General features: G+C 43.4%; 6 protein-coding genes across 10 annotated transcripts in view; 5 read left to right on the top strand and 1 right to left on the bottom strand.

Moving 5' to 3' along the window:
• Positions 1-21,162, top strand: part of LOC310870900 (guanine nucleotide-binding protein G(olf) subunit alpha) — an 86,866-nt gene extending 65,704 nt beyond the window's left edge. Inside the window, exons 6-12 of one of the 2 annotated variants that reach the window (XM_083782264.1) lie at positions 11,209-11,263; positions 11,369-11,442; positions 15,438-15,496; positions 16,422-16,542; positions 17,521-17,651; positions 18,488-18,555; positions 19,207-21,162. In XM_083782264.1, coding sequence (XP_083638390.1) covers positions 11,209-11,263; positions 11,369-11,442; positions 15,438-15,496; positions 16,422-16,542; positions 17,521-17,651; positions 18,488-18,555; positions 19,207-19,353 — 655 coding nt within the window. In that variant the 3' untranslated portion in view covers positions 19,354-21,162. The remainder of the gene's footprint in view (positions 1-11,208; positions 11,264-11,368; positions 11,443-15,437; positions 15,497-16,421; positions 16,543-17,520; positions 17,652-18,487; positions 18,556-19,206) is intronic. The other variant, XM_083782265.1, reaches the window with a different exon arrangement.
• A 6,308-nt stretch (positions 21,163-27,470) lies between these two features.
• gipc2 (GIPC PDZ domain containing family, member 2) lies at positions 27,471-45,943 on the top strand. Its single transcript, XM_083782266.1, has 6 exons — positions 27,471-27,958; positions 40,718-40,903; positions 42,051-42,231; positions 43,259-43,371; positions 43,590-43,671; positions 44,119-45,943. Exons 1-6 carry the CDS (start codon positions 27,641-27,643, stop codon positions 44,268-44,270), a joined length of 1,032 nt encoding a protein of 343 aa, XP_083638392.1. The 5' UTR covers positions 27,471-27,640; the 3' UTR covers positions 44,271-45,943.
• A 79-nt stretch (positions 45,944-46,022) lies between these two features.
• txndc12 (thioredoxin domain containing 12 (endoplasmic reticulum)) lies at positions 46,023-52,946 on the bottom strand. The gene is made up of 7 exons (XM_083781466.1): positions 52,800-52,946; positions 50,878-50,938; positions 49,544-49,596; positions 48,500-48,573; positions 48,037-48,106; positions 47,513-47,596; positions 46,023-47,262 (listed from the first exon to the last, which is right to left on the bottom strand). The coding sequence occupies exons 1-7, from the start codon at positions 52,897-52,899 to the stop codon at positions 47,183-47,185; spliced, it is 522 nt and encodes a 173-aa protein (XP_083637592.1). The 5' UTR covers positions 52,900-52,946; the 3' UTR covers positions 46,023-47,182.
• A 2,982-nt stretch (positions 52,947-55,928) lies between these two features.
• On the top strand, positions 55,929-62,276 carry LOC310871010 (transcription factor BTF3 homolog 4-like). The gene is made up of 6 exons (XM_083782440.1): positions 55,929-56,061; positions 56,752-56,807; positions 58,984-59,097; positions 60,149-60,350; positions 61,232-61,294; positions 61,835-62,276. Exons 2-6 carry the CDS (start codon positions 56,754-56,756, stop codon positions 61,879-61,881), a joined length of 480 nt encoding a protein of 159 aa, XP_083638566.1. The 5' UTR covers positions 55,929-56,061; positions 56,752-56,753; the 3' UTR covers positions 61,882-62,276.
• A 916-nt stretch (positions 62,277-63,192) lies between these two features.
• On the top strand, positions 63,193-132,087 carry zfyve9a (zinc finger, FYVE domain containing 9a). Of its 4 annotated transcripts, none has more exons than XM_083781619.1 (22): positions 63,193-63,474; positions 74,765-74,874; positions 76,973-77,084; positions 81,483-81,910; positions 82,287-82,850; positions 83,016-83,115; positions 83,843-84,357; positions 86,140-86,239; positions 89,248-89,427; positions 90,444-90,610; positions 93,978-94,116; positions 94,842-94,964; positions 95,366-95,521; positions 108,512-108,736; positions 110,491-110,573; positions 110,753-110,857; positions 114,556-114,706; positions 119,511-119,591; positions 119,898-120,063; positions 121,086-121,191; positions 121,602-121,784; positions 128,975-132,087. In XM_083781619.1, exons 3-22 carry the CDS (start codon positions 77,015-77,017, stop codon positions 129,134-129,136), a joined length of 3,804 nt encoding a protein of 1,267 aa, XP_083637745.1. In that variant the 5' UTR covers positions 63,193-63,474; positions 74,765-74,874; positions 76,973-77,014; the 3' UTR covers positions 129,137-132,087. The 4 variants fall into 4 exon arrangements, with proteins under 4 accessions (XP_083637745.1, XP_083637744.1, XP_083637743.1 ...); XM_083781618.1 differs by having other exon boundaries at positions 82,929-83,115; XM_083781617.1 differs by having other exon boundaries at positions 82,287-83,115; positions 93,978-94,092.
• Positions 132,088-140,846: 8,759 nt separating this feature from the next.
• Positions 140,847-141,623, top strand: LOC310870089 (vesicle transport protein USE1-like; the record flags this gene model as incomplete). The annotated part of the gene is made up of 1 exon (XM_083781124.1): positions 140,847-141,623. One exon carries the CDS (start codon positions 140,847-140,849, stop codon positions 141,621-141,623), a length of 777 nt encoding a protein of 258 aa, XP_083637250.1.
• Positions 141,624-144,179: the final 2,556 nt, after the last annotated feature.

The raw sequence follows: 144,179 nt of genomic DNA, 5'->3' as shown, positions 1-144,179 counted from the left end.
GCACGCGCACACACGCACGCACACACACACACACACACACACACACACACACACACACACACACACACACACACACCATCTCCTCAGTGTTGGCTCACACAGAATTTGGGGGACTTGGAGGAGACTATTTTAAGCAGCAGACCCGTAATGCAACGGTCGGTGGTTAGATGCTGTGCAGAGACGAAAAGGGCATTATGATGTATTTTTACAATTTTCATACAACACCTTTCAAAAAGCAGGAGTGGACGCGGCCTGGTGGTTGAGATAAAGCAGGCCACTTTGTGTTTACACAGGGTTCGCTTTGACTTTCAGGAGTGTCTCCGTTCCTGGCTCCTATATTTAGGAAGTGCCCACTGAGCCGGTGATAGATTGTAAGATCCGTCCCGCAAAGAGAGAGAGAGAGAGAGAGAGAGAGAGAGAGAGAGAGAGAGAGAGAGAGAGAGGAGGAGGAGAAGGAGGAAAGGATGAAAGAAGGAAAGAAAGAGAGAGCAAGCACAGTGTTCTGTCTGGGTGGAGTTTAGATGAATAACCAGATCTTTCCACCAGGTGAATAGGCTCTATCTATGCACACTAGAATAACCAGGTGAATAGGCTCTATGCACACTAGAATAACTCTTCCTACTTCCAGGCCCCTTCCCTACCTCTTCAAAGGTGTTACCGATGGTACTTGAAGGCTCTGTTCCATTTAGTGTACAGTGGTTCTCAAACTTTTTTATTTATTTCAAGGACCCACTCAACTCTGAGAGTGTACAAATGTAACCAAATGGACCGTAAGGGTCCATTTGTGTCCATTTGCACAATAGCAGCACCCTGACCCTTACCTCAAATGTTTTATTGTTATATATCATACGATTTTAGTCGACTAAATCTACGGTTGATTTTGTAAAATCAACTGCTGGCGGGCCTTGATGGCGTCGTAATGGCTGATTTTACACTTTGTTGCATGCTGAAAATAGCCGATCTGCAGATGTCAGAGATCAACACCCGAGCGCAACCGAACATAAAATGAACTCTTCTCCACTATATATTTTAGTCTAGTTTTTATTTATTTACAAAGCTTTCAGTATATTTAGTCATATAGTTTTAGTGAAAAAATGTAGTCGACGAAAAAAAGTAAACTAAATCAACACTGACGACAAGTTTTAAAATGGCTGCAGCTGCTGTGCAGCGCACCAGAGGCTAAAGTGAGGGCGAGGATAGCGGGCCAGGCCGCTCAAAATATGGAAACTATTGATCAGGACTCTCTCTCCACTGTAAATTAAAGATGGTCTACTATTTGTGAAAAGTCAAATGAGCACATGAGGCTGCATGGGCAGGCATGTTGTCACTGATGTGGAGGTTGTCTGAATGTCCCGTCCAGGCTTTTTCCTCCCCTTCATTCTACAGTAACATTGGCACAATATAGGCTCTATGCACACTAGAATAACTCTTCCCTACTTCCTTCACAGCTGTACCCGATGGTACTAATGAAGGCTCTGTTCCATTCAGGTCAAGCAGGGTGCTGCTATTGTGCATGTTGGCTCACTGGAAACACTCTGCTACACCAGTGGGTCACCACTCACCAGTAGGAAACACTCTGCTACACCAGTGGGTCACCACTCACCAGTAGGAAACACTCTGCTACACCAGTGGGTCACCACTCACCAGTAGGAAACACTCTGCTACACCAGTGTTTCACCAGTAGGAAACACGCTCACTCGGCAGCCTGGCCCTTTAGAGTAGGAGTTCTCAACCTTTTAGGCTGGTGACCCCCGGGAATGCTTTGGTCATGTCTTGTGTACTATGTAAACTCTTTATTTTCCGGCCATTCATGTTTTTGTTATTGTTTTTTAACTATATCTCTACCGCTAGCTGTTAGCATAAACCCCAGCTCCAGGGGCCAGCATACACGTTCACTTTAAGAAGACAGTGTTTGACCGCCCCCCACACACTCTCGCTACACACACTACCGTAGCATTGGAACACTCACACGCTCCTTACCTCTCATCAGAAGCGTTTACATGGCGCCATCGTCGCAGTACAAAAGCACAAATTAAATCCGAAATGTGGATGGCAGAAAATCCACCAAGAACAGCGATCTTAGAATCTGAGTTATGACGGTTTGAAAATCCTCTCTCCCACTGCTTTGCACTGTGAATATATTTGCAATCCCATCTTTGGGGCGTTGTTATGGGAACTGGACCGATTCCGAACCATTATATAGACGGAGTCTACATTGGGGTACATATATACGCCACCTAGCGTCGACGTACGTATATATACGTACCTGGGGACGGTTAATAACCCCCAAAATGAAGGGATATTTACTCCCAGTGTTTTGAAAAGCACTACAGCAGTGCTTTAGAGTTCTGGTGGAAGGAGGAGCTAGATTACCCATGCCTTCCAGCTCAGTACTGAACGCTTTTCTGTCCTGTACTGTTCACCCCCCCCCCTTTCCTAGTAGCAGATCTACAACCTTGTAGATCTGCTACTTCTGCTACTTTTGTGTGATGCTGTTGGTAGTATGAGGAGAAAAACCCACAAAAAAGTTTAGAAAATGGAGATAAGAGGTTTCCACCCCGGCAGACAACATTATAACCAGGGCCAAGATGAGTGTGAAAAAAAGGAGAAGGGCCGGTCCAGAAATAGTGTCCATAACAGAGGCTATACATAGCTGCTCATACTGAGTGACCCAGGAGATGACCGCTGTGTATGTGTGTGTGTTTGTGCGTGCGTGTGCGTGCGAGGCAAGCATCCCGATGCGATGCAGAGCGTCCGGAGCAGAGATGCTAAATACAACACAACCAGGGATCAAGTTGGCATGGTGGTCAGGTCAATCCATTACGGGTTCCTTTTTTCTTTTGTCTTTCTTTTACACCTTTTTTTTTTTTTAATTTTTATAAATTTTTATCCCAATTATCTATGTAATCCTGGGCGCTACACTTCCTATGCAAACCTGAGGGGGCAGCGGACTGACCTCATGCTTGCTTCTATGCATGAGGAGTCCAACCTGCTTCTTTTCACCTGATACGCTAATACAAGCGGCCGAAATGAGTTTTCTTCGTCGGGTGGCTGGCATCTCCCTTATATACGTAATGGATGAAGCTCTTCACCTCAACACCCTCCAGTCGACGGATCAGCAGTGGTGGCCAAATCAAAGATATAGGCATTCTTTTACAAAAAACTAACTTAAAAAAGGATTAAAAAATATATCTGGGCCTTTCTGTGTGGAGTTTGCATGTTCTCCCCGTGTCCCCTAGGGTAGGTACCCTGACAAAAACATGCAGTAATCCTGGTCTCTAAACTGCCTCCCCCTGGCCAGCCGGGACGCCTGATGGAGGGGAAAGGAACTGGTTGGAATAACGTGCTCCTTCCACGCGCTACGTCCAACCAGGGAAACTCCCCCCTGTCAGGTGTAAAGGAGCAACTTGGACACTCAAGCATGAAGGAAGCATGAGTTAAGTCCGTTGCTCTCCCTAGGTTGGCGGAGGGTGTGTAGAGCCCAGGATCACATCACAGGATGATTTACACAGGGGTGAAAAATGGGTTACAAAATCGTGGGACAAAAAATATAAATTAATTAAAAAAATATATATATATATATATATTGAAATATTGAGATACAAGGTTGCCGCCTGACAGCAACGATATAAATATTTCTTAGAATTGGTTTAACAAAAGGCCTCCAGATAGGGCGAGTGAATTAAACAAACAAAAAGGACCGCAGTGCAAAGACAGGCCTTTAGACTCACTAACCAGATAGGACCACCGCACGCACGCACGCACTCACACTCACACACACACAAACACACACACACACACACACACACACACACACACACACACACACACACACACTTCGATCCACTCGAGATCTCTTCTGGCTCACACCGCTAGCCCTGCCGACTTGACAACAGGACAAACAGAATGGAACACAAAACCTAGCAACAGAGGCATTAAATGCCAAACTAATGTGTGCCCATTACTTGCTCAGACTAGGACTCAAAACAAGAGTTACAAAGGCAGAAGAAATGGGAAAAAAGAACAAGAAAAAAACAAGCCCCAAAAACACACACCATCCATATTCTAGGGGTGGAACATTTAGCCCAAAAAAGCAGATCTATAACAAGCTCATGCCATGAGCTAATTTGGGACAAAGGGATACAGTGTAGAATGGTGGTCCTAAAAGTGGTGTCCACTGTCCGGGGACCCCCAGGGGTCCTTGACGGGGTTCCACTGGGTCCCCGGCAAAATTAACTTAAAGATGGAGTGCTGTGCCCCAACCCCCACCCCATCCCCCCCCCCCCAAAAAAAAAGTGTACAGAAAGTGTTAAAATTATGTTTGTATGTGGCCCACCCACCAGTTTATTAAGTATACCTGGTTTTCACGCTAGCACCACCCACCTGAACTTAAGCCTCGCCCACAGTTGTTGTATGATTTAGGGGAGGGGTTAGTTAGGGTTATGATGTCACTAAACAAGTGGTGTATTTTCGATTGGGCCTTTTGACTCAAAGGCTTTCAGCTTTCAGGAAGAAACAAAGATACACAGGGAAGACATATTTGAATATTATAACCACACCTTGGGGTCTATTAGACTCAGTAATGTTAACTCCATAGACACTATACAAAACAGAAAAAGTACAAAAATCATGGCACTCCATCTTTAGTACACAGTTTAGAATGAGGATGTGGCTCAAATATGAAGGGCTATCACTTCCGGGTCGGGCGGAAGTTGTCTCTTCTTCTGCAATTGCCTGGCACTGGCCTCTCGATCCCGCCTAACGGGAGGGAATGTGTTAACTGAAGCATTGTGCATACATTCACCTAGAGGAAGCACATGACAGCATGATCTTTGATGGCTCTAGACTAGAGAACAGGCTCTGGGAGGAAATCAAATGAAACCAAACCTTGGCTTGGACCTCTTTGGATTCTGGGCTATTCATTTACGCTTAAATTATATGGATAATATCGCGTAATTTATGCTCCCGTTGTCGTATGGCGTGCACCGACAATAGCAGTTCTATAAAGCTTGTCGATTGCCTATTGTTTCGCACGCCTGACACCATTGAGTCTAGAAGACTACTTGACAGTGGTGTAAACTAAAGTAACTAAGTATTGTACTGTACTATCTGAATTAATCTTGTGTTCATGTCATATCATGTCTTTTGTTTGTTTTGTTTTTTTACTACTTTTTTATTATTCTTTATTTTGTATTGCTATTTCTATTTTGATTAATTTGTATAATTCTTCCCTAGACTTGGTCTGACTTGGTCTTTAGTTTAGTTATGTTTCTGTTTGCCAGTTCTGTTTTTTCTGGCATTCTAGATTCTACTGTTTATTATCTTAATGTGAAGCACTTTGGGCTGCATTTTTTTGTATGAAAGGTGCTATACAAATGAAGTTATTATATATTTTTTTACTTTTGAGGTATTTCAAAATGTCAGTACTTTTACTTCTACTCCACTACATCTCAGAGGCAAATATAGTAGTTTTTACACCAATGCAATTTTTTGAAAAGAAGTTTGTTACTTTGTGGATTTTAATATATGTAATGTCTACTTTGGTATTGGTACTTTTTCATTGGGGGAGTGTGTCTCTGACTCCCCCCAACCGTGTGTGTGTGTGTGTGTGTGTGTGTGTGTGTGTGTGTGTGTGTGTGTGTGTGTGTGTGTGTGTGTGTGTGTGTGTGTGTGTGTGTGTGCACGCGCGCATGCGTGCAGGGACTATATTTGGCTCTCCACTGTTCTACCAATAGTGCCGTCTGTCACATGCCAGTCAGAGTAATTATAACCTTCATCTTTTTATTTTTTTTGGCACAAGGAAGGCTAACTAAAAATACTCCCATTGTTGCAGAGATGAGGTGAATGGTTGAAGCTATCTTCTTGTCTATGTGCCCGACGTGTGTGTCCCCCATTGTATAGTCATAGTATACTGTTTCCCAAACGGTGGGTCGGGACTCGGGTCGTAGACACATTGTTCATTTGTTATGGGTCCCCCTGATTTTAGTTTTCTACATTTGGTTTTTAACCCATTCTGACCTGAGATCAGATTCATACGAGGTTTCCACTGGACACACACTGGTCTGATTAACCCATTCTGACCTGAGATCAGATTCTAAAAAATGTCAGTCGCTCTTCGATTTTTCAAAAATAGCAGACCTACAAGCTCGTATCGCGCCACTCGGTGGCGCGATATGAGCTTGTAGATCTGCTATTTTTAAATAGCTAAAGCATAACATGATGCTGACACCAAAATGGGTGCCCGGTCAGAATGGGTTAATTATATTATTAATAATTATTTCAAAACATTTTAAAAAAAACATTCCAAAAAACTTTTCATGAGTAATAACAAAGTCCAATGATTTTTTTCAGTAATGTCATCAAGAAATGAAAGAAAATTCGAAGAAATTCTATAAATTACAACTAATATTTAAGAAGTAGTGAAAATAGCTTCGCGCCACATTGTGAGCTTGTAGTTTGGGTCCTTGGTAATTTAATAATTTCGGTTCTGGGTCACGGGGCTGAAATTTTGTTTGTGAACCGCTGGTATAGTGCACTGTTTCCCAGTCGGTCGGAACCCTGCAGTGGTGTAAAGACACTAAGTACATTTACTCAAGTACTGTACTTAAAGGACAACTTTGAGTATTTCCAATTTTCTGTACGTTTAATTTGATTAAACGTACATTAACACACATGCGTGCGCGTGTGCAGTGTGCACACATATGAGACAGAGAATGTGGACTTATGTTTTTACAACACTAACACCCTTTAATTGTGTGTTTTCTGTTTTAAATCCACTTCACAGTCACAGCACAGTCAGTAAGTAATTTCTGCTCCTCCTCCCTCCCAATCTGTGCTTATGAGCTAGTTAGCATTAAGATTAACCTAATCTTATTCTGGGCCAAACATTTTTGGTGAAAATAGCCAAGCTACAAGATCTACGAAACTTGCAATTTGGCTATTTTCGGCAAAAGGGACGACGGACGTAGTATAGTATAGAGCGCCCCAAGGGACCCCCCCCTCCTGATAACTAAGTATATAGGGTTTAAGTAGTTAAGGTATGTAATCCACTTCTTAGATGAAAGGGTTTACACATGTTCCAGTTGTGGTACCAAAAAAGCCACATAACCCCCCCACCAAGAATCTGGATTAAAGACCAGCTTTAAATATGTTCTTGAGCTGCCAGAAAACAGTGTTGCCATGTCCGCTTATTATAATGGACCTTGGGCTTGATTTTCTGTAAAGTCGCTTGTAAATGTTGGTAGTTTGCGGTTTTTCAGGGCTTGTTTTTAAAGTGTATAGTTGCTTATTTGAGCTTCCTTCCTATATTGTTGTTTTTTTTAATCAGTGGTTCTCAAACCTTTTCAGGACCCCTCCCCCCTCCAAATATGTATTTGTCCATGGACCCCCCCATCTGAAAATATTTTGTTCCAAATGTGGCCCTTGTGCCAAATGTGGGTTACGGCACATTGTGAGCTTGTACATCGTCAAAAAGACTATCTATGTAAAGGTTTAAAGTGATCATGTGGCCTAGTCGCATACTTTGGCCTTGTTATCATTAGCCTTGCGAAACAGAAACATTTCAAATGCTTCCGTCATACAGTCTGGAGCACGAAATCTCTGAAAATGATCATGCGGATGAGATGCTACCTCCCCACTTTGTCTTTGTTTCGTCTTCACAGACCTGCAAATGTATCCAAATATATCATCTGAGCATATAGAGTGCCGAAGTCCTGACGTCACTCACTCATCCCCTGGTTCCAAGGGGTTTGTGGAGGTTTTTCCTCTACTAGACTGGTACCCTACTGTAGAGCACCGAGTTGGTAACATTGGAAGTTGGAGATCCATGCCCCACCCGGCTATGCAATACCCGTTGTACCCCTGTCAGAGTACCCGTTCCACCCATCTGTCTGTGTCCCTTTTATGCCCATATATGGAGATTTCTGTAGCTGTCTCTATGTGTCCCTTTATTCCTATATATGGAGTTCTGTGTCAGGCATGCCCAAATATGGAGTGTTGTGATGTCAGAACAGGCCATAAGGAGCCTGGGCCCTGTCCAGAGCCCGGGCAGAGGCCTTTTGTGGCGGTTCTGGACAACCGTGGGTCCGACCGACTCGACACCGGGCACTACATTCCCTGTGGGGGTGAGGGCAACGTGTGTCGAATTTGAAGTCGTGGCGCGAACGGTTCTAGAGTTACCTGGATTACAGACGTTCACATATGGAGTGGTGTCAGGCATGCCCAAATATGGAGTGTTGTGATGTCAGAACAGGCCATCTCCATATATGGACCCTGGGCAGGGCCCTGTCCAGAGCACAGGCCTTTTGTGGTGGTTCTGGACAACCGTGGGTCCGACCGACTCGACACCGGGCAGTACACTCCCTGTGGGGGCGTAGAACGCGTGTGTCGAATTTGAAGTCGGTGGGGTGAACAGTTCTCGAGTTACTTGGATTTCAGCCGTACACACGACGTACAGACAGACGTACGGAGACATGATACATTTATAGATAGATGGAGAATAACATGGGGTCATCTTAAAATTGTCTCTTAAGAATTGTGGTCTAAGAATAAACAAACTGTCCCGGCGATATTGTCAGGGAGGTGGCTCTGTATCGTTTACGATAGTCAGTCAGTCATATTTGATACAGTCTGTTTCTAGCAAAACTTTTAATTAATTCAGCAGTAGTAACATTAGCGTTTTCTTGCAATCAGTTGATTCTTCATATCCATATGAGTGAAACGGCCTGGATTATTTGTTTATTTTTCAAACACAGTTCTTTCTTATATGAGGCGATCTAAAATTCCCCTATGGGCATTACAATGCAAATAAAAAAGTACACAAGCCTGCGATATTCTCTAGCGATATTGACGTCAGACTTCAGTGCTCTATATTATAGCTTGCTGCTTAGCAGAAATGGAAATTATTATTATTTTTAAGATATATTTTTGTGACCGGAAATGACGAACAGATGACAGTTTCCTCGGATTTCGGGGGTTGTGGTTCCAGACTCTAGTATTCAGAGATTGTAGAATAGTTGTCTGCCTATACTAGGAGACTCATTTTCATAGACATGGTTGCTTATTCCTCTCGCAGAATCTGGCAACACTGCCATAAAAAAGGCTTGTGTTGTGGGAACCATGCTGGGCTGAGGTGGATTGATCCGCCCTGGTAGATACATGACATAACACTAGTCTACACTAACTGTCTCATTAATGACAGCACACTGTACTGTACTGTACTGCGCTCTTTACAGGTTTTTTATCAACTTTACAGGGTTCAAGTGGTGCTGAATTTGCAGCTCAACAAAAGCTCATTCATCCTAGCGTTAGAATCTCAGCAACACGATTATTGTGACCGTTTTTTAATCACAATAACAATAATTAACGATTATCGTTGTCCCATCGCTAGTTATAGCCCATCCCCCCTCCCCCCCCCCCCCCCCCCCCACACACACCTAGACGATATAATAATACAGTACATGCAGGGAACGGTGATATAATATACGATAAGCCTCCGATTCTAAGGAATGCGTCAACCTGTCGGCTGAAGTCGAGACCCATGTGTATATATATATATATATCACGCGTATACAAAGGTACATGTTACAGTGTAATTTCATAGAATATTATGTTAGTCAGCTGCAGACAGACAGTGTTTACTATTGTGGAATCTCTCTCTCTCTCTCCTGCTGTATCTCTGCAGTGGACTTCACCACCATCGTTTCCTCACAGGCTGGGCTCGTCTGCCTGCATTCTCTCCCTTCGATGAGTACCATATACCGCTGAAAGATCCCCCCCCCCCTCCCGCCACTATTAGTATGCCTTTGTCTTGATTGATGGTCGTTATTTTGGGCTCGTCATTACGGGGGGCGAAAATAGCAGGTCTACGATGTACTAGCTCATCATCACGGCGGGTTGTGAGCTTGTAGATCGGTGTTGGTCCCCCCCTCCCCACACACACACACACACACACACACACACACACACACCTCTTTGGACTTGTAAAGCCTGATTTATGCGGTCGTCACATGCCACAAATAGCAGATCTAGCTTGCAGATCTGCTCTTCTTTTTTACCGGGCACGGCAACCAGGCGGCACACAGCTAAAAGTGTAAATCGAGGCTTTAATTAGAAGTCGTTGCTCCCGGTTATAAGAGCGTGCCACTAAAATACCTGGGATGTAATGTATTGTAGGTGCCTCTGCTGCAGAGAGAGAGAGAGAGAGAGAGAGAGAGAGAGAGAGAGAGAGCCGGCAGCAGCCTCTGCTTACTGCTGCATATGCTCTCAGTAGTGGAGGAGAGGCAGTAACAGCAAGCTGTCTAACCTCCACAATAACCGCCTTATGTAATCACTCCGGCTAGAGACCCAAAAATAGCTCAGAATGAGCACACCTGCCCTCTTGTGGCCACATGCTGCTACAACTAGCAAGCAGAATTGGCACTGCTAAAAAATCAGACCAGTCTGAAGTGAGTGGTGCAACAGTGCCCCCTGTTGGTACTCTAAACATAGGGACATAGGGACATTGCCGTTCTTTGGAGTGGTTGCACCATTTAAAAAAAAAGCAGTGGTGGAAAAAGTACTCGCATGTTTTTACTTAAGTAAAAGTATCAATGCTGCATTGTAGTTACATAAAAGTCCGGAATTCAAAATGTACCTGAATAAAAGTCTAAAAGTATTGGTATCAAAAAGTACTTAAAGTACCTAAAGTAGAACGTACTCATAATGCAGAATGTCCCATTTCACAAGTTTTAATATGTATAAAAAAGCTTTTGAAGATAGCTTGTGAGCTTGTAGATTGGCTATTTTCAAATGGCTGAAATGTGTATAGGGCTGAAGTGGATAAGTATGTTTAATAATAATCCAAATCTACAATGTAACTAGTCATGAACCAACTAAATGGAAAAAGCGGCACTCCAAAATAAAAGATGCAAGACTGGCTCAGATGCAATTTCTGAAGTACAAATACATAAAAAGTACAGTACCCCACATCCCTGTCTAGCGTTTGGATTTTTTTTTTTTTGACTTTTTTTTCCCTGCCTAATATTAAATCAGTTCAGAGTGTTTCCACTGAAAATGAATTGGTTCAGAACCTAAAAGTTGGTTCGTAAATGGAACCAAAGAATGTCACACGAGTGTGATTTTTTTAATACTGCTTATGAATTCCTTTTGTATCATGGCTTATGGTATAGCGTTTTAAACCATTATGTTCTCTGTGTCTCTTCTCTGCAGTTTCCTGGACAGAATTGACTCTGTAAGACAGAGCAACTACACCCCCACAGACCAGGTAGGTTTTTTCCAGGTTAATTTACTTGATGTTGTTGAGTATTACCTCCAAAAGGTTTTGTGTTTTACCTCAACATCCTCTATCCTTCTACCCTTTGCATTTCAGGACCTGCTGCGCTGTCGAGTGTTAACTTCAGGGATCTTTGAGACGAAATTCCAAGTAGACAAAGTGAACTTTCAGTAAGTGCTCGCTCAGGTCGCACCCTTGGCCACAAGCCACACGTGACAGGAGACGGAGTCGCGTGACAGAAGACAAAACCACACGACAAAAGACAAAATTAAATGCACGGTCATAAATACGTCGTAGAGGCTACATTGGGCCACTCGGGCCACATGCAAATACCCCCCCCCCCCATATTAAGCAGGGTAACTTTCCATAAATCACACTGTTCGGAAATAGGCCTCAAGCTCGAGATTTGCAATTTTCCAAATATTTTAATACATTTTATACATTCGAAAACTTGTGTAACCAAGTACATTTAAACACCACAGCCTTACTCAAGCAAAATGTTGAATTCCTGACTTTTTACTTGTAATCTACATTGCTGTATTGATACTTTTAAATGGTAAATGGTGCATTTATATAGCGCTTTAATCCAAAGCTCTTTACATAGATTGTGCATTACATTCACACACACACACACACACACACACACACACACACATGGCGGGGGAAGCCATGCAAGGCACCAACCTGCACATCGGGAGCAATTAGGGGTTCAGTGTCTTGCTCAAGGACACTTTGACGTTAACTCTGGGGGAGCAAACTGGGGACCTCACGGTTTCCCCATCCGGCCATTCTACCGGCTACTCTACCTGAGCCACTGCCACCCCATTTTACTTGAAGTGGTGGTTAAAAGTATGTTTTTTTTACGTAGCCACGTTGTTGCTGATACGTCAACAGCTAACACAGGCTTTTCTCACTTTTCTCACAAACAATGGGCCAGTTTGAGACTCGAGAGTGAAACCTACGGTAAAAAGTAAGCTAATTTGATTCAGTAGTCCACTATGTCAGATTCAGTAGTGCAAAAAAACTGACGGCTGTGTGGGGTGAGTTTAGTGAATGATATGTACGTTGCAGGGCAACAGCAGTAGCGCATTGATACGACATCAAACTGGTGGGTTTTTTTCCCCAACCCGCACCGCAGACCAATCAGAAGTCGATTTCTACCTTTTACATGTCCCGCCTACCTTGAAGATATAGGACCCTTTCCAGGACTGACTAGTGAAGTGACAAAACAAATCACAGAACGCAGCGAATCAGGCTGTAAACCAGGCTAGATTATGACAGTATGGTACTCACGTGGTCACATGTTGTGCAGACGTAACACGCAGCAGTCCAGAGCTGGTCAGTTTGACTCTGGGACCAGCAGGGGTTAATACGGAGCTCTGCTCGTAGCCAATGGCCATCTGCGGACATGTTGTGTAACTGCTTGATTGATGCCAGAGATGAGATGTGTGACCAGTGGTGGAACGTAACTATATGTACTTAAATACTGTACTTAAGTGCAATTTTGAGGTATTTGTAGTTCACTTGAGTATTTCCAGTTCTCAATACTTTTACTTCTACTCGACTACATCTCGGATTCCTTTTTTTTTTTTTACTCCAATAAATTAATTTGAAAACTTTAGTTAATTTGAAGATTTTGATTATTATTACAAAACATACATTAACCACTTCAGCCATACAGTATATAGATTAAGGCCATTTGAAAATAGCTGATCTACAAGCTCACGATGCATGTTTTTCTTTCTTTTTTTTAACTAACAAAAAATAGTTAAATATATATATTTCTTTGTAAATTGTAACTTTATATTAATTTATACACCTTTATATTTTTCATTTTTCATTTCATTCATGTTTTGTAATGAACAGTATTGCAACATTACATGATTGATGCGGCGCCTGCTGGCTAAGTGGTCCAGGCGCATGCCACATATAGGCTTTGGCCTGACAGCGTGTCGCGTGTTCGAGTCCCGTTCATGACGACCTTTGTTGCGTGTCTCTCCCCTTCTCTCTCTCCCTCTTTCCTGTCTATCTTCACTTGATAATATCAATGAAGGCAAAAAGCCAAAAACAAATCTTAAAAAAAAAACATTACATGATTGACATGAATAACATGCTGATGCTGTTTGGCTATATATGCTCCAAAATGAGTAACTAAATCATATAGTGTCTAGAAAAAGTACTTGTCTTGCATATATTTTTTGTTTATATTCTTTAACTTAGCCATTGAGTTCTCACAATTTAGGCATTTAGCAGAAGCTCTTAATCCAGAGCGACTTTAAGTAAGCAAGAACAAAAACACACAGATGTGTACCCATATATTGTACAACCTGTAATCCTTGATGTCTGTCCCCCCGTCCCCAAATGTGTTTGGTACCCCTTTTTTGCGCCTATGGCACTACAACACATTGTGAGCTTGTAGATTTACATTTACATTTCAAAACCTTAAATGGAAATGGTACTTTGAGTACATTTTGAAGCCAATACCTTTTACTCAAGTAAATGTTGAATTCCGGACTTTTACTTGTAACAGATACTTTTACTTAACTAAAACATGAGTACTTTTTCCACCACTGGATGTGACCCACTTCCCTGTTCACACAGACACAGCAGTCTTTATTATGCCACCTGAATAGCCTTTGTGGCATTTTTCTTTCTTTCTTTCTTTCTTTTTTTCTTTTTTACATCATCCCAAATGATTCACATGTAACCTCCTACAACACCACTGCTGCCCCTGGGAACATTGTGTTACTTTAACCGCTTATGTGCTACAATACATAATACTTCTTTGCCCAGAAATTAGCCGAAAGTAGAAAGTAGCCGATATACAGGCATGTAGATCTGCTATTTTCAAAACAGAAATTGAAGATTATATTTTTTTACTTCATGGTGCAAGGAAATACGAAATAGAAATGTCCCTTGACATTTCTATTTCGTGTTTAGTGTTTAGTGTTCTTAACGGCCCTAGGTTGAGACCGTGCAGCTGTTTTGATGAAGCAGAATTTGCCAATAGTAATTTTGCGTGTCATTTAGACATTCAGTCGGAGCCTTCGTCCTACTCCTCCCGCCCAACACTCCCCGCTGACAGGTGCCGCCCCCTCCCTGCCCGTAGGAGTAAATGTAGTGGCAAATTCCACCGTCCCCGCCTGGCTTCCCTCCCCCGAACACCGGCCAATTGTGTTCGTATAGATAGACGGCAGTGGCTCAGGGGTAGAGAACATATCTATCTATCATGTTCGATCCCGGGCTCCCCCAGAGTTATGTTGAAGTGTCCTTGAGCAAGACTCTGAACCTCTAATTGTTGCCGATGTGCAGGTTGGTGCCTCGCGCATGGTTTCCTCCGCCATCGGTGTGTGTGTGTGTATGTGTGTGTGTGTGTGTGTGTGTGTGTGTGTGTGTGTGTGTGTGTGTGTGTGCGTGTGCGTGTGCGTGTGCGTGTGCGTGTGCGTGTGCGTGTGTGCGTGTGCGTGTGAATGTAATGCACAATCTATGTAAAGCGCTTTGGATAAAAGTGCTATACCATTTATAGACACTCGACAAAGCCGGATGCAACATGGTGATAATCTCAGATTATGTCCATAACTGTTTAACTGCCTTTAAGTTCTTCACCAGATCATTTTCTTCTTGCCATCTTTATTGTGTAAATTGTCAATTTAATTTCAGTATACTGTAGGTCTCCCTCAGTGCATTATCCATTCATACCGAAACAAAAGTAACATTTAGCCAAACAATATAAAGGTAGGGTAAGTGAGTTCCTTTGGTTACAATAAGTGTTAAAACTTAAAATGGCTACTCTCCTGATTGGCTGAAAGTTTGTCACCTACCTGAAAATGTATTTTATGTTTATTTATAGTTTATTGGAGAGACAGGGAGACCCCTGTTACTGAACAAATACTCTATAGCAATGATAACTATAGAATATAGTGATTTAGCCTTTTAACAGAAAGCTTTTGTTTTAACCAGTCCAAAACATATAACTTACCCTACCTTTAAACATCAGTAACCTCAACTGATCAAAAGAACTCATTGACCCATGTGTTAATTTCGCCACTCTCTCAAGCTCACAAGCTTGGTGGCGTGGTGCTCTCTGTGAACACTAGAGGGCATACTGTAGCAGTAGTTGGTGTCTGGCTATGACCTAATATCTTCTTTTTGTCTTTCTCCACAGCATGTTTGATGTAGGAGGCCAGCGGGACGAGAGAAGAAAATGGATTCAGTGCTTTAATGGTGCGTTCTTTCCCCCCCTACGTTCATGTTTTTCATACCTTTTAAACTAGTGATCTTGAACCAGTGGTCCGGGGACCACATTATAGAACTTCAACTCTCGAGGGCGTAAAATGAAACCAAATGGACCCGTAAGGGTTATGCTCTCAAGAGTTACATTATTGTTAAAAATATGCATTACTCAATTTACAAGTCTATACATTTAGAGAGAATGAAGAAGAATCATATTGGTCAACATTTGCCTGTTATCGCTCTTATGGTTGGTCAACACAGCATGGAATTGTGGACAAATTCTTATATGATAACAATGTTCTTTAGTTTTAGGTCTGAGAGGCTAAATCTCATTACATGGCTCAAATGCAGAAATGGGCCTTGAAAGTAATTAAGTACATTTACTTGAGTACTGTTACTGTACTTAAGTAGTAAGTACAATGTTGAGCTATTTGTATATTACTGGAATATTTCAAATTTCAAACTTGTACTTTTACTCCACTACATTTATTTGAAAACTTCTACTAGTTACTTTGTAGATTTTGATTATTATCACAAAACATACATGAACCACTTCAGTCCTCCTATATACATTTCGGCCATTTGAAAATAGCCGATCTACCAGCTTGCATCGCGACACATATTGCATTGTATATCTGCTATTTTCAAAATATTAATATTTGAAAACTTGACAGACATTGACATTCTGCACAATGAGTACTTTTACTTTTGGTACATTTTAAACACCGGATTTTTACTTGTAACAGAGTATTTCTACATTGTAGTATTGATAAAATATATTCATAAAATATATGAAAAAAACGGAGTAGCCTACTATTTCCACCACTGAGGACACATACTTTGGTAATATCATCGCTTTTCAGTCGGGAGATAATGATGTTTTTGTTTTGTTTTTCTTGAATGTGTGTGTGTGCAGACGTCACCGCTATCATCTTTGTGGTGGCCAGCAGCAGCTACAACATGGTAATAAGGGAAGACAATAATACCAACAGGCTACGAGAAGCCCTGGATCTCTTCCGCAGTATTTGGAACAACAGGTCAGTGTGATGATAGTTATGTCAACAATCCACTGGAGAATAGAAAAGACGGTAATAGAATGGAACAGAATACAGTTGGAGTTGGTTCTTTTTACCAGTGGCTTGAAAAGCACTGGTCTATGAATAGCCATGAAAACTTGATCATGCACATGCACAATCCATAGAGGGGGGGACACAACCAGACACGTATAATGCCATAGTCGAAACGGTCACACGAGTGCTGCCGCCGCCATGATGCCTCAGCGCAGCAAAGCAGAGCACACCGGAGCACTCCCACTGATTTTACAGTAACACATTCAGACCTCCGCGGGGACCCCGTTGGACTCATATAATGGCTTGGAGAATGTGCTACCTGAGAGTGCACAAATACAACCAAATACAAATTCAAACAGTCCATTTGTATTTCCATCAGTTTATTGTTATAAAAGGGTCCTTTTGTTCCATTTGTAGTAGGCTAAGGCTACACTGTCAGTTACAGAGTCACCTTCGACAGATCCTGTTGTTGTTAAAACTCATTCAGTGCCACCTGCTTGACAACAAAGTGTAGAGGTTGTGCCATTTTTGGCCATTATGACAAATACAAGGCAATTAAAATCTGTTGTGCACGTCATGTGCACGTCGTCACGTGCACACCGGATTAGATCAATTAAAAAAAAATATATATATATATATATATATATATATTTGTTTTTTTTAAATATAATTTGAGCCACGAGAGACGCCACCATGCGAGCTAAAGCAAACGAGTTGCCGACTCAAGCGAACTTCGCAACGTTCAACACGGCAACTCGCTCACTGTAGCTTGCTTGGTGGCGTCTCTCGTGGCTCAAATTCAAGCGGCTCAGCCCAAACCGGGGGAAGAAAACAGGGTGGCTTCTGGGAAGGGGAACTACTGTCATGCACAGAGCCTATTCCACCGCTGCTCATCCCGTGTCTGATTCTGATGTATGCATCTCCCTCCCCTCGTTTCCTTTCCAGGTGGCTACGTACTATATCGGTCATCTTATTCCTGAACAAGCAGGACATGCTGGCTGAGAAAGTATTAGCTGGAAAATCCAAAATTGAGGACTACTTCCCTGAATATGCTCGCTACACCATACCAAATGAAGGTGAGTGCTCCCGCTGGGACCTTTTAACCACACAAATACTATTGTCCCTAATCTGGGGTGAACAACATTTGGCGAAAATGGCCGATCTACAAGCTCACATCACTTTGTGGTGCGTTGTGTGTGAGCTTGTAGATCAGCAATTTTTTGCAAGAAGGTGGTGTAGGGGAGGGACTAAGTATAGAGGTCCCCACCCTGGTCCACTAAGTATATAGAGCTTAAATGGTTTAGTGATTTGAATGTGATACTAGATCTTACTGCTCAATAAGCATTTTTATCTTCAATCACAAATTTAGCTTCCAACGATTATGAAAACAAGATAGTTCAGATGAAACAATCATTGTGCCACATTCCGGCTCGCAATGATGCTCTTGTTGTGTCTCATGTTATGGACCCAGCACACCCCTTTCATTCACAGAGGTGGTGGAGCCCGCCTCCCCAAAAGCAGAATGTCACTGTCAGTTGTTAGGCTGTGGCATGTTTAGATCAACTCAAGCCAGGAAGACAGAAACAGAGGAAGGTAAAACCAAATCAGCTGTAACAGCAAGCACTGTGAAAGTTGTGTTACACGTTGGCGTGTTGTGCAGCGCACCACAAGGCAATTCGATCAATGTGTTTAATCATCTGGAATTCAAATACAAAGTGGTCTATGATCAGACAATAAAGGAGCAAAACATGTATTTAAAACAAAGTGAGCAGTTGTGTTAATGTGATAATCGGGATAATGATAATTTAATCAATAATGACTGTAATGATCTTTGCTATAATTGAGCAGCCCTACTAATCTGCACTCCTGCACATGATCTGTATCTGAGTTGTTTGTCTTTGGGTTCTTTCAGCATCCCCTGAACCTGGTGAAGACCCAAAAGTGACGAGAGCGAAGTTTTTCATTCGCGACGAGTTCCTTGTGAGTATCAGTCATGATTCATGGATTGGCTCTGTTGCAAGTTAAAACTCATTGACTGCCACTATTAGTTCATTCATTCTTCCGCCAATGCCAAGGCCTTTTCAGTGCATACTCTTATTTTGAAGGCCATTTGGTCCCGAGCCGTGAACCGGAAGTAAAAATGTTATTTTAATTCCCCCAAAACATACATTTTGTAACCACAATAATCAATGCTTTAGTTCTGTGAATAAAGCTTGTTTTGATCAAAAACCTGAATCCGCGAACCGAGATAAATGCATAAAAAAAAAAAAAGCTGTTTACATGGAGGCAAACCTTTTCACTTCTGGTTGATTTCCTGTTTACTCGGTTGCCTAGCAACCCAGAGCCTTTCATACCGTGGTGAACTATTTACAATTCATCCAGACCGATTTTCAGTCTACATAATATGCTATCTAAATTACATAATTTTAGCCTTCGTATATGCCTGTAAGCTCGTCAAGGCTAGGGCATGTGCTACGGCAAGTGCTGCAGGTGAAGAGCTTGATCTAACTTAATCAAGAAAAATCTAAACATTACGCATTTTTCATCATTGGCGATATGGAGAACTTTTTGACGTATTTTTAGTCACTGGCATTCAATTTAATATCATAATTTTGTCTCTCTCTCTTTCAGAGGATCAGCACTGCGAGTGGTGACGGCAGACACTACTGCTACCCTCACTTCACCTGCGCCGTCGACACCGAGAACATCAGGCGGGTGTTCAACGACTGCCGGGACATCATCCAGAGAATGCACCTGAGGCAGTACGAACTCTTGTGATGAGAGAGAGAGAGAGAGCGCCCCCTGGAGGCAAAGCCCCTCTGTGTTTTTTCACCATTCTGCATCCTCGACAACCCCATCCTTACACCACCACAACCCCCCCCCCCATCCTGCTGCCCTTCCCAAACAAACAAACAAACAAACTCCCGACCAACCCCCCTCCCGCTCTCCTTCCTGTCGAGGACTATGAAGTACTACTGAAGTGTGTCAAATCCTCTTCTCCTCTCCTCTTAATTTAGCTTTTCTCTGTCTTTTTATTTTTGTAGTTTTTGTTTTTATTTTTAGGAGCTTGGTTCACCCTTCCCCCCCATTTCACCCACGTGAAGCCTAATTTACACGCCGTGGCATGACAGTGTACGACAGTGTGGGGCGGCGTGCCGACAGACAACACCGTCGTTTACGGAGTAGTATATTATATTAAGCTTAAACGGAAGGCAGGGGAACAACGTTTAGCTCTCGAATGCCTTGTTTTTGTTTTGTTTTGTCATTCCACTAAGCCTTGGGCTACCTCCTTATTCCCCCCCCCCCCCACCCCCTCCTTTTGTTTTCGATCCTGATGTTGGCTTTGTGATTGGACCTGGACTGGTGGGTGTGGACATGTAAAACACACCCCCAGGACCTCAGCGTGGAGGCTGTGTGTGTGTGTGTGTGTGTGTGTGTGTGTGTGCGTGTGTGCGTGCGTGTGTGTGCGTGTGTGTGTGTGTGTGTGTGTGTGTGTGTGTGTGTGTGTGTGTGTGCGCGAGCGTGCATGTGTGCACGTGCGTGTGTATGACCGTTAAAACAGTGAGAGGGTGGGAGCATGTGATGGTGCAAGCGGCTGCCGTATATTGTCCGTGTGTCACTTTGCCAATCGAAGCTGGCATCACCACCATGACCTTTGCCCCTCCCACCCCACCATAATGATTCCCCTGCACGCTCACGCACGCACACACACACACACACACACACACACACACACACACACGCACACACACACACACACACACGATGACGGCTTGTTAACAGTGGACACGGAGGGGCGAAACAAGCAGCTGAGATAATGAAGAGATATATACTGTAATGCACTTTGCATCAGGTTCCTTAATAACTTTGTTCTTTTGTTGGAGGAGGCATACACACAATGTAGCATCACACATATTTATTACTCTGTCACAATGTAAGCGTGCCGAGTCGCAGGTGGACCGTGAGGCGTGTGTGTTTGTGTGTGTGTGTGTGTGTGTGTGTGTGTGTGTGTGCACGCACGTGGGATGCACACATGTGGAGCCTAAAAAAGCCAGATCTATACTTTGTCGTACGGCAGTGAGTAAGACGGAGCATGGATTAAGCATAAGTGTGTGTGTGTGTGTGTGTGTGTGTGTGTGTGTGTGTGTGTGTGTGTGTGTGTGTGTGCGCGTGTGTGCGCGCATGCGCGTGTGTCAAGCGTGTGTGAGAGAGAGAGAGAAACGTTAAAAGAAAGAAAGAAACAAAGAAAGAAAGGGACGCACACGAGAAGGAAGGAAGGAACGGTGGTGGAATCTATTGGAATGAAAGGTTTTGACGGACAAGAAGCCTCCTGTGCAAACCACCACAATCGCTGCCCGCCCGCCGCTGCTTTCCGCCTAGAAGCGTGTCTGCCAACGAAGAAAGACACCTTTTTTTTCTTTTCTTTTTCACGGGACTCGGCCACGTCTTGTTCACACAAACCATCCTTTTTAATTTAGCTCAGAAACAGTGGTTCTCAAACTTTTTTCTCCTTTCTTTTTCAAGAACCCCCCCCCATAACTCTGAGTGTACGAATGCAAATGAACGGACCTGTATTTACAGGTCCGTTCATTTGTATTTGTACACTCAGAGTTTACAGACCTGTAGGGGTCTATTTGGAACCCCCACAAGGAACACTGAGGGTCTCTGGACCCCCAACTTTGAGAACCACTGGCTTTGGAAGATTATTCTTTTCCTTTTTCTTATTCTTCTTGATGGGGCGGGAGAGGGGAGGGGATGGAGAGAAAAAATGTATTGGGTTTTCTTTTTTTTTTTTCTTTTTCGGTTGAACTTGTACACTGTGCAAGGCTGATTTATCCTGTACAGACTGTAAAATGTAATATTATTTTGTACAACTTTATTGAAAGAAAAACGAATCTACTTGTAGATCTTTGTGCCTTGATTATGGCTGTACCTGTAAAAATGAGCTCAGATGTAAGTATGTTTTTGACTGCGCTGTACAGCTTGATGTCACATCTCTATCGGGCAGTGGAGGCACTGCGGCGGTAGGGGACTTTCTCTGTAGAGTTTAGTTTTTTCTGGTTTATAAAAAAAAAGAAAAGAGGAAATGCTGTTTAGTAAAAAATAAAAAAATAGGGGAAAAAAATCCTACAAAACCTGTATACATTATGCAAATTAACCACTTACCTGCAGTAAGGACCACATGTTGCAGCGTCATGCCTTTTTTTCTCTTTCTTTCATTTTTATTTTATTGTTATTTTTCTCTTCCTTTTTACTTTTGAATTTCACAGCTTTAAGAAAAAAAAAGAAAAAGAAGAAAAAAAAAGAACATTGGAAATCCATTTAAAAGTGTCCAAAATTGCAACCTGGTGTTGTTTTAATAGGAACCAACGTTTTATTTTTATTTTATTTTTTTGTTTTGTTTATTTTTTGTTTTCGATATGCTGTATGTCTGAGATGTGTACGTGCGTGTGCCCGGTGCGTATGTGTGCGCATGTGTACATAAAAACAAAACGTTAAGATTCACAGACGCATTTTTTGTGTGTGGGGCGTATGCGCACGCACTCATGCGTGTGTGTGTGTGTGTGTGTGTGTGTGTGTGTGTGTGTGTGTGTGAGTGTGAGTGCGAGCACGAGTGTCTGTTTGTGCGTAATCTTTTATAAATGTATGTACATGTAAATTTATAGGTCTATATAAATATATATGTACAATTATACATGTTTAATTATGTGTGTGGCCTAGGTGTACATACCTATGTATGTATACGGTAAATATGTATACATACACACATAGGAAAGCATGTTTTAGAATGGAGGTGAATAAATGAGAGCGTGCAATATTAGTAATTCTTTGGTCCTTTTGGAGCCATATAAAGCCTAATTTATACTTTGTCGTACGACGGTGTATAAATTAAGCGACACCCGATGGCACAGGCGCTATGAATGTGTGAGCAGCATCCAACAAGACAAAGCTATTTTCCTTGTACAAACGGCATCGAGCCTAATTCATGCTGCGTCGCACTGCGGCGTCGCGCGGCTATTCTCCACTCGAGGCGCCGCCGCGCGACAAAGTAATGGATTTGCCTTTAGTCTTTTCGTCTGCTACAGTACACAGTAAAGTCCTCAGTGTCATATTGTAGAGCTGTAACTCTCTTTGAGTTACCCGTGTGAGGATTCTACTGCGTACAAGTCTAAATCCCCAAAAGAGTGAAACTGATTGGAGGTGTGAAACCTTTGTTTGGCCTGGGAGGATAATTAAATGACATTTTTATTTTTCTTTAAATAAAGAGGCACATTAGAGGAATTGCTTTATTTCATATCATGGTTGTCCACCTGTTTTTGTCGGCGGTGAGCTGTGTTAGGGTGCAGTATAGGATTGGATATGTTGTTGGGGTGCAGCATATGATAGGATATAGGATATGGTGTAGAGTTCTCAACCTACTGGGCCGGCCCGAGGCTAGCCCTGGCCTGAACATTTACCATACTTTTAGGCCCGAAAATCTAACAAACCTGAAAAGGTCATTATGCGCTTAATGCAACAAGCTTTGAACTGAGCAGAATGGACCTTCCGTTCCAGGGATAATGGCCAAAACATCTTGAAAGCATGCACTTTCACGGATTTTCAATTGACGATTTTCGTTTGAGCTTTGGCTATAGTCGCCCGTTTTTCTTTAATAACACAGGCCTTACCGTTAGGCCGCTAGGGGCAGTTGAAATCTTTTGTTTTTAACCCAACCATCATACATTTTGGGCCCAGCCCCACCCGGAAACGTCGGGTAGGATCTGGTTCAGGCCCTATGGTTCAGGCAGAATTTGAGAACTCTAATATGGTGTTCAGGTGCAATAGTATACTGCAGCATGTCAGGGTGAGGTGCCAGTTTAGGATGATGTGTTTCCTGTTTGGTTCATTCACACAGACTACTACTTTTAAACAATTCTACCAAATAGTACTGGCCTAACTGTTGATGATTCTTGTGTCTGCTCACTGTGGTCGCTGATGCTGAACCGCCAGCCGCCCACCCCCCAGTTGGCCTGGGCTTTGACCAGGAGTCACAGGTGCAAAGGTTCATCTGCAGATGCCCTTTGAACAAGCACAACACTGGTCCGTTGGAGGCCCCCTGAGTCGAGACACCGCTGGATGGAGCCGTACCCTGGATGGAGCTGTACCCTGGATGGAGCCGTACCCTGGATGGAGCTGTACCCTGGATGGAGCCGTACCCTGGCTGGAGCTGTACCCTGGATGGAGCTGTACCCTGGATGGAGCTGTACCCTGGCTGGAGCTGTACCCTGCTGGAGCCGTACCCTGGCTGCAGCTGTACCCTGGCTGCAGCTGTACCCTGGATGGAGCTGTACCCTGGCTGCAGCTGTACCCTGCTGGAGCCGTACCCTGGCTGCAGCTGTACCCTGGCTGCAGCTGTACCCTGGATGGAGCTGTACCCTGGCTGCAGCTGTACCCTGCTGGAGCCGTACCCTGGATGGAGCTGTACCCTGGCTGCAGCTGTACCCTGGATGGAGCTGTACCCTGGATGGAGCTGTACCCTGGATGGAGCCGTACCCTGGCTGGAGCTGTACCCTGGATGGAGCTATACCCTGCTGGAGCCGTACCCTGGATGGAGCTGTACCCTGGATGGAGCTGTACCCTGGCTGGAGCTGTACCCTGGATGTAGCTGTACCCTGGCTGGAGCCGTACCCTGGATGGAGCTGTACCCTGGATGGAGCCGTACCCTGGTCTCTGTGAAGTTAACCATAATCTCTGCCAAGACAAGAGGGTCAAATGGGAGTTATGTTTTCATCTTATTCTGTCTGTTTAGCAACATCATTTGAGAACTGATGGTGGTTTGGAGGTTTATATGACACCCAGGTAGGGGTGTACTGTACATGTTTGTGCTGCTATTGATGACACATTAGATGCAGCTGTAGCTGTAGGCCAGGAGAGATGAAAACACACAACACAACACACAGGCCCTGAAGGGCCCTTTAGGGACAAGCCCCTGGGCTGTGGCAACAGTTGAGCAAACAAACATGTTTATACTGAGCTTTACAACAATCAGAATGTTAGAAGGAGGCACTGAAGGACTCAAGGAGGACACCCTAACACTTTATTGCCTAAGGGCTAGATCAGCGGGTCTCTGGAACCCTGGGCGTCCCTGGACTCCATTTTGATCGAGAGCAAGTGGGGGTGGGGCTGGACAATGAAGCCCTATCATAGTCCAGATTTGGTGGTCACTGGTCACCTTAACAGAAAACTGGACTATGGATAGGCCTTTAGCATACAAATGTGTGCCAGATTACAGCTTTTTCTAAAATGAAATATCATAGGCTGCCTAACTTGCTGAAATTTTCACATTTCCCTCATACTACTAGCTAATGTTGAGTTAGCCTGATTGCTAGCTACATGTAAACAGACTGGCCGCCCAGTCAATGTAAAGCTCTTTTAACTCAAAAGCAAAACTGTAAACTGGAACATCTGTGTCATCCACGTCGTTAGGTGGCGCTAAGAAAAAACACCACGGTTCTACTAGGTTTTTAGAGGTTCTAGGAGTGCCTGGATAGTAACCGTAAGGTTGCCAGTTCGAACCCGGGCTCCCCCAGAGTTACTGTCGAAGTGTCCTTGAGCAAGACACTGAACCCCTAATTGCTCCCGATGTGCTAGTTGGTGCCTTGCATGGTTTCCGCTGCCATCGGTGTATGAATGTGTGTATGAATGGGTGAATGTAATGCACAATCTCTGTAAAGCGCCTTGGATGAAGGCGCTATATAAATGCACCATTTACCATTTACCAGTGGTAGTCCACTAGATGGTTCTAGGAGTGCAGCGGTAGTCCACTAGATGGTTCTAGGAGTGCAGCGGTAGTCCACTAGATGGTTCTAGGAGTGCAGCGGTAGTCCACTACTAGATGGTGCTAGCTGTCTGGGACATAGGCCTGGATTATATAAAAACAACAGTGGTGGAAAATAATTCTCAAATTGTTTACTTAAGCAAAAGTATCAATACTGCAATATAAAATACTCTGTTACAATCTGTGGGATTCAAAATGTACTTGAGTAAAAGCACAACGTATTGGCATCAAAATACGTAAAAGTACCTAAAGTAAAAGTATGCCTACTTTACTTATGCAGAATGTCAGAATTTTAGTAAAAATCCTTTGAAAATAGCAGATCTACAAGCTCACAATGCGTCGCATTGCCTCTAGATGTTTTTGATTGTCATTACAAAGTGCATGCATGGATTTGTGGGGGGTCGCAGCCTGAAAGGTTTGGGAACCCTATAGATCAGTGATACTGGAACATTTAAATTTCAAGGACCCCCATAACTGCAGAGGACCCTTTTCCAGCTTTTTTAGCTCGTTTTTATCCCTGCCTATATTGAACCAGCCAGTGTTTCCACTGAAAATTTGTTCAAAGTCCTAAAATAATTGGTTCGGAACAGAATTCTGTGAAAGCACCAAGGAACAGAAATCTGGAACAGAACCAGTCCTAGAACCAAAGTTCTGAAAGATTTCAGGGGTCATTTAATGAGATCAATGCAGATTTGCAAAAAAATATTTTCAGTTTTGGGATTTTTTTTGGCTTTAAGCCCTGAGTCCATGAGCCAGAGCTCCACATTTGGAAACGTTATTTTATGAATTGAGTGGGCAAAACCATACCTATATTAAATTGTTATCACCATGAAACTTCCCCAGTTGATTACTTACACGAAGACAATGTTATTATATTTTACTTTTAAAAAATATGCAAATTAGGCATTATATATGAAAATATTAAAAAGCTACTACTGTGGAAGGGTTATCATCATAAATTAATTTACTTATATTTATCCTATAAACAATTTAATATAGGTATAGTTTTGCCCACTCAATTGATAATTAACATTCCAATTTTGAAGCTAAGAACCACAAAGAACTGAACCGAAAAGGGGTCTGTCTGTGTTCTGTGTACGCTCTCAGAGTTACAGTTACAGACCTAGTCTAAGGGTCCATTTGGAACATAGACTGTAAAAAATATGGACAAAGCGTTCCCCGGGTCTAACATGAACGTAAAATGAAGCCTGTAATAATATGCTAATTCCTGATGTAAGTCGCCATCTTTGGTACCAGCTGGCCATTGGCTGGCTCCGTTTTGTATACCAGCTGGTCATTGGCTGCCCAGACAACGAGGCGGGACTTCCCCCCTTCTTCTCCGTTGGTTTTTATTTTGACTCGAGTGGGAGGGGAATCCCGATCATAGACTGTAATGGTAGCCACGCCCCTCAGAACATACGCTATGGTTTTTTTTCTTTATGGTCATTTTTTTAATTAATGGGACCATAATTTTCCAAAAAGAATATTATGACATTAGAAATGAGACTTTAAACTAGTGACTGGAAGAAGAAAGTATTCATGACCATGTTTATTAAGGTAATACAGTCTAGGTGAAGTTGGGCCAAAATACATGGGCCTCTATGGAGCTATGGGGCTTTTTGGGTCCGGTCCAGCGCCACAACAGGCCATTATATGAACTACCGATTTCAAATGAGGCTTCACGAAATATCTGGCTGACTGCCCCCCTATTTGGAACCTCCTTCAGGAGCCCTGAAGGTCCCTCGACTTCACTTTGAGAACCACTACACCAGGGTTCCAGGGGGTCACCTGGAAGCTTCCCCCTAAAATAGCTGGGGACCCCCTGGCTGGAACTGGAACTCCTCAGGGACACTGCTGGCCCCACTTTTGAGAACCACACTGGACTGGGTCATCATCACGACATCAGCGTACAATAGTAGGCTACTGTGCTATATGTTCTGTATTGTTTCCCTGCGACCAGCAGGGGGTGTCAGAGGTCAGGCTACCGTACAACCACGCCACCTACCTGTTGAATATTTACGACATTAATTTGTAAGCAAGAGAGCGAGAGGGGGAGAGAGAGAGGAGGGTTGAGACGCACACTGTCGAAGAACAAAGTCAAATCTAGGTAATAAAGACCAGTCAACCACAGAGCAGGTAAAGCGGAAGGCAGGGAGAGAAGACAAGACAAGACAGGTAAAAGAAAAACACGGCCACTTCAATGTTGTTTTAATCCCTAAAAGAAAGACTACTGTGTACGCCACCACAATGCCTCTGGGACCGTGGAAAAAGAAAAACAAGGCGAGCAAGGAGAGCTCGTCCCATCTGGTGGAGAACGATGTGCTCAGTGGTGGACACCCAGGTGGCGGTGCCTCGTCCTCGGGCTCCTCCGTCAAGTCGGCCCTCGGTATGAATGGCGCCGCCAGTGCCGGCGGACTGCCGCCTCCACCTGCCAACCTGCGGCCCAAGCTGGTGTTCCACACGCAGCTGGCCCATGGCAGCCCCACGGGAAGGATCGAGGGCTTCACCAACGTCAAGGAACTGTACTCCAAGATAGCAGACGCTTTCAGTATCAGTCCGCCCGAGGTGAGTTATTCTAATACGATCGAGGAGGACAGGGGGGGGGGGGTTGTTGGAACTAAAATAAGTGCAGTTTCGACAGCTAGCTGGGGTTTGGTCGGGGAGTGTGATATTGACAATGGTTATTTTTGGTGTTTATTATTAACATGAAAATATGAATACTGGAGAATACTACCAGCAGGTGTTTGCATAAAGGCGCGCCCCATAAAAGATCATAATAAATACTAGCCTTACAAACCCAACACACTGTACACACATTGACGCATTCCTGAGTTTTTTTGAATAGTTAACCACTTAAGCCCTATAGGCTACTACTACACACTTTGTCTACGAGATCGGCTGTTTACACTGAAAATGGAAAAACAAAAACAACAAAATGATTACACTTTCGCCCATGACTTGCCTAAAATAAGGGATCCTTGGTTGAAAGTGGTTTAAATAATTAAATTAAAAAAGCTCATCTCATCAGCAAACCAAATACCGGTAGGCTATTATGTGCAGGAAATAGAATGGATTGTGACATTTCATGAATCATGATCACTGATCAGATAGATCCAGGATTTATATTCAAGTCGGACTTTTCAAGGGAGTAGGCAACTGAACAACAGGAGTACACCTGTTGTTCAGTTAAACCTATCTGCAATCTGAACTAAAATACTAGAATAGATCTGTCCTGGCTAATGCCTAGAACTATACGCATCAAATGCTGCATGCATCATGCATGTGTGTTCACGGAGCATAACGAACTTTAATAACCAAGTGCAAGTTCACTGGCCCGGAGCCCTCCCCCTCCCCCTCTCCAGTCCCGACTTGTTTTTTGTAGCCCTACTTTTCAAAACAATCAGTGAAGAATGGTAGTGGTGGAAGAAGTACTCAAATATATTTTTTTATAGTAAAAGTAGCAATACCACAATATAAAAATACTTTAGTGAAAATACAAAAGTATTGGCATCAAAATATAGGTTACTTAAAGTACCTACTTAAAGTCTACTAAAATGTTTGAAAATAGCAGCGTTGTGAGCTTGTAGATCAGCTATTTTCAAATAGCCTATGTATATAATAGGGCTAAAGTGGTTAATGTACTTAATAGCCTACCAAATGGGTAGCATAATAATTTATATAGTAACTAAGGCAACTAGTAACTAAAGTTTTCAAATATTAATTAATAATAGTAGGCCTAGAGTAAAAGTACAATATTTGCCTCAAATTGCCTCTGAGATGTAGTGAAGTAAAAGTATTGGAAATTGGAATTAGGCCTTCTCTAGTAGCCTCAATTTACAAAGAACATAAAAAATGTGGTTCTTCCTTACTTTCCACCAGTGTGTGGTGGTGAATGGTGCTATGCCTCTGAGCATGGGGACCAGATAGGCCGGCCAGACGGCCTGCTATCACCCAGAGCACTCAGAGCACACACGTTGATGCTCACTCCTCCACCTTCCCCCACACAACCAAACAATGGATTCCAGTTCCACTGTGGTGATGGAAAATCTGGGAATCAGGGCCATTTGTATTTGCCTAAGTGCAGTAAATGTGTGGGAATTTGGCATTGGTGCATGTGTATATATTCGTAGGCTACCGGGATTGTCCGTTAGCTAATGTCAGTCACACGTGGGCCATGCCTTATACAGTAGAACCTCAAGATGTACGATGCGAATTTTTCCTACCCATAACTTGCGTAATAACAGATAACAGTAACATGTACTGTGTATGTAATAAAACATAAAAAAATGATCTAAGACAGTGGTTCTCAAAGTGGAGTCCAGGAACTCTCAGGCTTTCAAAAGTTAGTATAAGAATCATGTAAAATTGTTTAACTAGTACAGTAAAGGTCCCTGCACACAGCGTGTTTTTCGGATTTCTAGCGGCGTTAGATTGTGCATTACATTCACCCATTCATACAGCGATGGTGGAGGAAACCATGCAAGACACCAACCTGCTCATCTGGAGCAGGGTTCAGCGTCCTTCCGGTTCCCAACTGGCCGCTCTACCCCTGAACCACTGGCATAGTCATACTCACCGATAGCGATGCCAGCATTTTAGGAAGTATCAGCAACTTTTCTGATACTGGTATCGGTATCGGAATAACTACTCACATAGCTGCTGTCCTGTGTAGTGAAGGGCTGGTTCGGTGAAGCTATAGAAACAATCAAAGTCTTTTTGAACTGGAGAAATGATGCAAATGATCCTGATCAGACGCTCAAACTGCACTGATGTTTTTTGAACAAAAACCCACCAGCCATATTTATCTGTGGAACTAGCTGTTCCATCACAACACGTCTAGCAATGATCATAATCACTCTCTGTCTAGGCTTGTTGTTCTTTCAACAGTGCATTGTGGATTAGCACATTGTGTAATTGAAGCGTTACAGGACATCTTGTTTGTTGTTGTTCTTCTTCACCAAACTATTTAGAAACGTTCTACCTTTGTTCTGAGCTGTATGTTAAGTGACATACTGTACATACCACTGGGCTTCTGGCAGCAAGCTGATTTGCCTACATTACCTCCATCCATGTAAACATACTGTAGAGCCAGGACTTATAGATAGGCAGATATATCTGCCATTGTTTGACTTTTTGGATGACACGATGAATTGAGTACATAAGACCACAATGAAAACAAGCCCCTAGGGTGTTTTGTGTTGTCCCATAGCTTGTTAAATAGTACTATTTTCAAAGTGCCAATCAATCAATCAATCTTTTTCCTTTTGTGATAACTATAGCTTGTTAAATAGCACTGTTTTCAAAGTTTTAATGAATCAATCAATATCAGCATTTTTTTTTTTTTTTTTTTGCGGCTTACGCCTTTTATTGATTTTTTGAAGGGACAGACAGTAGGCTGACAGGAAACGGGAGAGAGATGGGGGGATGACATGCAGTAAAGGCCGTGTCGGGCTCGGGAGTCGAACCCGCGGCACACTGCGACTGGATTACCAGTCAGGTGCCCAGACCGTTACGCCACGGCCTGGGCCCAGTATCAGCATTTTAACCACTTCCAAACTAGTGTCCTTTTTTTTAAGCGTTCTAAACATATTTAAAAAATAGCAGATCTACAAGCTCACAAGGTGTCACAACAGTTTCCGATAATCAGTGGTCTACCCATTGGGGGGTACCCACACACAGAGTGACCCTAATTCGTTCAGGCTCTCTGAGTTTGTGTATTATTATTATTATTACATATTCATGGAGTGAGAGACAAACAGAGAGACAGGCAGAGATACAGTGTGATGTGATGGAGGGTGTAGAATTCAACATGGTCCTCCAGAGGAAGTCCCTCACGTCCGGAGCTGCCCTGATAACACCTCCTCCTCCAGCCGCAGTCCCCAGGGAGCCCCCTCCTTCCACAAACACCCCCACAGCACAGCACTGTGGAAGAACCCACGTCAACCTGGGTCACATCCAGAAGCAGCACACAGCAGTGCTGAGATATTATCCCATTGAGACATTCTACAGATCGAGAAAAAATCTATATCAGTGGTTCTCAAACGTTTTCATGTCAAGGACCCCAAAGATTATATGTATGTGCCGCCAAGCCCCCCATCTCAAACTATTTTGTTCCAGGGACCCCCAGAAGCAACGATTTGAGTAAAAACGTAAGCTGTGAAAGGATATTATATATATATTAAAAGATTTGCATACGTTTTCATGATTAAATACCAGATCTACAAGCTCGTAGCGTGGCTATGCGCTTGTAGATCTGCTATTTTTCAACAGCTAAAGTATAAAATAATGCTTAAAGTGGTTAAAGGCTAAGGTGACACAGATGCGTTCCAGGTCAGTCATTGGAAAGGGCAAATATGGAATGGTTGGCACACCATGCCCCCGAGGCTGCTGCTTAAAACTGCTTTATAAATAAGAGTTTATAAATGGATGGATAGAGATGGCAGGCATTATTCTTTTTTACTCGAATTTAGGCCTGCACCCCCCCTTTTCTCTCTCTCTCTCTCTCTCTCTCTCTCTCTCTTGCGCACTTAAAAATAACAAGCGAGATATAAAGTAGTTGTGTCATCAGTACATCACATGGGTATGGCCAATGATTAGCCACCTTATCTTAAATCAGAGATGAGCTGGCCTGTTCCTTCATATCAATGTACAGGTTGACAACTACTTTATATCTTGCTCGTTATTTTTTTTGAAGCGAGATATAGAGAGAGGGGGAGAGGGAGAGAGAGGGAGATAGAGAGGGAGAAGCGTGAACTGAACTGAACGGAATTAACTTTGAGTAAATGTGAGTAAAAAAGGATATTGACAGCCATCTCTATCCATCTATTTATAAACTCTTATTTATAAAGCAGTTTTAAAGATGTACGTTATTATACACTATGGAAACAGCCAGCCAATTGGGGGCGTGGTGTGCCAACCATTCCCAAATCATGCGCGTGAGCCATATTTATTGTATTGACTGTTGGGTTTGGTGGTAGATGTTGGACTTTGGCTGATGCATCAACATGGCAACATTACTGTACAACACCTTGCTGGAACAGAACTGGCCATCAACTTCTAATGAAAACTGGAAGATTATGTGTAACATGATCTCCAAAGTCACCGTAAGGTTGCCAGTTCGAACCCGGGCTCCCCCAGAGTTACTGTCGAAGTGTCCTTGAGCAAGACACTGAACCCCTAATTGCTCCCGATGTGCTAGTTGGTGCCTTGCATGGTTTCCGCTGCCATCGGTGTATGAATGTGTGTGTGAATGGGTGAATGTAATGCACAATCTCTGTAAAGCGCTTTGGATAAAGGCGCTATATAAATGCACCATTTACCATTTACCACTCAAGTGAGCTACGAAAAGCCATAACTAAAGTTGTAAAGGAAATGAATAGCTTAGAAACTCTGAGTTTACCTGCATACTTTCATATTACCCATTATGTAATGACCGGTGACGCTGATGTCTTCTTTCTATAAATGGTAAATGGGCCCTTTTTGTACATACAATGTACATTACACATTAAAAGAATTTCACACATCGACAGTACGAACCTGCTCATTGGGGTTCAGTGTCTTGCTCGATGACCCTTCAACACTAACCCAGTGTTGAAGGGAGCCAGCGCTCAAACTGGGAACTTTATGATTCCCAAGCTGCCGCTTGAACTCCTGTTACCTCCTGTCAAAATTAGATTACATTACAGTGCATGCATGTGAATTCGCTGTAATTATCTGTTGCTGGGCCTTTATTTAGAACTTTGTTTCATAATTAAGTCTTACGTCATTGCGTGAACACTAGTATGAAGCCTTTACAGTACACACTACACAGGTCAAAGTCTGATTATTGTCCCTGCAGGCTGCAGTCGTAGTTTGAGGTGTGGCAGCCAACATGTCCACCTGTTCTCCCTGCTCCATAATCACTGGCCACAAGTCATTTGTTTAGATTTTGAATAGCCAAGCTGTCGTCCCCTCCCTAGGCTGTGACAGAACTGCATGTTAGAGTTTTTTCCTTCGCAAATTCCACAGGCTGGTTTTAGGCAGTGGTGCAAAGAATGGGTTAGTTAGCGCCCGTTCAGATTTAAGCGCACACCCAAACATTTCTTAATTAAGCAGGAGGATTAGCTGAGGTATTACCGTCTCATTTGATGGAGACTGTCTAGTGTTTGCATTATCCCTGGCTTCTACAATCACCTGAGCCCAATGCCATGGGCGTCTTAAAGGGAATAACATGCTATGCTGTGCAGATAGTGCTTACGAGACATGGGACCATATGATTTCCATTTTGTGATTATACTTGCCACAATAACTGAGATTCACAATATTATTTCGTGAAATTACGATTGAAACTTCAAATGGCAATACAACATACTAGAATCACTTTTACAGATATTTGTAGGCTATTGGATCACAGGACAAACAAGGATCGAGTCAGACTCTGGTCAACAACCACCCTGCAGGTATTCACATTTCACAATGAGAAAAAATAAAGCCATTGATAACAATAATCTACCTATCAACCTGATATCAAAGCATGCACATGGCTTATGTGTAAATGCACACACAGTAAATTCATATTTTTGTACAGTGTTTTCATTGATACAATAGTGGAAGAAAAGTAACCGCCAAAAAGGACGTGTGATAACATTTTATGCTAAGATACAAAAAGTGACAAGAGTGCTACTATCAGTGCATAGGCTACAGTGTTTCACTTGCAAAAGTTCTGGAAGTCAAACAGAAAGGAATTACAACTAGCCATGTTTGAAGTTTTAAAGTGCTGCTATTTGTGTTTCTTCCAGGGCCCATAGCCTACTGTATGTCTGCACAAAACCAGGGATTACTGGAAAATATAGGCTATTGCAGATATTAAGTATAGATTACAACCTTCAAAGGAATAGTTGAGATTACATGATTTGTTATTGAAAAACAAACTGAGGGTAGCACGTGGAGACTGGGGAGAGCTAAAAGGTTGTGCTGATTTAAGCTCTTTCTCAAGAAACAATAATAACTAGACCGACCGATAAAATTATAATTTTAATTAATTTTAGTGATAATTATAGTATACATATAAAAGCATTCATAGCTTAACAGAAATTGTATTGAATAGCATACTTTTACATGTAAAAAGAAGGTTCAAATAGCATATAGGCCTAAAAGCATAAACACAATGATTATTGATAATGGTCTAAGATTTTTCTTTAAATGTAAAAAAATAAATAATTTTAAGTTCTTAATTCAAAGGTTTTTTTTAAGTTTTAGCTTTTTAAGTTTAAAAATAGTTAAAGTTTTTAATTTTGAAGTTTTTTAAAGTAATGTTTAAAAGTGTTTTTTAGTGTTTTTTATTTTTTTCAATTTTTTTCCCAATTTTCTTTATTTTTTTCAATTTTTATATATTTTTCAATTTATTATTATTTTCGCTGTGAGTGGCCTGAGATATTGAGGTACACCATGTGCAATTGTGGTGTTGGTACGATCGAAAATGTGGTTATAAGAGCGAGTTAAGAATTGTCATCGCGATAATTTCCTCGTAAGAATTATACAATGGAGGTCAATGAGCAGCTTGACTGTATTTGTGTCACTTAAAAGGCCGTAGTTCACATTCTGTATGTCTCTGTGCTTTGGTGGTCACATTGTGAAAGAGGTGTGTGGCTACAAAATGACCAAAGAACATGCGTGTAAAATGAATATTTTGGCCGGGACGACAATTTGTTTGGTAAATTTTCAAGGAAATAATTTCAGTTTCCACACTCTAGTCAAAGAAGCCCCGCAATCTAAGTTGGCACTAATTAGGCGAAACGGCCTGCGATTGAACTGCGATTTCGGAAAAACCGTTTAACGTATTAGAATACGGTTTGAACCACGAAAAAGTCCAGAGTCGTGTGAGCTTTCTAAAGTTTAAATCACGTTTCTACGACAAAGTATGCCAGAGTAATGAGGCTGCAAAAGTGAGGTTGATTTAGAGATAAAATCCCATTCATTGTCTATGGGAGGAAGTTAAAAAGGTTAAAAAGTTAAAAAGTATAAAAAGTATAAAACTTTGTGAAAAACAAAATACAAGCACACCTCACTGCAAAGAGCTGAACAGTTTGAAGTTTGAACTAAATTTCTAGCATAAAGTATGTGGAACTAGTTAGATGACGAAGGTTGAAATCCAAGGATAACAATAGTGTGCTCGCTGAGGCGAGCCCACAATAGTAAAGAAAAGGGGACATTGTATGCTATTCAATGCACACAAAAGTGTGTGTGTGTGCGCGCCCGCATGTTACTACATTATTATTATCTAGCTAGAAAGTCATTCAGAAGTTGTTATGCAATGTTATGTGAAAGGAAAAATAGCGACTGCTGCCAATGATCGCCTAATTACACATGGCAAACAAGTAGAATAGATAAATAAATATTAGATGAGTGCACAATTTGGCTTTTATACTTCGTCAGTGTTCTGAAACCGAGCGGTACAGTACATTCCCAGTCACAGGTTTTATAATGGGCACACCGCTCCGCAGCTGAGAGACAGACCTCAGGTGTGGCTTAAGTCATGATTGGAATAAAAACGGGACTGATAGCGACTAAGTGGTTGTTTACCAGCAGATCAGACGGAAGGGTTGCTACGCCACAGCAGCCTTCTGAGGTCACTGGCGGGGAAGAGTTCTCATTGGCCGTCATGCTCCGGAGAGAGGGCTGACTGTGTGGTGATGATATCGCAAAGCAGGAATGGGAGCTTGACAAAACAGCTACTGTTGATAGAGAAAGAAGAGTAGGGTTCTACTCTACTCGGATAGCTGTCATCACCTGCGTGGAATGGGTGTGTTTGTGCCTCTGGCCTTCTTCTTCTTACTAGTAACTTTGTAAATTTGGATTAATATTACAAAAGCTACAGTAACCACTTCAGCCATATATACATTACGGCGACCGGGCCATTTGAAAATATCAGATCTATAGCTCACAATGCATTGTGATGAATTGTGAGAGTGTACTGTAGATCTGCTATTTTCAAAATATCTTAAACATTTGAAAACTTTAAAATTAGACATTCTGCATAGTGAGTACTTTCTACTTTTGGTACTTTAATTTTTACACCAATATATTTGTACTTTTACTCAAAGTATTCTTCTACACTGCAGTATTGATACTTTCCCATCACTGGTTGTAACCAAGATTCTCGTGCTGTTGTTAAAGAATTGTATGTGTGTGACATCCGCAGTCTGGTGAATGATTACAAATGAAAGTGCTGATCAGTGTCATTCCTTGTCAAGAAATGAGCCGTGCATGGTGGTGGTTAAGAGAGCTGTTTAGAGAGTTATTCAATACATGTCTTTTAATAAATAATTAAATGCACCGCTACTTCCACTTCTTGATGCGGAGTCTGGCATGGTTGAGGTCAGCGAGTCCTTTTTGGTGATAACAACACTAAGCAGAGAATACTGTAGGTAAACAATGGACAAATATAGCATTTCATTGTTAGACGTAAATCCATGACTCTGTAACAGTGAGCCACAATAAACCACTTAAGCCCTATTTTATATACTTCTAAACATTTTCAAAAACAGCCTATCTACAAGTCACAACCCATCACAAATGTTCACCTATAATGACATGCCCAAAGTAGGGAGTACTAGGGACGCCAGGTTGAAAGAAAGTGGTTGATCCTTTGACTTCTCTTTTGTTCCTGTCATCATCAGAAGACCTGTTGAAAAGGCGGTAAAATGAACAGTCGAGTGGGTTTACCCAAGGAACTGGTTCCCCAAGCTTTGTGTGATAAACACTATCTCATTACGGGCCAGGTTTCAAGGTAGTCAATTAATGTCTTTATCTCTCTAGCCTAAACTTCCCCCAAGTACAAGGACGACAAGCCTTTTTTTGGTGTAGTGTAGGTAATCAGATTACATGTTGGTTGGTTCGGGTGTGGGGGAGGAAGGAAGGACAACTTTACTCAATTCTGTTTTCCATCTTGCTCTTTCCAAGTGTATTTTCTTCCAATATGTCGTTACACATAATTATGACTAGTAAAAATACAAGAGTTCTACATTATTGAACATGTAAATGACTGCAAAGGCCAGCAGATTGTCAAAATGCCCCACTCGTCAGTGTCACCCCTGCCTTTATTAAGCACCCATCCACCTTACAGCAAATGGCATGTGAAGAGACACTGGCGCGCAATGTATAAGACTTAGACTTAGATTTATACTTAGACTCTAAGTATAAATCGGGCTTAACTGCATCAATGCATCCTAGGCTTTATGGTGGTGGTGGAGTGTAAATGCATGCAGAAGCCGTAATGGGGTGAGGGGAGCAGGCGGTCTACACTACAGTGCTCACTCCTCATGGGTAATGCCCCTCCAGAGGGGAGGGCAGGAGGAGGCGAGGCGTTCAAGGGGACTCTGGCGTGGCGAGAACAGTGGGCCTAGCCATAGAGAGTGACCGTTCAATTACAGTCCCCCTCTTATCCTCCCTTTTCCCTTTCTCTGCCCCCCCCCCTTTCTGTAATCCCGTTCTTTTATACTCTGGTAACCAAAGGCAACGCTGCTTGTGTCTGTGTCAGCTGGTGTGTGTGTGTGTGTGTGTGTGTGTGTGTGTGTGTGTGTGTGTGTGTGTGTGTGTGTGTGTGTGTGTGTGCACGCGTTCGCTTGCCTGTTAGTACACAAAAGGGGGCCAAATACTGCCAGGTTTTGGCTGCCTTATTATTATACAGTATGCTGCTCGCTTGGCGCAATGCAAAAGTCTATCCTCTTGATGAACCCGTACGGATAAATCCTCCTTTTTTATTTCTACACATGGTAAATCACGGATAGGTGTTTATTCACAAAGCCCTAGGTGGTAGGGCGTTTGGAAGTGAAAGCACATTTCATGCATAGAATGCAAAAGGGGGGCCTGGGCCGTGGCTCAGCGGTCCAGGCACCTTGGCCGGTAGTCCAAGTCTGGCAGTGTGCCGCGGGTTCGACTCCCGATCCCGACGGCCTTTACTGCATGTCGCTCCCCCATCTCTCTATAAAAAATATAAAATAAAGGCGAAAGCCGCAAAAACAAGAATACAAAAGGGAAGCACGCACATCCAAACAATTCTGCAGGTGCTGAACAAACATATGTACAGTTTAGAAGGAATGAAGTCCACACACCGATCTTAAACTCCCATGCTCTTTATTAACAAACAAGTACAACGTTTCAACCCTTGTGGGTCTTTGTCAGGTATGTCATACCTGACGTTTGTAATTGTTGGATAAGATTTTGTCCACAATTCCATGCTGTATTGATGTGGCACTATGAGACAATAGGCAAACATTTATCAAAATAAATAATAATAATATATAATGCAAATATGTAACTTTTGAGAGTGTAAAATTAAACCCAATGGACCAATAAGGGACCATTTGGTTCCCTTTTACACTGAATTAAATCAAATTGTAAATCGAATCAGAAAATAAAACAAATATAAATGAAATATGTTTTCTTGGTTTTTGCATGATTTGCATGATCACTCTCCTCTTGTAAATAAAACACCTTTTATTTATTTTTTAAATGTGATTAACAGTTCTAGATAGTAGGATTCCTCAAGAGTTGCTGATCGCATCTAGTGCCTAGACAAAGACAGCTGCCATACACTACACTATGTTTTATGGTCTTAAATTGGGGGAAATAGAATGTATCTAATTATAGATAGATAGTGGTTAGTTAAGTTACACAGTGGGTTTTTTGATTGTATCATGATTAGCATACAAATACTAGTGTTGATTAACAACTTTCAACCGTATTTGCTCATTAGGGCATGGCAATATCTAGGGAAATTATTTCAAAGAATAGCAGATCCACAATGTGTTGCGATACAGTGCTGTGTTGTGACTCTGAGCTTGTAGATCTGCTATATTTGAATTAAAGTGATTAAAGGAGATAATTCAGTGTTCACCAGGCTCCTCCTGCTGGCTTTCACTGGCAATAAAGCAGTGGTGGAAATGTTTTACTTAAGTAAAAGTAAAGTATCAATGTAGAAACACCCCGTTAGAAGTCAAAGTGTTGAATTCAAAATGTACTTCAGATAAAAGTTTCCACCACTGCAATAAAGGCTTAGAAATCAATCAGGCAACAAGTATATTGTTGCTGTCGGGCAGAAACCTCTTATCTCCATATTCTAACATTTTGTGTTTTTCGTAAATGAATGCCCTACTTTGTCATATCAAGGCCCATTATTTTTTCGCCATTTGAGCCATGGTCCACCATTTGATGTGATTTAGCCTTGCAGACCCAAAACTAAAGAATAGTTTTAATCATTGGATAACATAGCATACCATGCTGTATTGATAGGAGAGATAACAGGCAAATGTTTATCAAAATAACAATTGTTTTACATTCTCAAAATGTTCTTTTAAATGAAGTAATGTAGTTATGCAGATATTTAACAATAATTTAACTCTTGAGAGTGTAAAGTGAAACCAAATGGACCCTCACTCGTCCATCTGGTTTTCATTTCAAGACAACTGGTTGAGAACCACTGCCACTGATTTCTTTTCTTCTTTTTTTGAATCCTGAAAAGTAACAGTTTTGGTCATATGAGGTTTCCTCCACTACAGAGACGATAGATATCCTGTTCCCAGTGATCACATTTACCACCGTCTATCACCATGTCAGCTCTGCCAACATGACGCAACCGCATATTTCCATTTGTGACGCGGCGCCCTATTTCAATATCACTGTAGATTTCCTTTGTTGGAGTTAGAAACCGGTGTCTACCTATATTATTATTATTCAATTGTTTTGAGTGACTGAATTTTATCAACAGTAATATACATACACGACACCACATGACTTGTTTCACCGTCCTGTGTGTCCCCAGCTGGAAAGTTTTGATTAATATAATCAAAAAACGTTTTAACTAGCGTCTATTAAGGAAATATGCATAAAACACATGCACTTTAAAACACATACATGTATTTTAAATGTATGTACAGTATTATAAAACATGTACATGCACAGTACTATAGTGACATACTTTGGAAAGGAGAGGCCCTCCTTTCCTTATCTTGATGATTTATATTTGCATGCTGATAGAGAGATCTCATCTCCTATATTAAATAAAACACTGTTGTTGTTTTTCTAGCTTGGTTTTCAAGCTTTGATTGACAGTGGTTTTGAATACAGGTAGGTATTGATTGATTGATTGATTGATTGATTGTTTGACTCATCTAATGCCTAGACAAAGGCAGCAACTATTATACACTGCACTAGATTGGCGTAGTGTGTGTGTGTGTGTGTGTGTGTGTGTGTGTGTGTGTGTGTGTGTGTGTGTGTGTAGTGCGTACAGTATGCATAATGCATGTTCCTTCGTGTGTGTGTGTGTGTGTGTGTGTGTGTGTGCAGATCCTGTTCGCCACTCTCAACACCCACAAGATCGACATGGAGAAGCTGCTGGGCGGGCAGATCGGTCTGGAGGACTTCATCTTCGCCCACGTCAAAGGGATCAGGAAGGAGGTGGAGGTGTTCAAGTCGGAGGACGCACTGGGCCTGACCATCACTGACAACGGAGCAGGCTACGCCTTCATCAAGGTAACCACCACGCCAACCCTATAGTGTCACTATTCTGCTATTCTCCTTGCTATTCAACGAGAATAGCACATCTACAAGCTCACAACGTGCTTCGTTGCGGAGGAAACCATGCAAGGCACCAACCAAAGTCGGATTCACACTATGGTTCCAGGTGCACCACTTAGACAACCAGTAAGGCTATCCACCGTTGTAGCTGCCACTACCTACTGGCGAAAAGTGGAACTGCAGCACGTTCATGGAGGTGGACGGACGTTCATGACGTCATGTGCGTAACGTGCGTCACCCCAGTACCTCAAATTTGAGGTCTGGGCTTAACTTCCGCTCACTCGAGCCATTGAGTTATAATTGTACTTCCGGCAGTCTTCCGGGTGCTTCAAAACGCCACTGAGCAACTTCCATCGAAATGAATAGCGGGGGGCGGGGCTAACGCTCCGGTTCGGTCTCTATCCTTTTATTACTCTATGGCTGCAGCTAGGACAAAAATCACACCCGTGTGAAGTGAGGGGCGCTCTTATCATCATACATCATCTCATTCCTGCCCAACACAAGTTGTGTCCTCACTTTTGTCTTCAATGTTTGTGTTTATACGAACACTCAAAATTGTCCATTCATTGTCAATGGCATTTAGGTTTGCACACACACTAAAAACTGGACATAGGAGGACCCTAAATGTTCATCATTATAACTTAACTTACTTAAGACAATGTCAGGAACACCCGTGCTGCATGTTAAAAATCACGGTGGCTTCCTGTGAGGTTAGGGTTAGGGCTTTGGTACGGTGTTGGTATGTCTACTAAACAGTTAAGTGGAGTGTACTCAGTCTCAGATGCGGTAGAATCAATGGCCATTGTGAATCAAGCGCTTTCTCTAGTACATATCAATTCAGGGGTCCTCCTCCAAGGGAAATGGAAAATGGGAGATGGGAGGGAAATGTTTGAGAACCACTGAATGATATTCTTCTGCCTACACATACGTATCATGTCCTAGTAAGAGAGCAAATGGGGGAAGGGGATCAACGTCACAATTGATTAATTTCCCTCTTGCGCTTCCCCCCTCTCTCTCCCTCTCTCTCTCTCCCTCTCTCTCCCTCTCTCTCTCTCTCCCCCTCTCTCTCCCTCTCTCTCCCCCTCTCTCTCCCTCTCTCCAGCGCATCAAGGAGGGCAGTGTGGTGGACGGGGTGAAGGTGATCTGCGTGGGTGACCACCTCGAGTGCATCAACGGCAGGAACATCGTGGGGACGCGCCACTACGAGGTGGCCCGCATGCTGAAGGAGCTGCCCAAGGACAAGTCCTTCACCCTCAAACTGGTGGAGCCCATGAAGGCGTTCGGTGAGTCAACATGGGGTGTACAGTAGGGCATTCACTAAAAAATCGATTTATCGATTTCATTAACACAAGTCGATTCAGATTAGGAGAGGTCGAAAGTTGAAAAAAAAAAAAAAATGTTTTTCCCATATCATATTTTTTGCTCTATGTTTGCGTGTGTACAGAATTCAAACTGTAGCATTGATTATTGTCACGGACAGAAGTCATTCTTTCCCTTTGCATATGCACCGGAGTGCACTCGCCTATTAGTTTGCATTGCATTCAGAACGCGCCCTTAATTAAAAACCAAATGCAGCTTTGTATGTGTACCGGCACCGCGTGTAGCGTTTGGTTTCATTAACGCGATCGTGACAAAATAGCCTACAGCTGCTGATGCCAGCAGAGCATAATATGATAAACGGTAAAGATACCAACAGTGCTACGCAACATGGAAGTAACACTGACTCGAAGCCGTTTATAAATCAGTCAGTGAACGGACGAGTCAACTTTTCACCGCCGTCCCCGTCGTCCGTCCGGCCAGTTTGACAGGGGGTCCAATAGCTACGGACCCCCGAGGTTTATGAGGTTTTCCACCCGACAGAGACGATATGCAACAAACAAAATCTAAGAATTAAGCAACAGAAGATGAGGGTAGTGTATTGTCATGAATAACATGATTCATTATGCCTCATCATGTTATTTTTGATAAGGTGATCTCTGGAATGTTATGTTAAAAAAAAAGTTTTAAATCAACCTGAGTAATAGACATTTTAGAGAACAATAACAAAATCGATGTCTGACATTTCTTTCTATGAGGTGTAATGGAGAAATGATTTTCCATAGCCTACAAGCTTCCACGAATTGCAGTTTCAAAATATAACATAATTGTCAGGAATGGAAAATGTCACATAACAAATATATATAACCCATCACAACATAAAAGTATCTCCTCAGTATCTTGTGGACAATGAAAATGGCCAACATGTACATACTGTACGTACCCTGTGACAGCACAGCAGTCATTCATATTTAGTCCTTTTTGATTGATCAGAAATGCTGGAGCCCAGGTCAAAGGGATCTAAACCTGCCAGTGAGAACAAGATTGGCACAGGGAGAGGGACCCTGAGACTGCGTTCCAAGGGTCCTGCTACTGTGGAGGACGTGGTAAGTGACTTCCCTTAATTGGTCCAGCAATGCTTTCCATAGCTGCATTATGACTTTGATAGATCCATCCTTAAAGATATACATGCAGTGATAGACAATTTGCAAAATACACACAAGTGACACAAATAAAGGGATATTCATGACATCTAGTAGGAATGATGATCAGCAGGCTGCCCATGCTTGACATAACATATATTGGTCTGTGTTTTGTTTTCTAGCCTACAGAATTTGAGGAGAAAGCAGTGAGGAAAGTGGACGATCTCTTGGAGAGCTACATGGGAATCAGAGACACTGAACTTGGTCGGTAGATTTGTCTTCGCCTCTCTTTTTTTCCTTCAGTTGGTTGACTAAGAACAACACACCACAGCAGGGCCTTAGGGAGTAATTACATCAGAGACATTTACATCAGGGTAACATCACCCTATGCAATATTGTGGTTTAATGCTACAATCCATAACATTTATGTCCTTACGTGACGGGGAGAGGTAATTGCAACTCTTTAACACCTGGGATTCGAACCGGCGTCTCCTCAAACAAGAGCTAAACTCCACCCACGGTTAAGGGAGATATTGGGCTTATGAGCGTCAGGCAGTGTTACTATTTTGTGTTCATAAGATAGCTAACATTTCCGATCATTCACTACTTATGTCATTTTTGTCAACATAGATTTGTCAATGTTGTGTTTACATTATCTTCCAAAATGTATTTATTTTGTTATTCTCACTATGAACCACTTCCATGTTCCAGCTGCAACTATGGTTGAAGTCGGCAAAGACAAGAACAACCCAGATGAATTCGCCATGGCCCTGGACGAAGCCCTCGGGGATTTTGCCTTTCCGGACGAGTTTGTGTTCGACGTTTGGGGGGCCATAGGAGATGCCAAGCAGGGACGATTTTAAGGTTGAAGCACCCCTTTATACTGCATCATTCCCAGCATGTGCTGGGCTTTTTTTTAGCCAACTGGACAAATTTCAACCAGCAGAACAAGGAGTGCGAAGCGTGTTCACGGGGGTAGTGCTGCACTACCTGGATCTGACCGCTTAATGCAGTGACTGTGGCGAAAGGGGGATCTAGGCTGTGTAAGGCAAGCAGGCTGTGTAAGGCAAGCCTGTGATATTTGTGAAATTTGGATTGCAGTTCCATCTCCGGGAACTGGTCTTGGATGGTTAAATACCTAGTAGGCCGTTCACTGTATACACGCATGCTGCTGTCATCTTGCCCAAAGCACATTACTTTACACACTGGTTACAAATGGTACGTATGCAAGATCATTCACGCAGTTTTTAATCACGCTTCTTTATCTTATCTTTCTGTCTGGTAAATTTGAATATACAGTTATACACGCGACGTATGTATGTATCACACGTTTTTATATTATGTGCAAATGCTACTGAGATTTTTGAGCAGCAGCATCCTGTAATTAGTGTATCATTATAGTGAACATACCAATATTTCTCGTGGGTCAGCCTTAAAGCTTGATTCATACTTTGTTTGCAAGCTGTCACACGCCCAAAATAGCCAATTTACAAGCTTTTAGATTGGCTATTTTTGGAGTTCAACACAATGTGCAGCCAAGTACAAATCAGGCAGTACAGTTGTCTTTTTATTGGTGATGATGATTTTGTGTCATGCTTCCATGGAAGCCCAGCCCATATGGACTTAAAGGACACTTTTACTTACATTTTACATGGTTATGGACTAGTTTTGTAGATGAATATATCTGTAAATGCTCTCATTCTGAGGGGGACAAACTTGATATTTTATTGATGCCAGTTTAACCTGTTTTGAACTGAATGTGATTTTTAATGAATTCCCTTGCCTTCAATCCAGCTGGCAGTAGCTGCTGGAAGCATACTGCATATAGACGAGGCTGTGGAGTAGTTCAGTGGTTCTCAAACATTTTCATTTCAAGGACCTCCATGGTCCATGTGGTTCCATGTGTACACTATGGAACCCTGAGGGTCCCTGGACCCCTGCTTTGAGAACCACACTGCATTAGTCTGTTGTGATAACTTGGCATTTTGTTTTGAATGTTTTTGGCAGAGGTGTTGCCAGAACTTCAAACATTCCATCCTTTTAGGCTATGTTCAGAACTTCAGACTGGCAGAATCCGATTTTGGGCTATCGAGATTTGAATCAGATTGCTTTTACTGTATCAAGTCTGAACAGTACTAATCACATTTGAGCCACGTTCCGTGGCGGTTTGAAGGGAGGGAACCAAATCGGATATGTCTGCAGTCTGAACAGAGCCTTTGTGTGTCACTTTTGTATGTCACTTTGGAACAGAATTATAGATGCTTATTGTCTTAATTTATTTTTTCCACAATAGATTTGATATGCTGGAAAGATATTTTTACAGTCTTGACCTTAACTTTAGCTCCAATTCCACCAGCTCTCCTGTCAAAAGGTGTTCTGTATATGGATACTTGTTATCCAATGCCTTGTGCGCACCATCCATCAGAAGGAATTTAAATAGTGACAACACTAAGTAATGTTTCAGGTTATTGCTCAACTCAAGGTACAATTGTATATTGTTTGACAATCCAGGGATCACTGATGTTATGTTGGAGAATAAAAAATTACATAATAGTCTGTATTATTCACAACACTGTTTACCATGAAAAGATACAGAGACTGCAATGGAAACCACAAACCATTCAATACAACAAATTTTATTTGCATACTTGGCTGTGTACGTGTATAAAATACAGCATGAGACAAGAGACACTCCAGCGGTTTCTTGATCGCATCTTTACAGAAAGTTTAACAAGGCCATTAAAAAGAACCACCGGTTTATCACTTCACAAGCAGCAGGGAGAAAGAAAAAAAATGATTCACAATTTTTTTTTTTAATTAAGTACAGGATTCTCCCCCACCTACACCATTCTAGTAAAGTTAATACAAAATTACAATTCCCCCTTGACAGATGGGACCAGTCTCAGCATTATTATAATTTCAGTACTGTAAAGGATTTGGAAGCACTTTTTTTTAGTCAAAGATAGTATTGTAACAATATGATTGAAGTACCTGAAGAAGCAGGCGTGGGTTGAAATACTGCAGTAAGCTGGGCTAACTTGAGCAGTTTTACAACCTCTACAAACAGTAGGTATATAATATGGCATTATATTCAAGTACAGTACATCTCAATTGGACAGTAGTTAAGAGAAAGAGGACAACACACAAACTGAAATTGTTAAGAGCTCTTAGTATTGTGAAATTCATAAAAGAGTAGATGGAATCGGTATATTTGGTTTGTATAGCTTCACTACCTGGCAATGATACAAGTCCAAATATTGTAGCTCATTTATGTATTGTCAAACATACCTCAGTGCTCGCCTCATACTGATATTAGTGACCTGTTGATTTTTGTTTCATCAAGGGTAATATGACATGAACAACACAGCCATATCACTTATAGGTTCTGTTTAATATAGGCAGAATCGGCTTTGTTTGCATTTTGTTCACATGTGGAAAACGTGAACGAATCAAAACTTCCATTTTGTCGCTCACGGAGCAGAGTCAACAGACTTGGACTGCCATAATGGCCAGGTAGGTCTACAAACCAAAGTTACACATGACCGCTTTAAGCTGCAACGGCTCAAAGTGTTGAGTTTGAGTTGGGTTTGCCATGGGACAGCAAAATGGACTCAACTTGAAACCTTCCAACTCATCTAGAAACATTATTGAAGTGAAATGAAAGGCAAAAACAAAAGTGAGAGGTTTTGAAGGAAGGGGTGAAATGGCTGACTTGGGACCAGGCTAGGATAGTGTGAAACATAGACCTTGTAGACTCCTGCCCCGTCTCTGGCTCCTAAAGTTCATCCCCGACATGAGGCTGCCTAAACGCATCGCCCGTCAGCTTCTCCTGAGCTTCTTTCATACCGGATACAACTGAGGTAGAGGAAACAAAGGAAGTTCACATTCCAGGTAAAGCCACTTTCAACATGGTGTCCCCATCTTAGAATTTGAATTTTAGATCTATACAACTCGTAGATTGAATTGTGAACTTGGGCATCTTGTAGATGCACTTGCTATCCAATGATATTGAATAGTGAGTTCTAGACATTATTTTTGCGTAACATTTCTAACTTCGCAGATATAGTAGCACACAACATGGCAAGCCTATAGTTGTATTTGTTACCTTGATCGGCACTGCTGTAAAAGTACTTGTAGTTGGGGTTCCCATTCTTGTTGGTTATCTCAGGATGGACTTTGCCACTGGGATCTATAAGGAAGAAATTAAGACTTAAGAGATAATGAACTATTCTAAATGGCGTCACATATCTAGTGTCATGTTTTATTACTTAATCAAACTTGCAAAACATGACATTCTGACATGATCCCAACGCTGATGGAGAAATAAAAAGGCTATTAACCATAGACCAGAGTCCCTATTTTGGGCCAAAACATGGCAAACAATGGCTTATCTACAAGATCACAGCATGTTGCAATGAGACACATCGGCTATTTTTGGGGAAGAAGCAAAAAAGGAGAGGGCCTACCATAGACCTCTGGGGGACTCTGGTTTGATTTGGATGGCTAAAAGAAATGTCTAAAAAAGAAACGCTGCAAATAAACTGGCAGACGGGGCAGCTGCAGCTGCACAGTCTCTCACTTGTTCCCAAACAATGTTTACAAGGAAGAGTGATAGGAGCGCCTCCTTACCAAGGAAAAGAATCCTAGGAATGTATCCGCCATCTGGGCTGAACGTCTCATCCTTGGGTTCCTCCTCGTCCTGTCGAAATAAGACACTAATGACGCTCTGAATTCCACATCCAACCACACAGTTTGTTTACACGCAGAGCGATAAAACGATGAAAACAAAGAAGGAAGAGAGAGACAATACTCATTTGTGATGAAAGATTATTCCATTCTCAAACTAAACCAAATGAAAAGGTACAAGTACAAGACTGAACAAACTAAACGACACCCAAAAAGGAATGCAGTCAATTTGTGTAACATGCAAATAAATCAATAACAGTGCCGCTATATATATATATATATATACACACACACACACACAAACACACACACACACACATTATATATGTATGGATGACAATAAAACAAAATAGTGATGGTCTTGTTATATCTGAACGAGACCTTTGCTGCAGCCAAATGTTCTTACTTCCAGGTTGACCATGACAAAGTTGTGGGCAAGTTCAGAGATGTCTTTGGACTCGGCAAATTTTGGCTTCAGTGCTGCGAGAAGTGCACATAATTAAGCATGTTATTATTACATTAAGCATATTGTATTTGATCTACAAGATATTTTTGATCTTGTAGATCAGATGGTTCAGATCTATTTTCGCAATTTTTGAGTCAAACTGTGACTGGGATAGTTCACCCCCAAAATAAATGTCCTATCCATTACTCGCTCCATGGAGACTTGAATTCATAGATATTTTTGATCACATACCTAAGCCAAGAGGAGAAAAGAATATATATATATATATATATAAACTGTCCCTTTAAGTAGTTAATGGTAATATCCACGGCGTCTACCAAATCCATGATAAAAACAATGTTTTGTTATCGCTACCCTATTACTAGGGCTGACCTCGATTAGTCGAATAGTCGACTAATCGATCGGAACGGGTCTCAGTCGACTGACCACCTCATAGTCGACTAAAAAAATAATAATATTGTATTATTCCACTAGGTCTGTGGGGGACATAAACACATTTGAACATTCTGACTGTTCAAATCTCCAATGTGCATCTGGAGTGTGCTGGCCTGATAGACTCCAGAATCTCAATCTCACCTGCTGTGCTCAATCTGGCTAATGACAAGCCTCTCAGTTGTTAAAAAGAAAGATTTGAACAGTCAGAATGTTCAAATGTGTTTATGTCCCCCACAGACCTAGTGGAATAATACAATATTTTTGTATATTTTTGTAAATATTGTATTTTTATATAAAAAAAGACTATTAGTCGACTAACAGCTAATTTATTCATCTATCAGTCGACTATACAAATCCTTAGTCGGGGACAGCCCTACCTATTACTAATGTGTGCTACTTTTGGAATTTATGGCCATCTTGTAGAATTTGTGCATGGCTAATATTCCTCTTGTGGTATTAAGACTAAGAGGGTTGACAAATAATGACTCCGTTTATGGCCCATCTTAATCTCTTTCTGGTTATGTCAATATTAATAATGGAACATTTCACCTTTGCAGGCTCCACACCAGGTCTTGTGGATGATCACCATCATTGGCAGACCACTGTCGAAAGTAAACACATGAACAGGTTGTCACACAAACAAAGTCAATACTAGCACAGAGCCAACATACAATCTAATATCCGCACTGTGTTGGCACAACATATAGCCCTGGCCATTTGGACATACAGGAGTACATATTGTAATGCTGTGTGCACAGAAACACCTGCTCTCTTTCCATGAAACAACCTGCATTAACCATGGGAAATAAACCTTATTTATATCGTTGCTGTCGGGCAGAGACCTCCTATCTCAATATTCTACTAGAATAGATCCTACAGCGTCACAAAAGCATACAAAGTAGCAGATACCATATACAAGCTTTGCGCCTAAAGATCTGTTCAATCTGAAAAGGAACAGCTTCGATGATATTAATTTCAACTATTATATCCTGTTAATACCATGTTAATACTATGATGAGCGATTGTGATAACAAAAGGGGGGAGTAGAACTGATTGGAGAAAGTTTGTAGATACACAAGAGGACAGTCATTGAAAAATCAACATTGGGGAAAAGATGACCCCTGCTGTTAAGTTATAATTAAGCAGGTATTAATGAAAGACTTTTGCAGGCTAGAATCCTCCAGATATTACACTATGTACCATTATTATTGAGTTAATTAAAAGCCCTACTAGCACCACCTGCAGTCTGTGATGCTCCTTACACTCGGACTAGACATTTGAACCAACCAATGTTTACATGCGTGCATTGACACTAATGGGGCAACTCTGCATTCTATTTTGATAGATCTTGTGGTACCAATGTGTGCTGCCTATTTTCATGCATTTAATGTCCCTCCCCTTTCAGAACGACGAGTGGCCCAGGAAATGAATCGCAATGCATTTTTCCCCATAGGCATTTCTTAAAGTATTTATTTAAAGACGGTTACGCCGCGGACAAAGCCAACTCGGATCGTGACAAATCATGACAATGAACACAATGTTTTGGGCCAATTTATAAGAAGAAAAACAAAACAAATAGTGTTGTCTCCTGCCTTTATTTTCTTCTTTCTAATGATTTGATCGGCCCAATATATTGTGTTCATTGTCATGATTTGTCACGATCCGAGTTGGCTTTGTCCGCGGCGTAACCGTCTTTAAATAAATTGCGATTCATTTCCTGGGCCACACGTCGTTCTGAAAGGGGGAGGGACTGCGACGCTCTGTAGAGCATCGCAGTCCCACCCCCTTTCATGACGACGCCAGGGTCTCTCGAGGGGGGGGCGGGAGTGCAACGCTCTATAACAACAGCTATCATATCGTAAAACACAATCGGTCCTACTCACCTGGCCTCTGCTTCTTTCTTCCCATCGTCCAAGGTCCTCCAGTTGATGTTGTCTCCAAAACCTGCAGAGAGGATGAATCAATACTCTACATTAGAATCTAATCCATTGTTAGCTCTGGTCCATAGCTCTAATGCCATCACATTTAGAGCTATGTTACTGTCGACTTCCGGGGATCGCATAAATGCAGACCAGCCTCTTCTCTGTAGCGAAAATAAAAAATAATGTTTTACCTACTCACCAATACAAAGACGGGTTGTGTAATTAGAAAGCCTACTTTCCTTACTGGACGCACTTTGAGCCCCCTAGCACACGTATAAATGCACTTTTTGGCCAGAAAGGGATTTTCTTTCACAGAAGGAAAGATCTTCTCTATGAGGGGTTTCTCTTGGCAATATGGGCACAGTGGAGTAACTAAAATTATTATTTTTTCCGGTGAAAACAAAATCCCTTTCTGGTCAAAAAGTGCATTTATACGCGTGGAGTCCACTAAGGAAAGTAGGCTTTCTAATTACACAACCCGTCTTTGTATTGGTGAGTAGGTAAAACATTATTTTTATTTTCGCTACAGAGGAGAGGCTGGTCTGCATTTCATGCGAGGCAGGAAGCCAATCAGTTCCATAGCCTTAATGCAACGGCAGCAAGAGCAGTAAGGCTATGGACCAGAGCAAATCCATTGTATGCCATAATACAGGGCAATGTTACATCATTTCACTCTTTTTGTACTCTCTCCACAGCACCATGGCCCTAAGGAACATGCCTTTCTTGTGTCAGGGGAAATGGAAATACAGAGCGGGCCACAAATGAACTGGGCTGGGTGACTAGGTTTCATGCTTGTATTGGTTTTAGATTTCTGGGTTAAGGGTGTGTCTTTTTATGTACAATGTTGCTTTGCAAATTAAGGCCCTTCCTGGGGCAAAGAGCTCTGAATGGGAAGTAACTCGATAGGAGGCAAACAACAGAAATTATGACTTTGTACTCAAATCAATAATTTCCTGCAATAATTTCCTAATTCAGTTTACGGCTGCCCAATTAATCGAATATTTCTCTTTTTCGTTTCACAATTACAGTGTGACTTTATTTAGTTTGCAAATGGTTGCTATCTCCATATTCTAACTTTTGTCTTTTTTCATCAATTAAATCCCCTACTTGATCATACTACATTGTGTCACACAAATGCATCAAAGGTAGCAATGCTCGAAACATGGCACGAAGCAATGCGTTTTGGGCTTGTAGATCTGCTACTTTTACAAAACTAAAAAGGGTCTAGCATTTTATTCATCATTGTGAAGTCCTACAATCCCGGGCCCCCCAGGAGTCCATAGGGCTGGTCCAGGGGGTCCCCAGGCAAATGATTATTGGTAAGTTAATCTTCAACATTATTTACATGTAAAAGTTCAATTAAATATAACCTACAAGAATAGGTTCTGTACTTTAATCAGAGTTCCACTGTAAGTATCTCTCTAGTAGCTACAGTACAGTACATAGACAGACATTAAAGGAATTCTGGACCAAATGACAGACTAGAATACTAGATCATCCCAAATCATTTCAAATCTAACAATAAAAAGATTGGGGTCACAAATCCAATCAACATCGTCGTCCCTGAAATTCAAAGGTTTGAGAATGGGCTGTTCAGGATGCAGGCTCTGTGATCCAGGATGTCAATGAATTACTTATTACACAATAAAATCCTCAGTATTCATTTGTAACTCTGGATTGAGTCTGGAAGGGTACAGATGTAATGTAACCAAACATCTGGTACCCTCTCAGAGCTGAATGATGCGAATTAAAGTATTAAAGAGGAGAATTATCTTCCCAAAATGGTCATCATTGCTACCCCGGTATTATTCTGAGACTCGCACAGGTGACCCAATATAACACTCAATATTAAGATAAGAATGTGCACTTTGAATATCACTTACCTCTACTTTGGTTTGCAGCTACAGCCTTGTTAAAAAAGGACAGAGAAAATAAGACATGGACAGAAGACAACAAGACAATGTTGAGCCTAGAGGACTGCATCTTTTTACAATGGTAGCTTGATGCTAGCTGCTGTCTGCTGCTGCAGAGCGACGAGGAAGAAGACTCCATATCCCATGGGTGGGAAGGAGTAGCGCCGTGATTGGGTAGTGGGTTGCCAATAAATAAAATGAACGAATGAATCAAATAAATACTATTTGGATTTATTGCTAACTTTAATTATCAAATAATTCGTTGAAAAACAAAGGCACAGTTAGCCATTATAATTAAAGCTAACCTGAAACCCCCACCCACCCCTTTTCCCCCATGTTTCCCCCCCAAAATTATACCTCCTCTATGATGATTTCCTGATTTTAGCTATATAGAAAAGTCTCTAATTGTTATGATGAATTGAACATGGTGGGCCCTATTGTAAACAAGTGTAATACTTTATAGTTACAGCCTATAGAACCCCGAACCCGTCTACACCAAGGTTTTAAAACTTTTATGTTCGAAATGTTGAGTAGCCTATAGGTCCCAGCAGGTAGAAACTGCCAGATGCTAACTTGCATACATGTTGAGCAATTTTCATAATTGGCATAATGACCATACCATTAACAACCTGTAGAAGGCAAAAAATTCACAATTTCATCATACTCCGGTTCGGTCTCTATCCTTTTATCCTTTTATTATGTGAAAACACCCTAGTTTGACATGTCACATGCTACATAAAGCAAAAGCATGATGAAATTTAGAATTTTTTGCCACGTCCCAGGCCCTTCTATAGCTTGTTAATGGTATGGTCACATATTATGCCAATTATGAAAATTGCTCAACATATGCAAGTTAGCATCCAGCAGTTTCTATATGCTGGGGAGGGGGACCTATACTCAACATTTCATAAAACGTTGGTGTACTCAACATGCCTGCATGGTTCACATTCTGGCAAGTGGACTATTATGGTGTCGTCCACTGTTAACAGTTTTGTATTGAGTTTTGCTTGAATTCTCCATCAATCAATCAATCAATCAATCAATCAATCAATCAATCAATCAATCAATCAATCAATCAATCAATCAATCAATCAATCAATCAATCAATCAATCAATCAATCAATCAATCAATCAATCAATCAATCAATCAATCAATCAATCAATCAAATATTTAACAACGAAACTAACGCTGCAGGTGCACATTCCTCGCGTTAACAGTTGTCTGCCTTGACAACCAACTAGCCAATCACAGCTGCGTCCAGTCCCGCCAGACCATGGGACCTTCTTCTCGTCAACCAATGAACGATGATGGCGAGGCGCTCGATTCTCTAATTTTCACAATAAAAGTATTTTGAAGTTTGTGTGTGCGTGTGTGTGCGCGCGCGCGCGTGTGTGTGCGTGCGTGTGTGTGTGTGTGTGTGTGTGTGTGTGTGTGTGTGTGTGTGTGTGTGTGTGTGTGTGTGTGTGTGTGTGACTGTGTGTGTGTGTGTGTGTGTGTGTGTGTGTGTGTGTGTGTGTGTGTGTGTGTGTGTGTGTGTGTGTGTGTGTGCGCGCGCGCACGTAAACGGATCTATGTAAATAGAAATTGATTTATTGGAGAATTGTAGGTAGCCATGACGCACTGGACCAGGGCTAAATTGTACACCATACATTTTGTTTTGATTGTATTGTTGCACTTTTTGTTTAGATATAGGCGTTTTGCCTACTCATGCCAATAAAGCCCTTTGATCCCCCCCCCCCTCCCAGTGAGCTGTGGCATTACACAAGGAAGCATGCTAGGGAGTTTATTGTTCCTAATATATCAAACTTTATTGTTCCTAGTATATCAAACTGGTCAGGCTCCTACTTGGCCTCACCCCCCGAACCCACCTCACCCCTGCCCACTTTGACAGGCTGGGATGGCTTAGGGTCGACGACAGAGTACAGCATCTTGCAATGGGTCTGGTCCACAAGATTCGATACACCACCAAGATACCCATGTACCTGTCTAAATACTTCCTTAATGTAAACGAAGTCCACACCCACAACACCAGAGGGAGTGCAACAAACCATGTACAACCCAGATTCGGCACAAACAAGGGACTAAATTATTTTCGCTCCTATGCCACCAAAATGTGGAACGCCCTACCAACAGTCATTAAGACATGTGAATCCCTTGACTCCTTCAAAACCGCTCTCAAAGGGCACCTACGGACGGCTGCAATTCGAAACTGGCCCCCGTAAAATCTGAATCCACCCCTTTTTCCACTCACTGTATATGTTTCTTTTCCCTTTTTGCTTCCTTTATGATGAATTCCTGTTCTGTTCTTTAACTATATAGAAGTGTCTATTTGTACGTCTCTAAATGTTTTGATGAATTGAACATGGTGGACCCTGTTGTAAACAAGTGTAATGCTTAATTGGGTCAGGCTACTACTCGGCCTCACCCCCCGAACCCACCTCACCCCTACCCACTTTGACAGGCTGGAATGGCGACAGAGTACAGCATCTTGCAATGGGTCTGGTCCACAATATTCGATACATACACCACTACCCATGTACCTGTCTAAATACTTCCTTAATGTCAATAAAGTCCACACCCACAACACCAGAGGGAGTTTAACAAACCATCTGCAACCCAGATTCGGCACAAACTACCGGTACATTTATTTCGCATGCACCTATGCCACAGAAATGTGGAACGCCCTACCATCTGTCATTAAGACAAGTGAATCCCTTGACTCCTTCAAAACCGCTCTCAAAGGGCACCTACCGACGGCTGAAATTCGAAACTGGCCCCTGTAAAATCGGAATCCCCCCACCCCCTTTTCCCCCTCACTGTATGTATTCTCCCTTTTTACCTCCTTTATGATGATTTCCTGTTTTTGCTTAAGTGTATATTTGAAATTGAAAACGGTGGACCCGATCTTGTAAACAAGTGTAATGCTTTATGTTATGGTGTCGTTCACTCACAGTTAACAGTTTTTGTATTGAATTGTGCTTGAAATGTACTGTAATTCTGCAAATAAATAGTTCAATCAATCAATCAATCAAAATTTAATTGAATTGTGTGCGCAAGTTTTTGTCGCCCCCTTGTGGCCTTCGTACGCTCCACACGTCCGCATGACGTCACAGATTAAGCACACACCGCGTGTTGCTCCAGCTGCCTGCAGTGCTAACTAACTAACAACCCCCCCAGTGTGTGTGTGTGAGAAGAACCTTTCTGCTGCTCATACACCACTGATCATCTCAGGTAAAAAAAAACATTCATGTCTTTAATACTTATCGATCGTTTTATTTCTAATGATCATTTATGGGCTTTAGACGCATTTAGACGTTAAGAACGTTAGGTGGTATGGTGGCTAACTAACTAGCATTACATTAGGTGTGTGTGGCTGGCTATCTGCTACGAGAGCTGGTGGTTGGTTTTGCTAGTTTGCTGCCTCACTTTAGCCAAAATGCTATCGTGAAGCTAGCCCCGTACTTTAATAGCAACTTTAGCTGACCCGAGCAGAGTTAGAAATGTGAGTACCCTATGGGTTTTAAACCACTGTTGTCATCATTATTTGTCTGTAACTAAAAGGACACTGTTGACACTTAATGGATTGCTAGTACTATCAGTATGGCAAGTAACAGCGAGCAAAACTCAATGTATATGGGCTAAGCTCAATGCTTCTCATTAGCAGTCTGCTAGCGTTTCATATTATGTGTTGTAGTTGTTAAAACAACTTGGAAGTCCTCTTTTGTGATAGCCTCTAAACGTTTTGTTGATGATAATTTGGCCAGTAAGCTACACATGTGACTTGTCTCCCTGAAGATTTAATTCAGCCAGTCAGCTGTTTGTGGAGAGCTGTGTGTGAGAGAGAGAGACAGACAGACAGAAGGCCATTTAGCAGCTGAGTAACTAATACTAATAATCCCATCACTTCTCTTCCCCACACAGCCATGAACCAGGAGAAGCTCGCCAAACTCCAGGCCCAAGTTCGGATAGGTGGAAAGGTACAGCAACACAACCTCTTAACCAACCACAATGTTAACTAAATGCCGCTAAAACGAATACTATAAATCTGTTGCAAATAATGGGCCTGTGTTCAAAATTTGACTTGGGTAAAAGTACAGAAGTGTTGGTAATGGCAAATATACTTGCAGCAAAAGTACTTAATTGCTGTAGTAGTATATACTTTGGCTTATTTGGTAAATAATGTATAGTTTTGTTTTAATAATAATCTAATTCTGCAAAGTAACTAGTAACCTAATATTAAAAATAATCCTAGTTGAGTAAAAAGTACAATATTCAAACTTATATTAAATATACTTGCGTAAAGTCAAAGTTGCACTCAAGTACAGTACTTTCCACCACTGCCAACCAGTAACAACATGTGGGGCTTGATCAACAGGTTTATAGAGGCCCCTATGCTAAGAACCTGATTCTTTTACAGTAATACATGGCTGTTCAAGTTATGACAGCAGTTCTACATTTTGGTTCGATTGTCGCTGAAGAAGACCTTCACATTATACTCTAAAATTAGCCTTATTGTTGTTTCAATTCTTGCTCGGTTAAAAGGAGTTTGACGTAACGCAGCAGGTTTTCCTCCTGACCTCAGCATTCCTTTTATAGCCTGAGAGCATGACCCCTTTCAACAGTGGCTTGTGATAGTTGGCCCTTTTTTTTTGACTGGGCAGGCAATTAACCCATTCACCCACTAGATGGCACCATATACATGATTTCATGATGATGAGCTCCAAACGAGGGCTGCTCTTGCCCCAAGCATTGTCCATATTTCTGTATGCAGACCAAATGTTTTTATAATCGCCATGGCGGTGCCCCTCCTCCCCTTCCACTAAGCCCCCCCCCCCCCGCCGCAACAGGGAAAAATAGTTTTTTTCTTTCCACCCTAAACCCAAGTGTTCTAAACACTTATTTGTAACACACTTTAAACGTGTCAGTGTTTAGATTATAATAGCATGTTTGTTTAAATGCCGCAGCACTGAGTCATCTGGTAGGCTACTCCTTTTCATTGTGAACAAGTAGCCTAAGCAGAGTACAGTACTGTACCCTACCTGGCAGGTAAAAACAAGATTAGCATTTGAATGCCTGATCTGCATGTGTACAAGTGGACAGGCAACGCGGCCCACCCGCCCCGGACAAAAGAGGTGTTAACGTACCTTCAGACTTGGACGGTTAGAGCTGCGCAATTACATACAAAGTCGATTACATACAAAGTTACATACAAAGACGAGCACGAACGGGCATGGCACGACCTGGCGCGGTACAAACGGGACGAACCGACTAGGCGAATATACTGTAGGCCTATATATTCAGGTCTAATTCATCATGGGGGCTCGAGCCCCGCTGCCCCCACGGAGTCGTCGTCACTGTCTACAGTATGTATGTGTATGAATGCGGAAGCAGAATACCTGGTGTGAATAATGGCAAAAGACTTTTTCTGTATGTCCCCACAGAAATAACCCACCACGAAAAACAAACTTAACAGTGGCTGGTGTAATTTTCCATAGCAGATAAGAGTAGCTGATACAGGACCCGACACGACCATCTGTGGTCTCATTATGATGGACGTTGTGTGTATACTGATTATGCTAAAACTGGACGGCTGTGGCTCAGGAGGTAGAGCAGGTCGTCCAATGATTCCTGGGTCGGCGGCTCGAATCCCGGCCTCTCCTGTCCATATGTCATATAAGTGTCCTTGGGCAAGACACTGAACCCTACATTGCCTCCAATGAGTTGGTCGGTGTGAGCTCGCCACCATTGATGTGGGAAGTGAGGACGCTGGCGTCGACTGTTCGCCGCTTCACCTCCCAATGAATGAACCATTGTAAAGTGCTGTGAGCACTTGGAAAAGCGCTATAAAATGCAATTCATTGGTCTGGGATTCTACATGTGGGGTTATGGGTTTTTTGCGGCTTTCGCCTTTATTTTATAATTTTTATAGAGGGACAGACAGTAGGGAGTGACACGCAGTAAAGGCCATTGGGATCGGGAGTCGAACCTGCGGCACACTGCCAGACTTGAACTGCCGGCCAAGGTGCCTGGACCGCTGAGCCACAGCCCAGGCCTTCTACATGGGTTTTGCCTGTTTTTGCCTGTCATCCATCTGTCTTCTTGCATTTGTGCTCTCCCAGCACTAATGTGACTGTCTGTTCCATCCATCATTAGGGAACAGCTCGTAGGAAGAAAAAGGTGGTTCACAAGACGGCAACAGCTGACGACAAGAAACTCCAAGGGTCATTGAAGAAACTGTCGGTGAACAACATTGCAGGAATAGAAGAGGTAAAGACACGATCTGTAGAACAGATCTCATTGTGAGAAACCTGGTCGTGTTTTAGTTTTGGGCCACACAAAAACAAAAAGTAATCATCTAACAATATGATGGGTTACATTGATATAATTTGCTCGCTATATGATACGTTATATTAACGAAAGTTTGAAGATTTGCTATATTCGGTAAAGAGATTTGGTACAGTAGGCGGGGGAAAAAGTAGCGGATCAAGTACAGAGCCCTGTGGGACCATAGTCAAATAAGTATAGAAGGCAGTAGTAAACAACTTTATAGTCATGGACATATGAAATGCGTATTAAACAAAGATCCTGTCTTTTCATATGACGTCTTTGTCGTGTGGAAACTTTACTTCATATGTCAAACTGTTACTTTTCAGGATTCAAATAAAAAAGAAATGGCAAAAGTAGCATGTTTCGAGTTTGCATATCTGCTACTTTTGATGCTTTTGGCGAAACTAGTATGATCAAGTAGGGCAGTAGGCCATTAATTTAACAGAAAAAAACAAAGTTATAATATGGAGATAAGAGGACGGTATCAGCCTGACGGCAACGATGACTTAATTGGAAGTGCTTGTACTCTAACCAAGTAGAATCACTGATGCTTCGCTCAGCCTGTTAGAGAATAAGCTCCTTTACTCACAGGAACACCAGGTTACTTTTAATGATGCCGTTAATGATCCTACTCATTCAACCCACTTTATCATAGCTCTCTCTGTACCCTTCAGTGTGAGGAGTTGCGAGTTTGTAGTTCGGCTATTTTCACAATATTTATCCATGGATAAATGGATAAAAATGGATTATATTAATTTGGGGGGGTCGCTGCCTGAAAGGTTTGGGAACCCTTTCTCTAGATGAGACATCTGTACTTCCGATGGGAGTTTTTTACCCCGTAGTCTCTAGTCTAAACTAGCCTTGCGTAGCGATAGCCTACTAATATCACTTTGTGGATATTAGTCTAGTCCCACGAATCTGGTTGCAAAGGCAGATGAGGGCTGGCTATGAGAGGCTAAGTCTAAACGGCGACATTGATCTCCTTCCCCAGGTGAACATGATAAAGGACGACGGCACAGTGATCCACTTCAACAACCCCAAGGTTCAGGCCTCTCTGTCTGCCAACACCTTCGCCATCACGGGCCACGCTGAGACCAAGCAGCTGACTGAGATGCTGCCTGGCATCCTCAGCCAGCTAGGAGCCGACAGCCTCACCAGCCTGCGCAAACTGGCAGAACACTTTCCTAGGCAACGTAGGCAGACACACAAATGGAACACACACACACACACACACACACACAGACCATCAGGGTTCCAGCTGGTAATGGAATTTTTGTGTCATCACAGAATTTTGAGAGAAATGGTTCTGGAAGCTGGGGCACATTCTAAACTCATGGAAATTGTGACCGTTTTTATAGGTGAAGTCATATAAGTCGCTGAATTTCAGAAATAATTTATGGGTGTCTCAAATGTATGTTGAACAACTTAAGCTCTATTGCAAGAAAGGCTGATCTGCCAGCTTGATGAAATGCTTTTGAGCTAAGCTTGTAGATATTTTATCTTTTTTTTCCCTCTTTTTTTGCCTATAATGACACATCCATAATTTGCATGCCAGGCTGACGGTCTTTAATTGTCTCCTTTGTTCATCACATGTCCACTGTTCCACATAGAGGGTAGAAAACACTACACTATTATAATCATAGAATCTGTTTAGAAATGTTCTTAACTGAATGATTGTACACACTTGTCGATGGGAAAGCCTTAAAGTTTATGCAATGGAAATGCCACACAAAAAAAAAAAAAAAAAATCCATTACACACCCCATGAAGTGTTGAATTCATGGAGTTTTCATCTTCCAGTAGAAGATTCTTTGAGATTCCGCCGGTCATCAAATTATTGTTTTAGGAATACGACAAAAAGATCTCCACAAATTCAAGGCTTTATGGGTGTGTGTAGTTGATTAACTTCTACTCGTGAATTAAGTGTATTATATAAGGACCTGGCAGGGAACTTTGACGTAATGTGCACACATTAAAACAAATGGTAGTACAAATAGTATACTATCAAGGACAGTTTGTTTGACTGTATTTAACTAAAGCTAATTCTTTTTTTTCCTTTTCTTTATACATGTCAGCAATGGACATCAAAACGATCAAGGAGGATAAGGCTGAGGAGGACGATGATGATGATGTTCCAGGTAGATGATCACACAGAACATGATTTATCATTATGTTCCTGATTGTACACTTTGTACACGTTTGATGGATTCGTAAAAAACTTAAACATAAACATAAGGAATAGGCTTTAGAGTTTTCTAGCAATAAAAGTATAATGCACATTTCCATCAGTAATTATGAACATAACGTCTATTGCTGTTGACAGTGAATACAATACTGATGGTGTCAGCCTGCCTACAGCTGTGGGTATATGGGTAATACATGTACAGTCTATGAACTGTAATCAGTCAATATACAATTTATCTATCCTAACTGAGCATCATGGTTCCGTAGTGTACATTCCAGTAGTCCATGTGCAAATGTGCCAGAGTCGAGTAAGAGTTGTTAATCTCACTAACGGAGCATAATGTATGGGAGTCAGGCCTGCTTGTGGAGATTGATGGCTGTCAAGCTCCACAACTGTCAAGAGTTGCTTTGCGTTGGACCGGGGGACAGGTGTCACTTTCCATAGGTAGTCGTGATCTGATTTTACAATAAATGTATTTTTTTCCATGTCACAGATCTTGTGGAGAACTTCGACGAAGCTTCTAAGAACGAAGCCAACTGATGATGCGTTGAGCGCCGCTGCAAAACATTTTCACCACTCGTGGGCTTACAAAAGGCCGGGTTTTGTTTTTCCTGTCATGGGAAATGGTTGTTCTAGAAGTGCATTGCCTCACCTCTGGAGACGTCAACCACTTCAGTGTATACCCAAAACAAACCGCACACAGATAACAGTATATCAAATATAGAACTTTTGTCTTCATTTAATTAGGCTGTCATCATATTCCGAATGAGCAGGATATTATGTGCAGCTCTTGTCATTCTGAGGACCACAATTGCCTTGGAAATGCTTTCTAAGTGGTTTGAACCCAGCGCTGTTAAATGTTACTAGTATTTAATATGTTATGTTTATTAATAATACAAATAAAAGGTGATTGAATTTTCTCACATACCATAGAATGGTGTTTGTGAATTTATTAACAGTGTGATTTGGTTTAAGTAATATGTATCTTTCTATGAGTACTATTTATACTTTGGCCATTTGAAAATAGCCGATCTTCAAGTTCACATCACCTCACATTGCAATGCGTTGTGATTGCAATGTGTTGTGATTGTAGATCAGCTATTTTCAAAAATGGGACTGACAATATTTTGGAAAGATTACCATTTTGGAACAAATGGCCATTTCCCAATAAAGGGACTCCACTCTGTCATGGTTAAGTGTGATTAGGCCTTTGAGTAAATCTGTGATTTTATGAATGTAATAAACATTGATTAGCACACAAGAAGGCACAGCCACTGGGGAATCCCTTCCCTGGTACAGTTCATCGAGCACCAGGCAGCAGCATCAGACTGGGTAGAATTCATAGATGATCACGTCTTTAACAGAGGTCTTCGCTCTGAACCGTTACGTAACACTAATCCCGTTTGAATTGATCGCTATCGGTGACGTGTTCTCGCGTGGTCATTTGCTGCATCGCTGTCATTCACTACGACGAGCTACCGCGCAAGGAGACAAGGTTATTCATAGGCGGGTAATTAAATATCAATGCCATTTTGCCTCACTCCGCGGTGTTGTAACTTGTAACTATAGACGCAGTGATGCTTGCGCCGCCTTTAAGACACTTGCCTGGTGTGTCTTGTCTTTTCTGCGGTGGCTGGAAGTAGCCTGGCGGTTTCCAATCCCCCCCCCCCCAGTGTGCCTACATCATCCCATGGCCCAGAGGGACGGCAGCGGCTTGATTCGCTGTTTTTCTGTATAGCAGTTGCCCTGACAACTAAAACGAGCCAATCGCAGCGCGACAACGCCCTCCCGGGCCATGGGTTCTATGCGCTGCCTTATTTTTTTCCTGTCCATAATAAACCTTGGGGGAGGGAACGCGGAGTCCCGTCGCACTAACTCCGCCAACAGACTGGACAGCATTCTTTACTTTATCCCCACTGTACTCTCTGAGCGTGGTAGCTAGCCTAGGTGGATAGCCGCTAGGCAGGTGGGTGCTAGGTTGTTTACACGGGGGCGACGGACGGTACTCGGAAATAGCATCCAAAGGCGATTGTTTGAGTGCTCGGGATTAAGGAGGCAACACATCACCATCATGACGGATACCGACGGAGGTGTTTGGCGGTGGCACCGCGCGTAAAGATGAGGATTCCTCCGGTGAGTGAGCGCTTGGATTGGTTTATATCGTGACATGGCCATATCATATCATTGCACTGTTATTACACCGCCATTGCAAGCTGTGAATAATAAATTGAGGGTTGATCGACCCCCATGGCCATGAATGATACAATAGCAGCAGGTGTTGGAATATCTGTCTCTGTGTATATGTAATTGAATATTATGGATAGAATGGTGATTCTGCATGCTCTAGGGGGGGGGGGGGGGGCATTTAGATTATTACAACAGTTTACATATGTTATTATTGTTACATCATCTCCAGTAGAAAACACTATGTATCGGAGATGGCCAGCATCAATTGTCATTTAAAATGGGGAAACAAACTGGGAAAAGTCGAATGAAAAGCGTATAACGTTGTCTCTTCTCTCGCCAAGAACAGAACAGATCTACAGTCGCATCGCGACGAATTGCTGTAGCTTGTAGCTTGTAGATAAGTTATTTTCGGCAAGTGACACGAACAGTGTCTGGGTGTGATTGTGATGATCGGCGGGTCTGTGGCGGTGTGACTGGCCGCGAGTCAGCCACTGCTCATCGGCCAGGGAGCGCCTGCAGCACTGCTGCTGCTGCTGCTAGCGGCTACATTGTATCCAGTGTCTGTCTCTGTAACAAAAGTGTTACTTGGATACGATCAGCGCCGCTCGGCGCTCGTGTCTGCCCCGTTACATTGTTGCCCGTGAGACGGCACCCGGCTTTTATCTCTTAAAAAAAAAAGGAGAAAAAAAAGGTAAACTTGCTCGCGACCGCTCTGGTGTGATTTGGGGGAAATATTGACTTGGCGGATCAGTCAAGCTAGCAGCTAACATTAACGACACCATCTGTGTGGTGCTGCTACTCCCAACTTGGAGCACAACAAAATAAATACATGATCTCTGATCTGTTTTTGAGTCTACCATGCATCTACACTAATGGAGGCAGCCGTTTCCATATGTTGCTTTCCAGTCTACTTCAGAATCTGATGACCATACTACCTTTGATCATAGTATACAGAAGCGCACAGACAGCTGCTATTGTGTTTGCAGAACCTACCCAGGCAACGATTTTATTTTAGGATGCGTTTGTCAATGTATAGCCTAGCTCCTATTGCTTCATGTTATGCCACACCTAATCATTTAGGCCACAGGCCTTTACTTAAGACTCAAACTTAGATTTATGAAGTAACTGGGTCTGGTTTTCGTGCTTTCTGAAGTGCCAGGTCATAAGGAGTTTAAAGTCACTATAGGCAGCAGAATGTAAAGACCTTTGCAGGACAGGGGGATTCTAAACTAAAGTGCCATTTCTTTCCTCAGCCCACAATGACATTCAACTTATTGACAAACGGATAACTATTGACATAACAGTCGGAAGCTCTGACTCAGCCATGGACTGTGGTGGTGGTGCACTGGCCCTGTCCTCTTTGCAGGGCAGCCCCCATGGAATTCTGGGCCGGGCCCAATGACCACACATAGCATATCACAATTAATTTTCATAGTAGATCGGGTACACTATAGGTAACCACGTAGAGTCCCTATTGTGGGCATGTCATACTGTACCTCTTAATAAGCAAACCGTTGCCAAAAACAGTAGATCTACTACTGCAGGCTCTGAGCTTGGAGATCTGCTATTTACAGCAAAGATGTGGGGGGTTCAAGTTCAGACACCTGACGGACCCCGGTCAAAGAACGATGTAGTGTTTATTATATTTGTGATTATCAATAACATATGATTATGATGAAGGAATCTTCTGAATTCTTATATTAGTTATTTCACACATATTCCCTCATTCAGTTCGAGAGCCTGACTGATATATCTCTGCCATGAATAATAACAAGACAGTGAAGCATTCAGATGATGCTATATCATGGCCAAGTTTCTTACATAATGGCAACAGAAGTTGATATTAAAGTGCCTCTGAAAGTAGCTTTCAAAGCCAACAGAAAGACTTGTAGCCTGATCCAACAGGCGTCCATGGTAGTAATGCCTGTAGCTCTTGCTAAATTTATGTCTACAACAGTATCCCAGACCTCAAAGATGTAGGTTAGCATATGCCTTCAGAAAGTATTACGCCTGTTTTCCCTGATGGGGCCTGGCAGCGTGGCTTTTGCTGTTTTCTTGTCTCTCGTCGTTTGGATGTAGTAGATCAAAACATGAGGCAGAGAAAGAATCCCATAATATCTTCTGACGTCTCGCTGTGAAGCAGGGAGCCTGAGAACTGCTTTGTGTGACAGAATGATGACCACTCTATTTAGCTTTCTTGGCTTCAAATCTCTGTGGATTTAAACCTTTTTTATCCCCCCTGCCCCCCTTCTTGCATGTCAGAAAAATTGTCGCTTTTTAAGCACCAAAGCAACCGTGACCTGCTATTTCTCTAGAGGATATTAACTTGTGGCGGCCTGTTATTCTTTTACCTTTGAGATTCTTTAGTTCCTTTTTAATCGCCAGCACAGCAGTTGTTCCTCTGACATATAATGCAGCCTACAGTATAAGCCTTCTAGGGAAGAGTAACTTCCAGTCTACAGTATAAGGCGCCTTCTAGGGAAGAGTATAGGGCATTAGGTAACTTCCAGTCTTGCTCCCAGACAGTTGCATTCCCAGTGAGGGCGTAAAAGGTTACATAATACAATGTCATCCAGTCAGTCATGCATTTCTTTTTAGATTGTTAAGAAGTGATGTCAGTCAGTTCATTTTTTAAAGGGAGAGGAGGAAGTAATCATGTGTGGTTTCCTGTGTCCACCCTGTTACTGGAGCGGACAATATTCTGGAGCACGGGAGAGAAATAACAGGAAGTTAGTCTGAGAGACTGCTGCTCGCTCGGAGAGGACTCGGGACACCACTTTCAACCTGGCGTCTCTCATTCTTGGCAGGGGTCATCGTCATGTTGGCAAGTTGTGATGGATATTTTCGCCAGAATTCCATTTTTGCCACAGACAAAATGAGTGTACAATAATATTACCAGAAACGCATAAAGACTGACCTGAATGACCATTCATTTATTTATTTTACAGGGACAATGCTCATTAATCAACACGTCAGTTTTCACATCCACGTAAATGGGCCAGAGTTAGCCAGAAGCTAATTTACATCTGTAGTCCCTGAGCAGGCTCTTAAAAATGATGATAAAACTATCCATACAAAAACACATTGCAATACAATACAATACAGGATAAATATAAACATTGTACAGGAGACAGAACAACCACAGAGTGGTTACTCGTAATTACAGATTTGATTTGTTTTTAGCCACCTCTTCAGGTTGAATTTGAAGCTCAAATAATTGGATGTCTCTCTTACTTCTGTAGGGAGACTGTTCCAGTGATGGGAGGCTCTAACAGAGTACTTCACAGTCCCCTCTGGTAGTTGCCCAGCCCCAGTCCCCTCTGGTAGTTGCCCTTGTTGCTCTGTCACCACTGTCCGTTCGACCTATGAACTGTTTCAGTGGTGGAGGTGCAAGTCCATTTAAGATCTTAAAAGTGAGACGAGCATCTGCAAAATGTTTAAATCTGTCAAAATTAAATAAGTTGTACTTTTGAACTATGTGCCAATGGTGGTAATGGTTGCGTTGGGTTTTGGTCAAGTGTTTGTAATATCTGTTTGTAAAGTGATTCTATGGGTTTTAAAGTTGTCTGATTTGTCTGCAACCAGGTTGTGAAACAGTACGTTACCATAACAGGTCTGTAACTCGGAGAGTGTTCAAATGGACAAGGTTCCAGTGGTTCCATGTACACTCTCAAAAGTTTTGAGAACCACTAGTACTAGTTGGATGCCATCGTGTCATAGTAAAGAAGTGTCACATATTCTGAAAGAGACTTGGCATTCAGTAAGTGGGTCTTATGATCAAAATAAGAACATTATAATGATGTGTAAAAAGACAAAATAAATTTTTTGCCACGGACACATTTGTCCATATTGGTGGAAATTGCACGTTTTTTGTAAAGAAGATTCAAAGATTTAACAAAAATAGCGTATCTATCTATAAGCTCACAACGAGTGGTAGTGCATGTTGAGGTTATAGGTTAAAATTGGGCTTAAAGGGATATTTCACTTTCAAACATGACAGTTTTTAAAGTTGCTTGATTAGATATTTAGGTATTGGACTTATTGTCTCCACCAGCCGAAGGCATGGGGAGAGTATGTTTTGCACTCCGTCCGTCCGTGTGTCCGTGTGTCCGTCCGTCCGTGACCAGCTAATCTCAGCCACCGTTAACCCGGTCGATGCCAAATTTTGCACACACACTCCCTGGATGCCAACCATGAACCTCTGCCCCAAACTTTCCAGAACGGCCTGTTATAGCGCCACCAGGAGGCCGCTTTGTGCAAAACAGGTTTTTGCACAGCACACCTACAGATTTTGTCCAAACATCACGCAAATTGGTACACAGTCTCTCTAGAGCCATTCAACCAAACCGGTCTTTCAGATTTCTCAGACTCCATCCTGATTGGTTAAGATTGGCTTCCAAAGTTCACAGGTGAAATGCTGCAAATCATGAACACATCGCGTGATTTCCGTGAAATTGTGCACCCACATTCCCACTAGGCCGAGGACAAAATGCCACATGAACAATTTCAACTCAGCCTCAAGGTGGCACTATAACTGGCCGAAAAGTGTTTTTACCTCTAACTGCACGGATCTGTGGATAACCTGGTGGAGACCTGTGCCCAGAAGGGCACTTTTTCTAGTTTTGTTTTCAGACACGCTCCTCCTTCCTATATAAAGTTAAACCTATTGTAACTTCAAATGCCTTTTTAACCATGTTAGATTCATGTTTTTTGGGAAAATCTCAGGAATTAAATAAAATTTTAATACAGGTAAAATTCATGAAAAAAGTAATTGAATAAACACGGTCTCCTCACGCATTAGGACAATATCAGTTACCAGAACCAAGGATGTGTAGGCACCTACATGTTGTGAATGAATCTGACACGGTTTGTCGTTACAATGGATCTGTATAGATCAGGAAGGGGGCCTGTCTGATAAAATTAATACTTCTATCTTCTTTCTTGGGTGCTCACAAAAGCCAGAGTTGACGTTAATGTGACCTGACCTCCCAAGCATGTTTGAAAGTGAAATATCCCTTTAAGGGTAACAAGATGACTCGCCCCGTTTCTGTTTTCCTCCCAGAATTTTCCCCAGTGAGGGGTGGGAGAGGCTGGACAGCAGACGGCTGGACTTTGAATTTCTCTAACTATAAACTTTCATGACAGCAGACAGCCTAAGTACAAATATAATTTATGAAAAGCTACTACTTCTGTCTGTTCACAGAAGTTGTTGTAGGCTATGTGGGGATTATCTGACGAGGTACCATTTGAGTGTGCAAAACCTTACATATACTAAATAATACTAAATTCCGGGAGGAAAAACGGGCAAGCACCGGGGCGAGTCATCCGGTATTCCCTTTAAGTAGTTAATATTGCTTCATTCAGTTTCATTGCCATTCCTCCGTATCCAGCCAGGCATGGTTATCATATTAGCGCAGCGTTGAACCATTTCATTACCATGTCTGGCTAGTGGCTACTCCATTGAAGTCTATTTCTGGTTGTGGTGAATGAATGGAGACGTCCAGTTAGCTTAAGTCCAGCATGAAAATGAATCAATGGTTCGGCTCTCATTTCCCATTTAATCTTACTATTTGAACAGGCTTCAAGTCTGTATGTGCAGTAATTGCCCTCAGCGTCTGTCCATTTAATCATGTTCCATTTGTCTCCTGTAGTCAACAGTATGTTGATACACTTTAAGCGGTAGTAGACCAGCTGGGATTAATTAATATTTGATGGCCTTTGTAAGGACCTCTGACATTAAGCTAACTTAGTTTTTAAAGCCACGAGTGGTGTGCGGATGCTCTTAAATGTAGCGTGCTTCCTCGAGTCATGCATGTTATTAGCAGCGATACATACTGTACATACTGTACATGCACGTACAGTCAGAATAATCTTGGTTTTAATTTAGGCCATGCTACTAGGGATGAAAATTACACTTCTGATCGATTAATAATATAAATATATAATTAATATAATATAATTATAATCTTTTTTCTTTTTTTTCTTTTTTTATTAGTTGGGCTACTATGTGCTAAACACATAGGCCTATAGGTTTAATATTTTTCATTTAGACCTACACTGTTTATTTTACAATTGTTTATTTTATCATTTCTATCCATTGTGTGGCAGGGTAGTCTATATAGCCTATGATGTGTGATTCCCCTCATTTATACTGCATTTGCGCATATACAAATATTAAAAATAAACCTTTCATATAGAAAACACAATTGTATTGATAATTGTTGATGGGTGGGTAACACAGGCAGCAGACATTTCCTTAATGATTAATTCAACGAGTTTCAATTAACGATTATAAAAATAATTAGTATCCCTACATTCTACATTTAATTGAATTGCATTTAATCAATCATTAATGTATTTCGACCAGTCATTGGATGTCTTCTTGCTATTTGATCCTCCTCATCCATCAGTATGGATGAGGTTGTACTTGTACAGAAGCCTTTTTAGACATTGTGAAACCTTTAACAAACCGTCACAGATGGTGCCCTTCCTGCATTTTCAAATGTATACGTCTGTGACAGTGACAGACAGATGTTGCATCACACACACACACACACCTCTTTTGAGCCTCATCCTGAGTTTACACGTCTAAAAATACAACCACTTCACTTTGACGAAAGATGCATTATTCAGCGCCTCTGCAGTGAGCAATTAAATCTTAATTAGGGAGTGACTCCTGTCCTCATGTCGGTGGTGTTGGTTTGTTTCCTTCCCATGCTGTGCGAGCTGGGGTCTGAGGAGTCACGGTGAGTGTTAGGGGGAAATTATTTAAAGTTGAGTGAGGAGTCGGACGGGTCCGGTACTTCTTCATGCAGGCATGGCAGTTCTGGCATCTGTCTCTCTCTCTCTCTCTCTCTCTCTCTCTCTCTCTCTGGTGTGTTTCACACCAGAATTTTGGTAGTTTGTTTTGGTAGCCCAGAAACCCCCCCATCTACTATAACAAACAGTGAGGGCAGTGTTTGTGCAGGTAAACACCACCACACTACTCATGTGGCTGATGATGACTGCTCCTATAGAGCCAGCGATGTGATGATGGGTACAAATACAAAACATTTGTGTCATGCTGTGGACTGCCACACCACCAAACATACATTAACTGCAATTGGTTTTCACCTCAAGGAGAGGAGATTTACTGAAGCAAGGGTTGAGGTCAGTGGTGGAAAGTAACTAAGTAAATGTCACGTACTGTCTCAAGTACTGTGCAATATTGCTGAACTAGTCTGGAGTATCTCCAATATTCAATACGTATTACACCATATAGGCAAATATTGTATTATTTTTTACTTGACTACAATAATTTGAAAACTTTAGTTACTAGTTACTTTGTAGATTTTGAAAACAACAACACATACACTTCAGCACTATACTTTGGCTAGTTTAAAATAGCAGATCTACAAGCTGATGATGTGACGTATTGTGAGCTTGTACTGTTCTACTATCTTAAAAATATTTTTATACAATTTAAAACTTGTGAAATGGGACATTATTCTGCACAATAGAGTACTTTTACTTTTGGTACTTTAGTGTAAGTATATTTTGATATAGCAGTATTGATACTTATACTTAAGAAACAAATGCTAGTAGTTCTTCATGTCAGATGAGTTCCACTGACTCCCTGGCTGCCTGGTGTTCATGTTCCATGTTTAAGGATTAGATCAGGTGGACATAATTAACTTTAACCAGATTAGATTACAGTGCTTAGTATTTTTACTTTTGCTCGCTGAATGAAAAGGCTCAGTCATCCTAAGGCCCAATTCTAATGGTTTCCCCCCCACTCACCCCAGGAAGTAAGTATGTAGTGTGTGTGTGTGTGTGTGTGTGGGGGGGGGGGGGGGTCTAAGAATGGTCTGGGGTTTTTTTTGTTAAGAAATAATTTAATACAGTTAGGGAAATACCCAGGTTGGTGTTGGGTTAGAGGTAAGGTCTTGTGCATTTGCGTATGGTAGCATTTCATTCATGTACACATCCCTTGTGTCACTCTCAGCGCATCATGGGGTCTGCCTTAGCAGATAACTAGGCTACAGATATGTTTTGGCACTAGAAACGATCCCACGAAAGCGGTGTGGTTGTACTGTAAGTTACCAATGAATGGCACAGTATTGGCTCAGTGGCATACATCATGCCACTAAATAAATTATGTCCTTGCACACTGGGGTAGGGCTGTCACGATTACAAATGTAATATATAATATAAGTGAGCCTTGCCGAGCCATGAGACCCATAGGGCAGGAGCCTATCTCTTGTTTCTGTAGCGTGAGCCAGCTTGATGTACACCTCCTGGACATGACGCTAGTTGTATGTCGCAGGGACTTACCCACCATCCAACCCTTGATGCTGAGTGCCACCACATTTTCATGAACATGGCATCATGACTAAAATATCTAAAAGCACACATTACACGCACAAATCCCAGGAAAAAGAAACAAGAAGTGTTTCCTAAACATCATTAAAATAAGATCTGGTTGCAAAAGGTGGCCCTTTAATTTGACGATTAATTGTCAAACAAATAATTGCGATTAACAAATGAATAGTGTTTTTCTGCATTGAAGATTGGAATGTCCCATTTGCCTTTAGGCTTCGTAGTCACAAATTGCACAGGGCAGATATGACAAATAATTGTAAATATTTCCAAATTATTTTTACAAAATGGCAGAAATAGTTGATCTGTAAGTTAACGCGTTACAAAGTTACATGTAAGTATGTAGATATGCTATTTCAGCTATTTTTGAAAAATAAATTAACATGGAAACGATTGACGATTATGCAAAAATAATGGTGATCATCTCAAATAATTGCGATTAGGTGATTATATAATAATTGTGACAGGCCTACACTGCACCCATGTGAGTTGCTTTGTTTGGATGAAGCTATCCACCACATGATATATTGATGCTTTCTTTAAAACAACTTGGCATGATAAATCCCTCTGGGGCCTGGGCTTTTCATCAAGTGTTAAACGGACATGTGTTGGAATGTTTGTGTTCCATACTGTGTCCTCTCCCAGGTCTGTTGTTATCTGCTGCAAAATGACTGGCTGCTGTTTAGTTTGCTGCACTGCTCTATTATTTATGTTCTACTTTGGCACGAGGAGAGAATGAGGTTCATGCTGTCTTGAGGTTGTAACTTTTCATTCATTCGGCCTCGTATTTATTTCCTCTGAAATACACTTGAGGGCAAGACCCTCATTTTCTACTGTACTACTGCTTTGTACTCGACTGTGGAATTTGGCTCCCGTGCCCGGGGTTCCGACAGGGGTCTCTGATATGTCACGCTTTTTTGGGGCCGTGGCTGATGATGGTTTTGTCACTGCCTGTGTGTTGGAGCATCTGCCATCTGTTCGCTGTCTTCGCTGCGCTGTGCTGACGGCGTGGCCAGAGCTTGCATCTTAAACTAAGTGGAAAATGTGTCAACTCTGTACCTGTCCTACCAAAGCCTCCACTCTGCTCCACCATGATTGATCTTGTCCTTACGTGAGTGGCACTGAAGTCAAGATGTTTGCAGTAAGCTGGCCCTTGTGTTCAGTCGCAATCGCTTGGTGCAGTCGGTGTAGTTCATCATTCTGCAGTGCAGGGCGGTAGGCTAGGTTTTAACAAACAATATTTAGGGACCAAATATCGATACTGGTGCAGTATGTCTATGTCACAGTATTATTATTGGGCCACATTCTCTAAAATTGGCTTAATTCTACAATGCAACAATATGTCTTTATCTGAAGCAGACTTTTGAGAGACAAAGTGTATGCTCTCACATTGCTGAAATGAAAGACACATTAAAGCACATTCCGAACTCACCCTCTGGCAAATGTTTGTTTGTGAAAATATTAACATTATAGACTGAAAGTGTTAATTTAACCATTTGTAACTTTGTAAAGAGTGCGTACAAATGGAACCACAGGTCCAACTCCATTTGGTTCCATTTGTAGATTTTGTACACTCACTCTCAGAGTTAAATGAACACTGAGGTTATCACTGCTTATACTACAGTAAGTAAGTATCAGGGTGGAAACCAAGGGCTCTCGAGCCATGGGGCCGATAATTCAGGAACCTATCTCCTGTTTACTTTGCGTGAAGCAGCTGGATGTACAACTACACACCCTGGAAAGCACCAACAAACATTGATGCTGAGTGCCAAGCAGGGAGGCATTGGGTACCATCTTTATATCCTTTGATATGACTGGGCCAGGGATCGAACCCTCAACCCACCCCCCCATCTGAGGGTATTCTAACCACAAGGCCACTGAGCTATGTGGACAATGGACGGACACACTGGCTTATTGTCTCCACCAGGCCGAAGGCATGGGGAGAGAGTATGTTTTGCACTCCGTCCGTGTGTGTGTGTGCGTGTGTCCGTCCTTCCATCTGTCCGTTACCAGCTAATCTCTGGCACTGTTGAGGCCGATTTAGGCAAAACACATTTATGTAGATAAATACTCGTACACATTTTATCCATACATCACACAATTCGATATACACCATCTCCATAGTCATGTGATCAACACGGATCTGCCATCCTGATTGGCTAAGATGGGCTTCCAAAGCTCACATGATTGGTCCGTTTCGAACAAAATGCCACAAATCACAAACACTGTGTGCAATTTCTGTGAAATTATACATGCACATTTCCACTAGGCAGAGGACGACATGCCACACATTTTTTCTCCAAATTAGCCTCACGGTGGCGCTATAACAGGGCAATTCCTGTTTTTACCTATAACTGCATCAATCTGTATACAACTTATGTATGCGCACATGGAAAAACATCCCTCCACATCTGCCGGTTATAGCGCTACCATGTCGCACAGATTTCATCCAAATCTCACGCAAATCACATGATTTCTGTAATCATTTTGATCAAGACGAGTCTGTTGGATTTCTCAGATTCTACACCGATTGGCTAAGATTGCCTTCCAAAATTTTCAGGAGTGGCCCGTTTTGTACAAAATGCTGCACATGTCCTGCTCATCCAGAATTCGATCCTCAGAGATGCTATGAGTGATCTGGCTCTGCATTTCCTCAACAAAATTAAGAAAATTGTTGCAAAAAGCAAACGAACAAAAAAACATGTTTACATTACTCCTAAATATTTTGCCAAACATCACACAAACTCCTATCCTCCTGGTGGAGATCTGTGCCCAGAAGGGCACTTTTTCTAGTTACATCTGAGAAAGCCAGTGAGAAGAAGGCCTGTTCTGTTCTGTGTTCTAGTGAATGGTGTCGTTATCCCCCGCTTTGTCTCAGGTGTGGGCGCGGGGAGCGTGCCAGACTGGATGAAGTGAAGGCCGACACAGAAACCTGCAGAGGGCACAGCGCTGCCACCCGGGACGGAGGAGGACCTCTGCTCTGCGCAGGTGAGGAACAATTAAACTGAGACGCGTTAACGTTCTGTCCACAATGTCCCACATTGAGAACCACCGTGTCTGGAGTAGTCTACCCAAGAAAATACATTTGTTTATTTCTGTAGTTCTATCACAGGGTTGTCTTTGACACGTGTAGAGGCTTTAGTTTGTAAAACATTCCTTAACGTTAACGTTGAATCCAGAATCCACAAACGAAGTAAAGACTTGATGAATGGAACTGATCAGAGAGGCTCCATGTAACGTTAACAACAGCAAAACTCTATCAAAGATCTGTCCACGTAGTCCAAAGCATTGCTCATTATTTATCATTTAGATTCTGTTCTACAGAAGTCCGCTGAGAAACCCGTGGGGTTCAACCGGAGCTTATTCACATGCACCCGAGCGGCCAGGTGCGTTCTTCGCTCCTGCATGATCTGGTTTAGCTGCTGACTGTTTTTAATTTTTAAATTTTAAATTTTCTTCTGTGGTGATATTTCAGTTGGTAGAACAGTCGTGAGTCAAAGTCAACAACGGGTTGGTAAGCGATAGAAATAAAGTCATTTCTTGGGTGAACTACTCCTTTAAGTTCGGGTATAACGGCCCTGATACGAGCTGTCTACACAAACTATTGCTACTATTCTTCAGCACAAACGCACAACTTTGTATATCTCAGAAAGAACTTCAACAGTATTTTGGTTGAAACTTATTTTCGTCCAAGTGACAACACATCAATACAAATGCAACTTTTATGAAAAGGGAAAATCCAGAGGGAAAAGAGATCATAAAAGTTTGAAGTTTCTACTGTTTTCAATCAATAAAGCCCTACTGCAATATGTAACTCCCTTAAAAATAAGTGTATGATGAAACCTCACAGCCTTCAGAATCAATCAGAATCATCATTGACAAACTCAGCACTAGAATTGACTTGCTGACATTAAAGTATGTGTAGTAGAGAGACAGAAGACTCTCTGGTTTACACACTGGTGGTTTTCAAACGTTGTGGGTAATTGAAAATCTCATGGCACACCTGTATTTGTGGGGAAAATATCCGATCTCCAAGCTCACACACGTGATGCGTTGTGAGCTTGTAGTACAGCTAAGTAGTAAAATCTGTAGCTTAGCAGCTTGGAGCTTTACTGTAAGTATACCGTGTAATTATTATTGCGGTTTTGGAAAATGTATGAATCGATGCAAACTGTTTCGCACACCCGGATTAAAAGTCTAAAAGCAAGTGCGCAAGTGAACGGTGAACATCAACAATAGATAACCTGGCGCACACTGCCACTTGCAAGGTACAAGCAGGATGATTTTTCAATTAGAGCAACGTTCCAGTCACGCACGAGTCACGACCTTCCTTTGGCAAGAAAATGTGTGACAAAATAGAACACTTAATTTTCCCAAAATAGTGAGGCCAGGTTGAAACGTGGTTAAAATACTGAATAGAATAGAATTTGCCTCTGTATTGGGGAAACTACTGATGTACTGAATTTAAAAAACAATACTTTTTTATATACACCTGGACTTGTCTTGCGGCACTTTGGGGAGCACTGCTGTACACAATATTATTATGTAAATATAGGCATGTGCAGTGGTGTTAAGTAAGTACATGTACTCAAGTACTGTACTTTTGAGGTATTTTTCTTTACTTTACTGGAGTATTTTCACATTTCTGTACTTTTACTTGTACTCTCAGAGGCAAATATTGTACTTTTACTCCACTACAATTATTTGAATACTTACAAGTTACTACTAGTTACTTTGTAGATTTTGATTATTATTACAAAACATATATTAACCACTTCAACCCTATATTATTAACATTTCGGCCATTTGAAAATAGCTGATCTATAAGCTCACAATGCCTCGATGTGACGCATTGTGAGCTTGTAGATCTGCTTCTTTCAAAAGATTATTATACATTTGAAAACCTTAAATGGGACATTCTGCACAATGAGTACTTTCACTTTAGGTACTTTACGTACATTTTCAAGCCAATACTTTTGTACTTTTAATTGTAACATAGTATTTCTACATTGCATTATTGATACTTTTACTTAAGTAAAAGAATGTGAGTATTTTGTCCACCACTGTGTTGATCTCCTCCCTGTAGGTTCACTGGGCCGCCGGCAGGGTGGGCGGGGCTTGGTGACCCATGGAGAATTACTTCCAGGCAGAGGCCTTCAACCTGGACAAGGTGCTGGACGACTTTGAGCAGAATGAAGGTGACCACGTGCAACCACTTCATTAATACTATTATTATTTGATTAAAGCCCCCTAACCTTGCGTCACCAGATTTTCCACTTCGGAGGAAAGCCTGGTCTGTGTTCCTACTGTAAATCGCCCGTGTGATCTGGTCTAGGCGTGGCTTATAATAAATAAAAACCTCTGCGTCGCTTTGTTTTGGTCTCCCCGCTCCCATAAAGTTATGGTCTCCCCTGTTTGGTCTTAGTCTCGCCAGTCACTACGAGTTGGAATAAAAGATGGATATACCAAATAAACTATTCCAAGAAGTACTTGCGATTCATACGCTGCAATGCCACACTGCCACACTTTTATTGGGCAGGCCCAATTATGATGCAGGCAATTATTTTGGGTAATTCTGATTCCGGTTTGGGGGTTCCGGCCTGATGAATATAAATGGGACTACAACATGACTTAAGTTAGTTATCATCCGCTCCCGACCGGATCATGAACCTGAAATAGTATGCCTCCCAGGCTACAAGCTCCCGACATGTCACAACGCAAGCTTGGCCTTGGAGATCTGCAATTTTGGAATCATTCTCAAAAGTGTTTGCCTACTAGGGACACCAGATTGAAAGTTAACATGGCCGAAGTCTGGACTGGTGACATGATCAGTATGTTTGTTCTACAGACCATTGTAAATGTACAGACAGTTATGGACAATTAATATTGTATTATGGTCTGGATATGTAACATAAGTTCAGGACGTTTGCAGACAGCTTTTCTTTTTCTTTTTCAAGCAACAAGAAGACATTGACAAAACAGAATATGATACGTGATTACTCTGCACTTTTTAAAAAGACGGCGGAGAGGGTTAAACATTTGTGAGCAATAAATCTTCTGTTCCCGTCTATTCCTCCAAGACATGAAATGGAGGAGGAACACATCAATCGATTTTGATTGATAGATCTGAACGCGTTGCTCGCTCGTCGGTGACGCCGTTACATAAGAGCTACGGCAAGGAGAAATGATGAGCGGTGCTGAGAACGCAGTGTGTCAGACAATCTTTTGATGGTCTTGGTCTTTTGAGTAATATTTGCGGGAGGTAAACAAGGGTGGGAAGAGTGGGAATATGATTAATTGGATTAGCCGTTTCCCCTGGGCGTGTGTGGCTGCGTGTAATTGGTGCAAAGCAATAGAGTAGAGGGGATGATGCATCGCCCCTCTTCACACTTAGCCTCGTTCCCAGGCTTACTCATCTGCGAAGAGAAAAGCCTGGTCACAACCTAAGGGAGAGACGCTATCGGCGGAAGTGTCCGTCCGGAACATCCAACAAATGTATTTCCCCCGGATACGATATTATTCCGACCAATCACAACACTTGTTTCATTCACGGAGAATGTAAACTGATTTGTAAAGCATCAACGTAATTTCTTTGAGCTTCCGCCAAAATCCCGCAACATCCGCCCAAAACAAATGATAGCCTCTACAGCTTAGGTCTTGCCCAGCGTGCTTCACACTTCACTCTGCACTGGGGCAGGACACATGGTGTCACTCTGCACTGGGGCAGGACACATGGTGTCACTCTGCACTGGGGCAGGACACATGGTGTCACTCTGCACTGGGGCAGGACACATGGTGTCACTCTACACTGGGGCAGGACACATGGTGTCACTCTGCACTGGGGCAGGACACATGGTGTCACTCTGCACTGGGGCAGGACACATGGTGTCACTCTACACTGGGGCAGGACACATGGTGTCACTCTGCACTGGGGCAGGACACATGGTGTCACTCTACACTGGGGCAGGACACATGGTGTCACTCTGCACTGGGGCAGGACACATGGTGTCACTCTGCACTGGGGCAGGAGACATGGTGTCACTCTGCACTGGGGCAGGACACATGGTGTCACTCTCCACTGGGGCAGGACACATGGTGTCACTCTGCACTGGGGCAGGACACATGGTGTCACTCTGCACTGGGGCAGGACACATGGTGTCACTCTGCACTGGGGCAGGACACATGGTGTCACTCTGCACTGGGGCAGGACACATGGTGTCACTCTGCACTGGGGCAGGACACATGGTGTCACTCTGCACTGGGGCAGGACACATGGTGTCACTCTGCACTGGGGCAGGACACATGGTGTCACTCTGCACTGGGGCAGGACACATGGTGTCACTCTCCACTGGGGCAGGACACATGGTGTCACTCTGCACTGGGGCAGGAGACATGGTATTAGAGTAGAGGGGAGCATTTTCAAAGGGGGCTTCCAGGGGGTTTGTTTGTACAGTAAACAAACATTGTGTTTGTTGGGCTTTCTAAATGCGTCCGGTTATTCTATGGGGATGAGATTTTTCGCTGCTTCTTCAAAGGTGACCCTTGGATTGATGGCCCTACTGGGCGGGCACGCACGCATGCACGCTACGTTACGTTATTTGACCCTCAGTGTGACTTTAGTGTGTGGATTTTGGCTGCGACTGATTATCTGTATCCTTTGCCAGAGGTCCAGCATGGCAGATTAAAGCGAGATCTATGATTATTTGCGCGGCGGTGTCGTGGGCCGCAAATAGCCGATCTAAAAGCTCACATTGCTCACAATGCTCACGGCACTGCGGAGCGTAGTGAGCTTGTTGATCAGCTGTTTTTGGTACAGCGTATACTCGATACAGCTTTGCGTGGATTCCAATTTGGGTAGAACAATGGTGCAGTTGTGTTTGACTTTTTGGTGTGCGTGCGTGCGTGCGTGCGTGCGTGCGTGCGTGTGTATGTGTGTGTGTGTGAGTACTTGTTTTACTGTACTCATGAGGATATTTGGCTCTTAAAATATAGTCCATACTTGTGAGGGCCAAATATCCTCGTGAGTACAGTCTGGAATGTGAGAAATAGACACTACTGGGAGGACCATTTTAGTAATCCTCACAAAATAGCTTTTATAATGGTTTAAGAGGTCTTTAGAGTTAGGTTTACAACTATGTGAAAAGATTCAGATTGGATTTAGGATTAGGCATTGAGGTTAGGTTTAGGAGTTTAGGAGAATTATGCCAATTTATACTTACTTGAGCGACACCAAAAATAGCCGATCTACAAGCTCACAAAGCGGTATGCTGCGACACATATGAAGTTGTAGGCCAGCTGTGTGTGTGTGTGTGTGTGTGTGTGTGTGTGTGTGTGTTGTTTTAAGAATTTCCTCCCACATTCCACAGCATTCATGTGTCAGTTTGACTGATGGCCCCCAGGGGGAGCAGAACAGATTGGCCCATTTTCAGAGAACTTCCCAGTTCGTCCACAACACTTAATTTCCCAAATCGGTGCCAACCTCATTTCTCCAACCATCCCCCCCAGGACTCCAACACCCCACCTCCCCCCCCCCCCCCCCCCCCGATCCCTCCCGTGTCTTTAATAGCGCTCACTAAGTGAGACATGGCTTCCGTTGAAATACATGTTGTCATTGGTTTGTGACAATCTGCTACTTTCTAGCGTTTCAAGTGAAGTGAGCTTTTTATGGTTGTCCATCCTTCCGTCTTGTCCCTCCACCGGTTCGTCTGTCCGTTTGTCTGTCCGTCAGTCCATATGTGTAACGCCTAAGAAACGTTGTGAGTGAAGTTCTGACACAAATGTCCACCTGGACTCCAGGATGAGCTTATTAGACGTAGGAAGTCAAAGGTCAAGGTCACTGACCTCACAAATCGGACAGAGATTCTTATCTCCATATTTAAAATGTAGTTAGTCTTTTTTCTCCGTAAATTAACGGCTATACTACAGCAAAGCCACAGAAAAGCATCAAACGTTTGCTGCTTTTGAATTTGAGTCCTGAAAAGTAACTGTTTTGGACATATGACGTTTCCACCCCACAGAGACGATATTATACATACTGTATGACACGTCAAATAGTTACAGATTCAGCCACCATGTATTTCTGGTTATTTATGCTTTCTATCCTTTCAAGTAGTTTTATTTGTACGTCTCTAAATGTTTTGATGAATTGAACATGGTGGACCCTCTTGTAAACAAGTGTAATGCTTAATTGGGTCGTCCACTCACAGTTAACAGTCTTTGTATTGAGTTTGTGCTTGAAATGTACTGTAATTCTGCAAACTGTTAATAAATATTTCAATCAATCAATCAATAGTTGGCTTTTAGTAAAAATTTTAGTACAAAAACCAAAAAGTATTTACGGCCTTTTTGACAGTCAAAAGTCTGACTGTATTAACTAATATTTGTGAAACCTTCAATCTAAGACATCACTTACAGTAGGGTTAGCGTATATTTCATCCACTCTAAGCCTGATTTTATACTGGCCTTGCACCGAAAATCCACAAGCTCACAATGTGTCGTGGTCCGACGCATTGTGAGCTTAAAGATCATCTATTTTTAGTGCAAGACAAGACACCGGCAAGTTCAAATCAGGCGTTGCCTCCTGTTTTCTCTCCCAGATGAGACGGACTCTCCCACCACGCTCTCGGACGCCAAGTGGACCCAGATCCTGGCCCCACCGGCCCACCTGCTCTCTCTGAACCCTGCCCTGACCCACGCCGACCTGAGCCCCCAGGAGAGCAGCCTGTTGCCCCCCTTCAAAACAATCGGGGACCCTGACGGCTCGCTGGCAGGTGGCGACCCCAAACGTCTCCTCCCCGGCGGCCCCGACTCTGCCCTTTCCTGGGGCGACGAGCGATCGGCGGATGTCCACAGCCCTCCTCTCCCCCAGCCCAACATCGGAAAACTGGTGGGAACCGACGACCTTTCGCCGCCGTCTCCGGCGCCGGCGCCCTCCAGTGGCGTTCTGGAGAACGGCCGCCCCAGCAGCCCAGAGCTCAACGGGCTCAGCCCGGAGAGAGACGGCGGTGGCTCCTCTCCTCTTCCGGTAGGATTGTTACAATTATTACATAATCGACTAATTGCAATTATTTGAGATATTGCAATGATTTTTTCCTAATCGTCATAATCGCGTTTCACAATGATGCACGACCTGATCACACCGGTACACCCCCCAACGGGCACTGTTCATCAAATGCATTAAATAAATAAATGAAACACGTAAGCTTGTAGATCAGCTTTTTCCAAAATTGCAGTAATTTCTTGGTATATTTCAGTTATTTGTCATATGCCCTGTGCACGAATTACGAAGCCTACAAGGCAAACAGACATTTTACCTTGTTTCAATGCCAAAAAACAATGAGTTAATTACAATAATTTTGTTGTAACAATTAATGCTCAATCTAAATGTGTAATGGTGTCAGCCCCATCTTCCGGACGTCCAGCCCGGCGCCTCAGACCAGCGTCCCCATGGACTCACGCAGGAGGAGGAGGAGGAGGAGGAGGGAGGTCTCCGAGCGGGTCACACTCACTTCACCTTCGAGGGCGGGGGCGGACTGGATGAGCGGCGCCCGACACCAGAGTCGGTGACGGCGGCGAGCAGCGAGGTTCACGAAGAAGAGGCCGTTCTCCTGCAAGATTCCGGTCACGGAAGACGGCGACGAACGGGAAACGCGAACGCCGCCGTCGAACTTGTCCAGAACGGGGGCGGAGGAACGGTGGCCTCGGACGTCAACGGGAACGAACAGAGCTGTATGTCTCCCGACTCGCGGCTCAAAGTGGTCGAGGAGAGTGTCGCCAAAGAGGGACACACAGCTGCCCAGCTCTCTGAGATGATGAAGCCCCTCCCCAACGGCGTGGTGGAGCACGAGAGACTGGACTGCAAGGCAGATGAGGAGGAGGAGGAGGGCATCTCTCCCAGTCCTGTTCCCTCCAAAGAGGAGGAGGAGGGCATCTCTCCCAGTCCCGTTCCCTCCAAAGAGGACTCTGTGACGGAGGAGAAGAAGGCAGATGAGGAGGAGGGCATCTCTCCCAGTCCTGTTCCCTCCAAGGCAGATGAGGAGGAGGAGGGCATCTCTCCCAGTCCTGTTCCCTCCAAGGCAGATGAGGAGGGCATCTCTCCCAGTCCTGTTCCCTCCAAGGCAGATGAGGAGGAGGAGGGCATCTCTCCCAGTCCCGTTCCCTCCAAAGAAGACTCTGTGACGGAGGAGAAGGAGATGGAGGAGAGCAAACAGGACGATGTCGGAGGCGGAGGTAGGCGGTGTCACCATTATTACATCATCGCGATTATTCGAGATAATCGCAATTATTCTTCGCAATCGTTCCATACATTTTTCTAAAATATCAGAAATGGCAACACATCACTTCGTTACGTGTTGTAAGCTCACAGATTAGCTATTTCTGCTATTTTGTACATTATTTAAACATTATTAAATGTGTCAGTGAGTTCTTTGTGTATTTAAGTTGTTTGTCATATCTGCCCTGTGCAATTTGTGATTACGAAGCCTCAAAGGCAAACAGAAATACAAATTGTAATGTTCCCAATGTTCAATGCAAAAAACACAATGAAATCGTTAAAGGTGTAGTGAAATGAAAACTATCATTGTCTCTGTTCCATTTAGTGTAGAGTGGTTCTCAAACATTTGAATTTAAAGGACCCCCATAACTCTGGGAGTATACAAATGGAATTTGTACAAAGAGGGACACTCTGAGTGTACACTCAGAGTTACAGACCCGTACGGGGCCATTTGGGACCCACTCAAGGACACTTTGAGACCCACTGGTGTAGCAGAGTGTTTCCAGTGAGCCAACACGCACAATAGCAGCACCCTGACTTTGTTTGACCAGAATGGAACAGAGCCTACATTAGTATCATCGGTAACACCTGTGAAGGAAGTAGGGAAGGGTCCCAAGTTCTTTCCAAAATGTCGTGTGTGCATAGAGCCCATTAATCGCCAACCTAATCTTGTAATCGTGACAGGCCTAGGATCAGGGGTGAGCGGCGGCGTCCAAAGCAAAGTGACCAACAGCAGCAGCCGCCTGCAGCCGGTCAGTGTGCCGTACGGCGGGGCGCGGCCCAAGCAGCCCGTCAGCCTCAAGCTCCAGATTCCCCGCCCCCTCTCTGGCCACCAGGTCCAGAACCACCTCAGCCCTGCACCCTCGCCGCTCGCCGGCAAGAACAAGAACTCGGAGTCGGGTCACTGTCCAGAGCTGCCGGGCCCCGCCGGAGCCGCCGACCAGGTCGCCGCGACGAGCCGAGATGGCGTCGTGGACTCACTGTCGTGCCCGATGCCTCCTCCTCCTCCGCAGAGCCCCGACAACGACCTCCAGGCGGGCCAACAGCAGGGGGCACTAGTGTCCAGGAAGGCGGTGGTCAGCGCCCTGGGGGAGGTGGCCCCCGTGTGGGTGCCCGACTCCCAGGCACCTGTCTGCATGAAGTGTGAGCTGAAGTTCACCTTCACCAAGAGGAGACACCACTGCAGGGCCTGTGGCAAGGTCAGTGTTCTCTGGGTCCCCGGTTTAAACGGCTCTTTGAAGAGAACGGATCTACAAGCTCACAACACGTTGCGCGATACGACACGTTGTGAGCTTGATACTTTAGAAAAATGCTTACAAAGGTTGTCAAACGATTAACAAACTGCGTAAACATAAGACGAAAGCAAGTGAGAACAACAAACGCATGCACGACACACCGTTGAATTAACGTCAAGGAGCAGTTTTTGGGAACTTGGGAATAAACCAGGGAACGAGTCATTGGAGTAGAGTTTGATGAATGAGGCCCATTTCATGGAAGCTCTTTGAGAGCTGTGCGTGCGTGCGTGCGTGCATGCGTGCACGCATGTGTGTAGGTATTGTAGCTTTGCTAGCACTGCAACAGCAGCAGCGACCAGTGTTGCCATGTCTCCTTATGATAAGCGACTTTGGGCTTGTTTTTGTGTAGTTGCGGGTTGAGCTGTTTTTAATGGAGTTAATTTGGGCGTGCTTATGTTCACAAACATTTGCATGTCAAGGCCCAATATATTTGAATATATTTGACTTTACTGAGGACTTAATCTTTTTCTTAGATCATTATGAAAATATCAGATCTACATGCTTGTAGATCGGCTATTTTTTCCATTAAAGTGCCCACGTGGCCGCTTCTTTTGGGTTTGTTTTCATAAGACCTGGCTGCTTATTTCCTCTCGCGAAACCTGGCAACAGCGGCGGCCGTTCCTTCCAACACAGTGCCTGAAAGCGGAGCCGTGCCGCTGACACTGCACTGCTCTGGAAAGACGGCCGGACTGCTGTGAATGCTGCTTAATTTCCCCTGGTGGTAAACAAACACGCGCACTCTGCCACTTGAGCTGGGAGGAGCTGGCACAGCAATAACACTGACAGACACCAGCGCCGGGCAGAGAATAGACACAGCATTCAATAACATGACTCAACTGTGTGCGCTAGTAAACCTGCAAACAAGCCGGCCATGTTGAGGTCAAGCTATTCTTCCATCAGTTAAGTGGTCACTAACAGTGGTGGAAAGTAACTTAAGTTAATTTAAGTACAATTATTTGAAAACTTCAGTTGCTAGTTACCGGTACTCTGTAGATTTGAACTATTGAAATTAGTGACATACATTCTACTCTTCAGTCCCATTTAAACTTTGGCTATCTACAAGCTCAGAGATGCGACACAATGTGAGCTTGTAGATCTGCTATTTTCAAATGATTTTATTTCATACACAATAGCTTGTGACATGGGACATTCTGCACAATGAGCACTTTTACTTTTGGTACTTTAAGTAGGCTATATTTTGACGCCCAATTAACCTCTTGAGCTCTATATTTCAAATACACTATAGTCAAGATCTACAAGCTCACACCGCATCGTGTTGTTTGAGTGCTCAGCTTGCTTTAGATCTTTTTTGCTTTTTTGGAAAATAATAAAATAAATGTGATTATTTTCTCATAATCAAATAAATAAATACATTTAATAAATGTTCCACCATTGTCGCATACTGAGTTAATTAGCCATATGCAGGTGTTGGTGAAGTGCAGGATATCATTATCTATGTCCATCCATAGAAACTGTGTTTTTTTTTCTGCGAGCTTGATTAATACTCACTGTCAAACTTGTTACAAATATCTTTTTCATTTTCTGTTGAGCAAGTAAAACCATTGGTGCAAATTGGATGTTCCATATTGTTGCTTAGTCAGGATTGCGTATTCTATTATTCATGTGTGTGTGTGTGTGTGTGTGTGTGTGTGTGTGTGACTATGTGTGTGCGCGTGCGTGTCTCAGGTGTTCTGTGCGGCGTGCTGTAGCCTGAAGTGCAGACTGGTGTACATGGACAGGAAGGAGGCCCGGGTCTGCGTCACGTGTCATTCTGCGCTGACCAATGGTGAGTCGCTTCACAGTCACAGACAGCGGATCGTTCAGAAACTCAATACGTGAACTACGGTAGTTGGAATAACGTGTTCCTTCCATGCACTACGTCCAACCGGGGAAACTCCCCTCTGTCAGGTGAAAAGAAGCGGCTTGGACTCCTCATGCACGCATGAGGTCAGTCCGTTGCTCTCCCCAGGTGGGCAGAGGGAGTGTAGCGCCCATGATTACATTTGATAATTGACACTGGGTGAACAAAATGGGTTACAATAATCACAGGATAAAATGGCAAGTAAAACAAATAAACTCAATACGTGGCTAAACCTCCCGCACATACACTAAGACATAAATGGACCATGTCATCATGAATACAGTAGCGACAGTCCACACTGAGTTCTCAGCCTTTTCAGACTTGCATTCCCGACCTACTGTATTCCAAATCCCCCTTTTCTACATCCCTTTATTTGAACGTTTTTGTGTTCCATGAGCCCCCTACACACCAAGTAAAGCTAATGCATTATTTTGCTTTTATTTCAATGTAATATGCTAATGAGTTTTTTCCATAATGTTTTAATAGCTTCCAGAAGCTCGAAAATAGAAAGCATGTTTTTTCTCTCTCACTGGACCTCAATTTTGAAGCAGCTTTTTAAAGCTGTGTTCTATAGCCTTCAGTTTCAGATTGTGGTCCGGCTTGGATCAGTGGAACTATCGTCGTAGTATACAAGTAAGTTCCTACATGGCTGTGTAATCACAATGACAATGTATTATGTTAATGTTAATACAATAAATAAATAACTGCATTTACAGCAGCTTGCCTTGGCAGGCATCTAATTATGATGCCAGTGAAATGCCAGCAGTCCATGAGAGAGAAAAAACAACAACGCCACAGTCATGAGCATGAGTCATGAATCCCAAGGACAAAGCAGAACGCCTGGTGCCTTCATTATGTAGTTTCATGGCTACCGGCACAAAGGACCAACCAAGGCGGCCAGTCTCACTTTGCATGGGGGGGTCGGTTAGAATGCTGCGGGTGCTCATCTGTCCTGCCTGCTGCTCGTTAAGCGTAAGAGCATCAGATTTGGGGCACATTTAACCTTAAATCCTGTTATTTTATGCATAATATTGTCCTCAACTCTGAATAGTTTTTTGCAGATTAATCTGATTTCATCGCAATCCATGCCCGTCCATCTACATGTGTTGTAATTTAGATAAACGTTTTACTGTTTAATGCAACCATTAATTTATTTACCAGTTGGGAATGTCGTTATTGGCGAACATTTTGCTTGGCAAGTGAAAAACTATGACAAATGAAAAACGATCACAAAGAGGAAATAGAATAGACAAATATGTTGGAGCAGACACAATGAAGAATTTACATGAGTTGGATAAGTGATAAACCCCTATGAATAAAAAATGTGTTTGTCCAATTCTTATTATTCTGGTGTCTCATTCCAAAAAATTGATAGATATTTCCCTAGCTATACCTTGAGCCTCTTCCACACGTGATATTATATATTCTATTATTCTATACATACCCTTGAATGGACTTAGAGTATAAGCTCTTTCTAGTGTCATGTCCAGGGGGTGAGTCGGTGTGAGTCACACAGAAACAGGAGATAGGCTCCTGCCCTATGGGCCTCGTGGCTATGCAAGGCTTTCTTAAAGATGGACAATGTATCATGTTGATATTCAAATGTGAAATTGTATTTTTATGAACATTTAAAAACAAAATAGTATATTTATATTATTAACTTATTATTATTACTCTTACCGTGTCCATTTTTTGACTTTTGTAAAACGCATTGTTTTATATTACTCCTCCAGATTCTGTCCAAAAATCATTACACACTATCTCTATAGTCATGTGCTCAAGGTGGATCTGTACGATATTTCATATTCCATCCCAATTGGCTAACATTGGCTTTCAAAGTTTGCAGGATTGGCAGGATTCGTTTTGAACAAAAAGCCTCAAATCACGAATGCAGCTTGCAATTTACATGAAATCTTTCACGCACTTTCCTACTAGGCTGAGGAATATATCCCACCCTTTTCACATTGGCCTGTTATAGCGCCACCAACAGGTGGATTTTTGCAAAACACATTTTTGGAACAAATTGCCTCAAATCATCCAATTGCCATCAAAGCCATAAGAAGAAATATCACCCTTTTCACATTGGTCTATTATAGCGCCACCAGGAGGCCACAACCTGACCTGGCCTGGTGGAGACCTGTGCCCAGAGATCACCCCATGTTATTCTCCATAGAGAAATTACTTCCGCGAACCAGGGGAATCGTCGGGATGAGCGCGTTACGTCAGGACTTCGGTGCTCTATAGTGTACACTACAATAAAGTTAGCTTGACCTTGACCTTGAATGGAGTTTAATGGGAGAGCAATGTTCAGCCATGTAAAACATAAATGGTAACCGTCAGGTTTCTGTGTCAATCGCTAAAAATAGGACTCCTTTCCACCGTAAGATGAAGTAAAGTAGACCACTGGTTCTCAACGTGGGGTCCGGGTACCCCTAGGTGTCCTTGAGGGGGTTCCAGGGGGTCCCCAGCTAAATGTTTGGTGTACAAATGGAACCAAATAGCATCACGTCCACATCCCAAAATGAACACCTCTCGAACTGTGACACACTCATGGATTAAAGTTGTCAGTTTGATGTCAGTCATTTTTATAAGATTAAAGATTATTAGAAGGAATCAAACTGGCAATATACATGCTGTTTAGAAGCATCTTCCAAGAAATCCCAATGGTGTCCGATATTTCATAAAAGCAAAAGGTCAAAGCCTCAGTCTGTGATTTCTTCTAGTTGGCGATTTTTGCAACCCATTTTTTCACCCAGTGTCAATTATCAAATGTAATTCTGGGCTCTACACTCCCTCTGCCAACCTGGGGAGAACAACGGACTGACCTCAAGCTTCCTTCTATGCATGAGGGGAAAAAAAATTAGGTGTAGTTTTAGTTTTTCTGCCTTAACGCCTGCTCTCTTTCCCATCACCTCCTCTCCCTACACCTGCAGTTCACTCCTGGGAGAGCCAGCAGGTGAGCGGCTGCAACCAGAGCCCCAACCCCAACAACCCAGCGGAGTACTGCTCCACCATCCCGCCACTGCAGCAAGCGCAGGCCTCGGGGGCGCTCAGCTCGCCCCCGCCCACTGTCATGGTCCCCGTGGGGGTCCTCAAGACGCCTGGCTCCGAGGGTACGCAACCACCCGCCCCCACCCAATGGATGCGCCCATAAATCCAATTACCACTTTATTTTTAGTATTTGCAACCTCTTTGAAATGTGTAGCCGTGATTTCCCTTCTCCTCCTCCTCCTCCTCCTCCGCTTGTAGCTCAAGTATCAAGTGTTTTGTGCGTGTGTGCGTGCGCGTGTTTCTTTCCCCCTGTTAGTTCTGTCCTTGTTTTTTTTGCTCTGCTGCTTGCAATGAGTGTTCATGAGTTTTGTTGTACTTTTTTTTTGTTGTACTTTTTTTTTGTAATTTTTTATTATATATGTCTGTGCTTGACTGCTTGTTTGAGGGTGGGTTTGTTTATTCGTTGGAACAAATCACATCATTTATTTACTGCGGTGGTTCTCAAAGTTGGGTCCTTGGGGTTCCCTAGCTAAATGATTGATAGTTGGGGACCAAATGGACCCTTATGGGTCTGTGACTCTGTGAGTGTACCAATGGAACCAAATGGACCCTTATGGGTCTGTGACTCTGAGTGTACGAATGGAACCAAATGGACCCTTATGGGTCTGTGACTCTGTGAGTGTACCAATGGAACCAAATGGACCCTTTATTATGGGTCTATTTGGTCCCATTCGTACACTCACAGAGTTATGGGTAAGAGTTACTAACCGTGACGGAAAATGTTCGTCAACTACCTTTTTTCACTGACAAAAATGTGCCATAATGACTAAATATAAGACTATACATACTAAAACGAAAGAAAAGTGTTAAGGAGGGAGTAGTGCAGAAGAGATTATTTCATGTTTGGGTATTTTCAGCATGCAACCAAGTGTAAAATCAGGCATTACGACGACATCAAGGCCCGCCAAAATTAATTATTCACTAAATCTACTGTAGATTTAGTAGACTAAAATCGTACGATATTTAGTCAACTAAAGCTAGACTAACATTAAACATTTCAGGTGACAAGAATATGTCTAAAGCTAAACATAAATGTTTGCCGTCAAAATCAACCCTGCTGCCCGTCCCTCCCCTCCAGGGTCGCTGTCGCGTGAGCAGAGGAGGGTGTGGTTTGCCGACGGCGTCTTGCCCAACGGGGACGTTGCGGAGGAGGAATCAAACCCCAAACCTCTGAGTGACGATGGCCCCGCCCCCTCATCACCATCCTCCAATAAATGTGCTGCTGCTGGCTCTGAGTCGTCTGAGGTAAGCCCCGGCCCCCTCGGCCCCTCCAATAAATCTGCTGCTGCTGGCTCTTGAGTCCTCTGAGGTAAGCCCCGCCCCCTCAATAACGTTTTAAGATTTTAGATGTTGTCGGCTAAACGGGGGAGGAACATTTTCGATGACGTCTAACTGTTGCGCAACATCGAGGATTGCACAACAGGCGCTTCCAGGCTGTGGAGCGATGCGATCCGTTTTCATATCAATAAACATCGTCTTTTGGATCAAACTTCGTCTTGGGCGTCAGGTGTTACTAATAGAAAGGACAAAGAACTTTGTCCTGGGCGATGGGGGTGTTAATATGCTCCGAGTCCTCTGAGGTAGGCCCACCTGGAGGTTACCGTCGCAACGACGAGCGGTGGTGGGAAAGTAACTAAGTGCATTTCCTCGAGTACTGTAGGCCTACTTAAGTACAATTTTGACGTGTTTGTACTTTACTTGAGTATTTCCAATACTTTTACTTCTACTCCACTGTACATCTCAGAGGCAAATATTGTGCTTTTACTCCACTACAATTATTTGAAACCTTTAGTTACTAGTTTCTTTGAAGATTTGTATTATTATTACAAAACATAGTAACCACTTTAACCACTTCAGCCATAATTATGTTATGTATATATTTCGGCCAATCTACATAATGAGTACTTTCGATACCAAATACTTCTGTACTTTTACTCAAGTGCATATTGAATTCCGGACTTCTACTTGTAAAAGAGTATTGTAATATTGATACTTAAGTAAAACATTTGAGTACTTTTTTCCACCACTGACCACGAGTCACCTGCACAACATTAATGTTACAGCTTAGTGCCATTAGATTAGCTTGTTAGGACCATGTTGCCACACAGTGTGTGTTGCTAAGAGTTACTAGCTCTCATACAGAGGCTGCCTTTGTCCAGGGCTCGTGGTGAGAAGGGGTCAACAGCTACTAAACAAGGTTCAAAAGGAGCATTCCACATTGGCTTTGGCAGAGTTAACGGCTGTGTCCACACCAAGCACTGGAACTGTTCTGTAATTACTGTATATTGCTCACCACTGCTGCTGTGCTGCTGTTGTTGTTGTTGTGGTGGTGGTGGTGGTGGTGGTGTCATAAATGGCTTAAAGTTCTAGTTATACAGTAGTGCTTGGTGTGGTGGATGGCTCCACAGTGATAGCACTTGACCTAAATGCTTGCATATGAAAGAAATACACACTGTTTACACAACTGTTAGAATAACGCCTTGAAAGCTACAATCCCTGTCGCGTTTAGAGTTTAGTCCGGTCCGCCATTTTGCTTCAAATAACGTTATTGACACTGTCATTCTGTAGCTATCGTACCGGCATCTAAATGTCGGCTAAATGTCTCAATAGAAGAGTAGGGAGACCAGATCCAGCCATTATAGATGTGCTAGTTATATTGTTTCAACACAATGGTTTTGAACTTCGGCCACATTTGTACCACCATCGTTTCAAATGGGCCCTTATGGGTCTGTAACTCTGAGAGTGTATGAATGGACCCAAATGGACCCTTACAGGTCTGTAACTCTGAGAGTGTATGAATGGAACCAATTATACACTCTGAGTGTATAATTGCTATGTAGCCTAATGCACACCAATCAGGCGGTTCTTCAATGAAGAATATATTGATCATCATTGATCTTGGTATTAACATAGTCTACAGTACAAAATTAAATGAAATCCCAGATGTGTAGCTTTTAAAGTTTCACTTGTACAGAACAAACAAAGCAGGGCCTGTGCTTTTTTATTACATGCAGGATGATGAATGAAAAGAGTTGGAACTACTTCATGGACAGTTGTTGTCACAATGTCACAGCCTTGACGACGTTTCATCATTTTATCTATGCTGCTACCATGCTAGTCACACAGTCTACCATGCTAGTCACACAGTCTACCATGCTAGTCACACAGTCTACCATGCTAGTCACACAGTCTACCATGCTAGTCACACACAGTCTACCATGCTAGTCACACAGTCTACCATGCTAGTCACACACAGTCTACCATGCTAGTCACACAGTCTACCATGCTAGTCACACACAGTCTACCATGATAGTCACACAGTCTACCATGCTAGTCACACAGTCTACCATGCTAGTCACACACAGTCTACCATGCTAGTCACACACAGTCTACCATGCTAGTCACACACAGTCTACCATGCTAGTCACACAGTTGGTCCGTCTGCACTTCAACAATGTTTCAGTGGTGAAAATCAGTCACTAAGTACATTTACTTAAGTACTGTACTTAATTTTGGGGTATTTGTACTTTACTTTAGTATTTCCAATACCTTTAATTCTACTCCACTATATCTCAGAGGCAAATATTGTACTTTTACTCCACTACAATTATTTGAGAACCTATTTACTAGTTACTATATTTGGATTATTATTAGGAACTAACCACTTCAGCAGTGAGCACTATACATATTTTGGCTATTTGAAACTAGCAGATCTACGGTGTGTCACGATGTGACACATTGTGAGCTTCTAAATCGACCTGTAGATATTTCTTTAAACATTTTGAACTTGCTAAATGAGACATTCTGCACAATGATTACATTTATTTTTGGTACTTTAAGTATGATTTGATGCCAATACTTTTATTCAAGTAAAAAATTAATTCCAGACTTTTACTCGTAACACTATATCTATATTGCAGTATTGATACTTTTACTTCAGTAAAGAATGTGAGTATGCTTCCACCACTGGAATGTTTCTGTGACATCTGTCATTCCTACATGACGACTATCACCAAAGTCACGTTGTTGCAAGCTCAGCAGTAGGCTACAAGCGGACCGTTTCACCGTTTCAGGTTGCTCTTTGACTGTTTTTCAATGGGCTAAGTGGTGTGCTTAGCAACAAGCAAGTGCTCACTTCTGTTTTCACCAGTTCCCCTTACTGCATGATTTTCTTATACATTTTTCACCTAATTTATTAGTTATGCCAAAATGTTTGGTTTTAGGGTTAGAACGCAGACATTTCACGTAGTCCTTGTCACTGCTTTTAATTATTCCTCCCTTTAAAGCAGTGGTTCCCAAGCTTTTTAGCTCAAGACCTAAAAGAGAAACAGAACTAGACGTTTTGCCGGGACAAAAACTAGTGAAAATCGAATAGAATTAGTTTTCTAATTTATGGATTTTATTATTCTTTTGTTCTTCATGGTAATCAGGCCTACTGGAAAAAAATTGTTTTTAATTCATGAAAAAAAAACAGTGGTGCCTCATCACCTAAAACGGTATGAATAAGCCTTTAGCCTCAGATATTCCATTCGGAACAAGCGTCTGTATTTGTAACCTCTTTCTCTCTCTTCCTCCACCCGACCCCTCCCCCACCCCCCTCCCCTGCAAATAGGCGGCCCGCGCCCCTGCACCCACCCCGGTGGTGGGCAGCCCTGTGGGCAGCTCCCTCAGTCTGATACCGGAGGACGGACTCCCTCCCATCCTCATCTCCACCGGAGTCAAAGGAGGTATGGGAGGCCACAACATCACAGGTGCTTGCCTTCATCCTCACCATTCACGCTGCCTCCTGTTCATTGCACCCTGAGCTACGTTCGTTCGTTCGCCGCCCATCCATTCGGTGGGCGTGTTGTACATTATGTGTGTTGTTGTTTTTGCACCTGCCTTCATGTCACGGCTCTCATGTTCACCGCCACTGCCACTCATTGCCGATGGTAATGGGGAGAGGGATGACGTATTATTGTCCATTTATTGTCCATCATGGCTCCTCTAGAGGAGCCATGATGGACAATAAATGGGGCTTTGTTTGTAACTGTTGCGCGGGGGAAAGGGAGGACTCTCATAGCCAGGGCGATCTGAGATCTTCGTCCGTGCGGAAATGTCCGGTGACTTCTAAACTCTATGTAGGGCTAGAAACAATTTCAGAAATTAAATTAAAATGCACAAAGACTTCATACTGGGACGGTATCAGGATTTGTTTTCAAAGCAATATAGGCGTAGGTTCTTTTAGCGGACCGTTCTTGATGCTGTTCTAGCCCGTACATTACATTTAGAAGCTCTCCAGGCGTATACGTATAGTTGTAGATCTCTGATCTGGCCACGTGAGACTAAGGGAAATGCAACACTGTTTTTCTAACTTTGGAATATCCTCTGCCCCGTCTCCTCCTTCTTTCACCCAAATCTCTCCTTTCAATCCTCTTTTCCTTCCTCGCCCCAACCTTCCTTGGGGCGTCCATCTCAACCCCTTCCCTCCACGCAGACTACGCCGTGGAGGAGAGGCCGTCAGAGATCATCCTCATGCAGCAGCTGGAGGAGGGAGGCCCGGACCCTCTGGTGTTCGTACTCAATGCCAACCTACTGGCCATGGTGAAGCTGGTCAACTGTGAGTTCTCCCCATTGAGACCTGAGAACCACATTCTACAAATATCTTCTAAAATCATGATAGTTTTCTGAAAAACCTGTCAAGATTAAGAAAGAGCTTTTGGGACAGCTGTTTCTTAACACTGATTCACACTTAGTTGTGTGTGCCAGTGTCCCTCATGGAAAACTCAGAGCTCGTACATCATATTGGTTTTACTCTTATTTTAATTGTTTTCTAATAAAGTTGTCTTCTCATGTTCCCCCCCCGGCCACCACACATGTAAAGCGCCTTTGGATATTAGAAAAGCGCTATATAGGTCCCAGGTATTATTATTATCGTCTCATGTTCGACTTGCGACGCCGTAGACATATTATTCCACGTGACACGTGTTGTTTTCTGACATCCCGCTTCTCGTCCTCCAGATGTAAACAGGAAGTGTTGGTACGCCACCACTAAGGGCATGCACGCCGTGGGCCAGGCGGAGCTGGTGGTCCTGCTGCAGTGTCTGCCCGACGAAAAGACCATCCCCAAGGACATCTTCACCCACTTCGTCCACCTCTACCAGGAGGCCCTCACCGGTAAGGCACAACACCATACACCTCTACCAGGAGACCCTCACCGGTAAGGCACCACACCACACACCTCTACCAGGAGGCCCTCACCGGTAAGGCACCACACCACACACCTCTACCAGGAGGCCCTCACTGGTAAGGCACAACACCACCAGCCTCAAACCACTCAATCCACTTACAGTATAAATGACCTGCAGCCGATTCTACAAAATGTCTTCCAAGTCAGTTTGGGGAAAAACGTATGATGCTACGGTTTATCAGTGGTGCTCAAACATTTCCATGTCAAGGACTGTGACTCTGAAAGTGCCGAACGCTAAGATTGTAATGATAATATTACAACAGGATCACATCAGTGCACAGACTTATTTGTGCAAAAATATTTGTTCGGAAAATTTGATTTTGAGCCAATGAACTAGTCTGCTCCGCTGCACAGCAGAGGAAATAATTGAGGTAGCAGACGGCAAACATTAATTCTTTCCACTAGTTGTCGCATGTCAAGGACAATGGAGGACCAACGTCAGGATTTGCAGTTTGCCCTGGTATCGTCCAAGTGTGAATATTTCACTCGTAAGCCCTACCGTATTTTATACTGCGAACATAGCAGATCTACAAGCTCGTAACGAGTCGTGTTATGAGCTTTTACAGTAGACTGCCTATTTTTTTTTTGCCTATAGTGTCATGCCCAAAATAGGGACGCAAGGTTGAAAGTGTTTTTGAGTGGTTCAACCACTCGGAGCTATGTGTGTGTGTGTGTGGGTGGGTGGGTGTCTGGCTGGGTCTGATCACGAAAACAGCATGGTTGTTGTTGAGTTAAAACTCATGAGTGGAGCATAAACTCAGAAAAGGAGCATGAATCTTCAACAAGACACAAGACACAACAAGACAACTACATCTCCCAGAGTGCATCAGCTGCAAGATGGCTGCTGGTGCTCGTTTGGGTGATTGAACACCTGTTAAAGGCTGGTGGTGCTGACTCTCTCACAAAAAACAAACAAGCAAGCTGAAGTCTACCCAGGAGCTCTACCCCAAAGACGCCAATGGTCTGTTATATTTATTCAACTGCTTTTCTACTTCAGCTTAATGTGGTTAAATTCAGGCTAATTGTGTGTTTAGTTCAACTGCTTATTCTACTTATTCTATTCTATTATATCTTTACAAAATAAGACCAAGAGAGAAATGTTAAAATGATTTAAGAATTTGAAGGCCTACTAAAAATGTGGACAATTCATGTTGGGTTTAAAATGCCTTGTGCAATTAGAGCTGATCTACAAGCTTAAAATTCAGCTATTTTCTTCTTCACTTATTCAATTTGAAATACTAAATGTTTACTTAGCTTGAGTCATTTGTTAAGGGTTACAGTTCAGAAGTGTTTAATTGAAAATGACTTTGGCAATTTGGGTTGAAATGTTGACTTTATGAGTTAATTTAAGACTGTTAAAATGTCGACTTTAGAGTTAGTTTAAGACTTTACATTTTGGCATTCTTTGTGTGAACACTATATTTAAACCACTTTGTCTAAAAGACGGTTTTGATTATTTAAAATATAGATATATTTAATGTTTAAAATCAACCATGTTTAAAAAGATAACTTATTGTTTTGAAAAGATGTTTGTTTTGCATTGTTGTTAAAACCTGTTTCTTTGTTTTTCGAAGGTTTTCAACCTTATTGATGAAACCAACCAAGTTCAACAAAAGCAACTGCAACAAAGTGTGCAAAAAGTTGAAAATAAAGTTGGACATTTGAGTTGGACATTTGGAGTTGAGTCCTTTACTGTCATTTGGAGTGGAAGTGGGGTTTTGACTTAACAGTTGAAAACCAAGTGCTAGCAGTGGAAGACGAGGATAAAACTGCTTCGACCCAATACTGCTGACACGGAAGGATGAAGATGGCTGAAGATATGGCGGAGAAGGTCAAAGAACTAAAGAAGGAGAGGACCACAGCAAAACGCCGCTTCACCAAACAAGCCAACCACATTGCCAGGGGAGCAGACGCCATGCTGCGATCCGAGCTGATGGACGAGTTCAGCACACTCTCTCTCTGTTATAGAGCCGTGCTTGAGGCAAATGATGAGTTCAGGCTTGAGCTGGAGGCTGAAGTAAAACCTGACGATGAAGAGGAAGGGCTTGACGAGAAGCAAGAGGACGACCTCAAACATACTGCAAAAGAAGCCGAAACAAAGATGGCAGAGATCAGAGACATTGTGCAGCTAATCCTGTGGTCCAAATATGGAAGACATGAGCTGGAAACAGCTATTGATGGAGCTGAGAAAGTGTGTGAAGCAGCAGGAACTGTGCCAGTGAAGAGTGAATCCTTGGAGTGCTATGAACAGCACCTAACGCTCTCAGACGAGATGGGAGAAAAGGCTGTCTCTATAATGTCCATGTGGGAGAAATGGATACCCGTCGAATCCAGTGATGGACTGAATGCGAGGCTCAAGGACCTAGGAGTAACCCTTCTCAGGCTGAAGATGAGGAAACCTCAGTTTACATCTGCACGCAGCCTGAGGATTGCTGAGCAAGGCACAGGAGTTGCACCACACCATCCGACGACACCGTTGGTGAGGATAAAGCCAACCACTCTACCTACCTTCTCTGGAAATAAGAGAGATTATCACCGATGGAGAAAAGATTGGGAAAGCCTGCAAAGGCAGGGAGAGCCATCTGGATCCCCTGAAGTGAAAAAGATCCAGCTCTTGGATAGTGTGGAGGAGAAAATCTCCAAAGAACTCAGACTTTCTACCTACACTACAGCCAAAGACATTTTCAGAGTCTTGGAGAACAGGCATGGAAATAAATCAAGCATCACTGTCGAAATCCTTGAAGAGCTCGACAGGATACCATATGTAAAAGGAAACCAGCCAAGAAAGGTCATCGACCTTATACAAACTGTGGAGAAGGCTCTGTCAGATCTCACTGAATTGGGCAACTCTGGGGCCATAAACAACCCACTTGTGATCAAATCAATCGAAAGCAAGTTACCTGACTTTATCAAGAGAGACTGGTTGATGTTCATGGTAGATCCCAGCAACAATGTCACAGCAGAGAACCATTTTGACATGCTCTTGAAATATTTGAAGAACCAGGAAGACGTACTGGAGAGGCTTGATCAACTAAGAATTGTGGAGAAGACGGACAAGCCAGATCGCCCGGACAAAAAGAATGAGAGAAAGTTTGCCTCGACAAAGAACACAAAGAGACAAGAGCTTGACGGATGTGTTGTCTGTGGCGACAGTGGACATAACCACAAACTGTTCTTTTGCCGGAAATTCAAGGGACTGAAGTTATCGGAGAAGACTGCTGCCTTGAAGCAGCTGGGAGCATGCAGGAAGTGTCTCGGATGCCATGACGGAACTGCATACTGCAGGGAGACATTCCTATGCAGAAATGCAGACTGTAAGAAGGGAGGAAATGCTGCAGACCACCATTATATCCTCTGCCCAAAAGGAGGATTCAAGCCTCGAGGGGAAGAGGGAAGAGGTGGAAGAGACGGCAACAAAGGCAAACTCACAGAGGAACAAGAGTCGTTCTTGTCTGAACTCTCCTCGGAAATGGCAGATCGAGGCAGAAGGGCTTTTACTAACAAAACTGCAGTGGCACTCAAAACCTCCGGCCAGTCTGAACTACTGCGAAGAAATGGTCTCGCCGAGCTTCCTGTCATCATGATGCTGATGAAAGTCACTTCAAACGCTGGTCAGAAAATTGGGACATTGATTGACCTGGCGTCGGATACAAACTATATCACCCATAAGGCTGCTAAAAGACTTGGGTTGAGAAAAGAGAAGATAACCTTGATTGTACATGGGGTTGGAGGAATGGCCATGAAGGTGGACACTCAGAGATACCTCCTCAAAGTTAGAGTGAAGACTCCTAAAGGCACTGAAAGAGCCCATGAACTGGTCTGCTACGGCCTAGATGAAATAGCCAAGGTCCATCAAGTGATTCAACCCGAGAGGTTGCAAAGGTTCTTCCCGGAGGTCAAGCTTGAAGAGCTGGAAAGACCAGAAGAGGTTGAGCTACTCATAAGCCACCGAGAGGGAAGACTCGCTCCCCAAAGAGTAAAAGTAATTGGAGACCTCGTCTTGTGGGAGAGTCCACTGGGGAAGACAGTGGGCGGAGCACATCCCGATCTGCATGAAGAGGTGGACGTGGAAGCACATGGATCAAGAACACACTTTGCTCGCTCCATGAGAACAGCAGCAGTCAAATATCAAGAGACATTCACAGTTGCCAGTAACCGTGGGTTCCTTGAGTGGTGGCACTGGGACAGCATCGGAGCTGCATGTGAACCAAGATGTGGAGGATGTCGATGTGGAAACTGTCCACCAGGAGGAAAAGAGATGACCCTGGCAGAGGAGAGGGAGTATGAGATCATTAAAGGAGGCCTCACCTACAAAGAGGAGGATGCTCACACTCCATCTCCACACTGGGACGCAAAATATCCTTGGACCGAAGATCCTGTCTCTCTCCCCTACAACAAAGGTGCAGTCCAGGCCTGCTTCTTAAGGATGGAAAAGCAACTGAGCAAAGAACCAGACTGGAAAGTCGCATACACAACACAGATCCATGAAATGGTCGAACGAGGAGCAGCCATAAAACTCACCGATAACATCATTGACAAGTGGACTGGACCAGTGTGGTATGTGAGCCACCTGGTGGCACCAAACCCCCATTCAGTGACAACACCAGTTCGTATTGTATGGAACAGCAGCCAGAAGTACAAAGGCGTGAGCATGAATGACATTCTTCTTAAGGGACCAGATGTACTCAACCCTATTAGAGCTGTACTGCTACGGTTCAGAGAAGGTGTGCATGCAGCTCTAGGAGACATAAAGAAGATGTACAACTCTGTGTGGCTGGAGCAGCGTGAGATGCATCTTCACAGATTCCTCTGGAGAGACAGCCCAGAAGAGGAGATCAGTGAATATGCAATCACCAGAGTCAACATCGGGGACAAACCTGCTGGTTGCATCGCTCAGTTGGCTATGAGGGAAACGGCGAGCCTGCCCAGCTTTGTTCACTTGGAAGATGAACGCAGAGTCATTGAAGAGGACAGTTATGTGGACGACCTCTTGACCTCCCACAATAGCCTGGATCAACTCGACAAAATCACCGCAAAAGTTGGAGAGATTTTGGAAGCTGGAGGCTTCTTCCTCAAACCATGGGTCCGGTCAGGGCAAAGTGGGAGGAAAGGAACAGACAAGGAAGTCCTAAAAGAGGAACAAGGGAAAACCTTCATTCTCCCAAATCAAATGAGGGAAGAAGACAACAAAGCCCTGGGCATCGGCTACCAAGTGGACGAAGACAAGCTCTACATGTTGACCTCAGTTAACTTTTCCAAAAGAAAGAAGAAAATGAGAGTTGGTAAAGATCTTCTCAAAGAAGAGGTGAGAACCGAAACACCAAACCCACTGACTAGAAGGGCTCTCTTAAGCCAAGTAGCCGGGCTGTACGACCCAATTGGCCTAATAGCACCGGTCAAGCAGAAGGGAGCAATTCTTGTCAAAGGCATTCCAAGAGGGAGGAGGTGGCAAGCTAACCCAAGAAACCTGGGACAAACCACTCTCGGAAAGCATCAGAGAAGAAGCCATACAGCTTTTTGAAGAATATGTACAGCTTGGTCAGGTGAAATTCTACAGAAGCCTCACTCCAGCTGACTGGAAAGGAAACCCTTGGGGCATCACATTCTCTGATGGAAGTGACAAAACCTTTGGAGCTGTGATGTACTTAAGATGGGAAACAAGTCATGGCATTGAAGTTCGGTTCGTGGAATCAAAAGCCAAACTGACACCTCTGGATCAAAAGGGAGAAGCTGTAAAAGCGGAGATCTGTGGAGCAGTCTTCGCAGCCAGAATCAGGAAGTATGTGGAAAAGCATGCTCGAATGAAGATCGAGAAATGGTTCCATCTGCTGGACAGTCAGACGGTCCTTGGGGCAATCCAGAGAGACAGTTATGGGTACCAAAGCTTCTTTGCCAACAGAGTGGGTGAGATCCAAAAGACTGCACCAGTGCAGGACTGGTGGTGGATCCGTGGAGATCTGAACATAGCTGACATCATTACAAGAGGAGGCACTCCTGAAGATTTAAGAGAGGATTCCACCTGGCAAAACGGACCAGAATTCCTGAAGTGGCCAGTGGAGGAGTGGCCCATTAAATCAGCTGGAGAGGTAGCTGACCAGGCCAGGGAGAGCGTAAACACACTCCAAAGGAAGGCATTTTCAGCTGCAATCACTCGAGCTCAAGCTAAAATCAGTCCGCAGGCAGACGACCCTCGGACCACACAGGAAAGAAAAGAGGAAAGACCAACTCTTCTAAGAAAGAAGCCCACTGGCTGGGTCAAAGATCTTGTGGAAATAAGAAGATTCAGCAACCTGTCCAAACTGGTGAGAGTCATCGCCTGGGTCTGTCGAGCTGTCAAGCAGTGGCTAGAGAGGAAGTGCCGGGTGCCAGGGAAGTCAAAGTGGGAGGCATCACCCAAACAAGCTGGGTTGACTGTGAAAGAACTTGGCAACGCATCTGAAGAGCTTTTCCTCGCTGCTCAAGAAGCTAAAGCCTTCCCAGAGACGACTCTAAGCAGATTGGCAGTGTACAAAGACGTGAACTCTGGACTCCTAGTTTGTGGAGGCAGAATCCAGATGTTCAACGAAGTGAAGACTGCAGTGCCAGTTTTACCATTTGAATCGTGGGTGTCCACATTGCTGGCACAAGAATCCCACAAAGCAAACCATGAGGGAGTAGCAGGAACCCTTCTTCGCATGAGGAAAAAGGCGTGGGTGATAAAAGGCCGGAGACTTGCCAAGAGGGTGGTTGACAGCTGTGTTGTTTGCAGAAAGAACAATGTAAAACAGTGTCAACAAATCATGGCTGACCTGCCTCCAGAGCGAACAGGCCCAGCTGCACCTTTTGAATTCACCACCATGGACCTGTTCGGCCCCTATGAAGTGAAGGATGAGGTCAAGAAGAGAACCAGACTCAAAGTATGGGGGATCGTCTTCTGCTGCATGGCTTCCCGAGCCATGCACACTGAAGTGGTGAGTGACCAGTCATCCGAAGGATTCCTGCTCGCCTATCAAAGGTTCACTTCGCTGAGAGGACACCCCAGGAAACTCTGGTCAGACCCTGGCTCTAACTTTGTGGGAGCCAAGCCTGCTCTGGAAAAGCTTTACAAATTCCTTGACCAACTGAACAGGTCCGACCTTGAAGAAAAAGCTGCCAAACATGGCACAGAATGGTCGTGGAAGATCCACCCTGCAGACTCTCCCCACAGGAACGGTGCAGCAGAGGCAGCTGTCAGAATAGTGAAGCGGGCCTTAAGCAACCTTGGTGGGGAAGGTGTTTTCACATGGGGAGAATTCCAAACGTTTCTCTTCATGGCAGCCAACCTTGCTAATGAGAGACCCATCGATGCAAGAACTCAAAGCAGGGAAGACTGCATAGAGTACATCACTCCAAACTCTCTGCTTTTAGGATGTGCCCATCCTAAAGGTGACCCTGGAGACTTTCAGTTTGATGGCTACCCATACAAAAGACTACAGAATATTCAGGCAGAGGTCAGCAAGTTCTGGAAGAAATGGAGCCAATTGGCCGGTCCTAATTTGTTCATGAGGAACAAATGGCACACCAAAGAGCGAAATGTCGCTGTTGGAGATGTGGTCTGGTTGGCTGACCAAAATGCCCTGAGAGGACAGTACAAGCTGGCTAGAGTAGTCAGTGTCAACGCTGACAGCAAAGGCATCGTAAGAGATGTGCTGGTGAGGACCTTTCCCAGCTATCCTGTTCCCATCACGAAAGCAAACGACAAAGGAAAGCCCACAAAATCAAACAGTGAAAAACCCAAAATCCCGGCCACAATTCTGCATCGAGATGTCAGGCGGCTGGTCATTCTACTTCCTACTGAAGAACAACAGAGGCGTGAAGGACTTGAGTGACCTCTCTGTGGTTAAGAACCCAGGAGCTCAAGTGGGAGGTGTTGAGTTAAAACTCATGAGTGGAGCATAAACTCAGAAAAGGAGCATGAATCTTCAACAAGACACAAGACACAACAAGACAACTACATCTCCCAGAGTGCATCAGCTGCAAGATGGCTGCTGGTGCTCGTTTGGGTGATTGAACACCTGTTAAAGGCTGGTGGTGCTGACTCTCTCACAAAAAACAAACAAGCAAGCTGAAGTCTACCCAGGAGCTCTACCCCAAAGACGCCAATGGTCTGTTATATTTATTCAACTGCTTTTCTACTTCAGCTTAATGTGGTTAAATTCAGGCTAATTGTGTGTTTAGTTCAACTGCTTATTCTACTTATTCTATTCTATTATATCTTTACAAAATAAGACCAAGAGAGAAATGTTAAAATGATTTAAGAATTTGAAGGCCTACTAAAAATGTGGACAATTCATGTTGGGTTTAAAATGCCTTGTGCAATTAGAGCTGATCTACAAGCTTAAAATTCAGCTATTTTCTTCTTCACTTATTCAATTTGAAATACTAAATGTTTACTTAGCTTGAGTCATTTGTTAAGGGTTACAGTTCAGAAGTGTTTAATTGAAAATGACTTTGGCAATTTGGGTTGAAATGTTGACTTTATGAGTTAATTTAAGACTGTTAAAATGTCGACTTTAGAGTTAGTTTAAGACTTTACATTTTGGCATTCTTTGTGTGAACACTATATTTAAACCACTTTGTCTAAAAGACGGTTTTGATTATTTAAAATATAGATATATTTAATGTTTAAAATCAACCATGTTTAAAAAGATAACTTATTGTTTTGAAAAGATGTTTGTTTTGCATTGTTGTTAAAACCTGTTTCTTTGTTTTTCGAAGGTTTTCAACCTTATTGATGAAACCAACCAAGTTCAACAAAAGCAACTGCAACAAAGTGTGCAAAAAGTTGAAAATAAAGTTGGACATTTGAGTTGGACATTTGGAGTTGAGTCCTTTACTGTCATTTGGAGTGGAAGTGGGGTTTTGACTTAACAGTTGTTTTTCACCACCTGTGTGCAACCTAACACACACACAAACGTACATATTAACTTTATCTATGATGATTTCGTGTGTGCCAGTACAGTACAGTAGAGGGTACAGTAGAGGGACCCCCACACGGTAACTCTGTCATTTATCAACCGTTTCGGACGTGGGGCGGCTCGCCGGAACCGGCCCGGCCCCATGGGCGCATTCCTTCGTTTTCTTTTTTAAAAGACAGGGAAGGAGAGACGGGGAGTGACACGCAGCAAAGGTCATCGGTCTGTGACTCGCTGTCAGTCTGTATCATAGCCTATGTGTTATGCGCCTTAACCAATGTGGTGGGAAAAGTACTCACAGAACGAAAATACATCGCATGGATGCAACTGGGACGTATCCTCAGTGATGTATCCCAAGGTCATCGGGGTTTCGGGTCTCGCGAACATCATACCCCTCACTCGGGTGACCCAGCCGGGGGTGGTCAAGTCCCGACTTACTACTATGCCGGGACTGAGAGGTACTATTCTGGCATGTGGAGGGACTAGGCTCTGTGGGTTGACTCCTGTCCGGGCCCCTCCTACGTCTCACCAGGTCCACTCCTGCTCTAATTTTTTACTTAAGTAAGAGTATCGATACTGCAAGTAAAAGGACGAGTAAAAGTATTGGCATCAATAAATAATAATACTTAAAGTACTAAAAGTAATCATTATGCAGATCTACAAACTCACAATGCGTCACATCGCGACACATTGTGAGCTTGTATAGATCCTCTATTTTCAAATGGCCAAAATGAAGTGGTTAATGTAAGTTTGGTAATAATAATCCAAATCTAACTAATGTTTTCACATAATATGTAGTAGAGTAAAAGTACAATATTTGGATCCGAGATGTAGTGGAGTAGAAGTAAAAGTATTGGAAATACTCTGGTAGTGGAAAAGCTCATTAGCTGCGGAGGTCCTCAGGTGATGTTGTCCATCTATCACAGAGAGCTGCTGCTGCCCAAGTTAAAGTATGAGCTAATATAACCCCAGCTGTACTGACGTAATGTCCCAGCTCTGGGCTGGAGCTCTGTGGGGACGGCTGGCCCTCGGCCGCTCTGGTTTAGGAAACCAGGTTAGCATGGCACAGCCCAGTCTCTGGCCTCCACGGGAATACCCCCCAAAATATGGCACAAACATTAGTGTCACCTTGATGTGTGAAATGTTGTTTTTTTAGAAAGGAGAGAAAGTGTTTTTTTTAGAGGTTTAGAAGTTAAACCTCTATATTGTAATAGTAATCATTGCTATATCAGTAACAGTCGCCCCGTCTCTCCGGCTCTTTAGCAAAGGAAAATAAATGTTCAGGTCATGCTAGGGACCAATGGCCTGACAGCGTGTCATGGGTTCGAATCCCCATCCCAACGACCTTTTCTGCGTGTCACTGCCCATCTCCCCCCCCCCCATTCCTGTCAGTCTACTCTCCTATAAATAAAGCCCCAAAAAACTTAAAAAAAGGATAGGAACCAATTTCATAATCAAGATAAAGCACTCCACAAAGATCATTTACTGTATCATCTTACATTTTTATAGTGTTCCAGATCCAGTTTTTTGTCTGATCATTTTCATCTGCTCAGCTTCCATAGGGCCCCCCACCTCCCCTTTTGTCCTGCATTCGGCCTCCACACGCGGCGAAGTGAGCACCAGCTAATATCGGGTGACTTTGACGGCTCTCTTTGCCTCTCCCAGGCTGGTTCTGGTGGTTACATGTTCACAGTTCACGTGCAAACTCAAGGGCTCTCCGCGCTGCAGAAGGGGGGAAGCCGGGCTCGCGTTGTCACTGTCGTTTCAGATCTACGCAACGTCTGTCACTCTGGTCCCACGCCGTCTCCTCGCCATTTGCTAGGGTTGCTGTTTTATGGCCAGGTGCCATTATTTATTTATTTTATTTACGTACCATCTCGACACTCGTAACCTCTCCCCAGATAATTAGTAATACGAAGCCCCACATGTGTAATACAAGGTTGCAGGCGGAGCTCGCACCGGTGGTTATAAGCTTTTATAAGTGCTGAAAATAGCCGACCTACAAGCATCCACAACACGTCGTGAGCTTGTAGGTCCGCTATTTTTGGATTAGGCTTTAAACCTAATTGTAATGTTATGCCTTGTCGTGTAATGTTACATAGTGACTCGGCATGTTTTTCAGTCGGAAATTTGTTGTTTTCACCGAGTCAAAAGTATGAATTAGAGTGACCATCAGCTCCCTACGTTTGGAGAGTGTTTTTTTCCCGTGGTAGATTAAGCCAGTCTTTTATCCACAATAATCTGGGAGAATAAATTGACACGTACTAAGCCACGCAGCCACTTCATATTCAGCCCTTCAAAGGATGATGAGAATTAGAATTCCAATTCCTTGTCTTCTCTGCCTTAGTTGCTTTTCCTTTTCTCACACTTCCTCCATCCTCCACATCCCATCCCCCCTCTCTTTCTAAAATCTCCACCTTTCCCCTGTCGTACATATATATATATATATATATATATATACTGCAACATTAACTGCTTTCAACCTTTTGACCCTATTTTGGGCTGGCGAGTTCTTTTTCAGACATTTTCACCATTTTATAGGTGAACATTTCAAAGAGTTCTTCAAAGTGTATGTTTGTGTGTGTGTGTGTGTGTGTGTGTGTGTGTGTGTGTGTGTGTGTGTGTGTGTGTGTGTGTGTGTGTGTGTGTGTATTCTCCACTATTACCATTTATTTTTAAATAGGGCTTAAAGGAGTAGTTCACCCCCAAAGAATGACTTATTATCAATTACACACCTTGTGAAGCATTGAATTCATGGAGATTTTGTTTGTTTTTGTTTTGCAATAATAAGCCAATAATTTGATAACCGGCGGAGACTCTTTGCGTGCGGTGAACTACTCCTTTAAGTGGTTAAGCCACATTTTTTCCTCCTCCACCAACTCTCTCACACCTCCCCATCTTTTCCTCACTCCTGTCGTGTGTGTGTGTGTGTGTGTGTGTGTGTGTGTGTGCGTGTGCGTGCGGGGGTGAGGGGGTTATGAAAGTGGCCACGTGAGCAGCATGACGCTAGTGAGAAAGGACACTCACTCCACTCACAGAATCTACGCGGCGGTGTCCTTGAACTGCCGTCCTCTGGTTGTGGCCGCGGCAGGAAGCCACCAGTCGGTCGTACCATAGTGCCGCTGTCCAGTCAGAATCCTTGTATCTCCATGTCGTTGCCATAAGGGCAGAAACCTCTTATATTCTAGCCTTTTGTGTTTTTCCCTCCTTGATCATACGACAGTGTCACACAAAAGCATCAAAAGTAGCAAATCTGCAAGCTCGAAAAACGCCTTGAAATGCTTGTTGATCTGATACTTTTGATGCATTTGAATTTTAATCCTGAAAAGTAACAGTTTTGGACATTCCACCCGACAGAGACGATATTTCTTCTTTTTCTTTATTAATCAATGCCCTATTTCATACTTTGATGTGCAAAAGTAGCAAAAAGAACAGAACTACAAGCTACAAGGTTTCCATCCGACAACACAGATATGCAGTTAGGTTGTAAAAATAAATACTGTTAGCTTAAACTTGGATAAATGAAAGAATACATTTTTTAAGTTATTTTTTTACTCCACTCACCGAATAAGCGTAATGTCCCTGCATGATGCAACGGCTCTCACCCTCTCCACGGTCCATCTGAATAAATCATTAACAAATACACTCCCTTCATCTCCTCCCGTCAGCACTTTGCAATGCCATGTGAGAGTGAGTGGTCTAGCCAACACCACCGCTGGACTCCTGAATCACTGCCCTCCACACTCCCTTATCTAGCATCAGGGTCTTGAGCTCTGTCGCATCACAGTGCATCTACGTAAACATTTGAACTTATTCCAAACATTTTCTAACCATATTTGTTTTTTTAATTCATAAATGGCAGATGTACAAGCTCGCAGCTTCTGTTCTAAACCACTGTTCTAAAGAGTTTGCTTAAAAGCTGGTGTTGCTATATGTGATATACAGTATCAGAACACTGTGCTCCCGTCTGCTCCATCCATCCAGGCACCGTGCTGAGCCACCTGAGTCACTCGTTCTTCACACAGAGCTTCCTGGGCAGCAGGGAGCACGGCGGCTTCATCTACATCAGCCCGTCCTTCCAGTCGGTGACGGACCTGCTGCTGCCCAACCCTCCCTACCTGTTCGCCGTCCTCATCCAGAAGTGGGAGACGCCCTGGGCCAAGGTGTTCCCCATACGCCTCATGCTGCGGCTGGGGGCTGAGTACCGATGTAAGTGGAGAAGGCAGGGGGTTGATTGGGCCAGAATCAAACTTTTGCCACAGACATATTTGTCACGGGTTTTTTTGGTCACGTGATCCAAACGTGTGAAGTGTCACAAAGTAGCTGCGGAAAAACTCATTATGTCTCATAAGTTATCAGAATTGCCCAATAAAACAAATCCAACATAACTCGGGAAACTCGTGTTTAGCAGAGAAACATTTTCGTGCCAAGGAGGACGCAGGGATTTAAAAAATAAATAAATTGTGCCTTAAAGAAAGAAAAGAAAAGAAAAAAATAGCGGATGTACAAGCTCGCAGCGTGAGCCATGTCATGAAGCCTTGTGAGGGATTTGGCTCAAGAGGCACTTTATTCTGACACCAAATCCCCTCCTGCTGCCTGATCCGCCTACCTCGTACTGGCGTTGCCGTACTCATAAAGAGTTCCTGGCTCCGCCCCTGCTGAGGAGATTCCTGAGACAGGTTTTCAGGCTAATTAGATCTCCAGCAGATGCATCAATATATGGTGATTCGTTTCCAGCTGTTTTGCAGAGATAAGGCCAAAAATAGATGTTCATAAGGAGCTTTGTAGAGTCCTGCTGAAATCGCTGTCTTATTTTTTGCGCTTCTGTGGATTAACCCCCACTACTTTCCCTACAGGAGGCACAGTATTTATGTCTATGTGAGATTCTGTGCTTGGTTAAGCCATTAATACCTGAGGCTACAAATGCCTTCTAAAGTACGTTTTCAAAGAAAAACATGTTGCCAAGGAGCCCCAAAATAATATGTTATTGTATATCACAGTGTGTGTGTGTGTATATATATATATATATATATATATATATATATATATAATGACTAGGCTTTCCCGGTTTTCATGGGTTAATGTTTGATGTCAACACAGTACAGACTTAGGCCTGTCACAATTATCACATAATCGCCTGATAAGCTATTTTTGCTGAAGAGGGATGGTGTAGAGAAAAAAGATTTGAGGGTTTAAGTGTTTAAATGTCAGAAAACGCACATAACATGAATCCAATATGTAGTGGCGGGGTCCCTGCTTCATCTCTCTCTCAGCTTAGGCAGGGGATCTCAACCTGTGGGTCGAGACCCTCAGGGGGGTCCCCACGTGCTTTTTGGCAGGTCCCCAGCTGACATTAAAGTGAAAACTTAAGGACGTTTAAGACATTTTTAATACCAGAAAAAAAAGAAAAAGACCCTGTACAGTGGACTTCTAGTCTGCTCGTCATGTTTCAGGGCTGACTACTGGTGTAGTGTGAACTAGATACCATATTCTCAATATCAACTCTCAATTAATATACATACCAATCAATCAACTCCAAAGCAAGACTAGCGAAAATAATGCTATCTTTGTTTGTTTTGGTGAGAAGCTCTGTGTTGCCAGATTCTGTGAGTGAAACAAGCGACCAGGTCTATGAAAACAAATCCAAAAGAAGTTTCATCACTTGAGCCCTACATCAGCTATTTTTAAAAAGAATCATGAAAGCAAGCCCAAATAAGCAACTCCACTTCAGAAATAAGCCCAAATTATAAAGCAACGGGCAACTATGAATATTAAGCTATGTTACAGGAAAACTAGCCTCCCATTTGTGGATTTCCGCAAAAAAAAGCATTAGCACAAACCGCAGCATTGGTAGAACCACTTCGGTGTGACACCATGCGCCCTACAGTAAATGTGATTCTACCTTCTAGGTTGATGTGTGTTAAACTTGGATGCTGTAACAACTGAACACTTTATCTTTCCAGTCTATCCCTGCCCGCTGTTCAGTGTACGGTTCAGAAAACCTCTCTTTGGAGAAACTGGTCACACCATCATGAATCTACTAGCAGTAAGAGCTTTTTTTTCACTTATTTCCCATTGTTTTTTTAATCCCATTTTGTCTCTCACTACGCATGAAATTGTGGTTCAAACTATTTCTTTGTGCCGTAGGACATCCGTAGCTATCAGTACTATTTCTCCGTACCGTAGGACTTCCGTAACTATCCGTGCTGTTTCTCTGTGCCGTAGGACTTCCGTAACTATCAGTACACATTGCCGGTGGTGAAAGGTCTGGTGGTGGACATGGAGGTGAAGAAGACCTGCATTAAGATCCCCAGTAACCGCTACAATGAGGTGAGACACTAATTTAAAAGCCTCACAGTTCCTCCTGTCTTGTATCTCGTTAATTGTTAATTGCCGTTACGACATTCTTCAATTAAACTTAACAGTTAACAGTTAAACGAAAATTCTGCGGTTCATTGGGTGGTTTTCTGTGAATGTAATGCTGTCTGTATGCACGTGTGGCCGAGTAAAAAAGTCCCCCGCACCGCCACAGAAACGTCTCTGCGTTTGCATGTGATGTGACAGACAAGACACTTTTCATTTAAATGTATTCCTCATACAAAGATGCCATTGCCTGGCCCTGTATCTCAAATGGTCAAATAAATATTTGATTAAGGAATATAATATGCCTTTTGTATTCTTTCTGTATATCACCAAAATGTAGTTTTTAGACATTGATTCTCAATTTTGTTTTAAATCACCACTTATGAACTAACTGGTTAATCGATCGAAAAGGTTATCAATTATTCATTAATGAATTAATCAATAATTGACATCCCTAATTTAAACGCCTCTACTGTACCGTTTTCTGTCACAATCCCAGTCTAGTGATGTTGATATCATCATCATCATACTATAATCATACTATATCATCATCTTACTATCATCATCATCATCATCATCATCATCATCATCATACTATAATTCTAACAATGAATGAATGTCAGACACACCGGCGTATCTCCTCATTGCCTGCACCAATCGCTCCCACTTTTCACACAGGCATTGACCATAATAATATGGAGGTCTTAACGAAGCCATTTTTTCAATAAGATTAATAATGAATTTATTAGTGAATAAAAACCCGTTTATTTGTCCGTGGTCTATCTCCGACCGAGCCACACTATTAGCACACATCTCTCCATGACAAAAAAAATCTGCACGCTCCCAGAATCCAGCTAGGCTACATTTTACCGACGCAACTGTCATATTTACTGTACAGATATTGTTTTTACATCACCACACGATCCCACGGGCAAAGTTGCTGTGAGGTCATAATCGTCACACTTCTCCACCAGCACAGAGGCACCTACCCTTTTTCACACCGCCCCCAGGCAGGCATCTGACCACACGGGGAAAACAACTCATACTACAGCTATTCCCAGGGCTCGACAGTGCGACTAGGTACTCGCATTTGCGACTAAAAATATCACAGTGCGAGTTGTAAAATTTGATTTGTAGCACAGGTGCGACTACAGGATTTGACCATTCAATCGTGATAAAGACAAGTCTCTGTCTACAGCAAGTGCACATTCTATTGTCGCGGTTCTATACCTAAATTTATATTTCTGAACGGCGGTGTCATTCGCCAAAAAGAGCAGAGCTAAAAGCTAACAATGTGTCGAGGCTCAATGCGGTGTTCATTTGAAGATCTGTCCCTTTGCTCCCACCGCACCGCCCCTCCCTGTGTTGCTGCTCAGTTCTCTTCTCTGTAGACAGAAGGACTTGCTAGGACCCCGACACGTTGAAACGGTTGAATACTAAAGTTATTTAGAAAGTTTGTAATGTTAAAACATCACTTGATATAACTTTTAACCAAACGTGGGTGAAACAGCGTGCAGCCGCGCACGTAAAGAGTGCACGTGCGCACACACATTGGAGTGGACGGATTGATTGATATACCAAAACAACCCTTGCTTAGCACCTCGCTAAAAGCGTGTGCGCAGGCTACTCTAAGGTGGGCACCCACTGTCGTTATAGGAACCTTCTGCCCTTGCCTGGCTGGATATATTAGTCAGTGCCTAGCTCAGGTCCATAACTCTAAATGCAACGCTTCTGAACTGAAGCAGTCAAAGCCAAGGAGAATGTTACATTACTAATTCACCATCGAGTAGCCTCTGCACTGTCTAAATGTCACACTCACATGATGGAACAGCAAGATAAAAACAGATAGTCTGTCTGTCCATCCATTCATAAAATGAATTGACTATCTATCTATCTATCTATCTATCTATCTATCTATCTATCTGCATACCAAACTAATAGTCTATCAGTATAAAAACAAATTGATTATATAGATTATATAAAAAATATGATATCCAGATTAATATCAATATTGTGATCATTTCTGAAAAGATATTGTGATATAATATTTTGTCATATTGCCTGCCCCTACCTCATATCACTTTATTAAAGACAAATCACACCTGTGTGAAGTGAGGGGCACTCTTATCATCATACATCATGATTTAATTTAAGTCATATTTAGCAGAATTTTGACCTAATTTCGTTATCACTTGGACACCCAGCAACATATCCATATCCACTATTCCACTTTTGTGCCCAACCCAACTTCCCAAAACCATCTGTAAACAATTCCCCACACTGAACATAATTTGCTGTTCATATAAGAACGGGTAAGGACTAGTATGATTAATTGATTGATTCTTTATTTAAGTGTCATGCTTCTGAAGAAGCCCAGCCCATATGAACTTACAGGACACTTGATCAAGTGAATACTAAACTTACACCCAAGATTCTTGCATGGCAGATTACATAATACAAAATAAAATAAAATACGCCATTAGACCTGTAACCGGAGACACATGATATAACTTGAAGAGCTGGGATTGTCTTCAACTCCAGGCTCTAGAAACAAACTGCTGCTGTTCTAAATACTTCATTATTAAATAACCACTCTAACTTCTGAACATCATCTTCCCAGATATAAGTGGCACATCTGTTATCCGGGCGCTTGTGGCGTTGGCTTGTGCGTTCCTCAACCGCCGGTTGATGAGTAAGGGTCCTTTTACATGGCCAGGAGGACTGTGACAAATAAACCAGTTTATTATTTTAGTTTTTTAACCACTTGAACATTCACCAGAAACAACAGATCTACAAGTTGCTGTTTCTGGCGAAGGAACCAAGCAGAAACATTACAGAGCCAAGTTGTGTGGCTTGGCCAACGTGTCGTTTGGCCACCGAACGCGGCAACAGATGGAAGCCCAGCAACATGAACACTAGGACCGTTTGACAACAGCATGTCAACGCCCGGCCTTTTAACGCAGCGAGTGGGCTAAAAATGGCTCCCGATTTTTCATTTTCAAGCTGTGAAGGACAGATTCAAAGAAACGCCATCCGTCAATGAGTCACTGAAGGAAATTAATAGTTTTTTTTTTCTTTTTTTTTTGCGAGTAATGATATCCGTGCTATTCATAATGTGTCAGTGTCCTCGTCCAATCTGTCATCTCGAACGCAACCCACTTAACAAGAAAAAAGAAACACTTCACCCATGTGCCCAACGCAATTAAGGCTTAACCCAATTTAGTCCCCAAACGCCCTGTCAAGCAGCTTAACCCATTAAGACCGGTAAAGTGTCATTTTATACTAATACAAAATAACAAAATAATAATACAAAATAACAGATGTACAAGCTCATAAGCGTGGCACGATGAGCTTTTAGATCTGCTATTTTAGAAAAATCTGAACATTTGTTCCAACAATATCCATGTTTAAAAGCAAACATTTTTTTGTCTTTGCTTCTGGGGGTCCCTGGAACTAAATGTTTTGAGATGGGGATTGCCGGCCAAATGAACGCATACAAGTTTGGTTGGTCCTTGACATGGAAAAGGTTTTGAGCACCACTGATGTATATCAACATACGTTTCATCAGAACACTATCAGAATTCAGACAGAAGACATTTAGTAGAATCGGGTCCTTGCGGGTCTTAATGGCTTAATTATACACAGAGAATGTTTGTCCTTTCCAGCTCATGAAGGCGATGAACAAGTCCAACGAGCACGTGCTGGCCATGGGGGCGTGCTTCAACGACCGGGCCGACTCGCACCTGGTGTGCGTTCAGAACGACGACGGCAACTACCAGACGCAGGCCATCAGCATCCACCATCAGCCCCGTAAAGGTAACTACTAACTAACTACCACCAGCATCCACCACCAGCCCCCTACAGGTACTAAGTTAACTACCACTATCATCCACCACCAGCCCCCTACAGGTACTAACTAACTACCACCAGCATCCACCACCAGCCCCCTACAGGTACTAAGTTAACTACCACCATCATCCACCACCAGCCCCCTACAGGTACTAACTAACTACCACCAGCATCCACCACCAGCCCCCTACAGGTACTAACTAACTACCACCAGCATCCACCACCAGCCCCCTACAGGTACTAACTAACTACCACCATCATCCACCACCAGCCCCCCTACAGGTACTAACTAACTACCACCAGCATCCACCACCAGCCCCCCTACAGGTACTAACTAACTACCACTATCATCCACCACCAGCCCCCTACAGGTACTAACTAACTACCACTATCATCCACCACCAGCCCCCTACAGGTACTAACTAACTACCACTATCATCCACCACCAGCCCCCTACAGGTACTAACTAACTACCACCAGCATCCACCACCAGCCCCCCTACAGGTACTAACTAACTACCACTATCATCCACCACCAGCCCCCTACAGGTACTAACTAACTACCACTATCATCCACCACCAGCCCCCTACAGGTACTAACTAACTACCACCATCATCCACCACCAGCCCCCTACAGGTACTAACTAACTACAACCAGCATCCACCACCAGCCCCCTACAGGTACTAACTAACTACCACCAGCATCCACCACCAGCCCCCTACAGGTACTAAGTTAACTACCACCATCATCCACCACCAGCCCCCCTACAGGTACTAAGTTAACTACCACTATCATCCACCACCAGCCCCCTACAGGTACTAACTAACTACCACCAGCATCCACCACCAGCCCCCTACAGGTACTAACTAACTACCACCATCATCCACCACCAGCCCCCTACAGGTACTAACTAACTACCACCAGCATCCACCACCAGCCCCCTACAGGTACTAACTAACTACCACCAGCATCCACCACCAGCCCCCTACAGGTACTAACTAACTACCACCAGCATCCACCACCAGCCCCCTACAGGTACTAACTAACTACCACTATCATCCACCACCAGCCCCCTACAGGTACTAACTAACTACCACCATCATCCACCACCAGCCCCCTACAGGTACTAACTAACTACCACCATCATTCACCACCAGCCCCCTACAGGTACTAACTAACTACCACCATCATCCACCACCAGCCCCCTACAGGTACTAACTAACTACCACCATCATTCACCACCAGCCCCCTACAGGTACTAACTAACTACCACCATCATCCACCACCAGCCCCCTACAGGTACTAACTAACTACCACCACCAGCCCCCTACAGGTACTAAGTTAACTACCACCAGCATCCACCACCAGCCCCCTACAGGTACTAACTAACTACCACCATCATTCACCACCAGCCCCCTACAGGTACTAACTAACTACCACCATCATCCACCACCAGCCCCCTACAGGTACTAACTAACTACCACCACCAGCCCCCTACAGGTACTAAGTTAACTACCACCAGCATCCACCACCAGCCCTGTAGGTAACTATTCGTGTTGTAGTCGAGTCCACCTAAAGCGAGTCCGAGTCAAGACCAAGTGTGGGAGGGGTCCGAATCGTGTAGGTCCTACACTGTATTATTTAACTAGACAGCTCTCCTATGATGTTAATGTGAATGGGCTCCTCATAATATCCTCATAACATTTATTTCGTTGCATTGTAGGGACTTGGGAGTAGGGGGGGTCCCTTGGTCCGAGACCGAGTCAAGTCCAAGTGAAATTATGGGCGAGACCGAGATGAGACAGAGTAAATGAAACTTTGGGCTTGAGACCTGACTCGAGATCAGTGCCTTACCAAAGTTGGTTTCGGCAGCAGTTCTTGCACGTCCAAGAATTTTTAACCATCATAATATAAAGAGTATATATAAGAGTGTGGTTGATTTGTGAGGAACTCGCAATTGATATCCATTTATGGACAGGCTCTAACATTCAGTCTTAGAGTGGACAGGCTCTAACATTCAGTCTTAGAGTGGACAGGCTCTAACATTCAGTCTCAGAGTGGACAGGCTCTAACATTCAGTCTTAGAGTGGACAGGCTCTAACATTCAGTCGCTAGACACCGCTTGTCTTGCTGCAAATAAAGTGGGTTGCCAAGTCCGCATATTTTACTTACACACACTCCAACTCGCTTATAATTTGCGGACCTGGCAACAATCCATACCATCTCTCCATTGGCTCTTCCGTCACCACACACACGCACACACAAGCACACACCTGGAAGCCATCGCCCACTCCACAGTGTGATCTCCTCTGGAGAAGAGAAACAGCGGACTGGAGGAGGAGGAATTGTCGCCACACAATTTTGCTTATTCCTTCTAAATCTCTGTATATAAAATATAGCTAACTCATCGAAACTCTTAGTTACAATCAATATTGTTCTTCGCCAACAGTTGGTTTGTGCCAAAGTATTACAATTATACAGTTCGCATTGGGCAATTCCACTGCCACGCATTCCCAGCCATTTACCATGATCTCGGTGGTTTGACCCAGAGCCAACTAATAGAAGAGTTACGACATTGAGGGGGAAGAAACCGAGCACTCGAGCACTGAACATGCAGCCTGAACTGAACGGTTTCGGGAGACAAACATAGCAGTTACTTTTGCACGCTTGATGCTACACAGACCATGCTAATGCCTGCTCTAAAGCTAATGTTGACAGCCTGACTGTGTGTGTGCGTCCTTGCTGGAGAGAGAGGCAGGCAGAGGGCTCTCGTCTGGGAGTGCACGCGCGCGCACACACACACACACACACACACACACATGCACGCCCGTGTGTGTGTGTGTGTGTGTGTGTGTGGAGTTTATGCTTTGAGAATTTCTGCCCTCTTCCATGGCATTTGCAAAAAACCAAGCATTCTGTTGATAACAGTATTTAAAACTTGAAAAGCACTAAAGCAGTGGTTCTGAACCTGTGGTCTGGGGACCACCAGTGACCAGTGGTCCTTGAGGGGGTTCCAGGTGGTCCCCAGCTAAATGATGGAGACTTTGTAACCAAATTAACCCGTATAGATCTTTAGCTCTTGAGAGTGTAACATTAAACCAAGTGGGTCCATTTGGTTCAATTTCACACTCTCAAAGTTGAATAATTGTTAAACATCTGCATTACTTGGACACAATTTGAGAATGTAGAAAAAACATGTTATTTTGATCAATGGTATCAATGGTATCAATGGTTATCTCTCCTAATGGTACCAACATCAATACAGTTCTTTAGTTTGGGTCTGGAAGGCTAAATGTCATCAAATGGTGGTCCGTGGCTCAAATGCAGAATAAATAATGGGCCTTGTAATGAAGAATCTTGACAACCACTGATTTAAGTTTGCCATTCATCGCAATTAACTATCATGTGATTAATCAATCATGCGATTAATCGCGATTACATATTTGAATCGATTGACAGCCCTATTATTATATAAGACGGAGGCAACAATTGTGCAAATAGCCAATCCACAAGTTCACAACGACCAACGATCTGCTATTTCAAAACATTTATCTGTAGAACCATTCTGTTGCTTGTCTGGGTGGGGGGTCCCCAGTTCAAATATGATTACTTTGGCGGGTCACAGCCTGAAAAGGCTCCTATAATTGCTAGCCTACCACTTTGATATTAACAAAAAACATATTGTAACTTGTATTGCGTAGCCTTATGTAACTATTCATTTATTCACTCCCAAAATCCATTTGGCAAAAAAAAAAATCACACCTGTGTGGGGCGCTTACTTCGCATTCTCTCATGTTTGGCTAGTCGCTAGTTGATGTCAAGGTGATGTATGTTTGCTCAGCAGTTGCTGATGTCTGCTCAGGAGGTTTGAGTGTTTACTCAGACCGAAAACAAATTAGAGGGAACATTACCACGGAACACCACACCAACCCTTCGCGGGGACCCCCCTTATATTAAACACATATAGATACGGAAGCTGCTGGTTATTATTCATGATGAATTAATTATTGTTTGGTCACTATTTCGGGGTAATATAGTTAAGCAATTAAATTAAACTTTTGAAGGGGAGAACTGGGCAAAATTGCTACTCTTGACAGGTAGAAACCCTGGCCCAGGCCTCCACACTGACAGAACTGTCCTGTTGACTGCTGTGCAAACTATCCCACATTTTATTTATTTTGCCACTGAATATCTATCTTACTTGATGTGAAGAGTGGGATTTTGAGATTGGAGTGTTGGACCCATTGGTTGCAGAAGCAAGCTGACCTGTTTGAGACTTCAATTAAAAAAAACAGTTGTTTTTCTATGACTTTATTAACGTCTTGTTCAATACTCACTATAGATTTGTATTTAGTAAATCATCTGTCATTTTATTCTATGATCTCATCAGGGAATTAATGTTATTATCTTAATACTGAGAGTAATAGATTGTACTGAAGGGCTCGATTTTCATCCATCAACACGTTGTGAGCTTGTAGATTGGCTATTTTAACTATTCAAAGATGTCTTTCAAAATAGTAAAAGGTAGTTTAGGGATAAGGGGTTGAGCATGGATGAAAACAGAGCCCTAAGTGTACTATAACCTTGTAATGTCCCCATGACCGTCTCCCGTCCCCGTCCCCCCAAATGGGTTTGGTACCCATAAAACCCTAAAAAGTATTTGCGCCGCATCCCCCGCACACTGTCACCTTTTACACCCTCGTCTGTTTGCATGCCTGAAGTTGAATTGAAAGTTATTACGGTTAAATTGTCCCTTTCTTGGTCTTTGCAGTGACTGGCGCCTGCTTCTTTGTGTTCAGCGGTGCTTTGAAAGCCTCATCGGGGTACCTAGCCAAGACCAGCATTGTAGAAGGTGAGAACTATGTCTGTGGACCTTTAAACCCCTAGCACTGTACACGTCGAGGTGTGACAACGAAAAAAAAAAAATATGTTTGTGAAATCCTATAATTGGATTTGATAGGTGATTTGTTTTGATCAAGTTTTATTCCGGTTGTTCTCTGATCCGGAAGCCGTAGATTAACTCACGAGGTTGCAGAAGGAAGAGCGCACTCTGTTGTAAACACATAAATCAACAAATGATGTCTATAGACCTCAATGGCAGTAGATGAGCATTGCTGAGAGCATGGTCCTTCTGTTCTCTCCACATGGTGGTGGTCAGATGGCGTGATGGTCCAGATCACGGCGGAGACCATGGACTCTCTACGGCAGGCCCTGAGGGACATGAAGGACTTCACCATCGTCTGTGGGAAGCAGGCTGAGCAGGAGGACAACCAGGAGCACGTCCTCGTTCAGTGGACCGAAGACGACCACAACTTCAACAAGGGGTGAGAGGAACGGACCGGGAGCCCCTAGGGCCACGCAGGGAGACAGGTCCACGCAGGGAGACAGGTCCACGCAGGGAGACAGGTCCACGCAGGGAGACAGGTCCACGCAGGGAGACGGGTCTACACGGGGAGACGGGTCTACGCAGGGAGAAGGGTCCACGCAGGGAGACAGGTCTATGCAGGGAGACAGGTCTACGCAGGGAGACGGGTCTACGCAGGGAGACGGGTCTACGCAGGGAGACGGGTCCACGCAGGGATACGGGTCCACGCAGGGAGACAGGTCCACGCAGGGAGACAGGTCCACGCAGGGACACAATGTGAAATGATGTTACAATGTGAAATGATCCGTACTCATCTTGCGATCGTGTTTTTAAAGATGGAGTGCAGACGGTTGAGCTAACTGTCTGGGCCTTAATATCGCACTTTTAATGGCGGTGGATGGCGGGGAATAATTTCGTTGACGGACCACAGGCTAGCCAAGCGTTACCTAGATGTTGCTAGACGGTAGATATCAGTGAGACCATTCTGAATCAATACATATACATTATAAAAAGACGTCAACAGACGTTCTTGGCACAGATAAAAATGTTATTGGCAACCCGTGCACGCATGCTTATAAATTATCAATCTGGGGGAACCCATTCTGTAAAAAGAAATATGTAAATACATTTTATTCAATGTATTGGAGGATCCTTCTTGAAAGATGAACAAATAATTGGTATATACTGTAGTATACAATAAACACATGCTGGTGTGATGACACATGCCTTCTCCAGACTCTACCTCCTGAAATGTTATAAAGTACATGTGAGGCATGCAAGTGCAATGTCGTGCATTATGTTGAGTCGACGCATGCAAAACTGGTGTAAAATTCAGACGAGAACCAATATAGAAATCAATATAATGTCTATATAATCCGCTCTTATTGCATGCCGCTGTTATCTGCCAAACAAAATCTGACTCCCAACTGTGTGTGTGTGTGTGTGTGTGTGTGTGTGTGTGCGCGTGTGTGATTCACACAGTGTGATCAGCCCCATCGATGGCAAGTCCATGGAGTCCATCACTAGCGTGAAGATCTTCCACGGTTCCGAATTCAAAGCCAACGGAAAGGTCATCCGCTGGACTGAGGTAGCACAGCTGAGCGACCTTTCACAGCACAGCAAACCATAACATTCTGATTATGTTGTTTATAAGTAGAAGTAAAAATACAGAAAATTGGTAATACTTTATAATTATAAGTAAAGGGAAAAAAAGAAAAGAAAAAGAAACCTACTTATTGAAAGTTGATATACTTAGTTATTTTTCACCACGGGTTCTTGGCATTGAAAAGTCTGTGAACCAACCTGCTTTCAGGCCTGAGACCAGATTCTGCAAATGTCTTCTAAATCCTAACAGTTTTTTTAAAACCTATGTTTCTATATCAGTGGTGCGCAAACATGTGTCCTGAGCATGCTGTTAAACTGCTCCGTTGTAACTACCATCGTGAACGTTGTGTGTGTGTGTGTGTGTGTGTGTGTGTGTGTGTGTGTGCTCCTCAGGTGTTCTTCCTGCAGAGTGAAGACCAGCCCAGCGGTCTGACTCTGAGCGACCCGGCCGACCACAGCCGGCTGACGGAGAGTGTGGCACGGGCGTTCTGCGTGGCATTGTGCCCACACCTCAAGCTGCTCAAGGAGGACGGCATGGCCAAGCTGGGCCTGCGCGTCACCCTGGACTCGGAACAGGTACAGTTCTTCTGACTGATTGCTGCAGTGCTGCTATGCTTTGGAAGAGTCCAAGCCCTCCCACATTATGGCACTGTCGGGGCATAATGTTTTTTTTTTTTTCGTTTTTTTTTTTTGTAAAATAATGTTCCACTTGATCGTACTACAGCGTCACACAAAAGCATAAAAAAGTGACATTGAGCTTGTGGATCTCCTACTACAGTAGTTTTACCTACCTTAGCCTACTGATTTCAGGTCCATCCATCCATCCATCTTCAACCGCTTATCCGTAGTCTGTCACGGGGGCAACAGCTCCACCAGAGTGCTCCAAGACTTCCCTCTCTAGAAGTAAATGTCTACACCTCTTCATACCAACGCTCCCCATTCTTCTGTAGTAAAGCTTTTTGGCCTCATTATGTACAAAAGCAATTAATGACTGTATCAGCACACACATACGTATTCCCAATTGAGCTTCATGGGTCATGTCAGTGCTTCATAGAGAAGACCATGTCTCTGGGACTCCGGGTAGCTCAGTCGGTAGCATTTAGACCATACTGTACACATGGGCAACTATACAGCCTGGGGGCCACATGCGGCCCCACCATCACTTGATGTGGCCTGCAAGTTAATATCAGAATACTGATATATTATTGATTTCAGCTGTTACAATTCCAAACATGCAAACATGACTCGCTTTAATTACTTCAGTCTATATATGTAGCTTAATGATTTTAATTTACCGGTAGTTCATAACATTTTTATAACTATAACTAAGTGCATTAAATAAAAAGGTTACTTTTCAGGATTCCAATTCAAAAATTGAAAAAAATATATATTCAGGATTTCAATTCAAAAATAGCTGATCTACAAGCTCAAAACGCTCAACGCGTTTTGAGCTTGTAGATTTGCTATGACAGAAATGTGACCCTCTGGAGAGAGTGTGGAAATATAGTGTCCCTCTCCATCTTGCCCACCCCTGATTTAGAAGGTCATGTGTTCGATCCCAGGCACCGCCAAATCATCATTATGAGTAGCACAGCTTGGGGGCGGCAAGTCACTTTTCGGCCAGTTATAGCGCCACCTTGAGTCTGAGTTGAAATTGTTCATGTGGCATTTCGTCCTCGGCCTAGTGGGAATGTGGGTGCACAATTTCACGGAAATCACGCGATGTGCTCATGATTTGCAGCATTTAGTTTGAAACTGAGCACTCCTGTGAATTTTGGAAGCCAATCTTAACCAATCAGGATGGAGTGTGAGAAATCTGAAAGACCGGTTTCGTTGAATGGCTCTAGAGAGACTGTGTACCAATTTGCGTGATGTTTGGACAAAATCTGTAGGTGTACTGTGCAAAAACTTGTTTTGCACAAAGCGGCCTCCTGGTGGCGCTATAACAGGCCGTTGTGGAAAGTTTGGGGCAGAGGTTCATCGTTGGCATCCAGGGAGTGTGTGTGCAAAATTTGGCATCGATCGGGTTAACGGTGGCCGAGATTAGCTGCTCACGGACGGACGGACGGACACACGGACACACGGACGGACAGAGTGCAAAACATACTCTCCCCACATGCCTTCGGCCTGGTGGAGACAACTATATCATTATATTATATATACTGGTTTCTGCTAGAGCACCCCTTACCTGGCATAGGTGGCGTGCGCGCCCCCTTCCTCCAGCTAAGCGGCCTTTAGCACAGCTAACAGTAGCCTCTACTGGCACAGGCAGCGTCCGCGCTCCCTCCCTCCAGCTTACGGCTCCACCCCTAGCGACCACTAGCGTCCGCGCTCTGGAGGGAGTGGAACCACCTACTCCTCCGATGCCACACCTGATCCCTGAGGGTCAGGACCCTGACACACTGTCCCTGGCGGCCTCAGCCACCCACTTCCATGACTATGATGGTGAGGAGGATGGGGCAGAGGGGGCTTCCGAGGCCTCGGAGCAGGGCTCATACACATCAGCCCAGACCTGTATGACTGAGACGGGGGCGCCGCCCTGTACATGGCTCTTGAACATCAGGGCCTGGCTGGACCGCAGCAGGCGGAGCCAGCCCCGTCAAGCCGATTCTTCAAGAACAAGCCAGCCCCCTCGAGCTTTGCCGTTCCTCACTCGGAGGACTTTCTGAAGGAGCTTATAATATACGACGAATTAGACCGTTCCTCACCCAGGAATCAGCCCAGCTCCTAATCCAGACAACAGTCTTGTCAAAACTCGACTATTGTAACTCCCTCCTTACTGGCCTACCAGCATGTGCACTTAAGCCTCTCCAGCTGATCCAAAATGCCGCAGCTCGCTTGGTCTTCAACCAGCCAAAATTCTCACATGTCTCCCCCCTGCTCCGCTCCCTCCACTGGCTCCCGGTCGCTGCCCGCACAGAATACAAAACTCTGATGCTGGCATTCAAGGCAACCAAAGGTATGGCTCCCCCATATCTTGCAAGTATGATTGAACCCTACAAACCCTCCTGCGCACTCAGATCAGCCAACGCAGGGAAGCTGGAAGTACCCTCACAAAAAACGCCGGGACAACGCTCCACACGTCCCAAACTCTTCTCCCTTCTGGCTCCAAAACTGTGGAATGCACTTCCCATTGCAGTCAGAACTGCAGCATCACTCCCAATCTTCCGCCGTAGTCTGAAAACCCACCTTTTTAGACTCCATCATGGCCCATAGCACTTACCCTACCCCCTTAGATAGCATTTCTGTAGACTTAGATAGCATCTGATACAGACTTATAGCATGTTATGTAGACGGCACTATAATTGCATTGTATATAGTCATAGCACGCCATAGTACATATGTACTGTATAGCATAGTAGTATATATATATAGTTTATATGTATAGTCTCATAATATAGATATTCCACTGTTACTTTCTTAGCTTACGCATGTTTTATGATAAATGCTTTTGTGATGTATTCCCATGCCTTTGTTCTTGATTATTGTAAGTCGCTCTGGAAGAGCGTCTGCTAAATGCCTAAATTGTAAATTGTAAATTGTAGCTTCATACTTGCTGGAGAGACTCGAAGGCTTGCTCTCGTCTCTCTGCCGATGGGCGTACTCTCGCGGCCATGGACAACCCGGAAGGAGTCGGCCTGCTTCGCATGCCGGCTGTGGAGCCCTGCATTGCTTCCTTAGTCGTCGATCCCGACGAGGCGCTACGGCAGGACACCAGGTGCCCCTGACCCCAGTGCAGGACCACCGACGACCTCCTCATAAGGGCTTATGACGCAGGAGCCCGTGCCGGGAGGATCTCTAACTCCCTGTCACACCTCATGCTGGCCCTCTCTGCATCTCTGCAGGCGGACAACGCGAGCACAGAGCCCGCAGACTCCAACACCCTCTGTGACGCATCACTGGAGGCATTCGGCCTCATGTCACGAGAACTTGGACGGATGATGTCCACTCTTGTTCAGGCGCGGCGCCAAGTCTGGCTCTCGCAGGCCAACCTGACTGAGAAAACCAGGGCAACCCTGCGCGGACTCCCAGTGGTGCCGGGAGCGATATTCGGCCCAGCTGCGCGGGAAGCGCTGGACCGCACAATCCGGGCCAGGGAGGACAAGGAGCAGCTGTCAAGCCTGAGGCGAGGGGCCTCCTAACAGGAGCAGAGGCCCCTCGGCCGCCACCCGAGCTCGCCTGCCACAGGCCCCCACTTGGGGCCAGCGTACTGAACAGAGGCGGTGCCATAACCCTGGACGGTCCTCTACTAGGCAGTTTCGAGCCCCGGACCTTGGGGAGCGGAACCACCTTGCAGACTTCCTCTCCCGCCAGAAGCCCCCGTCAGGGGAATGGCGCATCTATCCGAATGTGGTGCACACCATCTGGGCCCGCTTCGGGAGAGCACAGGTGGACCTCTTTGCCTCAGGGGAGTCAACCCACTGCCCTCGCTGGTTCTCCCTAGTGGAAACCGTCAGTCCGCTGGGCCTGGACGCACTGGCGCACCCCTGGCCACAGGAGTTGCTCTATGCATTTCCACCACTTCCTCTGGTACGTACAGTTCTCCAGAGGGTCGTTCAGGAGGGTCACACCATCCTGCTGGTGGCCCCTTTTTGGCCAGGGAGGACATGGTTCCCCCTGATCCACAGCCTCTGTCACGGAGCACCTTAGCGCCTCCCCGACAGGAAGGACCTACTGTCGGAGCTTGGAGGCCGGATCTGGCACCCATGCCCACAACGCCTCCAGCTGTGCGTCTGGCCGCTCAGGGGCCGGAGCCACTGCTGATCAGCCCGGTGAGACACACAATACTGAACGCCAGAGCGCCGTCCACCAGGCTACAGTACGACAACAGGTGGAAGCTGTTTTCCAGCTGGTGTAGGGATCTGGGCGAAGACCCAGTACACTGCCCTGTACCCAAAATCCTGGAGTTCCTGCAATCCCTACTAGGTAAGGGCCGATCCCCCTCTACCTTGAAGGTACGTGGCAGCAATATCCTGCCGGCATGTTGCAATCAATGACCGCACAGTAGGGAGCCACAACCTGGTGTCCCTCTTCCTGAGAGGGGCACAGAGGTTGCATCCCCCGAGAGCTCCGAGAGCTCCGTCATGGGACCTTAACCGGGTACTGGACGCCCTGGGCGGGCCTCCCTTCGAACCCTTGGCACAGGCAGAGCTGAAGTGGGTGTCATGCAAGACAGCTCTTCTCCTGGCCATTACATCGGCAAAGCGCGTCAGTGAACTGCACGCTCTGTCAGTCAGCGAATCATGTCTGAGGTGCAACGCAGACGGCTCGGGGGTCACGCTGTGGCCAAACATAGCATTCCTCCCGAAGGTGCTGTCGCAGGCTCACCTCAACCGGCCTATCAGGCTGGCTCGATTTAACCCCCCAACTGGGGAGCTGACAGACAAACTGGAGCTGTTGTGCCCAGTTCGGGCCCTGAGAGCCTACATTGAAGCTACTGCACGCATCAGGCGGGCAGAGCAGCTATTCCTTTGCCATAGTGGTGTGAACAAAGGCGGCGCTCTCTCCAAGCAGCGCCTGTCCCACTGGATTGTAGACACAATCAGCCACGCCTATGAGGTAAATAACCTCCCCGTACCATCAGGGGTACGGTGCCACTCTACAAGGAGCATTTCCACATCATGGGGTGCCATGAGAGGGGTGCCCTTGGAGGACATTTGTGCCGCCGCCTCATGGGCTTCGGCAGGCACTTTCTCAAGGTACTACAGGGTGAATGTTGCCACTCCCCACCCATTGGACGTGGTCCTCTTCCCCGAATCCTCCAGTTCTACCCTTTGAGGTTTGTAATCAGGATTCCTCGTGACTTGGCTGGTATAAGTCATTCAGTGCTTAAAGCACCGCCTCTGGCGGTCAGCAGGGACGAAATAGAACGATAGGTACGCATGTAACTACGGTTCTATGAGTCCCGAATGACCGCCAGAGCACTCTTGTCACTCAGAATCCTCGTGTTCTTGCGAGAAGATTCTGTAGGGACTGAGCTCCTGGTGACTGCCGGAAGTTATAGACGACTCCGGGTCATCACGGGGTCAAAACATTGACATTGTTGGTATAAAATACTCGACTGCGCATGCGCGAAGGGACATATTCAGTGCTTAAAGCACCGCCTCTGGCGGTCATTCGGGACTCATAGAACCGTAGTTACATACGTAACTATCGATTTATTATTCGTCATACGACGAAAATAGCTGATCTGCAAGCTCACAACTCGATGCATCCGTGACACGTTGTGAGCTTGTAGATCAGCTATTTTCAGAATGCGGAAATATGCAGGTTTTGCTTTCACAATAAAATAATATCAGCTTAAACAAGTTAATTTTGTCCCATATAAAGACAGAAGCAGGAAAAGGATTTCAGATTCTGTGGCATTTAAACATTGTGGGCACCTCAGTGTTAAATTGTCTATTTTTCCCAAAATGTAAAAAAGGAATTAATTTGGATAATGGTAAAAATTGTCACTTTATTAATCCCAAATGGATTTTTTTAAGGTTTGGATTTTATTCCCAATAGGAATGTGTATGTGGTTCTATATGGGCTGTGGCAATAATTTTGACAATATAGCTCGCAGCAACTATATTAACAACTGTATTGGGGGGGGGGGGGGGGGGGAATAAAGATAACTAAACTAGTTCATTTTTGGAACCATGAACCATGAACAACATTTTTTATTATGAAAATGCAGTGCACAGAACAGACTCAACGGTGTGCAGATGCAGTGCACAGAACAGACTCAACGGTGTGCAGATGCAGTGCACAGAACAGACTCAACAGTGTGCAGATGCAGTGCACAGAACAGACTCAACAGTGTGCAGATGCAGTGCACAGAACAGACTCAACGGTGTGCAGATGCAGTGCACATAATGGTAGAGTAGTAAGACAGCTTTCGCCCACAGCCAGTGAGTCAGGGAGTGCACTCAAAGTGTCCCCAAACAATAAAGTGTGTGTTCCTGTATGATTAAAGTGATAGTGCTGACCGAGACAGCTGTCAGTTTCCCAGACAGACACACTGCCCAGTGCGTCACTCACCGTTGTCTCCAAGCTCTTAGCTTCACAAGAAGTGACACGGCGACGGGTGGTGACGCCAGGGTGACGCTGTGTCTGTCATCGAGACTGCTTTAGTGACGGATTTAGTGATGACATAATGGTGGTGTCAAAGCTACTACCTGCCCAACCCTGACTTCAACAAAAATGTTTTCTATCAATTGCGCAGTAAACGACACCCCTTGAAGCCTTGAATTCATGGCCGCTGGTCAGAAGGAGACTCAATTGAGACTATTTCAATTGAGATCAAATTATTGGCTCATGAATGTGAAAAAAAGAAAATCTCTAGGATTCAAGGCTTCATGGGGTGTGTAATTGATATAATAATAATTATCTTTAACAAATGACGAGATCTACATCTACAAGCTCACTTTGACCTTGTCTGCTTTTTTTTTTTTTTTTTTTTTAATACAAATATTTGGAAACTTTTGGATAGATTTTCTTTTTACGTAACCTCTTCTATTCTGTGGGTGTGTGTGTGTGTGTGTGTGTGTGTGTGTGTTGGTCAGTGTGAAGCTCAACAGCTGCCTTTAGGCTGCTCAACAGTGCCACTTTAGGTCACCCAGCGGTATTGCAGCTGTCTGTACTCAAACATACATGCATGTACATTGCATACAGTACATAGGGACAGACACACATAGCTGTTCATTGGAGTGGTTAGGCACCGCTCAAACGGTTGGAGAAGCACTGTCCTAAATCCAACACTGTGCTGCTGTCCCCTGTTCTAGGTGGGCTACCTGGCGGGCAGTAACGGCCAGCCGCTGCTCCCCCAGTACCTGTCGGACCTGGACAGTGCCCTGATCCCCGTCATCCATGGAGGGGCCTGCCAGATCAGCGAGGGTCCCGTGGTCATGGAGCTTGTCTTCTACATCCTGGAGATCATCTCCTAGGGAGACGGACAAAGAAAGAGACTCCAAACATTAAAAAAGAGGCCATTGAAAGAGTTCCTCCTCCGTTCTCTTATAGCTCTTTTACCGGGGGCGGACCACACCACACACCCTGGTTCTACGGCTCCTCGGCTCTCCCAGGCTGCCCTCCTCCACCTCCCTCTCCATCCACTGGGCACCTCAGACTGCCTGAGGAAGGCTGTGCTGCTGGTGGTGACCGGCAAGGAGGACCGGCTTTCACATCCAGGTCTCTTATGATGCACCCCGGTAGTCGTCATCTCCTCCAATCTGAAGAGGCACTGGGGATTTTTAGGACGTTCTGAGCAAAGGGATGTCCGTCCACCTGTCGTTACCGTTAACTGTAGCCCCAGCCGGCACGCGCCGCTGCAACTTTACCGCGACATTTTCTGTAAAGATGAGGTGCTGGTTTTCATCTACCCTTAAACGGGATGGCTCAAATAGCAATGGCTAAATATTTGTTTTTAAAACCTGCGAAGCGGGCCCGGTTTACTGGTATGGTGGACATTCAGATGGTGTCATTTATCGCTCACAGAAAAGTTTAATTATTATTTTTATTAGCTTTTCTTTTTGCAATACACAGTGAGAGTGTTTATTTACACACTTTTGGAATTCTTCAAAAATTGCTCAAATATCAGACCTACAAGCTCACAGCACATCACGATGCACTGTGAGCTTGTAGATCGTCTGTTTTTCGCTGTGCGTTGCCATCATGCACCGAAATATAAAACAGGGCTCAAGTGGTTAGCCCTTTAAAGTGTTTGTTGTGTGGCCTGTGATGTGCACACTCCAGATTAAGGATACATTTTAAACAAGATTTGTAGAAGTACTGATTTGTTTCCCTTCTGGCAAAACTGATATACTCATCAATATCCTCTCAATCGTTCCAGTTCCACCATGGTAGCCACAGCTCCCAAGGGAGCAGAAGCACTTAGCCTGGGCTAAACATCTGCAAAAGGCGTCCTTGTAGCACAGACGCAGCTGTGAGACCACCAGGGTGACGCATCCCTGCCATGTCTGGACTCATCATCACCACCACCACACAACAAGCACCCACAGTCTACAGACACAAGGAGAGAGAAAGTGCCTCTGTGTGGCCATCCAGTTCAACTGCACCCCCTTGGTGCAACAGTGCCTGCAGCAGCAACTCCCCTGGAGGACGCAAGCGGAAGTACAACAAGACACAAAATGTATACTTCTTTGGGCTTTAGACGCGTCTCTTTTAGCTTTATCCGTTTGATCACCCCAGATGCTTTATCATTTCACGATGGCGTATGGACGCCTTGGACGGCCCTATGGTTTGATTGTGTTTGTACATAATAATATTACTATTTTCTGGTCAGAACAATGGCTCTGCCACACAAACGAGTTTGGGACTCGGTAACGCACTAGCACTCGGACCCTGAGGTACAGAAGGGGACGGTGTTAAATGAAAAAGACGGTGACAGAACAATAACAAATATGTTGACTCTTTCGACTGGCATTCTGTGAAAGTCAGCGGAACCTGAATACTTCATGTCATTCTCCAAGAACCCCTTTGTCTTAGGCCCTAACATATGCTTCATTGCATGCCGAGAATAGCTCACGATGTTTTGCGGATGCACCGCGTCATGAGCCTTTCTCGGCACACAACGAAGCATAGATTCTGCCCGAGACATGAACTCTGCTAACAACAAAAAAACAAGGTTTCAATGCTTTATCCGTAACTCTTTGAATCACAAACGAGGACAGAGGACAATAAAAAGATCCTTTCCATCCAACAACCCCCCCTCCCCCAACACCTCCGGACCCCACAGCTTCCTATAAACTATTAGCATTAACCCACCCGGACCATGCAGCGAGGGAACATCATCCCAGTGATGAGCTCCTCATGTTTCATTATCTTAACATCAGCAAAGCTCTGTCTTTCTACGTCAGTGGTTGGGGTGTGAAAACAAAAACAAACAAAAAATTACTGTTGACGTAAAGTTTAAAGAAATAGAAAAGAACACAACAAATTAAAAATGCAGAAGCAGTGCACTGGATTCAAAGCCATTTACAGGAGAGACGACACTGACCGGGGGAGTGGACAGCAAGTCTGGTTACAACAGCCCAGAAAAAATAGTTTTCTTAAATTCAAGAATTCATGAAAATAGCTAAATTAGCAGATCGACAAGCTAATTGTAGATCAACTATATATATATATATATCATCATGTACTTTCAACTGAAATAGTGTTAAAACAGAACTATGTAACTTTCCTCTCCTACCCAGTATTTGAAGTGCTGACATTTTTACTATTGAGCTAATAGAGCCGGCCTGCTTGCCCAGGGGATAATTTGAGTCTTGACCATCAGGTAAAAATTCGTGTCAGATCCTGTGTCTAGGTGAGACCTTTGGCACAATCTAAAATGTCTCAATAGAAGAGACAAAATACAACCACCCCAATTGTATCAGTTATATTCTATTCACATAGGCCCCTTTTCCATCGGTTGGGAACCGGTTCAGTTCACAACCAGTTTTTTGTCCATGAGCCAGACCTTCAAAATTGGAGCGTTATTATGAATTGAGTGGGAAAAACCATACCGTATATTAAATTGTTTATAGGATCAATATAGGTAAATTTTATGATAACCCTTCCACAGGAGTAGCTTTTTCATATTCATCGCACATTTTGTAATTTTCACCTACATTAGGCCTATACGTGATAGGTGAATAGGTAAAAAATACATTTATAGTTCTCACCATGAAACTTCCCCAGTTGATTACTTACACAGACAATGACAATTAGGCATTATGTAGGAAAATATGCAAAAAATAGAAAATATGAAAAAGCTACTACTGTGGAAGGGTTATCGTATATTTCATAATTAACGTTGCAATTTTGGAGGTCTGGCTCATGGACTTAAAAGTGGTTCTGAACTCAACCGGTTCCCAACCAGTGGAAAATGGGTCATACTGTAGTGTACACTCTATACAGATTGGACAAAATTACACTCTTCATAAAAAAGAAGTTGCACAGTGATGCTTTAACGTGAGTCATGATGATGAACTATACATTGGCCAATGCATGGTATCTAATGCCTTGTGCATAGATTTGGATTGTCCTCTCCCTCGGTGTTATGGACCTGATTAAAAAAAATACTCAAAGAATGTATTTCTCCTCTTGCTGTTAAAATCTGTAAAATGTATTTTGCTGTTCCTTTTATGACGGACCTATGGTTAGATTCACATTGGGGCGAAAGCAACCCAACCATGTAATGAAATTGTATAATCATCCACGACATATATTGTAAAGATGTTACATCTCTCCAACTTAGTCATTGATTATGAAACCGCAAGAGGCTAAATAATGAAATGGTACAATATGTAAATGCAGATTGAAAAAGTTCAGCATTTTATTTGAGAATGAGTCATTGTGTCATTACAACTGAGGAGGAATCTCTCCAGTTCCATTAATCAGCATCATTCAAGACAATCACAGGAATATCGGCAGAAGAGCCAACCAAAGTTACTTAAGTGGAACTTTAAAATTCACCCCTCACTGCATTAGACTTCATTTACATTTTATGGACCTCAAATAGTTAAGGATCTTCTGGAGGTAATGTTACTTAAACTGATTACAGGGTTCCTATACTATTATGCTATACTATTCCTATTATTATCACAATTATTATTACAATTAAATTATTAATAATTTCCATACTTTTCAGACTTCTATTTCTGGACTGAATTTGAAGATATCGGATCCTTGATGATTTGACATAGCAGTCTCAGAGTAATATGAGCTTGTTTTATGCAATTGCAGACCCTGTTACTTAATTTCACATATTAACAGTATACAGTATGTACAGCATCTGTTGTGGAGCAATATTGAAATATATGACTCATACATTTCAACACATTAGTATGTTAAATGTTAAAACAGGGTCTGCAATTGTACAATCTGAGAATCCCATCGTCAACATTGGCCCCTGTTATTCCTCGAAAGTTGACGCGAGGCAACAGTCTGTCTTGAGAGACTAGCAATTGTAAGCTCATCTCTATTTCAGAAATGAGTATATTTCCTTTGCTCATTTTTAGCAGGTCCAGGGTTTTGGAGATCTGTTAACATTCATATTTTTCTGGACTCTCTCGCTCTCTCTCTCTCTATGCTCTCTCTCCCTCCCACCCATTATTTTCCAGATGTGTAGGGACCCTTGTGGATAAAAGTGTTAAACATGTAACCAGAGGTGATGGGTCAGAGCTTCTGGGTTAAGTACTGTGATCCTGTTCTCTCTCTGAGTCCTGAGTTGAGCTTATCCTCATCACTGTGTTCTCTCTCTCCACTGTCTGGGGAGAGAAGCTTAGGTTCCTTTATAACGAAGACAAAGACAACTAATGGGTTTATTTTTCTGAGTCTGTTTTATTTTACGTTCTTTGGCATTGAGGTGTGCAATATCCTTTATCCAAGTGGTGCAATTGTTTTGATGGTAGCATTCTTCTTTTCATTTCAGAGATGTTCAAACAATGATGGCATGCATGCATACAGAGAAATTGTGGTAAGCAGTGGTAACACAAGCAAACAAACGTTGCAGTTTGACAGTATTTTATTTTCGTTTGTGGTGAAAAAATCTATTTATACAATCCTGTAACTGACTTTGTTGAAATCCTTTTCGTTTTTTTTATTCAACATTGAACGAATCAAAAAGAAACCAGATATATGACAAGCCAAAAACTCTGTACACCCCCCCCCCTCTCATTACACTACAAATGTCAATTAAAGTGGTCTTTATCAAAATTCTGTAGTATATGTATATTAAAACTTATAGAAATTTTAAATGAATCCTCAGTCGTTTTTGCAATTGTATTGAGTTGCATTATTATATGTTTTATTTAAGCAAAAGTAGCAAGGGGCTCAAACAAGAGGTTCAATTAATTTCGCCCCTATGCCACTAAAATGTGGAACGCCCTACCAACAGCCTTTAATAAATGTGAATCCCTAGACTCCTTCAAAACCGCACTTACGGGCGGTTGCAATTTGAAACCCTGTAAAAAAACTACCCCCCCCCCCTCTTTATTTTATATTTGTATGTCTTTAAATGTTCTGTTGAATTTAAAAGTGGGCCCCTTATGTAAACAAGTCTTACTGTTTACATACAGTTTTTGTATTGACCTGTACCTTCCTTGAGCTGTACCCATTCTGCACAACTGTTTCAATCAATCAATCAGTAGAGTAGGCGGGGCTTTGCAGTTGCACCTGATGTTAATCTAGATTTAAAAAGGCATGCAGGGAGAGCAGCCCATTTATTCATTTTGAAACTCGCCAGTCGCCTCACTGCAGCAGGAGGACAGGTAGGCCTATTGTATATTCATACATTTTATCCACCAATAGGCCTACTTAACACTATTAGTTTTAATGTGCATTATGACACCAAATGGACAAACATGTAGAATCTTGTTTTACAATGAAACATCAAACTAACATTGTTCCAAATGTTAACAACTAATTGTTAAACTTAAACCACACTCACTGATGTGTATGGTTTGTAGATCTAACCCCACCAAGCCACCATAGACCGTGCATGTATAAAGTGAAACATTACATTTAGCCTCGGACCGTATGAAATGAACATTTTACATATAATACCAGTAAGACTCCTTAAGGGCGAGAAGCGACCGCAGGTGGGGTAAACGTGTAAATCTGTAAAAACGTGTAAATCTGGCAATGTACACACACATAGTCATGTAAAGCCATATGAATTTGAAATTATTTAAATGCACTTTTGCACAAAATACAGAAATGCAACAGTATAAGTAGGAACTAAAGCATGACAACTTACAAGCAAAAGCTCTTGAAAGCACACGTGATGAGGAAAAGGGCAAAGGAGATGGTCACACGTAGATATACTACCAAACTGATCAGATTTTCAGGGAGCAAAACCTCTGTGATTAAAGCCTGATCAGTGATCTTGCGTCAGATCGAGGTGTGTAGGGGGCCTAAGTCACAAGGAGTACAAAACAAAGGTTTCAAGAAACGATCTGGCATCGTGCAGTGAGAAGAGCACGACTTTATAGACTTGGAGGTGACGAGCTGATGCCAGGCAGGTGAGGTAGATGAGGGAACTGTTAACAGCTAGGTGTGCCAAGCTGGACGCTCACATTCCCACTCACAATAGTCTCGCGTAGCCAGACAACTATTCCACAATCTCCGAATGTATGATGAAGCGTTTGGAAATCGCGAGACTACACTCACAATTACAGACACAACATTTTAGTTTTTTTCCCCCATATAATTTGCATTTAGTTGAAATCTAAACGAGTGGTTCTTCTTCACCCAAATAATTGGCAGCTAATATTTTGAGGTGGATATAAAAAGGAAGTAGGCCTATATAGGTGTTACTGTGCAAGCACTATATTGTGTATTCAAAATTTGTCAGTCCACATAATATCCACCCAACCTAAACAATGATTTAAAAAAATGGTTAAAATTGTTTCAAACTAAAGACATGGAAACTAAATGTAGTTTTTTTGTGGAGGGCTGGGGGGTGTCCTACTGAAGGCAGTGAACTACTTATTCTAGACAGAAGATGGTGATGCTGCACTCTAGGGCAGGGGTTCTCAACCTGTGGGTCGCGACCCCTCGGGGGGTTTCCAAATAATTTTGGAATCTAGGGTATAGCATGGCACACTGCCCAAAAGACCGGTGTACTATATAGCATCAGAAGACTGGTGGACATGGGTGTACCATGACACCAATCTTCTGCCATCAGTGACTCTGATGACATCACTGAAACTCACCTTAGTGTGTCATCAGGTGAGAAGTCTAGTGCTTGCAAAATAAAACTGCTCTCAGCAGCGCACAGGAAATGCCCAAACAAGGTTTCAAATGGTCTCCATATATGGACATCTTACATTTGTGACACGTGACGTCAAAAAAGTGTCACAAACAAGATATTTTTGCAGATGTCAACATTGCATTCAATACATACTTGCTCAATACTTGCTTCAGTGATGACACACATAATGCAACTATGTATATAGTTGCTGGACAACCACAGCATTTGTCATTCTAAAGGATACTGTAACTTCCAGCTGTGTGCAATTCATTCTTTATCAGAGATTTCCATCAGTGCAATAGTCTGTCCTAACTAATTTGACGACATGGAACAGCGTTTCAGACTAGTTTCTTCCACACTGTCATTTCAGCCAGAGGTAAAGACAGAGACCGTATTTGTTGCTAAACCAGAGAACCAGGTCCTGTCCGGTGAACAGAGATTGAACAATCGAGGATTTGACTTCTGGCAGAATAACGACCGTGAAAGCTGGAACAATCAGAGATTGGAGACCCGTCAGAGTGAAGAGCCTCCATCGTCTCATTTACAACAAGTGGAGACAAAGTCAGTGTTTCTCCACATAACGGAGGACCAGGTCTGGTCCAAGGAACAGAGATTGGACTTCTGGCACGAAAAGAGGTCAAAATGCAAAGACTGGCACGAAAAGAGGTCCAATCAGAGAATGGAGTTCTTACGGAACAAGTGGGCCAGTGAAAGAAAATGGAGATCATTACTGAGGACAACCGACATTGAAGAGCCTTCTTCTCAGTCACGGGTTCCGAAAATGAGGTCCAATCAACACAAACGGAGATCCAATCGGAGAAAGGAACGTGAAAATTCATCCAATAGGAAATTGGATAGAGATCTTTCCCGGTCGTTTGCAGCCCTGTTGTTGCGCTAACGAGTCCTACTGGTTTGTGTGTGGAAGGCAAGTTGCGTGTGTCTTGATGAATAGGGAGCCGACTCCCCACTACATCAACAGGGGGGTTAGTCAACAAGTGACAGTGACTGCAGAACACGCGAGTGGAAATTGACAAAGAATACTTTTTGGTTTCTTTATTTTTTTAACGGGGTTAGTGTACACAGGGGAACTAAATCTTTTTAAACCACATGCACCGAGGGCATCATCCGCCTAGAGATCCCTGAACCTGATTCAAAGATTGCATTTGTGTGAGTACTCCCAGATGTTACCCAAATATGGAGATTAATTTCACTGGCTCCATGCAACTGGACTCCAATTACCCACTGCACAGGGAAGCCACATAACACTGTTATTAGACCCTGTCTTGTTTTTTCAAGGAATTACCTATGTCTTTTTGAGGGGCGCTAGCCCCTCCTATATATACATCTTTTGTCCCCACACGTCTCAAATTTGCCATTGACAATGAAAGGGGAATTCAGGTCAAATGTCTGCTAAATCTTGTCCCCACACGTCTCAAGATTTGCCATTGAAAATGAACGGAGGAATTAGGTCAATTTCCCCAAATATGACGTAAATTAAACATCAAAACATTAAACGCTATTGACAATGAAGTAAAAGATTATGTAGATGAGCAAATCAGTTAACCAATCACAGGAAATGGGCATTCTGATAGGCCAGTATGAGATGATGCATGATGATGTACGATTATAAGAGCGCCCCTCACTTCACACGGGTGTAGTTTTTTTATGTTTGACCCATTAGGACCTCCCCAAAGTATATGTATATGGCTGCGGACCCCCATCTCAAAATGTTCCAGGGATTCAAAAATAGCCAAAGTATAATATAATGATAATGTGGTAAAATTCTAAAATGACACGGTTTGAATGAGTTAACATTCATGTTACTAGTGCAGTTACCGCAGTGACCGTTATCAGCAGGTGCTACAACATCGTCCCGTCGCACGATCACCTTCCTGATGGTGTTCTACACGCCTTCATTACAGGAAGGATTCAGCTTAAATTACGATAGTCCCTAAACCCGGCTCGAAGGACCATGAAAAGTAGAAATTACTGTTTACATACATCTAGTATATACAGTATAGAATTTAATATTTTATTATTGTCCTGGAGGGTCAATGTGCTGATTTATGTCTGACTCCTCACCCAAGACCAATCTGGTAAGGTAAAACCTGCCAGGAGCCAGGGGCTCCCCCAGAATTGTTGGTCTTAGAAGCACGCAAGCCTCTCTGCCACGACATGGTCACAGCACAGGGAGAGGGAAAACTTTTGCTTTAAGCTAATTGTTAATTCTCATTATTCTTTCCTAATTTACAACTTCAATCTTATGCCTTTGTCACTATTTATTAAAGGGGGTGTAAGTAATGTTTTACAGCCCAATTGCATTGAAATAAGTAGGTGGAGAGTTTCTGTTCCCTCTCCAGATGTTATTTAGCTCAATGGACAGAAACACCAGAAGCTGTGGACATTTGCCGAGAGTCAATCAGACGAGTCATGGTGGAGCACAGACAAGACAAGAAGAGGTGCAGGGCAGCGATTAAGACATGAGATGGTGCAAGGACGCTGACAGTCAAACAGACAAACCATGACAGGGCAAAATGGAGAGAGAAACTAAAGAAACCATTGTTAGATTCTGTCTTTATAAACACCCATTAATATGGGTGTTTATTATTATGGGTGGTTGCTTATTGTGTTGCTGTTTGTAGTCATGGCTGCCAGTTCCCACCTGATGTCGTGTGGGAGTCCAGAGCGCTCCAGGCCGTAATGAATAACTGCTAGCTTGCATAACGTTTTCAGATTAGGGCACAAGTCTAAGATGTAAAGGTCATCAGGTTTGTACGAACCTCCAAGGAAGATGACACTCTCTCCCACCATGCAACAGCACATCCTATACATCTGTGAACATGGGCCCTTTCCCTTGGGCGTAACCTCCTCCCAGGAGAAGGTTTCTGGATTGAACTTCCAAAGATCGTTGAAGTTCTGGTCCCAGTTGTGGCCACCAAATATGTACAGCTCTCCATTGTATGCAAAAGCTGAATTACTCACACGTCCTCCTGGTCGAAGCTGTACAGAAGGTGTGCTTAGCCAGTAATTGGTCTCTGTGTCAAACACTGTGACGTTATTGTTGTGGTCCTCAATCCGGCCCCTGTTGCAGTTTTTGTAGCCTCCAAATACAAACATCTTTGTCCCAATGATGGTGGCAGTGTGACATTCTGAAGCAGGCGCTGGAGTTCCTCTGGTATTAATTAAAGACCACCTCATAGTGGTGGTGTCCAACTTGTAGATGTCATTCATGCATCCAGTCCGCTGTGCATATCCTCCGTATACATACATGGCTTTCCCCAAGGCACAGGCTGAGTGGTAGCACCTCGCCTCTGGAACAGTCCCAGAAATCCTGGGCTTGAACCATCTGTGGGTGTCGACATCAAACACATAAAGCACATTGGAGTACTCACTTCTGTAAGTAACGCCACCCCACATGTAGATCATATCTCCTATGAGTACCGCTGTGTTGCGCCAGCGCATGGCATCCTGAGGGGGGCCGTCCCGTCCAGTTGTCACTGGGGACAACTTCAGCCAGAGCAAAGACACCGTGTTGAAGACATACACATCAATCTGAACGTTGTACATGTTACCATCCCCTCCAAACGAGAACACCTTGTGTCCTGCTGCCACAGCAGAATGACGGCCTCTGTTTGGTCCCCCCTTCAGATGCACTGTCCAGTGAAACATCATCTCCACCAAGTTCCGAAAGGCTTTAACGAACCTTGGCACCGTAAAGAACTATGAACCTTGTTCTGTAAAGAAGAGTTATTTAACGAACGCTGCTGCATAAAGAACCGAGTTCTTTAATGAACCTTACTCGGTGAAGAACCGAGATCGTTAACTAAACTTGCTCGGTAAAGAACCAGGGTCTTTAGCGAACCTTGGTCAGTAAAAACTGAGTTCTTTAACAAAACTTGATATGTAAAGAATTAATATCCTGATCAAACCCTGCTCCATACAGTTACTTCCCAAGCGCTACCTTTATATATTGGCATTTCTCCACAGATGTCACTCGATGCTTGGCCATTTCCCTGATTGGCCAATCAGAGAATCTGCTGTCTGTTCTCTGTAAAATGTATCACCATAGCAACCCCAGCCCGGGAAGACTTGAAAACGAGCACTAAACTATTCCATTGCAAATAGTAGAGTAGAGTAGCACAAAAACAGTGGATGTGGACTGTACCTTTGAATGAATACGTCACCAATGTTCAACCTAAATCCCATTGTTCTGATGTGAGGAAATCAATCAATAATACTAGAAAATATGGTTCCTGAAGAAACGGTGTGGACTCGAGTAGCTCATTACTCGATAATGATGTATTGGCCCACATGAAGTGAGGGGTGCCCAGATTTTGGGGGCAATTTTTTAGATTGATGTTCTCAATCATGTCCGTTAAAAAAGGAAATTAAATAAATGTATTACAATATGTATTTATATCAGCGAGATCATTTACCCTAAACAAACATTAAACTCCATAGACTTGGCTGGGACGGGAAATAATAATTAGGCTCTCAAACATTAAAAGTCCATAAATAGACTTGGCTGGCCTATGACGTAATTTCTGAAACCCATGCATTGGAGGGGCTAGCGCCCCTTAAAAATACTTTACATATTCCCTCGTATTTCTTCCTGAACTGTTGATGTCAACTAATGATGACGGAAAACTTGTACACGTCATCGAGTGTACGGAATGTGCAGTATTTAGGAATAAGGGTATCTCATCTGAAAACATTGCATAAATAGCATCACTAAGGTAAATTTTAGAGCCTGTATAAGCATATGCAACCTGTTTGAAATGTCATAAGCAGAACCAAACACCTTTTAGTAAATGTTGCAAAGGAAGACGGAATTACTTGGCTTGGTTCAGCCTTGGGGTACAACATAATTCTGACATTTCTACCCAGTTTTACAAAACATGTCTTCTAGGTTGGAGATCAATTTGATCCGATTATTGTCCCGGTGTGAGTCCATAGCTTATGAGAAACGAGTGGAAACGGAGTGGAGATTAGAAAAGTATCTTTGTTCTCTGGAGGAGATGTTGGCGGCTTTGAGGAAGAGCCCAAGCAAACCCACAGCAGAAGTGCTGACAGACTACACAAGGAAAGTAGATTTCCTCAAAGGACTTCTAGATGCAGAGAAACTGTCTTCCCCGATAGGGAAGGCCTTAGCCAGTCAGTGCCTTGCTCCTGGACGGACACCCACGATGGCCAGTGAGAACATACCAGCCATGAAGACTATCCACGTGCAGACCAAAGCCCACTGTACAGGAGAGATGAGGAAACAGCTGCTGGGCACAGGAATGTCTGGTGGAGACGCCTCAAATACAGACTTGCGAAACAGAAGAGGTCTGCCTCTGGAGGACGAGCATCAGTCTGCCGCGGAGCTGGACTCTGCCCTGCAGCATCAACATGTCATGCACGAGCAGCTCGCCGAGGACATGCTCCACCTGGCCAGGAACCTGAAGAACAACACCCTGGCAGCCCAGAACCTCATCAAACAGGACAACCAGACCCTGGGGCAGTCCATGTGTCAGGCAGACCTGAACCTTGAGGAGCTGAAGAGGGAGTCGATGCGACTCGAGCAGCACACCAGAAGGTCTGTCAACTGGAGCTTGTGGCTGATGCTTCTCCTGGTCTTCTTCAGCTTCATCAGCATGATCCTCTTCATCAGAATATTCCCCAGCCTCAGGTGACCGATCTGTACACCACCAGGTGACGACCGTGTACCGATCTGTACCCTGTATGAAACGTACGTACACTGCACAATCAGTGCTGCTGCTGAGAATCAAGGACGAATTAATAGATAAGTTCTCTCCTAGACCAAATATTTCCCTGTTGTCTTTTCCTCTCTGCGTGCATGCGTGTGTGCATGTGTCCCCTCTCGTGTGTGTGTGTGTGTGTGCGCGCGCACTCCCTCTCGTGTGAGTGTGTCAGCTTTCTCTACTACATACTGCCTGTATGTACACCACCGGGTGACGACCGTGTATACCGATCTGTACACCACCGGGTGACGACAGTGTACCGATCTGTACACCACCGGGTGACGACAGTGTATACCGATCTGTACACTACCAGGTGACGACCGTGTACCGATCTGTACACCACCAGGTGACGACAGTGTACCGATCTGCACACCTCCAGGTAACGACCGTTTTCCGATCTGCACACCACCAGGTGACGACAGTGTACCGATCTGTACACCACCAGGTGACGACAGTGTACCGATCTGCACACCTCCAGGTAACGACCGTTTTCCGATCTGCACACCACCAGGTGACGACAGTGTACCGATCTGTACACCACCAGGTGACGACAGTGTACCGATCTGTACACCACCAGGTGACGACAGTGTACCGATCTGCACACCTCCAGGTGACGACAGTGTACCGATCTGTACACCACCAGGTGACGACAGTGTACCGATCTGTACACCACCAGGTGACGACAGTGTACCGATCTGCACACCACCAGGTGACGACAGTGTACCGATCTGTACACCTCCAGGTGACGACAGTGTACCGATCTGCACACCACCAGGTGACGACAGTGTACCGATCTGTACACCACCAGGTGACGACAGTGTACCGATCTGCACACCTCCAGGTGACGACAGTGTACCGATCTGCACACCACCAGGTGACGACAGTGTACCGATCTGTACACCACCAGGTGACGACAGTGTACCGATCTGCACACCTCCAGGTGACGACAGTGTACCGATCTGCACACCTCCAGGTGACGACAGTGTACCGATCTGCACACCTCCAGGTGGCGACAGTGTACCGATCTGGACACCACCAGGTGACGACAGTGCAATATCAAGAATGAATGGAGGCAGATTTACTTTTTTTTTTTTTCACTGCAGGATAAGATTGAGTAGAGTGTAGTCCGACAACACCGTTGCTCCCGACATGCGTTGCCACAAATCACCCATGGTCAGTTACAGATCTCCCATGCGAAAATAGCAGACGAAAATAGCACGATGCATTGTGAGCTTGTAGATTGGCTATTTTCTGCAAAGAAGTTTGGTGTAGTCTGTAGAGCAGACCAAGTACCGAGCCAAAGTATTGAGGGTTTAAGTCGTTAAATGTGACAATGTAGTGGGGGTCCATATGCTTCACCTCTCTTTCAGCTAAGGGGTTCTTGACCTGAAAAACGTTGAAGACATGCACCTACATTCCAATGGTTGCACTGTTGAGAGTAGTGCTCCCACTAACATTGCAATTTGCAACTGAATGACTGATAGCTGTAGGCCTAATTAAGGGACCAAGCCCGAAAGGGACTTATTTGACTTTTTTCTTCTTCCGCCAAAAGTAGCAGTTCTGGCTTATAACCATGCAGTCGGTTTTCACAAAACTTGGATCTTTCATCAAAATTCACGAAAGCTTCTACACGTGAACTTTGGACATATAAGGACAAAACAAATCGGGAGTACAATCTTTTAAGTGAAAAAATTAAGGTTTTATGAGCCAATGAAAATTGCAGTTTTATGAACATTGTTCTTCTGCCTCTAATACATGCATGCAGAGTCACATGTTTATGAAACTTTACAGTATGGTATAGAGCATCATTCATGGGGTGCATACTTTAATAGTTTAGACTAGTCATTGGTTAGACATGGGGTAAGGTTAGTGTAAAGGCAACTTCTCAACAAAAGAATGCCAGTGAGGGATATGGTGTGAAGCTCTTTCCAACGCGTGGTGATGATGACAGTAACTCAGGTCGTCTCGTTGAGTGCATTTAAAAAGGTTTATTTTGCTTGCAGGATGGATAAAGTATGACATAAAAGCCGGGTACTTAAACTGTAACTTAAACAATAAACTGGTGTTACAAAATAAACAAATTAAATCATAACAACTGAAAAACAAACAAAACACGCACGGTTGAAAAACTGTGTGGCTTCCCTGTGGCGTTTCCCAAAATCCCTGCTGCCGTGCACCTGTGACACATACAAGGCTGTGCCTGTGATTGGTTGAACCCGCCTATGCCCAGGTTGTCATAGCAACTTCACAAGAACTTAACCACAATATAAAATCATCAAATTGGCTACAACACTCCGGCCCCTAATTGTTACTGTATGAAAACATAATAATTCAACAAATACAAAACATTGTAGCCAAATAAATAGTCCACATTAATGTTCAATTCATAATGTTCGTGTAGTTCATAATGTTCGTGTATGTATGCGTGTATCCAATAGGGTTGGTAACCCCAGTAGTAGAGAATGGGTTTCAGTCTTTAGTCTTCAT

The sequence above is a fragment of the Protomyctophum parallelum genome, assembly GCF_964188405.1.
Source record: "Protomyctophum parallelum genome assembly, chromosome: 14".
NCBI lineage: Eukaryota > Metazoa > Chordata > Actinopteri > Myctophiformes > Myctophidae > Protomyctophum > Protomyctophum parallelum.
Note: the sequence above shows the minus strand (reverse complement) of the source record. Positions and strands in the feature narration are given on the sequence as shown.

Excerpts from the sequence above, each read along its gene's own strand:
- LOC310871010 (XM_083782440.1), top strand. The coding sequence starts at position 56,754 with ATGAACCAGGAGAAGCTCGCCAAACTCCAGGCCCAAGTTCGGATAGGT. Across the intron at positions 59,098-60,148 it reads ACATTGCAGGAATAGAAGAG|GTGAACATGATAAAGGACGA; the intron begins GTAAAGACACGA and ends CTCCTTCCCCAG. Across the intron at positions 60,351-61,231 it reads AGAACACTTTCCTAGGCAAC|CAATGGACATCAAAACGATC; the intron begins GTAGGCAGACAC and ends TATACATGTCAG.
- zfyve9a (XM_083781616.1), top strand. The coding sequence starts at position 77,015 with ATGGAGAATTACTTCCAGGCAGAGGCCTTCAACCTGGACAAGGTGCTG. Across the intron at positions 77,085-81,482 it reads CGACTTTGAGCAGAATGAAG|ATGAGACGGACTCTCCCACC; the intron begins GTGACCACGTGC and ends TTTCTCTCCCAG. Across the intron at positions 90,611-93,977 it reads CTGGCTCTGAGTCGTCTGAG|GCGGCCCGCGCCCCTGCACC; the intron begins GTAAGCCCCGGC and ends CCCTGCAAATAG.
- gipc2 (XM_083782266.1), top strand. The coding sequence starts at position 27,641 with ATGCCTCTGGGACCGTGGAAAAAGAAAAACAAGGCGAGCAAGGAGAGC. Across the intron at positions 43,372-43,589 it reads CTGCTACTGTGGAGGACGTG|CCTACAGAATTTGAGGAGAA; the intron begins GTAAGTGACTTC and ends TTTGTTTTCTAG. Across the intron at positions 43,672-44,118 it reads AATCAGAGACACTGAACTTG|CTGCAACTATGGTTGAAGTC; the intron begins GTCGGTAGATTT and ends TCCATGTTCCAG.
- txndc12 (XM_083781466.1), bottom strand. The coding sequence starts at position 52,899 with ATGCAGTCCTCTAGGCTCAACATTGTCTTGTTGTCTTCTGTCCATGTC. Across the intron at positions 47,597-48,036 it reads TCCTAGGATTCTTTTCCTTG|ATCCCAGTGGCAAAGTCCAT; the intron begins GTAAGGAGGCGC and ends TCTTCCTTATAG. Across the intron at positions 47,263-47,512 it reads TTACAGCAGTGCCGATCAAG|TTGTATCCGGTATGAAAGAA; the intron begins GTAACAAATACA and ends CCTCTACCTCAG.